Source organism: Canis lupus, chromosome X (genome assembly GCF_048164855.1).
Source record: "Canis lupus baileyi chromosome X, mCanLup2.hap1, whole genome shotgun sequence".
NCBI lineage: Eukaryota > Metazoa > Chordata > Mammalia > Carnivora > Canidae > Canis > Canis lupus.
Window position 1 is genome coordinate 53,124,201 of NC_132876.1, and position 144,179 is coordinate 53,268,379.

At 38.4% G+C, this 144,179-nt stretch overlaps 3 pseudogenes; 2 read left to right on the forward strand and 1 right to left on the reverse strand.

Annotated features, from left to right (window-relative positions):
• Positions 1-13,140: 13,140 nt before the first annotated feature.
• LOC140628475 (uncharacterized) lies at positions 13,141-71,959 on the forward strand (annotated as a pseudogene).
• Positions 71,960-89,607: 17,648 nt separating this feature from the next.
• LOC140627646 (tubulin alpha-1A chain-like) lies at positions 89,608-90,941 on the forward strand (annotated as a pseudogene).
• A 1,824-nt stretch (positions 90,942-92,765) lies between these two features.
• LOC140628978 (U4 spliceosomal RNA) lies at positions 92,766-92,875 on the reverse strand (annotated as a pseudogene).
• Between the last annotated feature and the right edge of the window lie 51,304 nt (positions 92,876-144,179).

A 144,179-nucleotide genomic window follows, 5' to 3' on the forward strand; every position in this document is an offset into this window, starting at 1 on the left:
GGGATTCGATCCTGGGTCTCCAGGATCATGCCCTGGGCCAAAGGCAGGCGCCAAACCGCTGCGCCACACAGGGATCCCTCTAGCTGGTCTTCTGGGGGAGGGGCCTGCTGTGCTGATTTTCAGGTGTTAGCACTTGGGGGAGCTGCTCAGCCCCCTGCCTTGTGCAGGGCTCAGTGGGGGTTGTTTATCCTGTGAGGCCCCAGGAGGAACAACCACAGTGGCGGCAGCCAGCTCTCCAGCCCTAGATTCAGCTCCTGCAGTAACTAAGGAGCTCTCAGCCTGCCGGGGCCTGGATGCTCCGTGGGTGGGGCCGTTGATCTGCTCAGCTCGGGGCAGGAGTGTCCTTGCTTTCCTGTGCCCTCCTGGATTCTGCCTGTCCTGGGGGGAGCACCAGATGGTGGGCTGTGTCCCCCACGCCCTGTGCTCCTGGGCCTGTGCTATTGGATTCGCACTCCCCAGCCGAGTAGCCCCCTCTGCGTGCAGCCTCTCCCGGAGCTGCCTCCATGCAGCTTCTGGGTCCAGCCGGGCGTGCCTGCTGCAGCCATTTAGGGAGCTCGGCCGGGGTGTGGCGCGCTCTCCCCGGGGTACAGGTCCTCTGTTAATGCCCCTGGGAGCCTGAGGTCATCCCTGCCCCTCCTGGGGTCCTGCTGTAACTCCCTGGGAGCGCCTTTCTGCCCGGGAAGATTGGTGAAGCTCCTGCTTCTCCAGGTGGGTCTTTCCTGTCCTGGGGGCATTATGCTACCATTTGTATAGCCTCTTTGAAGAGATATCTATTTTTTTTAATTAAGTTTTTAATTTAATTCCAGTATAGTTAACATACAGGGTTTTCTTAGTTTCAGGTATACAATTTAGTGATTCAACAACTCTATACATTACTCAGGGCTCATTATGATAAATGTACTCTTTAATCCCCATCACCTATTTCACCCATCCTCCACCACCTCCCCTCTGGTAACCATCAGTTTCTTCTCTATAATTAAGAATCTGTTTCCTTCTCTCTCTCTCTCTCTCTCTCTCTCTCTCTCTCTCTGCCTTTGCTAATTTGTTTTGTTTCTTCAATTCCACTTGAGTGAAATCATATGGTATCAGTCTTTCTCTGACTGATTTATTTCACTTAGCATGATAAATCCTAGCTCCATTCATGTTGTTGCAAATGACAAGATTTCATTTCTTTCTATGGTGGAATAATATTCCATTGCATACATACATCATTTCTTCTTTATTCACCTACTGATGGATACTTGGGCTGCTTTTATAATTTGGCTTTTGTAAATAATGCTGCTATAAACACTTTTGTATTAATGTTTATGTATTTTTTTAGTAAATACCCAATTTACAAAAGTACAATTGTTGGATCATAGGGTAGTTCTGGTTTTGTTGTTGGTGGTGTTGTTGTTGTTACTGAAGCACACCAGGCTTTCCTGACTAATTGAAAGGATCAAATAAATTACTGACTTATAGATAGTATTTATTACACTGCACAATGCTCTACAAATTAAAATATGGGGAAGGAATGAAGTGGATTCTATCCTAACTGGGCAACCTGACTTTACTCTGTCTCTTCTCCTGGGTTTCTATACATCAATTGCTAATATTCTTTTAAGAAGATATAAATCTAATCATATTATTATATGTATAATATATTATATATATCCCCCTGTATAAATATTAGGTTAGTTTCTCAAGGAGATATTTGATTCCTCCTTCTGGTTTCATTATTTTGTTGATTTTAGGGGGGGGGGTATCTCTCTATCTCCTGGATCTGAATGCCTGTTTCCCTTCCCAGATTAGGAAAGTTTTCAGCTATGATTTGTTCAAATACATGTTCTGGCCCTCTGGCCCTTTTGGTGCCCTCGGGAACCTGAATTAAATAGGTTTTTCTTCCTCAGGCTGTCGTTTATTTCCCTTAATCTATCTTCATGGTCTTTTAATTGTTTCTCTTTTTTCCTCAGTTTCCCTCTTTGCCATCAACTTGTCTTCTATGTCACTCACTCGTTCTTCCACCTTGCTAACCCTCGTCGTTAGGACTTCTAGTTTGGATTGCATCTCATTCAATTGATTTTTAATTTATGCCTGATTGGATCTAAATTCTGCAGTCATGAAGTCTCTTGAGTCCTTTATGCTTTTTTCTAGAGCCACCAGTAGCTCTATAATAGTGCTTCTGAATTGGCTTTCTGACATTGAATTGTAATCCACTTTTTGTACCTCTGTGGGAGAGAGGACTGTTTCTGATTCTTTCTTTTGAGGTGAGGTTTTCCTTCTAGTCATTTTGCTCAGTGCGGAGCGGCCAAAAACAAGTTGTATTGGGAAAAGGAGAAAAATAGAGGAGAGAATGAAGGAAAGAAAAGAGAAAAAGAAATAAGAAAATGAAGAAGAAAAGAAAAAAGAGAGAAGAGAAAGAAAAAGAAAGAAAGGGAAAAAAGGGTGGGGGAAGCAAACCGAAATAAAAAAGCATGCAAAAAAAAAAAAAAAAGGCAAACAAAACAAACAAACAAACAAAAAAACACGGGGGAGTATCTTCTGTTTCTGTATACTTTAAGTCCCTTGACTTCCCCTGGAACTTGTCCGTCTAGTTGGTCTTTTGGGGGAGGGGCCTGTTATGCTGATGTTCAGGTGTTAGCACTTGGGGGAGCTGCTCTGCCCCCTGCCTGGTGCAGGGCTCAGTGGGGGTTGTTTACCCCGTGAGGGCCCAGGAGGAACAACCACAGTGGCCGCGGCCAGCTCTGGAGCCCTGTAGTCAGCTCCCGCAGTAACTATGGAGCTCTCAGTCTGCAGGGGCCTGGATGCTCTGGGGAGGGGCCGCTGATCTGCTCAGCTTCGGGCAGGAGCATCCTTGTTGTCCTGGGCCCTCCGGACCCCTGCCTGTCTGTGGGGGGAGGTCGGATCCTGGGCTGTTTCTCGGCGCCCAGTGCTCCCGGGCCCGTGCTGTTGGATTCAGGCTCCAGGCCGCGCAGCCGCCTCTCTGCAGAGCCCCGGCCCGAGCCGCTCTAAGCTGCTCCTGGGTCAATGCGTGCACGCTGCAGCCCTTTAGGGAGCTCGGCGCACTCTCCTGGGCACGCAGTTGCTCTGTTAGTGTCCCCGGGAGCCCGAGGGCATCCCCGCCCTCCTGGGGTCCTGCTCCAACTCCCCGCGGGCACCTTTCTGCCCGGGAAGGTGGGTGCAGCTCCTGCTCCTCCGGGACGGGGCTCTCCTGTCCTGGGGGCACTCGCCCTGACCTTAGCCCGGCTCCTCGTGGAGCCCCTCCCCCTTGGATGCCTTTTGTTTCTTTATTTCTTTTTCCCGTCTTCCTACCTTGATAGAAGCGTGAACTCTTCTCACTGTAGCATTCCAACTGTTCTCTCTTTAAATCTCAGGCCGAATTCATAGATTTTCAGGATGATTTGAAGGTTATCTAGGTAATTTGGTGGAGACAGGTGATTTGGGGGACCCTACTCTTCCGCCATCTTGCCCTCCCCCCAGTTGAAAGCTTCTTAGTTTAGATAACTATAATCATGCCAATATATAAACTTGTTGCTTCTTTGTTTCATATATTTCCTTTTAGATATTTTGTAAGTGGTTAATTTAGAAAAATCTCTAATGGTACAAACAGTGTACAATGAAAAGTAAACCTGCCGTCCACCCTGGATTAACCACCTCACAGTCTTCTTAGTTTCCCTCCACAGAGACCACTATAGTTAAGTCTCTCACACTTGCATGTTTGCAAAGACCAATGTTTCTTGAATTTGATGCAAGAAGCCAATGTCATTTGAAGAGTTTTTATAATCATATTATTATGGAAAGACTTTCCAGGAAATAAATCGTATGCTATCCATTTGAAATGGAAACTGAAGTAGATCAAATTAACATCCTAATACCACCTTACCCTTGTATCATAGGACTTTAAATTTTACAAAGCATTTTCATATGCATTGTCTCATTTGACCTTCTTACTGATTCTGTAAAGTTCAGCAGGGCAGATATTTTCCCCTAATTAAGTGATTTCTGAGGTTCAGAGAGGTTGATTTGTCCCATAATCATGTTTCTCACCAGAATAAAAGGATTTCTCAGGGTGTTTTGAATGTATCATAGTTAAAATTGAAATATAGTGAAATATTTATTTTCAATACTTCTCAGGAGCCCTCTTGCCTGACTGCAAAATCCTACTTGGATTATTCACTAGGGTAGGATGTCCAACCTCTTTCACCAGTGAAAACATTCCCTAGGTTTTCACAGGCCCAGCTACTGTGATTAACTAACCAAGCTCAGGTAATGATTACAATAACTTCAGTTAACTAAACTTTTCCAGTTTAACATGGAGCTTCATGCCCAGACAAGTATCAATTTGTTCAACAAATATTTCATCCTGTTCTGTGCCAGTCACTGTTCTAGACACTGGGAAAACAGTGGTACACAAGACAGGCAAGCTCCTTAATCTCATAGAGTTTACATTCCATTGGGGGAAAAGAAACAAAGAAAACAAATGAATATGAATTTTAGATGATGATGAGCACTATAAAGAAAATAAAACAAAAATGATGAGTGATGTGACAGAGAATGACCTGTGCAGGGTGCTCATTACTTTAGATTAGAGATGTCCAGAAGACTCTCAGGAGTTAACCTTTGGAGCTGAGAATTGAATTCTAGTCCTGGAGCTATGCTCTTTGCTAGCTGTGTGAACCTCAGGCAAGTTAGTTAACTTATTTAAGTATCAGTTTATTCCTTTGTAAAAAATGGGTTATATAAAGTAGTATAATAATGGTATCTACCTCATGGTGTTATTTTTTGAGGATTTAAGTGAGGTAACATATGCAGAGAATTAGAAAGTTTAATACTTAAGTGCCCAACAAAGATTAGTGTGTGATTATCCTTGATTTCACTTTGTCCTTGTAAACAACCCTTGTCCTTGTAAATGAATTGGGATGGGGAGTATTATGTTTATTTTTTAGTTAGGGAAATTGATATTTAGATAGGTGAAATGATAATGAAAACTAGATAATGAAACTCAATGAAAACTTGTCCAGATTATCTATTTGCAGTAGAGAGTTCTAGGAATGCTATCTTTGAAATAATTTGATAGGCTGAAGACTGGGGATGTTTGGGGACAGGCAACCATTTTATGCTGTTCACATCAGAATAGGACTTCCTATCTCATTTTCTCACTTCTATAAAGGTACAAAAAAATCATTTTTTTTTATGATAGTCACACACAGAGAGAGAGAGAGAGAGAGAGAGGCAGAGACACAGGCAGAGGGAGAAGCAGGCTCCATGCACCGGGAGCCCGACGTGGGATTTGATCCCGGGTCTCCAGGATCGCACCCTGGGCCAGAGGCAGGTGCCAAACTGCTGCGCCACCCAGGGATCCCCCAAAACAATCATTTTAATGGTCTCCAGGAACAAAGCATTAAAATAGGGGATCAGTGATACTAAATACTATAGGTATAAAGCATCTTCATTAAGTTAATTGAAAGTGTGCTCCATCACTCGCTCCTGAATAATAAGCAATACTCATTAATTAAAATGGATACTCTCCTGTAAAACTCTAATCTATTTTTTTCTTAGCCTAGTACATTTTTAATCTAATAGAGTTAGGAAAAATTAATTTGCATATGCTGAAATCATTACATTTTTATATTCAGCAGCATCTGATATATAGAATCTATAAAATTTGTGTTATTACAAATTGATAGGTTGTGATGGTGCATAATAAAGTTAAACTGATATTCACAGGAATAAACAAAAAAATGAAACTTCTTGGTGAAATAACCTGCTCTAAAGGGGAATGCTGAACATGCTTTCCTATGCCTACCAGAGAGCCAGTCATAACATTACCATTAGGGACCCTAGAATCTGAAATCCCCTGCAGGACATAATGTGGGGTCTACTTTCATCCATATCTTTAGCAAAACGAACAGGAGGAGCCTGGACTCCTTATCTCAAGTAAGGTTAGGGGCCACTGGGCTGATGGTTTTAAATCACACTATACATTGCAAAGATTGTCCCTTTTTGTTGTTCCACTTAATGGCTAACTACAGTGTTATTATGTGCCAGCTTTCATTTGGGGGGGTTTTATATGAATTAACTAATTAAATTTTCATAGCAATCTTACAAGGATAAGTATTATGTATTAGTTTGTTAGGACTGCCATAACAATATCACAGAGTGGATAGCTTAAACAACAGAAATTAATTTTCTCAAAGTTCTAGAGACTAAAGTTCAAGTTCAAGGTATTGGCAGGGTGAGTTTCCTCTGAGGCCTCTCTCCTTGGCTTGCCAAGGACTGCATTTCTACTGCCTGTTCACATGGTCTCTCTGCACATGTGTTAGGACCCCACTCTAATGGCCTCATTTTAACTTAATCATTTCTTTCAAGGTCTTTTTTTCCAAATGAAGTTAGTTACATTCTGAAGTACTGGGTGTTAGAACGTCAATATATGAATATAGGGCAGGGAGTAGGCAATTAAGTTTATAATATACAATTATTATCGTTGCTTTATAAATGAGGAAACAGGTACACCCACTCTGGAAAACAGTGTGGAGGTTCCTCAAGAAGTTAACAATAGAGCTACCCTATGACCCAGCAATTGCATTACTAGGTATTTACCCCAAAGATACAGATGTAGTGAAGCAATGGGACACCTGCACCCCAATGTTCATAGCAGCAATGTCCACAATAGCCAAACTATGGAAAGAGCCATGATGTCTTTTGACAGATGAATGGATAAAGATGTGATATATATATATATATATCACACACACACACAATGGAATATTACTCATCCATCAGTTGGCTGGATGGAACCATGGATAGAACTGGAGGGTATTATGCTGAGTGAAATAAGTCAATCGGAGAAAGACAATTATCATATGGTCTCACTCATATGTGGAATATAAGAAATAGTGAAAGGGACTATATAAAGGAAAGGAGGGAAACTGGGTGGGAAGAATTAGAGAGGGAGACAAACCATGAGAGACTCCTAACTCTGGGAAACAAACAAATGGTTGCAGAAGGGGAGGAGGGTGGAGAGATGGAGTCACTGGGTGGTGGGCACTAAGGAGGGCACACCATGAGATGAGCATTGGGTGTTATACTATATGTTGGCAAATTGGATTTAAATAAGATATTAAAATACATAAATAAATAAATAATGATAAAATAAAAAAAATAAAAATGAAACTGTGGCATTAGGAGATTAGGTATCTGTTCCCAGGCGACACAATAATAAGTGACAGCTGAGAATTGAACCCAAGCAATTTGGCTCCTAAGCAAATAGGCTTTTACTCACTACTGTAGGGTACTTTATGTGCAAGGGTGGGGTTCTCTGCCTCCCCTCCCTGAATACTTCCTAGTAAACTGGTTTCTCTGCGGTTTTTTACTCTGTAGAATGGAGACAAAACTTTAACAATTATTACTGTTTTTATTGTTTTGAATTGGGAAAAAGGGAGGGCAGGATAGTATTTGTTTACCCGAGAGTAGTTTATACTGAGTAAGCATTCCCTGGAAGAGGATATTTTTGAGGGACAGCCCCATCTTTCTTATATCATAATGCCTCTGTGTGGGATGCAACAAATTCTGTGAGAAATAGAACCTGGCAGGGACACCTGGGTGGCTCGTTGGTTGAGCATCTGCCTTTGGCTCAGGTCATGATCCCGGGGTCCTGGAATTGAGTCCCACATCAGGCTCACTGCAGGGAGCCTGCTTCTCCCTCTGCCTATGTTACTGCTTTTTTCTGTGTGTCTCTCATGAAAAAATAAATAAAATCTTTTAAAAAAAAAAGAAATAGAACCAGGGAACCTTGGCTTCTCTCCCAGGTCCCCACCATCAAGTCTCCTAAGACATCTTAGTGGCTGGGTATGTTTCACATTGATCTACCCCCTGTTTTCAGTGAGGGAAAAGAAGGGAAAAGCCTTATCAGAGCAGACCATAAAGATGGCCTGAAATCCTGAAAATTCTGCTCTGGAGATGACATTATGGAGATCTGCCTGACTTAATAGATCATATCCTGCCTTGCTTTCCAGAGTTACTTGAGCTGATTGTTACCAATTTGGTCTGCCTTCATCCTTTTTGAAGAACAGTTTTAAATAGCATCTTGTCTTTTACAAAATGGAAGCAGGAGGTTGAAGAGCAATGTGATGAAATTTCCATTTGCCATAACTCTAAGAAGTCTGCTTTATGCAGGTATTCCAGCATTGATGAGATGATTTTGAGAAATAATTGTCAGTGGCGCTAAGGGACACATACATACTTCCAGGTTTATAGGATAAATCCATGATTATTAAGTGCTTTCAAATCATAAAGTCCTTTTAGATTTCTAAATGTTATATCTGAAAAGATTTTACAATGGCCAATTTCCCAAACATTGACTTTTTGGAAAAAAAAATCAAGAGATTTAGAAATTACAATTAATAAAATCTACCTATTGGTTAGCCATAGAACTGGCTTTTTCTAAGTTATTATCCCTCTGCCACTGGCAAGAAATGGTCTGGCCAATTTATTCTTAAATGTTCAAGCTGAAAGATTAGAGATTACTTAGCCCAGGTCCTTCATAAGCCATGGGAAAACATTTAATAAACTCCAGTAACGTGGAGATGTTTTTTCCTTGTTCTCTGCTGTCTTTCCAAAACCCAGCACCATGTTTGGCCTATCACAGGTATTCAATAAGTAGTTTCAAATGGGGAAATGATTAGAGAGAGACTCCTATAGCTGAAAAAGACCTTTAAAAAGGCCATATAATTAATTTCCCTAAATTTTTAAAAGCCATATAAAATCTTCTATAAAATACACATTTAGGGCAGCCCTGGTGGCCCAGTGATTTAGCGCTGCCTTCGGCCCAGGGTGTGATCCTGGAGACCCGGGATCAAGTCCCACGTCAGGCTCCCTGCATGGAGCCTGCTTCTCCCTCGGCCTGTGTCTCTGCCTCTCTCTTTCTCTCTGTGTCTGTCGTGGGTAAATAAAAATAAAAATATATATACATTTATCCTATTGCAAAAGGCTATTAAAAAAGGAAATTCTATAATCTCTGTAGTAGAGTATTCCAAATGCTGACGACCTTCACTGATCAGAAATCTCCCCGATAGGTTCTCTGTCCCTCATGTGCACTATTCCCAAGTTGATTGTTTCTTTAAAGGCCAATGTTCAGTTGCCCTTCTGTCGTTTTTCTCTAGCTTTACCATTTTGACTTTTTAGTCATCTTCTTGGTTCTCCTTTAGGACCTCTAAACTTTTCTTAGTCTCTCTTAAGTACTAAAATCACTCAATGTACAGACATAAAATATTAAAATGATCACAAAAATGTATATGGGATTTAGACAAAATCTATTTCAAATGCACACAAAAATGATAAGGATAAAGAAAGTCTATTTTCTTTATTATATGGATTTGACAAGAAGGGGAGAGGAAAGGGAAAAGATTTTTTTCTGTTTTCCTTCATTTTCCCATGTGAATTTTTTTCAGTCACCCTTACAGTCTATACCTGACAATTCTCTAGAAAATTGCTATTTCAAATGCATTGTGGTGCCTGTTAGCTCAACTGCAAATGGTCACATTCTCTTTTCTGCAAATTTTCACTTCTCTTTTTTGGGGTACTAGTAGGACTGAAGAAAAATCAAGAAAAGAATTTCTAATTAATGCAGCACTAAAGCTGACCAGAAACATCACAAATCTAACCTATTTATCATAGGTTAGAGAGGGTCTGAGTGGCAGACCCTCAACATTGCTGGCTGCTTTCTTGATTAGCAACTCTAGTTGATTTTTAAAAATATGCTATGGTTTCCCAGAATAGGATTGTAGATTGTGGGTAGGTTGGAGGGAGAGGTTTCATCCCTTGATGATAAACTGTCATAGGGTTTTGTTAATTTATACAGCTTGAATGCTTCAGAAAACTGATTTTTTTTTTATTTAAATTTTGTTAACATATAGTGCAATATTGGTTTCTGGAGTAATATTCAATGATTCATCACTTACATAAAACACCCAATGCTCATCATAAGTGCCCTCCTTAATACCCATCATCCATCTAGCTCATCCCCCACCCTCCTCCCTCCATGAACTCTCAGTTTGTTCTTATTGTTAAGAGTCATTTATGGCTTATTTCTATCTCTCCTTCTTTTTTCTTTCCCCCCTTTCTATCTATATGTTCATCTGTTTTCTTTCTTAAATTCCACATATGAATGAGATCATATGGTATTTGTCTTTCTCTGATTTATTTCACTTAACATAATACTCTCTAGCTCCATCCATGTCATTGTAAATGGCAATATTTCATTCTTTTTGATGGCTGAATAATATTCCATTGTATATAAAAAGTTAAAAATAGAACTACCCTACGATCCAGCAATTGTACCAGTAGTTCTATTTTTAACTCCTTTAATACATTAAGGTATATCAAGTATTCTATCAGTTTCATTTTCTTGTGAAAAAAACCTGTCCTACAGCCTTTAGAGTAGATTATACCAAGACTGCCTGTCACTATCATTCTGAGAATACCCTTTGCCTCTCTTCTAAGTTGGAGTCCATGTGAATTTTATTATCAGACTTCCTCTTCCTTGGTTTACTCCTCCACTTTGGTGGAAGATATGCCCTAGTTATTTTCCAGAAAAGTGTGCATGGGAAAAGGAAATTTAAAAAAATTTTTGAATATAGTTGACAAACAATATTATATTAGTTTCAGGTGTACAACATAGTGATTCAACAAGTTTATATATGATGCCATGCTCACCACAAATGTAACTACCACCTGTCACCATACAAAGCTCTTAAATATCACTGACTATATTCCCTATGTTGTGCCTTTTATTCCTATTACTTATTCATTCCGTGGAAACCTGTACCTCCCACACAAAGGGGATATTTTTTTGAGATTTTTCAAGTTTGAAAATGTATTTTTTATACCTGACACTTGATTAACAGTTTGGTTGAGTATAGCTTTCTAGGTTCAAAATAATTTTCTCTTAGTAATTTGAAGACTTGTCCCATTAGCTTCTAGCTTTCAATATTGCTACTGAGAACTTTTTTTTTTGTCATTCTGAATCTGGTTCATTCTCTTGGAAAGTTTGCAGGATTTTTTCTCTTTGTCCCAGGTATCCTGAAATTTCATAGTGATGTACTTTGTCAGTGGGCCCTTGCAATATGAATATTGATGTTCTTTAGGAGTAGGGACTTTTCTTGAATTATTTCTTTAATATTCTTCACTACGTTTTCTGTTGTTTTTTTTTTTTCCTGAAACTTCTTAATATTCAAATGTTGGAGTTCCTATAATGATCCTCTGATTTCTTACCTTTCTCTCCCTTTCTTATTATTTTGTCTTTTTACTCTGCATTCTGAAAAATTTCCAATGACTGTTTTTAAACCATTCTATCATTTTTAGTGTTTTTATTTCTGCTATATTTTTAAATTTCTGAAATGTCTCCTTATTCCCTGAATGGTGTGTGTGTATGTGTATAAAACTTACTGTTTCATGAAATTTTTTTTATATTATATATTGCACTGTGTAGTTTATTTCTCCACAATTCCTTTTGTTTAATTTTTGTGTACGTGCTTATTTGTTGTTTTGGTCTTTGTCATTCATATTAGAGATTTTCCTCAAGTGTCTGGTCATCCTTGGCTATCTTCATATTGTAGAATGAGAAACTAAAAAAGCCTGCATGTTTTATTGTAGGGTTTTCTGGTTGAGTCATTTCTTTGCAGAATCCCTGATTTCAGAGTTTTTCGGTCTTTTCTATTATATTGGTTAGATTTACCAAGAAAAATAAAACCTTCAGATTTTCTGCCTAGATAATAATGTTTATGAGAGATAAGGAAGGGGAAGAGTACTGGGGATCCCAATATTCAATGAATTCTCCTATTTTCAGCACAGTACCCAATCCTTAATTATGATTGGTGTTCCCTACCCAGAGCCTCTATTTATGCTCTACACACAATAAATTCTCAACCTTCTGTCAAGATATGGGAAGGCTGGTTCTTCAGTACATTGAGAAGAAAAGAACACTTGGTAAATCTGTTTCTTAATGTAAAGTTTGGCAATTGGAATTGAACTGTTTCTCTTCCCCATTTTCAGTTTAGGAATAGGCTTTCTTGGGGTTTCAAAATCAGGTAGTACTTGTTTATAAGCTTTCCAACATACAAAATTTTACTCCTCTGGTACCTTTCATGTTTACTTTTTATTGTAAGTTTATGCCTTTTGAAATATACCTATAATTTTTAGGAGAAATCATAGGCTAATATTTTCCTAATCTGCCATTCTTCATTTGAAATCTACTTGCCATTCTTGTGTTTTTTTGTAAACATCATTGATTTTCCTAAATTCCAAACCCATTTTTCCCTTCTGTAAAAAATTTCTGCAAACCCCAATCTGCTATGGTAATATCTACCATCTTATCTTTATAGAGGCTGTGCATAGTAAGAAAATAACTGAGTAACAAAAGGTGGCCAAATCGTCTCTTTATATAAATAATACTACACAGAATTAAATGTTTTTCATATTGAATTGAGTTTTTCTATCTATATGAAAAAAACAATATAGGTTAGGAGGGGGAAAGCAACAATAAATGCTAAAGTTACTCTAATTGCATACTTCTGAATTAGCTTCTAATTTATTTTTATCTTAAATAATTTTCAAAATGTAACCCACAAACTTTACCTTAATAACTCTCAAGTATCACAAAAGTACTTAGGTACTAAGATGATAGATATCTTTTTTTTTTTTTTTCTTGTGCTTCACTACTTCAGACTATGGAAAGTGTAAATCTGTTAAGAGCCCAATATGTTTTTGCATCTCCTCACTTTTGTCTTCTGTAATTCTATGGGTTTTTTGCTTCTAAAGCTGTGAAACTTTTATTTTCTTATCATACGATGGTCTATTTTATGCCTTCCCCATAAACTCTATTTGCTAGATCTCTAAAGTAGACTATAACACATTAAAATGAGTTCACTATATTATGTGCCACTATATGTTACTATTGTGGACATTAGGTTGATTATTTCAGTAAAAAGTATAATTAGCCACCAAGCTGACCCCATCTTCTTTAGTAAAACCTAAAATTCAAGGTGAAAAAGATGAACTAGTACTGCCACTATTTGTCCAAAATCATTTGAGTTGTCATATATTATGTAGGAGAGAGTCTGGTACTGAGCAAGAGCCCCAGAAATCAACCATATTATGTCCAACATGTCTTACAACCAGCAGGACAAAGCTTTAACCTCAGGTAGAAGTAAACTTTTTTTAAATATTTTATTTATTTATTCTGGAGAGACACAAAGGGAGAGGCAGAGACATAGGCAGAAGGAGAAGCAGGCTCCCTGCCTGATGTGGGACTCCATCCCAGGACCCTGGGATCATGACATAAGCAAAAGCAGACACTCAACCACTGAGCCACCCAGATGCCCCAGAAGTAAACTATTTTTCATGGAATTTCTAAAAAGCATCTATAGTAATAGTGGTCTGTTTTGAAAGAAATCATGAATGCCACGCTAATCTTTGAAGTATATTACTATACTTGTTTTAAAAGAGTTGTTATTTCATAAAAGGCTTGGAGAATTCACAACAATAATATTTCAAACACAGTCCACTGTGCACTTTGCACCCATTGGCTATATTCCATTTATCTATGTGAGAGTGAATAACTGATATGACTGGGTGTTATATTCATGGACCTACAAGGTATTGGTTTCCATAAGTACACTGATATATAGAAAATCTTTCAAAAGTTTAATCATATATCCAATTTTATCCCTACCTCTAGGTAGACAGAGCAAGAGTTGGAAGATGGAGGGTAGTGAGGAGGGTGGAAAGGAGTGCATTTGCTGAACTAATTCAGATTGGATTCTTGACTTGTATTGCTTCTCTTCTTTCAACAGTACCTTCAGGTACTGTTTCAACAGGTTGCCTTCAAAGATTGCAATTTATGGCAATGAGACAGATAGGAATATATCCTACCTATGATACTTTTTAAAAAGTACTTTAAACAAACTGAATATAACACACCACACTGTAACACTTTTCAATAACAAAAATAATGAACTTAGATTTCCAAAGGTTGATGACTGAAAAGTTCTGCAGCAATTGGTCAGTTGGTTTTTCTAAGGTTAATTTTGCTTTAGTCTGATCTTCAGAACCCAAAAGACAAAGACCTCTGGTAACAAGATCCAGATAACATCTGTCATCCTGCTAAATGACTCATTCTAAAAGTTATGGATGTACTTTATCATTGTAGTGTTGTGTCTTGTAGAACTACCTCTGAAAAACAAATGTCTGCATGGCAAAAGCCATTATTTGGGGATAAACTATCTTGTAAAAGATCCATGGTTTAGATCAATGCCAAAACAGGTACACAATCACACCATCATGCTAATCACCGTACTATGCCACAGTGAAAAAAGTGTTCCTCGTAACAGATTCCACATCAAGAAAGGAGATCATTTTACAGAAATTGTTTATAGAAGATACACACAAAAAAAGGAAAGAAGACAGTGCAGAGATACCAAGGCTTAAGAAATGTTTGATTCCCCGGGATTGTGAATAACCAATAGGATATCTTTGGCTAAGTTCTGTTATAACAAAAGTAGGCAGCACCTATCACAGAGCCTGGTAGATACCAATTGCTCAAGAAAGAAATGGAGAATGGTGTGGGGGGTGCTGATGACAATGATGATAATGATATCAGTTTTACATAATCCAACAGAAAGACTTGGACATATTATGATGTAATCAAAAAATTTTTCTACCAATGTATTTTTTAATGCAGAATGCTCTGTTTTGTGTATGAAATACTGAACTTTAAAAATTAAGTTTTGGAAATGTTCTGACCACTGTCTTGACTAAATAGTTAAATGCAAAATGCTATGTAAATCAGGGATGTTTTTGTGTAAATGAAGGGACCTGTAGTTTTGGTCAAAGCAGTTAAAAAGATGGAAGTACTATCTTATTCTATAAATTCTTACTAATATATATGTTTTAGCTTTTTTTAAGTATCTTAAATTGGGATGTATCATATAATGAATGAATACATTTCTCTTTTTTTCCCACTGAGAGAGAGAGGAGAGAAAGTGCTTGCAAATGTTATTTGCAAATAACATTGTGAAGACAAGCTGTTACTCCAAATAGTGAAGTGCTTTTCTCTTCTTATTCTTTGGTTAATTTTAGAGAGAAAAAAATCAGAGCTTCTGTAAGCATCAAAGTTAGAAAAAACTTATTTCTGACTAGCTAGGCAAGGTGAATTGGCTGCCTACAAAAAATCCAAGAGTAGGCCTTCATTGAGAGATAAGTACCCTGATCATTTTGACCTCCAATATAAATACCTGAAGTTGAAGCCAAACCTGTAAGATGGCTTCTTGACTACAGGCTGTAATTCAGAATGATGTTATAAAATTAAAGATCAGAAAAATTGATACTAAATTGTACATAGTATAAATTTCTTTAAAAAGATAAAACTAAAAACAAAATCTTAAAAGCTATAAACAAATTGCCTCCTTATAAGTTTAAGCAAAGCTTTTTTGTAATAAAAAATTTTAACAGAAGATAGGAATGAAGAATGCTAATCTTTTCCCTAAAGCACACGTTTATAGCTTATGCCTTATTGCTTGGACTATATGGCTATGCCATTTTACCACCACCACCTGGTAGCAGCATACCTAAATTGAAAAAATCTGCAAGATTTTTTTTCATTTTAACAATATAAACATTTCCTTGAAGGGCAATACTGCAAAACTGGAAATATAAAGGATGGAAAATATCACATACACTTATTCAGGTACTTAGAGCCTCTTTGTGGGCACTTATTCATCTACCTCCCTGTAGAAATAGGCTATTATGATCTCTTGGTTGCTAATCTGAGCTAATTTGGCCTTGGCACATGTATTGAATCATAATTGGTTTTCTTTCAAGTGCTATACAGATTGCCAAATGTTGGAGATGTGTTTGTGAGTTTGTGCTTATGGCCCATGAATGCTTTGATTAACTTGATAATGAGACAGGTGGAATCTCATTACATGAAAGTTTGTCCTGATGAAAAAAATCTTATACATATGATAACAAGTTTGCGCAAACAGGGCTTGTCCTGGGTTAAATGATGAGATATGTGAAACTTCTCTTCCATTCCTTGCCTTTTTCCCCCTATTTCAGTATCTCAGATCTCCAGCAGCCCTCTCTCTCCAGGGACCTGTTCTGGTTCTCTCCTCCTTGTTCGGAATATAGCTTCTCACCCACACCTCCCCGACAGCCTGCCCAGGGCTTCTCTCACCACATTTTTCTAAACTCTACTATCAAGTTGAAATTGATTTATTTCGTATCTTCTCTCAAGCTCTTCAGGATTTTTAATGCAAGGGTTCCTAACCTTCTTTCCACTGCAATGCATATGTCTAATGATATTCATGTACATGACATGACCCCCATAACGTATCAGGATTTCTGCAATTCTTGGTGCACCATCTGTAATTCTTGCCCACTCAAAAAAGCCTATCCAAGTGCAGAAAAGAAAAAGTGCTGATATTATAGGGCTGTTCTTGAACCTGCTCTGATTTTGTTTTTGAAACAAATCTTTTAAACTTTAGAACTTTTTAATCCACCATATTACTTATATCTCACAATTGGCTGTGACATATCAATACATTAAGATATTTGAATAAACTATTCTGATCATGGTCTAACATAATATATTAACTAGTTTATCTGAGAACCAAGCATTTTTTTAAATTTATTTTTATTGGTGTTCAATTTACTAACATACAGAATAACCCCCAGTGCCCATCACCCATTCACTCCCACCCCCCGCCCTCCTCCCCTTCTACCACCCCTAGTTCGTTTCCCAGAGTTAGGAGTCTTTACGTTCTGTCTCCCTTTCTGATATTTCCCACACATTTCTTCTCCCTTCCCTTATATTCCCTTTCACTATTATTTATATTCCCCAAATGAATGAGAACATATAATGTTTGTCCTTCTCCGATTGAGTTACTTCACTCAGCATAATACCCTCCAGTTCCATCCACGTTGAAGCAAATGGTGGGTATTTGTCATTTCTAATAGCTGAGTAATATTCCATTGTATACATAAACCACATCTTCTTTATCCACTCATCTTTTGATGGACACCGAGGCTCCTCCCACAGTTTGGCTATTGTGGACATTGCTGCTATAAACATCGGGGTACAGGTGTCCCGGTGTTTCATTGCATCTGTATCTTTGGGGTAAATCCCCAACAGTGCAATTGCTGGGTCGTAGGGCAGATCTATTTTTAACTCTTTGAGGAACCTCCACACAGTTTTCCAGAGTGGCTGCACCAGTTCACATTCCCACCAACAGTGCAAGAGGGTTCCCTTTTCTCCACATCCTCTCCAACATTTGTGGTTTCCTGCCTTGTTAATTTTCCCCATTCTCACTGGTGTAAGGTGGTATCTCATTGTGGTTTTGATTTGTATTTCCCTGATGGCAAGTGATGCAGAGCATTTTCTCATGTGCTTGTTGACCATGTCTATGTCTTCCTCTGTGAGATTTCTCTTCATGTCTTTTGCCCATTTCATGATTGGGTTGTTTGTTTCTTTGGTGTTGAGTTTAATAAGGAGAACCAAGCATTTGTTTAAAAATGTTGAGCTGGCTTCTCTTTATTCTCCAAAATAACTATGGTAACATGAGAAGGAAGAAAATAATATTTTGATAGGTTATTGGAAAAGATGTCTGGACCTTTTACTAGATTTTAAATAGTATCAGATAGTGGATGAGGAGTTCTCCACATAGAGAAGTACTTAAAGTTGCACAGAGATGCCCAGCCAACTCCCTCTGCTCCAGCCCACCACTGCCAGCTCCAACCACTTTCTGACTGCAACTGTAGGAGAGACTCCAATCCAAAGCCTCCCAGATGAACCTTCCTGTCTTCCTGACCCACAAAAGCAATGGGAGGTGATAACAAGATTGTTGTTTTCAGCTCTACATTTTGGAGTGACTTATTATATAACAATAGTAACTAGAACAGAAAGAGAATTTGATCCCATGCATTTCTTGGCTTTTATCATTTCCTATTTTCTTGGTGCCATTCTGCAGTCATATAAGGGTTTTTGACAAGCAAACAGACAAAAACATTTGAAGACCAAAATTTCAAGGCAAAGCAGATGAGAAAATGTAGTATTCTTAGCTGTATTTTTTTTCTTTAAAAAGAAATCTGTTCTTTCTTAAAAATAATCAATCTGGCCTTTCTTTGGAGCAACACCATTTTTTTAGTGTTTTCCATATCCGTTGCTTCCATACGTGAAACGTGGTAGTAATGAGCCAGATGACAGATTTGGCAGTGAAATTATTTTGGTTACTCAATGATGATAAGTTTGTGGTGATATATAATTACAAAGAATATGCTTATAGACAACTGAAAGGAAGGGAAAGGAAAAGGAGAAAAATCAATTTAGATGTAATAATGGCTTATTCTGCTAATTTACTGACTTAATAGCTACTGTAAATTCTGATACTCATATGCCCCTTACAGAATGATGGACTCAGATATCAAATTGCCCATGCAGGTCATGATCATCCCTCTTTATAGGATACTATGTCACATGCTCTGTATAACCAGAAGAAGGTGAAGGCCTATAGAAACATCTGCAATGAGATTTGTGGATGAAATTGTGGCTTTGCTATAGGTGATGTTGAGAAATTCTTAAAGGAATTCCCATGCAATCTTCTAACTTTAGGAAGAAAAAGTTTATTTCCTTTTCATACTTTAGAAATTAAGATGCAGTTACTTACCCCAACCTTAGCACTCAAAGGAAGTTATTTCACCCATTTGTTTCCAACACAGCAATCTGGTTTTAGCCATTTGACTCTGCATATCTAAATAGTACATGTAAATTTTACTCAATATTTTAATTGTTTTTCCCAACCACTTGTGGAAAAAGAAAAACTTTGGCAGTCTAGAAAATATATTAATTTTCTCTAGGGTCCCAGAACATGGAAATTGTAATTTGCCAAATGGCACCCTTGTGGTCTGTAAGTTGATACAGCTTTTGCAAGTGTCTAACTTTCCCCTGGGGAAGGATGGAAACTTTTGGAGAATTTGGCTCATTAACAATGAAAGATATGTGAAGTTTACTCAATAAATGCAGAGAAGCAAAATTTGGCTCTTTTGGAGGCAGTTTGAGATTTTGTCTCTGATGATGCCTTTTCACAACTCTGATAGACTCTTGAATCTGGGAAGAAAACACCTTGCAAGTGAAAATATGTAGGACAAATATTAATGAATACTAAGTCCTATACCGCATACTGCATGGAAATTTAAAATGCAATGGTTTTAGTTAAAATTTATTTCTTCTGGAAAAGAAGCATTGGTTCCATTCAAAATAGCACATAATGGAAAAATGCCCTGACTTAAAAATTATATATTTAAATGATAAATATACTCATCCACAAACCTTGATGTTGGTGGCCATTTCATTATAATTGTCATTATTTTATTTAGCACAGTTTTAAGAACAATCTGGCTAGAAAACAAAGGCCTTGGCTCAGATAATGTACAGTTACCACAGTGCTAAGCTAGCATGATTTCTTTTCAGCTAATTTTATTTGTTTGGAATATCTTTTGAAACAGAAACTTAACCTTGAATGACAGAAATAGGGGAAAACACTGTGTTTGACCTTCCTACTGCCCTGTCACCTGCCAGAGAGCTCCAGGTAATTGTATTTATTGAAGTGAAATTCACATAACATAAAATTGACCATTTAAAGTATAAAACTAATTTGCATTTAGCACATGAACAATGTATTTAGTTCCAAAACATTTTTATCACTCTAAAAGGAGACTCCATACACATTAAGCAGTAATTTCCCCCATTTCCCCCTACCTGTAGCCCATAGCAACCATGAATCTGCTTTCTGATTCTATGGATTTATCTATTATGGATATTTTATGTAAATGGAGTAATACAACATGTGACCTTTTATGTCTGGCTGCTTTCACTTAACATATTTTCAAAGTTCTTCCATACTATAGCATATACCAGTACTTCATTTGTTTTCATGATTGTATAATATGCCATTGTATGGTATAACTTTATCTACTCATCTGTTAATGGACATTTGGGTTCTTTCAACCTTTTGACAGTTGACAACAGTACTGCTCTGAACACTGATGTACAGATATTTGTTTGAATACCTGTTTTCAGTTCTTTTGGTTATATATCCAGAGTGGAATTGCTAGGTCATATGGTATTTCATGTTTTCACCAACTGCCAAACTGTTTTTCACAGCAGCTGAATCATTTTACATTCCTACCAGCAATATATATGAGTGTTCCAATCTCTCCACATCCTTACCAACACTTTTTGTTTCTTTTATTCTAACCATCCTAGTGACTGTAAGGTGGTATTTCCTTGTGGTTTTGGTTTGCATTTCCCTAATGGCTAACAGTGTTAAGTATGTTATTATTGAGCACTTGCATATTTTCTTTGGAGAAATGTCTTCAAGTCTTTTGTCCATTTTTTAATGAGTTGTCTTTTTATTGTTGAGTTGTAAGAGTTCTTTATATATTCTGGATAATAGATCTTTATCAGATATATAAGCTCCAGGTAATTTTGAAATGTTACTGAACTAGTTATAACATTACGTATTCTCATAGACAATAATAATCCTTGATGGAAATTCCTGGAATGAGATCTAGACCAAAAAGAAGAATGAGATCTAGACCAATGGTTTAGCCTTATATATAGAAAGACCTAGGTAGGAACACCTGGGTGGCTCAACAGTTGAGTGTCTGCCTTTGGCTCAGGCATGATTCCGGAGTTCTGGGATCAAGTCCCATATTGGGCTCCCTGCAAAGAGCCTGTTTCTCCCTCTGCCTATGTTTCTGCCTTCTCTCTGTGTCTCTCATGAATAAATAAAATATTTTTTTAAAAAAAAAGAAAGACCTAAGTGAAAAAAGAAAATGTAGCACTTATATCTCAGAATCTAATAAGTGTCTACAGTGGAAGGCAGATTGAATTTCATATTTGCCATTCCAGTTGAAAAGCAAATATCTAACTTACCTTTTGCCTCGGATACAATGGAATATTCTGGGGGCATGAATTAAATCCCTCTTACTTTATTTATTTATTTATTTATTTAATTTTTATTTATTTATGAGAGTCACACAGAGAGAGAGGAGAGAGAGGCAGAGACACAGGCAGAGGGAGAAGCAGGCTCCATGCACTGGGAGCCTGACGTGGGATCCGATCCCGGGTCTCCAGGATCGCGCCCTGGGCCAAAGGCAGGCGCCAAACCGCTGCGCCACCCAGGGATCCCCCCTCTTACTTTTTTTTTTTTTTTTTAATTTTTATTTATTTATGATAGTCACAGAGAGAGAGAGAGAGAGAAAGAGAGGCAGAGGGAGAAGCAGGCTCCATGCACCGGGAGCCCGACGTGGGATTCGATCCCGGGTCTCCAGGATCGCGCCTTGGGCCCAAGGCAGGCGCCAAACCGCTGCACCACCCAGGGATCCCCCCCTCTTACTTTAGATTAGTGAAGTGTAACAAGCTAGAGGAAAGGCATTTTCTCATTCATTAGAGAAATGGTTGGAGGGACTAGAAACATCTAGCCTGGAGAGCAGAAAACTCAGGGGATATGATAGCTGTCTATGAATATTTTAAGGGCTGTCATATGGAGGAACAATTAGAATTGTGTTATACATTCTCAAAGGGAAAAACCAAGACCAATGGGTAGAAAGCCTTCAGGGAGACAGATTTTCAATTCTATAAAAGGATAAAACATTCTAACAGTCACAGCAACCCAACACTAGAGTGGGCTGCCATAGTGGAAAGTGGGCTTCACATCCCTAGATATAGGAATGGATAGCTCTGGAGTCAGACAGGTTAGAATCCCAGCTCTGAAAAAAAAAAAAAAAAAAAAGAATCCCAGCTCTGTCATACATACTGTGTGACCTGAGCATGACTTAATCTCTCAAGCCCCAATTTTCTCATTCATAAAATGGGGCTAAGTGGCTACTATATAGGAATGCTCTGATGACTAAATGTCAGTCTAGGGCGTGTACTCATTGATCACATAGGTGAAAAATATCAACAGCACTGTTTTCATGGTGTTTTTTTCTCTCTCTTTCCTCTTTCTTTCTTTTCCTCACTCTCCTCCTTCCTCACCCACTTCTTTCTTCCTTTTAGGTGTGCTCATAGTTAAACGTGCTTGTGTTAAATATGTATATAGTATAGCTGTTTTCTGTTATGATAGTTATGAGGTGCTCAAGCTATAGGAACAACTCCTTGTCAGAGATGTTCTCTAAGGAACTCAATATTGGGTAATAACTGGGACTAAATAGCCCCATCTTTACTTTTAACCTAGGTTGCATCAATAAGAGACAAATTTAAAAACCAGAGCATCTTAACTCTTTGTTTGCCTTAGCAAAACAGAAAAAAAAAAAGTGTTCCCTTTTATCCTCCCTTCCCTTTACTTCCTAAACTCTTTGGTCCTATAGTATTAGAAGGGCCCAAGCAAGGTAGGCTTGCATACTGGAATGCTTGAGGGATGGAGCACAGTTGAGGAGACTAGAGAAGTGTGTTGGAAGTAAAATAGGATGACAGAGGCATTCATACATATGGGTGACTAAGTATGGGGTGACAGAACAAAAATAGAGTAAAGAGGTTGCCCTATAGAAGGACAGCCCTGCAAGAGGTAGACTAGAAAGTAGTGTCAGTGCCTAAGCCTGCATGGAGGATGGCCCTATAACATCTATGGGAGCATAAGCAGGATTAGAAGGAATCCACACTGGGAATGGTGACAGCAGCCTAGCATAGAATTCAGAGCCCAAGGGGGAAAAGCATATTTGCTCAGAGTTAGAGGGAGATAGCACCAAAAATGAGTAATCAGTACATGCAGGAGGATTTATCAAATAAATACATTAAGAATAATGGGCATCAGGTTTTTCATTGTCTAAGAAAAGTTAAACTATGAAAAAAGTAAAATCTAGAATGACTCTTGTGGTATTAGATTGGAATTAGAGTTATTAGTATGAATTTTTTTTTAATTTTTATCTATTTATGATAGTCACACACACACAGAGAGAGAGAGTGAGAGAGAGGCAGAGACATAGGCAGAGGGAGAAGCAGGCCCCATGTACTGGGATCCCGACGTGGGATTCGATCCCGGGTCTACAGGATTGCGCCCTGGGCTAAAGGCAGGCGCTAAACCGCTGCGCCACCCAGGGATCTCTATTAGTATGAATTTATTATTAATATGCATAAATACAGGGATCCCTGGGTGGCGCAGCGGTTTGGCGCCTGCCTTTGGCCCAGGGCGCGATCCTGGAGACCCGGGATCGAATCCCACATCGGGCTCCCTGGTGCATGGAGCCTGCTTCTCCCTCTGCCTGTGTCTCTGCCTCTCTCTCTCTCTCTCTATGACTATCGTAAATAAATAAATAAATAAAAATTCAAATTGTTAAAAAATATATGCATAAATACATAAAATTTAATATAGATGTTAATTTGTGCATGTAGGTTTATAGAGTATGCACATACATATGTTTCCTAGTTCTGTTCATAGAGAGGGCCTGGGAACAGTGACACCAAAACAATGGATACATCTACCACTCAGATGTTGTTTTTTCAATACCCTTCTTCACGAAAAGGAATGATGACTCTGGAGAAATGGATAATTTGAGGGCTAGGGAAGGGAAAATACAAAGTGATCATAGAATATATTTATTGTATTAGAAAACAGGGAGGTGCTCAGAGAATGATGAGGTCATGACTAAAGGACACAGGAGCTCGTTTGAACAAGTCTCCCGCTGGCCAAATCTGGGATAATTTAAGCATCAAAATATTAAATTTATAGATGATATTATCCTATATATAGAAAATGCCAATGAACCCACCAAGAAAACCTGCTAGATCTAATAAAAGAATTCAACAATGTTGCAGTGTACAAGACCAACACACCAAAAACTATTGTTTCTCTATACAGTAGCAATAACAATCCAAAAAGGAATTTAAGAAAACAAAGCTGTTTACAATAATATCCAAAAGAATAAACTACTTAGGAATAAATTTAACCAAGGAGAAGCAAGACTTATACACTAAAAATTTTACAACATTGTTGAAAGACATTAAAAAAGAGATAAATAAATGGAAAGACATCTCATGTCCATGAATTGGAAAATGTAATATTGTTAAGATGGTAATACTCCTCAAAGCAAAATATAGATTGATTGTGTACCCTATCAAATTTCAAAAGGTGCTTTTCTTCAGCAGTGGAAAAGTTTATCATAAAATCTATATGTAATTGCAATGGCCCTGAATAGCCAAAAAAAAGTAAAAGGCAAACAAAGCAGGAAGACTGACACATCTCAATTTTAAAATTTACTACAAGCTTACAGAAATCAAACTATGATGGCGCTGGCATTATGATTATAGACTAATAGAAGTGAGAGTCCATACTTCTATGGCCAACTGACTTTCAACAGAAGTACCAAGACTATTCAATGAGGAAAGAATAATCTTTTCAATAACTGATGCTAGGGCAATTAGATATCCGCTTGCAAAAAAAAATGAAGTTGGACCCCTACCTCACATCACATACAAAAATTAACCTAAAATTGATGAACAACTTAAGTAACTAAAACTATAAAACTCTTAGAAGAAAAAATAGGGGCAGATCTTCATGACTTTGTAATTGATAATGGCTTCTTAGATAAAAAACCAAAAGCATGAACAACAGAAAAAACAAACAGATAAATTAGACTTTGTCAAAATTAAAAACATTTTTTCCTCAAAGATCATTATCAAGAAAGTGAAAAGATGACCTATAGAAAGAAGAAAAGTATTTGCAAATCATATATGTGGTAAGGATCTGTTTTCCAGAATATATAAAGAATTCTTACAGAGTTCTATTATAGAATATATAAAGAACTCAACCTTAAAAAGAAAAATAATCCAATAAAAAAAAAAAAACAGGCAAAGGGTTTTAATAGACGTTTCTGTAAAAAAGGTATTCAAATAGTCAACAAGCACATGAAAAGATGTTCAATGTCATTAGTTATTAGGGAGATGCAAATCAAAATCTCAATGAGTTATCAGTTTATACCCACTAAAATGGCTAGAATAAAAATAACAGAAGGTAACTGGTGTTATTGATGAGGATGCAGAGAAATTGGAATCCTCATATGTTACTGGTGGGAATGTAAAATGGCTTAGTTACTATGGAAAACAGTTCAGGACTTTAATCTGGGGATCATAGAAATTTTTTGGAACTAGATAGAGGTGGCAGTTGCACAACATTGTGAATGTACTAAAGGCACTGAATTTTTCACTTTAAAATAGTCAAATTTATGTTATGTGAATTTCACCTCAACAAAAAGTCAATAAACAAATAGTTATTGATAATAATGGATATTATCCATTGAATGACAATGGCAAGTCCTGAACTCATGGTGATATAAATTTATAAAATATATTGAAAGATTGATGAGAAATGTATTTCTACATGGCTTCTTTTTTGATATATTTGTTCGACATGGCTTCTATATGCCTTCTCATAAAACGTTAATATGGTCATTGAAGATGCTTACATTAGTAGAAATTGGGTGATGGATATATGAGATTTGCTGTATGAATTTGTGACATATCTAAAATTATTTTAAAATAAAAAATTGTAAATGTCCTAAAGAAGAAAGATTAAATTTAGAGCATTAATTTAATCAGATTACCAAGGTGAACACCACCAATAATGGAACAAATAGAAATCACATGGCATGTGATAGGATGCAGTGAGAAGAATGCAGTATCACTTCTGTGATATTCCTGCCAAAGGTACATACCTGAACCTAATTAGGATAAAATATCAAATGACTTAAACTGAGGGAGAAACTACAAAATAACTGGTCTGTATTCTTTGAAAATATAAAGGTCAAAAAAGTCAAATTAAAACTAAGGAAATGTCTCAGGCTCAAGGAAGGTAAAGAGTCTGTGGGCGACCACGAACTAGCTGGAGTAACTGAACCAAACCAGGCCCAGACTTGCATCCCTCATTCACTCAAAAGGCTCGGGAGTCTAAAGGGTGAAGACGCTTGAGAAAGGGCTTGATCAGTGGTTCTCAGGGCTCGCTTGTATGTGATCGCCCACATAACACAATAGATACAACTTATTCTGACCTGGTCATAAATGTAAATAAGGGTCTGTCTGTCCTTGCTGGTCTGTTTACCATACCTAATATTCCTTTGAAGTATGCACATCTGGAGCAACAAGCTTATCTATTTACCAAGGTCTTCTGGCACCCGTGAGTCTGTCTTGCATGCTGAGAAAAGGGAACTTTGGAGAGTTTCACAAACCTGCTAAAAATAAACACCTTCTTGGCTTTGTTTTGCTCATGCTATAAAATGTTGTAAACCCTTGAATAAAGCTGGCACTGCTTGGACATCATCCACTGTGTCCCTCCTGTCCCCATATCTTTATTTTTCTTTTATTTTCCTCATCCCCTTATCCTCGGGACCCTGATGGTGTTGCCGCAGCATGCAACAAGAGTCATGACAACTAAATGCACCACCTTATTCTGAATGAGATTCTCTTGCTCTAGAAGACATTATTGGGGCAACTGGCAAAATGAGAATGGTCTCTTAGGATGCAGTGGTAGTAACGAATATCCTCATTTGGGTGGTTGGTTGTTTTGCAGTAGGAGAATATCCTCTTTTGTAGAAAATGTCTACTAAACCGGTATGATAAGATGATGCGACATCAACTTACTCTTACATTGTTCAAGGGAAAAAAAGTTTATTTGTACTATAATTGTTTTGAATAACCTCAAACTATAGAAAAGTTGCAAGGAGCAAGAAATCTTAAGTCAACTTAATAAAGGTGCAGTTCATGAAATTTTATTCTGTACCGTCTAAATTGTAAGAATCAGATTGCAGTGACTATTTTGGCTGTGAGTTGGAAAGACCAGTTCTATCATTTATACTAATGATCTTTCTTTTCTTGGGATGACTCATTACCAAAAGTGTGGGGTGAAGGGAGAAGTCAGGAAAGCATAATGTTACCTAAGGAAGGACCTATGTGGAAGAGGGTGGCACCACCCTCGAACCTTGGCTTTGAAGAGAAAGATGATTAGGAGCTAGTGCTTCCCACAACTGCCCTAATTGCCTTCTCCTCCTACTAGTAGCTACACAATTGCCCCACACTTTGAAGACAGCTCTGTATAACAGCACTTAAATAATGTGTTGACTCAACAGATATCTTGCTATCTTACTGGCAATCCATTCATTTTCAGGGCCTCAAGCCTGTTCAGAGTAGACTAATTCTCTTTTTATTTTTTTTTAAATTTTTTAATTTATTTATGATAGTCACAGAGAGAGAGAGAGAGAGAGAGAGGGAGAGGCAGAGACATAGGCAGAGGTAGAAGCAGGCTCCATGCACCGGGAGCCCGACGTGGGACTTGATCCCGGGTCTCCAGGATCGTGCCCTGGGCCAAAGGCAGGCACCAAACCGCTGCGCCACCCAGGGATCCCTCTTTTTATTTTTTTTTAAAGATTTTATTTATTCATTCATGAGAGAAACACAGAGTGAGAGAGAGATAGAGAGAGAAAAAAAAGCAGGCTCCAAGTAGGGAGCCTGATGAGGGACTCGATCCCAGGACTCCAGGATCATGCCCTGGGCGGAAGGCATGCACTAAACCACTGAGCCACCCCCAGGGATCCCTTAATTCTCTTTTTAGATGAGAAAGTAGGAACTGAGTTTTGTAATTACACTGTCAGAATCATATTAGGACTTGGGGTAAGAGCAGAGGAATTTAGCTCTGAAAGGTGAGAGCCTCATTTCTTAGCATAATGACCAGGGAGCATAAAACAGTCCAGGAACCACAAAATAAAAGTAATGTGTATCGTGTGCAGTTAAGCATTACCTAAATATTATAAACTGCTAGCAACAGCATCCACCCAGCCACACATGGTCAGATAATTCCCTTTCCCTTTTATATTACAGTATGACAAAACTACTTTCAGAGAGAAATTGGGGCTTCTTCAGGGCACTTGTGAAGTTATTACAAGCTTAGCTCCAGCCACATGGGCTGCATCTATAAACACCGACTTTTTAAAATAATACTACATTTAAAACTCCCTGCTTCTCTACTTGACAATCCATGAACTCAATGGTAATATACATTGGTTCCAGTTCTCATCCTTTTTTGGACCGTTATTTCTCATACTATATTAAGAGATTTGGAAAGAGGTATCCTCTGTAGAGAGAGAATACCCCACCTACTAAAATTTTTCCGTTAAGATGTTGGTCAAGAGTTAGTAAGTTAGGGAAAGAGTAACACACAGATTGTTTCTATGTAAGTGGCTCTTTAAGCTTGGATAATTACACCACCCTAGCACACTCACTCTCATTTAAGCTACTCAAATAACTATGACTTGGTCCTTAAAGCACCACCCTTGCAGTACATTAAAGCATTTGCATTACCTGTTTAACAGAATGTTCTGCATCTTAACAACTAGATCATTGCAAATCATTGATCGTTTTTAAAAAAGAAAGAAAAGAAAAATGAAATCAATAAAAACAATATGATATCATTGGTCCAGACAACCAGAAATCAGGTTTATGTGAATACGGACAAGTTTCATATTTCCAGATGAGGCCTTTGCCCTAGAACAGGGGTCAGAAAACTGCAGTCCTTAGGCCAAAGCCTGCCTGCTGCTTGTTTTTGTGTTTTATACTGTTTTGGAACACTGCTACATCCATTCTTTTTCTTACTGTTTAGAACTGCTTTTGCACTATAATCCCAGAGCTAATTAGTTGCTCACATGGGCTGTCTGGGCTTCAAAGACTAAAATATTTACCATCTGGCCTTTTGCAGAAAAAAAATGTTGTGACTCCTGTCCCAGAAGCCTCTGGCATATAGTATAGCTCCTCTAATGCCATTCTGGGTCTCTGGCTCCCTGCCTAGCCTAGAGATGTCAGTCACATCCTCCTTGCTTACATAATTTCTTTAGGGAATCTGACCTGACCACTGGCTTAAAGGGATAGCTCACATGGCTCTTCTGATCACAGCTAATAGGGCCTGAGGTGGAAATCTGGCCCACCTGCCAATGAAGACTGGCAAGAGAAACTGTTTTACCCGGCATCTGTGAAGTTGAAGCCAGAATTACTACTATGGCAAAACAAATTCAAGCTTATGTGATGAGGGAAGAGGAGCTGTAAAGTTTGCAGTGAAGCTTGTACAGAAAGAAAATTGGGGGTAGACAATGCAACACATATGAGAGATCTTAAGATCACAATGAGATGTAGAAAGTATCTACCTCAACACTTTGTAATACTCACATAGCTAGTACTCTGGCTGTATTTCCTGTCACTCGGGGCCTGCAAGATTCCCTTTATTCCTTAACCTAAATCCTTTTTGCCTAACTTGGATTGAGTGGATTTATGTTTTTTATAAATAATTAACCCTAGACAAAAAATAGAGGGAGGTATTTTTTACAGGTAGGTATAATATTTATTGGGTGGCTATTATCTTCCAAATACTGATCTAGATGCTCAAAATACCTCTGAAAAAGAAAGAAAGAAAGAAAGAAAGAAAGAAAGAAAGAAAGAAAGAAAGAAAGAAAGAAAGAAAGAAAGAAAGAAAGAAAGAACCCCTGTCCTCATAGTTCCTATTTTAGTGGCATATGTATTTGGCTAAATCATCTTGCCTTTCTTATCATTTCAATTTGGAAAAAGGAGATAAAATAGTACTTATCTCACTCAGGTTGTCAAACAACAAAACTAAAGCAATTTAGTAATAAGTTTGGTATCCTTTATTCAAGAGAAAATTTCCATGGATTTGGGGGTACAGTGTGTCACAAGCAGTGAAGCATCCTTCCAAAGGGATTTTGGGCAAGAGTAATTTCTATAGAACTTTAGAAGAGGTATCTGAGGAATGAGAAATGATTGGCTAGAAGGTCCTATTTTCTAGGGTAAGCTAGCTTAAGTCGAGCTGGGGATTGTTATTGGTGTTAAGTTTCCTTGACAATGAGGAGCTTCCTGTAAGTGCAGGCTTACTTGGGTTTAGATTTGTGACATGGGTCAGGCTACTAGGGTGGCTACAATATTGTGGGACCTAATATACAAATGAACATTATCAGGATTCATGTGATGATTAAATGGGATATGTCCATGTGTATCTGAAGCACATTAGAGTCCCTGGCACTGAATATATATGTACTAAATGGTGGTGGTGGTTGAAAAGAGAAGCTAAAAAGAAAGGTCAGAAGGTTTGTAAAGGAGGGCAAATATAGACAGATATTGGTGCAAGGACTGCAGTATCACAGAATCCTTTGTATCTTTGTCTTTTACAACTCAGAGTAACTGTTATTCACCACTATTAGTTTTCCAGCAATCATCTGCCTTCCTATCCTTGTGACTTATTTATAAAGGTTTTGTTTTTTCTTACCCTCCCCAACAGAAAGTCAGGGGAGAATAAGGAGTTAGGTTCAATAGCCTTATTCAGTTATTCTCTATTACCTTATGTAGTTGTTGAGTTACAGGCCTTGAATACTCCCTGATGTTTTCTGCTTGCCCAGCAGAAGAAGCCTTATTATAGAAAAGAGATGTGGTATATGTACACAATGGAATATTACTCAGCAATTAGAAACAACAAATACTCGCCATTTGCTTTGATGTGGATGGAACTGGAGGGTATTATGCTGAGTGAAATAAGTCAATCGGAAAAGGACAAACAGTATATGGTCTCATTCATTTGGGGAATATAAAAAATAGTGAAAGGGAATAAAGGGTAAAGGAGAGAAAATGAGTACTACCTGAGGGTAGGGCGCAATTAGCAGATTTCTGGGCTGCCCTGCACCCAGATCCATTGAATCAGATTGTCTGTTTCTGGGGACTAGGAATTTACAATTACAGGAAGCTTCCCTGGTAATTGTTAAACTAGCTAAGCCTGAGAATCACTGGCCGTAAATGCCACTATCAAAGATTGGTTTGGGGCTTTGGTCCTTTTTAAAATGTAAATATTTTTAGAAAAGAATACATAAATATGTGAATGTAATGAGCATGAGTTGATTTGTAACCAGCTCTCCAACATCACAATTCATAGAAAGCATGACTAGAATTGGGGACAGAATGAAGAATCAGGAAGGCATTGGCTCCTGGTAGAGTTATTGCAAGGGGAAGCAGGGGAAGAGGGTATTACTTAACAATCTTCCTACTAGTCCGTTCTGCCTCCAAGTAGTAGACAAGCCTTATGTAGAAGCGCTTATATATGCAGTCATTACATCAGTATTTGCACTTGAGTCTGTGTCATAACTATCTGACCAGCAGACCTGCTACTGAGGATGATTATGATTTTTGCTGCGTGTGTGTGTGTGTGTGTGTGTGTGTGTGTGTGAAAGAGGGCCTTTCTAGGTAGAGCTAGCCAACCTTGCTTTTGGTTATATGAGTGGACAGGGGGTATATGAACCTTTATTTTCTCCTTTATAGGCTTTTCTCAGGAGATGGGAACATAGATATACCATGCACAACTCAAAGTTGTTCCTTCCCTAGACTAAATGGTGATCATTACTGAAAAATCCCAGGCTCTATTTATTTTCCCTGCCTTTCCTCTGGCTGAATGAAAAAAAATCATTAGGTTTGTGGGAAGCAAGCTTCCTTTCTTGTTAAATGCTATAAAGCCAAGCCTTGTGGGAAGCTCTGGCTGATTATCAGGATTTTCAAATTGACTCTTCTACTGTGGAGAAGAAACTTAATTCTGTATCTAATTTTAATCTGCATCGCATGGTCAGGTGTATTGAGCTAAAGCATTTGTTAACATTTAAAGAGGAGGAGCTGGTTATATTGATCCTTCCTGTGTAAATTGGCCAAGATGATCAATTTTGCATTATAAATTTTGATGTTTAAATGCATTACCTTAATACCATTTAAGCACAGTTAATTGTCAACCCCATTAACTCATAGTGTATGGTCTAAATTTGGTTTTCAACATTTCCAGAATGGTATAATGAGGAGGGAAGTTTAGCAGTTTGCATGCAGAGTAGATCTGCTGTTCTCTTATAGGCTATTTTGTGTGTGTGTGTGTGCGTGTGTGTGTGTGTTTTAAGATTTATTTATTCATTCATTCATTCAGAGAGAGCGAAGAGAGAGGCAGACACAGGCGGAGGGAGAAGCAGGCTCCATGCAGGAAGCCCGATGCGGGACTCGATCCCAGGTCCCCAGGATCACACCCCAGGCTGCAGGCGGCGCTAAACCGCTGCGCCACCCGGGCTGCCCTATTTTTTGTGTGTGTTATTGAAATAGGCAATCATGGGGGTTTTCGCATAGTCATAAATTGTGTTGTCAAGAATCTACTTTTCCAGAATACCTGGGTGGCTCAGTGGTTGAGCATCTGCCTTTGGCTCAGGTCATGAACCCCGGGATCCTGGAATCGAGTCCCACATAGGGCTCCCTGTGGCGAGCCTGCTTTTCCTCTGCCTATATCTCTGCCTCTCTCTCCACATCTATCATGAATAAATAAATAAAATGTTTTTTTAAAAAAAGAAGAATCTACTCTTCCTTATCCTGCAATTATGAGAAAATGAGATTTGTATTAAATTAGCATTCAGGAAGTTAGTATACAGAGAAGGATTGATAGTGGCATCTGTTGTTATACACCAACAGGAGATAAACACAAAGGTAAAATGTTGTCAGTGTGAAACAACTATCATGCAGAGGCTAAGGGCCCAATGATTTCCAAAACCCAGAAGATGGTTCGTAAGCACAGAGCTACTTTGATCTGCTGAAAACAAAATTATCAGCAAATAATCCCCTTCCAAAGGGCATTCTCTGTCATTTGCCCATATAATAAATTCCCTCTATAAAAAAAAAAAAGAATATGATGAAATGCTATGTCAGTTAGGATTAGGTACAGCTCTGAGTGACAGAAAAACAAAACAAAACAAATTAACATTGGCTTAAACACACAAGACTCAATCCTCTCGCATGAGAAATCTGGAGGTTGACAATCCAGGGTAGGTTGGCAGTTCCATTAAATTACCAAGGATGTAGGCTTCTTCTAGTTTTTAGCTACATAATCCCTAGGGTAAGTCTCTCATGCTTATGACCCAAGATAACTGCTTAAGCTCTGGCTATTGTGTCACCTTTCCAGGCAGTAGGAAGGAGAATGAGAGCAAAGTATAGTGTATCATTTTCTTTTAAGGGTACTTTACATAAGTCAAACATCAAACTTTCACTTACATGCTCATGATTATAACTTAGCCATGTGACCATGCGAAGACACAAGAGAAGTTGGAAAATATAGTATCAAGCATGTGTTCTGCTTAAACTTAAAATTTTCTTACAAATGGAGAGAATAGATATTGGTCAACTAGCCATCTCTGTCCCAAGTACTGTGTATGTTGGAAGTGGGGAGAAAAGAACTGAGTCAAACAAATTAAATTTTTTCCCTGCCATCATGTATCAACCATTCTCAATTTCTCCTTATCACAACCCATCTAAAAAGTTTCTGGCAACCTAGACAAAATGGAAAAACATCCAGAAAGATCCAAGAGAAGGGGAAAGGGCATACACAACATCAATGTTTCTCTCCCAAATGGTTTCAAAGCATTTATTTTTTACTTGTTCATTTTATATGGTACAACTCTGTCTCATTTTTACTCTAGTAAGCTAAAAATATAATTTTTGCAATGCACTTGCAACTCTAATACACCAGTTGAATCATTGATGTTTTTAAATGAAGATAATTTTTCCACAATTGTGGATACTCCAGAAAGTACTTACCTACATATATCTATCATACTGATTTATACCTATCATACCTACCATTCCAGATGTTCTGGTGGTCCATGAGAAGTTTTGTGGAAACCTGAAGCTTCAAGGTGTCCCTAAACCAGGTGCCCAGGGTCCAAGACCCAGTTCTTGTGAGGCCATGGTGGGAGAGGTTGTCACTAGGTTTCCCTGGGATTGAACATAGTATTTTTCTTAGGAATTTTTATTAGGAACTGAGAATTCTCATTTGTTCAGGGAAGTTTGTTGGACACATCTTCAGGAATGAAAAATTTGCTAATAAAGATGATTTTAAACCTATGGATTAGCCATATTTAATGATTTATCCCAGACAGGCTTCACACAACTCTCTATTATATGCTTCTTAACTGTCTCTTTGCCCATTTATGTATGCTGAGGGAATGCAAATTTAAGTTTAACAGGAGCCTAGGAAAGTATAATTGAGAAAGTAACTTTCCCCAAAATAATATACAAGGTAAAATAGAAATGAGTTAAAAATTATCAGTGTCACATTCGTTGATGTGGATAATCAAGATATGACTGGACAGTAAAGCCTCATTATTTTGGGCCCCAGTAATCCAGAATTTGTGATTCAATTTCTGAGTTCCTGTTCAAATTACAATTGCACTATCTCTGAATGAATGGTTAGGTAAGCAAAGTAATGGTGCAAACAAGATTGCAAAAAGGCATGTTTAACCTAGGAGAGATCAATCTCTTTTTAAGGGCTTTGACACATTAATTATTTGCATGCAAATGAGTATTGCTCCTTATAAATAAATCATATCTAGTCATTAAACTCTTAGAACTTCATTTGGAAGCATTTGGTTGCTAGTTAGTTACTATGTATTATTGGAAATAATATAACTACACCTACTTTTTAAAAATATAAAACTGAGGCCCTTAGCAAATTGAGATTAACTTTCCTCTTATTTGGCCTGTATCATTGAGCTTTCCCTATACACATGGAGATATATTTAGCTATCCACAGGCTGAAACTAGCCCATTTATGGATTAGTGACTGTTTCTGCAAATGGGCCAACTAGTCTTGCCCACATGCCAAAAAAATTCAGATAACTTAAAATTCAGATAACTTAAAACTACCTAAAATATTTATAAGCTCTGAACCAGCTCAGTAAAGATACTGGTCAGATATTCAGACTTTGATTCTAATCCAATCTCAAGTCACAGCCAAAGATCTTAAATTATTGGGATGTCAATTACTATATTTTTGTTTTGTGGATCTGATCAGCCCAGTCACAAATTACAGTAATCAGATGTATTTAAAACAAATAAAAACAAAATATCTTTTTCAGTACATTTAATATTAATGACTTTCAGTAAAATAGATCAAATAGTCCAGCTAGTTGCTTTATCATTAAAGTCCCAGTACTTAATTCCTTGGCTTAGCAAATAGGCTCACTAGAGAAGCAGTATTTCATTTTAGTTAAGAGTACAAAACAACATAGTTCAAACTCCAGTTTGTCCACTTTTACCTTAAGCATTCTATAAGTCAGTCTCCTCACTTGTGAAATGAGGAATATATTCCCTACCTCAAAGAGTAAGGGCTTAGTTCAGTGCCTGGAAAATAGCATTCTAGTACTATTGGTGATAAGGTTTGCTGAATTTATGTAACAAGGTAACAGAACTTTAAAGGGGACAGAAAGTCCTATTGGTTGTTAGTTGCAACAAGCTTAGCCAGAAGGTTCCTGTCATTGGTCTTGAGCCAAGACAAGTGATTGTCTTGTGTACACAGTGATTAAACCTCAGTTAACCTTTTAATGCATAGACACTACTTGAAAACCCATTATGGACTAGATGTGAGTGTAACTGAAACGCTTACTGTGGGATCAACAGTACCTTCCAAATTGGGATGTCTGGGTGACTCAGTGGTTGGGCGTCTGCCTTTGGCTCAAGGCGTGGTCCTGGGATCCAAGATTGAGTCCCGCATCGGGCTCCCTGCATGGAGCCTGCTTCTCCCTCTGCTTGTCTCTCTGCCTCTCTCTGTGTGTCTCTTGTGGATAAATAAATAAAATCTTTAAAAAAAAATAGTACCTTCCAAATTAAGCATATGTAAAGTCTTGTCTTCTGGTTAGTGAGTGTGACCACTATCCAAATTGCCTACCATCTAGACTCCCCACATGGCATGACATATTATATACATGTAAGGAATTCCCAGACTCCCAGCACTTTAATGATTTTGAAGACATACTCATAGACTACAATTGTGCAACAGAAAAGTTACATGTAGCATCAGCTGAATAGAACAAAATGGCAAAATGAGTGAAAGTCTACCTAGAGTTAGTCAGCAAATCATATTCTTCATAGTCTCTTATTAAATGTCAAGCGTTTCAAAAATGAGTGTTTATTCCTCCTCAGCATTTTAATCCAAGAACAATGTATAAATTATTTACCAATCTCTATCCCTTCAGAAGTAATTATTATTATATTACCTAACAGGCCAGACACAGGTGCATATGAAAAATTAAAAGAATAGTATTAAATGAAAAAAAAAGAATAAGTCCTCAGATTCCAGCCATACAAATTAAGAAGTAGAATTTGTCAGACAAAGAGTGGAAGTGGGAGCTTCACTAACTGGTGTGTATATATATAAGTATTTAGACATGTCACAAGTAATTTAATGAATATAATAAGGTATTGATAGTTGGGCATAATTTAATTTTTTAAAAAGTGATCCTTCTAATTATGTGACTTCCATACACTTACATTCTTTTAATGTTTTCTTGAGTGGCAGCTAAAGGGGCAAGGTTACACAGAAGAAACAGGGTACTGCACATAACTCTAGGCATATTCAAGGGTAGGTAACTAGCCATCAACATTCCCTATCTTGTATGTTGCAACTGGGAAAAGAAAGGTGGTTAACCACTGGCTCAAAGTGCAGTCTAGGGCATCTGCTTCCACCAAGCTTTGTCTTGGTAAGGGTGCTGATTTCCTTGTGTTTTTCTCACCTTCCCTCCCATTGCCACCCCCAACTTTCTCAGGTTCAGATACCTGACATCCGGAAAAGTCCTTAAGGTTTGTTTATTAACAATCAGAGCATTAAAAATACCATCCTTTTTTTATGCTTCTTCCCTGTGTAGAGCCATATGTTTTGGGGATCCTCATGGACACACAATAAGATATGTAGACAAATTCATATTTACCCAACTTGTATCATGTTGAGCTAACGAAAGTTTTGGACAAAAATATTATGAAAGTTTATCTTAAGTATATGGTGAAACCCACGCACAGATATCTACAATGACATTGCTTCTTATCCTTCAAAGTCATATTATCACTGTGGAATAATGGGAATTCTACGTTATAAGAGACTAAGTTTCTCTATTTATAAGATGGGCTAGATAATATGACCTCCTTTTTATTGATGGATTCTGAGAGCTATTAAATTGTGCTTTTTAAAAGGAGTTAAATAAATGCTGAGCTGTATTATAAACAAATTTCACTTAAAAATGAATAATGAAATCTGTGCTTCATTTATCATTTCTGGCAATGCAAATATATCAGAGGAAGCCAGGCGTTTTTTTCAGCTTTTACAGCAAATTTGCAATTCAAAAATCATTCTTTGGGTTCTTTTTGCCTCCTGCTCAATCTATCATTAACTGTTGAGATTGATGCCTGATTGTTGGTTTGGTGTCTGTTGGGAACTAATGGTAAATAAAAGTGTACACTGATGAAACAGTATGGACATAAGGTTGAGAAAAGAGGTTAGAGTGGAAGAGGTAGAAGAATGTATGCTGTGAGTTCAGTCTGGAAATGCATTGGTAGGCCTACTGTGGGAACTTCTAAATAAACTCCAATTTAATATTTGTTCCTTCTCTCACTTTTCAGAATATACACTTTAAACTTCCATCTGTATATGCCTGTCTAAGGCTCTGGTACTCATGAACTAATCACAGAATTACCTTTCTGATTTTCCCATTGGGTAGAACATCTAATCAAAAGGGATGCTGTATCCCTCATTCTTGAATGTTATGGCTGGATGATTGCATAGCAGGATAAAAAAGCACTCTTAAATGAAGGAATAGATGAGCATCTCAAATTTCTTTTCACGTTTTTATCCACGCATTTTGGGTTGGATCTGCCTAAATGTTACTCCCACATCATAAAAAACATATATTCAATATTAGTGTGTAAAATAATATTTATAAAATATTAATAATTTGTGAGGAATGGGGAATGGGGTATAATAAACTTGTGTTCCTACTACCCACTCAATTTAAAATATAAATATTAACATCAACCTCAGCCTCCTGAATGCCCTTCTAATCCTATCTCCTTTATCCCCCTCTGAGGTACATAATCACTACCCTAAGTCATATTTTTATCAATACTTTGCATTTTTCATAATTTTACATATATTTATATTTCCACATAATACATTGTTTACTTTTGTGTAATTTTGAACTTAATTTTTAAATTGATTTTATTCTTTTTAATTCCAATGAAGTTAGCATACAGTGTTATATTAGTTTCAGAATATAGTGATTCAACAATTCCGTACAATACCCAGTGCTCATCACATGTGCATTCCTTACCATCTATTACATCTTTAACCTATCACCTCACCCACCTCCCCATCAGTTTGTTCTCTTTAGTATGAGTCTGTTGCTTGGTTTGCCCCCCCCTCCTTTTTTTCTCCCTTTGCTCATTTGTTTGTTTCTAAAATTCCACATATTACTGAAATAATATGGTATTTGTCTTTTTCTGGCTTATTTCTCTTACCATTATATTCTCTGGATACATCCATGTTGTGGAAAATGGTAAGATTTCATTCTTATTTATGGCTGAATGATATTCCAGTGTGTGTGTGTGTGTGTGTGTGTGTGTGTGTGTTTGTGTGTGTGTGTATAAAATGCTGCTATAAATATAGGTCTGCATGTATCCCTTTGAATTTTTGTATTTTTTTTGGGTAAATATCAAGTAGTGTGATTACTGGATCATGGGGTAGTCTATCTTTCACTGAAGAACATCCATATTGTTTTCTGGAGTGGCTGCACCAGTTTACATTCCTACCAAAGTGCTGAAGTTTCCTTTTTCTCCACATCCTCACCAACACTTCTTTCTTGTGTTTTTTTTATTTTGTCATTCCAAAAAGGTGTGAAGTGATATTTCATTGTAGGTTTGATTTGCATTTCCTTGATGATGAGTGATGAATATCTTTTCATGTGTCTGTTAGCCATCTGGATGTCTTCTTTGGAGAAAAGTCCGTTCATGTCTTCTGCCCATTTTTAAATTGGGTTATTTGTTTTTGGGGGATTGAGTTGTATGAATTCTTTATATATTTTGGATACTAACCTATTATTATATATGTCATTTGCAAATATCTTCCTCCATTCAATAGGTTGCCTTTTAGTTTTATTGATCATTTCCTTCACGGTGTAGTTCTTAATTTGATCTCCTCCCAATAGTTTATTTTTGCTTTTGTTTCCCTTGCCTTGGGAGACACATCTAGACAAATGTCAGTATGGCTAGTGTCAGAGACATTACTGCCTGTACTTTCTTATAAGATTTTGTGGCTTTCAGGTCTCACATTTAGATCCTTAATACATTCTGAGGTTATTATCCTATATGGTGTGAGAAAGTGGTCCATTTTCATTTTTTGCATGTAGCTGATGAGTTTTTCCAATACCATCTGTTGAAGAGACTTGCTTTATCCCATTGGATATTCCTTCCTGCTTTGTTTAGATTAATTGATCATATAGTTGTGAGTTTACTTCTGGGTTTTCTATTCTGTTACATTGACTGATATGTCTATTTTTGTGCCAGTGCCATAGTGTTTTGATCACCACAGCTTAACATTAAAATGTAAAGTCTGTAATTGTGATGCCTACAGCTTTCTTTTTCTTTTTCAAAATTGCTTTGGCTATTTGAGATCTTTGTGGTTCCATATAAATTTTAGGATTTTTCTAGCTCTATGAAAAATACTGTTGGTATTTTGACAGGGATTGCATAAATATGTATATTGCTTTGTATAATATAGATATTTTAACAATATTTGTTCTTCTAATCCATGAGCATGGACTGTCTTTCCATTTCTTTGTGTTATCTTTCATTTCTTTCCTCGGTGTTTTATACTTTTCAGAGTACAGATCTTTCACTTCCTTGCTTAGGTTTATTCACAGGTATCTCACTGGTTTTAGTGCAATTTTAAATGGGATTGACTTTAATTTCTCTTTCTGCTATTTCTTCATTGGTTTATAAAAATGCAATTAATTTCTGTACATTGATTTTATATTCTGGGGTTTTACTGAATTTAAGAATCAATTTCTTGAATTAGTTTATTTTTTACTTTGTTTCCCTTGCCTTGGGAGACATATCTAGACAAATGTTACTATGGCCAATGTCTTGATGCAATCTTTTGGGTTTTCTATATAGAGTAACACATCATCTGCAAATAGAGAAAGTTTGACTTCTTCCTTGCTGAATTGGAGCCTATTATTTATTTTTGTTGCCTGATTGCTGTGGCTAGAACTTCCAGTACTATGTTAAATAACAGTGGTGAGAGTAGACATCCCTATCTTACTCTAGACCATAGAGAAAAAGTTTCCAGTTTTTCCCCATTAAGGATAATATTAGCTGTGGGTTTTTAATATATGGCCTTTATTATTTTGAGGTCCGTTTTCCCTCAACATACTATGCTGAGGATTTTTATCATGAATGGATACTGTACTTTGTCAAATGCTTTTTCTGCATCTACTGAAATTATATGGTTCTTGTCCTTTTTTTTTATTAATGTAGTGTATCATGTTCATTGATTTCTGAATATTGATCCACACTTGCAACCCAGGAATAACTCCCAGTTGATCATGGTGAATGATTCTTTTAATGTATTGTTGAATTCAGTTTGCTAGTATTTTATTGAGAATTTTTGCATCTGTATTCATCAGGGATATTGGCCAGTAGTTCTTCTTTAGTGATGTCTTTATCCGGTTTTGGTATCAGAGTAATGCTGGCCTCATAGAATGAATTTGGAAGTTTTCCTTCTTTTTTAGTTTTTGGAATAGTTTAAGAATAAGTACTAACTCATCTTTCAATGTTTAGCAGAATTCACTTGTGAAGCCATCTGGTCCTGGACTTTTGTTTGTTGGGGTTTTTAAATTACTTGCTGGTAATTGGTCTATTCATATTTTCTATTTGTTCCTGTTTCACTTTTGGTAGGTTATGTTTCTAGGAAATTACCCATTTCTTCTAGCTTGTCTAATTTGTTGGCATATATTTTTTCATAATATTTTCTTATAATTGTTTGTATCTCTGTGATATTGGTAGTTATTTCTCCTCTTTCATTTGTGATTTTGAGTTATTTTTCCAGTTTTTTAATTTATTTTTTTATTATTTTTTGTTGTGAGTCTGGCTAGAGGTTTAACAATTTTGTTGATCTTTTCAAAGAACTAGCTTATGGTTTCATTGATCTGTTCAGGGTGTTTTATTTTGTTGTTTTTTAGTTTCTGTATCATTAATTTATGCTCTAATCATTATTATTTCCTTCCATCTGCTGTTTTTGGTTTTGTTTGTTATTTTTTCTAGCTCCTTTAGGTGTAAGGTTAGGTTGTGTATTTGAGATTTTTTTTCTTGTTTCTTGAGGTAGGCCTGTATTGCTGTAACCTTCCCTCTTAGAATAATTTTTTCTGCATCTCAAATGATTTGGACCATTGTGTTTTCACTTTTGTTTGTAAATTTTCATTTCTTCTTTGATTTCTTGGTTGATCTGTTCATTGTTTAGTAGGATGTTATTTTACCTCTGTGTATTTCTTTCCAAATTTTTTTCTTGAGTTGATTTCTAATTTCATACCTGTGATCAGAAATGATGCAGAGTATGACTTCAATCTTTTTGAATTTGGGACTTGTTTTGTGAGCTAATACGTGACCTATTCTGGAGACTGTTCTATGCATACTTAAAAAGAATATGTATTCTGCTATTGTAGGTAGGATGGAATGTTCTGAATATATCTCTTAAATACATCTATTCCAGTGTGTCATTCAAAGCCATTGTTTCCTTGTGGACTTTTTGTTTAGGTCATCTGTCCATTGATGTAACTGGGATGTTGATGTCCCCTGCTATTACTGTATTATTATCAATTAATTCTTTTATGTTGTTATTTACTGTCTTATGTTATTTGTCTTATGTTGGATGCATAAATATTTATAATTGTTATACCCTTCTTGTTGGATTTTCTCCTTTATTATTATATAGCATCCTTCTTTGCCTCTTTTTACAAACTTTGTTTTAAAGTCAATTTTGTTCTATATAAGTACTGCTACTCCTGCTTTCTTTTGACATTCTTTTGATGAGGGAGCAGAAGGCTAGCTGAAGACAAAGCATAAGCTGACATCCTGCAACACCCCCCTTTCCTGGATGGGATATGTGTGACATTCTTCCAGGAAACTCTCAACTGCCTTAATGTTAATGCATTGCTAGAAGGAAAAACAACCTTAACTTGACAATGTCAAGGCCTCCAGTATCTTGTAGGTCCTCTTTAGCATATGAAAGTTCTTTTTTTTTCTTTAATTTTTATTTATTTATGATAGTCACAGAGAGAGAGAGAGAGGCGCAGAGACAGGCAGAGGGAGAAGCAGGATCCATGCAGGGAACCCGATGTGGGATTCGATCCCGGGTCTCCAGGATCGCGCCCTGGGCCAAAGGCAGGCGCCAAACCGCTGCGCCACCCAGGGATCCCGAAAGTTCTTTTGAAAATCTCCTTTTTTCTTACCTTTCCAACTCCCAACACCCCTCACAACCATGGTGCAGCAGCTCTTTCTGCCTGTCCTGTCCCCATGCTTAAATAAAACCACATTTTTGCACCAAAAATGTCTCAAAAATTCTTTCTTAGTCATTGGCTCTCAACCTCACCCCCACTAAACCAAACTACATTCCAAAACTACGTAACATTTGCATGATAAATGTTCCTCTATTCCCTTGCTTCCAATCTGTAGGTGCTTTTAGGTCTGAAATGAGTCTCTTGTAAGCAGTGTATAGATGAATCTTGTTTTTTTAAATATTTTATTTAAATTCAATTTGCCAACATATAGTATAATACCCTGTGCTCATCTCATCAAGTGCCCTCCTTAATGCCTGTGAGTCTTGTGAGGTTTTTCTTTTTAAGATTTTATTTATTTTTAGAGAGAGAGCATTAGTGGCAGGATGGGTGGAGGGAGAGGGAGAGGGAGAGAAAGAATCCTGAGCAGACTCAGTGTTGAGCCCCACATGAAATTCGATCTCACGACCCTGAGATCATGACCTGAGCCAAAATCAAGAGTCAAATGTTTAACTGATTGAGCCACCCAGGCACCCTAAGATGGGTCTTGATTTATTATTCACTGTGTTACTCTGTGTCTTTTGAATGGAATATTTAATCCTTTTACATTCAAAGTAATTATTGATAGACATATATTTATTGCCATTCTGCTACTTGATTTGTAGTTGTTTTTGTAGTTTTTCTCTGATCCTTTCTTGTTCTCTTTCATGGTTTGCTATTTTTTTTTAGTGATATACTTGGATTCTTTTCTCTTTATTCTTTGCATATCTATTACTGGTTCTTGATTTGTGGTCACCATTAAATTCGTACGTAACATCTTCTGCCAATAGCAGTCTATATTAAGTTGATGGTCACATTCAAACCCATTCTTTATTCCTTTTCCCAACCCCCACACACATTTTAGGTGTATGTTGTCATATTTTACATCCTTTTATTTTGTGAATCCAACTGACATTTTACATAAATACTTACTGTACTGCTTTTGTGTTTCCTTCCTTTCATACTTTTAATGGTCTTTCCTTTCCACTCAAATAGTCCCTTTAATATACATTGTAGGGCTGGATTGGTGGCCATGAACTTCTTTAGTTTTTGTTTGTCTGAGAATCTCCTTATCCCACCTTATATTCTGAATGACAGCCTGCTGAATAGAATATTATTGGCTGTATAATTTTCCTTTTCAGCAATTTGAATAATCATGCCACTTCTTTATTTCCTTTTCACTTTTCTGATAAAAACTTCACAGATAGCTTTATGGGCTTTCTCTTGTATGCAATTGTCTTCTCGTGCTGGTTTTTATTTTTCTTTTCTTTCTTTCTTTTATTTTTTTAAAATAATTTTTGCCATTTTGATTTGTGTGTCTTAGTGTGGACTTCCATTGGTTGATTTTGTGGTTTTGTTGGAGGATCTCTGTGCCTTCTGGATTTAGATATCTGTTTCTTCAAATTATAGAAGTATTCAGCTATTATTTCTTCAAATAAATGTTCAGCCCCCTTTTCTCTCTCTTCTCCTTCTAGGATCCCAATAATGGGAGTGTTATTATAATTGATGTAGTCAATGAGTACCCTAAGTCTATTCTCTTTTGCATAACTCATTTTTTCTGCTATTTGTTTAACGTGATTATTTCCCAGTACAATGTCTTCCTAATCACTTTTCTTTTTGTAAAGCCTTTAGTATATATATTTTTAATTTTTTGGATTGAAGTTCAATTTGCCAACATTTACCATAACACCCAGACTCATCACACCAAGTGCTCCCTCAGTGCCCATCACCCAGTCACCCAAACCCCCACTCACCACCGTTTCCCCATCCCTTCTTCATTTCCCAAGTTAGAAGTCCCTCATGTTTTGTCACCCTCACTGATATTTTCACTCATTTTCTCTCCTTTCCCTTAATTCCCTTTCACTAATTTTTATATTCCCCAAATGAATGAGACCATATACTGTTTGTCCTTTTCCGATTGACTTATTTCACTCAGCATAATACCATCCAGTACCATCCATGTCGAAGCAAATGGGGGGAATTTGTTGTTTCTAATGGCTGGGTAATATTCCATTGTATACATAGACCACATCTTCTTTATCCATTCATCTTTCGATGGACACTGAGGCTCCTTCCACAGTTTGGCTATTGTGGACATTGCTGCTATAAACATTGGGGTGCAGTGACTCAGCATTTCACTGCATTTATATATTTGACGTAAATCCCCAGCAATGCAATTGCTGGGTCATAGGGCAGTTCTATTTTTAACTCTTGGAGGAACCTCCACACAGTTTTCAAGAGTGGCTGCAACAGTTCACATTCCCACCAACAGTGCAACAGAGTTCCCCTTTCTCCACATCCTTTCCAACATTTGTTGTTTCCCATCTTATTAATTTTCAACATTTTCACTGGTGTGAGGTGGTATCTCACTGTGGTTGTGATTTGTATTTCCCTGATGGCAAGTGATGCGGAGCATTTTCTCATGTGCTTCTTGGCCATGTCTATGCCTTCCTCTGTGAGATTTTTGTTCATGTCTTTTGCCCATTTCATGATTGGATTGTTTGTTTCTTTGGTGTTGAGTTTCATAAGTTCTTTATAGATCTTGGATACAAGGACGTTATCTGATATGTCATTTGCAAATATCTTATCCCATTCTGTAGGTTGTCTCTTAATTTTGTTGAATGTTTCTTTTGCCGTGTAAAACCGTCTTATCTTGATGAATTTCCAATAATTAATTTTTGCTTTTGTTTCTCTTATCTTCATGGATGAATTTTGCAAGAAGTTGCTGTGGCTAAGTTCAAAAATAGTGTTGCCTGTTCTCCTCTAGGATTTTCATGGATTCTTGTCTCACATTTAGATCTTTCATTCATTTTTAGTTTATCTTTCTCTAAGGTGTAAGAGAATGGTCCAGTTTCTTACTTCTGAGCATGGCTATCCAATTTTCCCAGCACCATTTATTGAAGAGAATGTCTTTTTTCCAGTGGAGAGTCTTTCCTGCTCTGTCAAATGTTGGTAGACCATAAAGTTGAGGGTCCATTTCTGGATTCTCTATTCTGTTCCATTGATCTATGTGTCTGTTTTTGTGCCTGTACCACACTGTCTTGAAGACCACAGCTTTGAAGTACAACCTGAAATCTGGCATTGTGATGCCCCCAGCTATGGTTTTCTTTTACAATATTCCCCCGGCTATTCGGGGTCTTTTCGGATTCCACACAAAACTTAAGATGATTTGTTCCAACTCTCTGTAGAAAGTCCATGGTATTTTGATAGGGATTGCATTAAATGTGTAAATTGCCCTGGGTAACATTAACATTTTCACAATATTGATTCTTCCAGTCCATGAACATGGAATATTTTTACATTTCTTTGTGTCTTCCTCAATTTCTTTCAGAAGTATTCTCTAGTTATTAGGGTATAGATCCTTTACCTCTTTGGTTAGGTTTATTCCTACGTATCTTATGCTTTTGGGTACAATTATAAATGGGATTGACTCCTTAATTTCTCTTTCTTCAGTCTCCTTGTTAGTGTATAGAAATGCCACTGGTTTCTGGGCATTGATTTTGTATCCTGTCACATTGCCGAACTGCTGTATGAGTTCTAACAATCTTCAGGGGGAGTCTTTTGGGTTTTCTATGTACAGTATTATGTCATCTGCAAAGAGGGAGAGTTTGATGAGTTTGACTTCTTCTTTCCCAATTTATTTTTTTTTTGTAGATTTAAATTATTTATTCATGAGAGACACAGAGAGAGAGGGAGAGACACAGGCAGAGGGAGAAGCAGGCTCCATGCAGGGAGCCTGATGTGGGACTCAATCCAGGGTCTCCAGGATCACACCCTGGGCTGAGGGAGGTGCTAAACCGCTGAAGGACACGGGCTGCCCATTCTTTGCCAATTAGAATGCCTTTTATTTCTTTTTGTTGCCTGATTGCTAGGCTAGGACTTCAACTATGTTGAATAGCAGTGGTGAGAGTGGACATCCCTGTCTTGTTCCTGATCTTAGGGGAAAGGCTCCCAGTGTTTCCCCACTGAGAATGATATTTGCTGTGGGCTTTTCATAGATGCCTTTTAAGATGCTGAGGAATGCTCTGTCTATCCCTACACTCTGAAGAGTTTTGATCTGGAATGGATGCTGTATTTTGTCAAATGCTTTCTCTGCATCTGTTGAGAGGATCATGTGGTTCTTGTTTTTTCACTTGCTGATATGATCAATCACATTGATTGCTTTAGGAGTCTTGAACCAGCCTTGTATCCAGGGATAAATCCAACTTGGTCATGGTGAACAATCTTAATGTATTGCTGAAGCCTATTGGCTCGTATCTTGTTGAGAATTTTTGCATCCGTGTTTATCAGGGATATTGGTCTATAATTCTCCTTTTTGGTGGGGTCTTTGTCTGGTTTTGGAATTAAGGTGATGCTGGCCTCATAGAATGAGTTTGGAAGTATTCCACCTCTTTCTAGGATTCTGAACAGCTCTTGTAGAATAGGTATGGTTTCTTTTTTAAACGTTTGATAGAATTCCCCTGGGAAGCCATCTGGCACTGGACTTTTGTGTCTTGGGAGGTTTTTGATGACTGCTTCAATTTCTTCCCTGGTTATCGACCTCTTCAGGCTTTCTATTTGTTCCTGATCCATTTTTGGTAGTTTGCGGTTTCCCAGAAATGTGTCCATTTCTTCTATATTGCCTAATTTATTGGCGTATAGCTGCTCATAATAAGTTTTTAAAATCGTTTGTATTTCCTTCGTACTGGTGGTGATCTCTCCTTTCTCATTCATGATTTTATTAATTTGTGTCTTTCTCTCTTCTTTTTAATAAGGCTGGCTAATGGTTTTTCTATCTTATTAATTCTTTCAAAGAACCAACTCCAGGTTTTGTTGATCTGTTCCACAGTTCTTCTGGTCTCTATTTCATTAAGTTCTGCTCAAATCTTTATTAATTCTCTTCTGCTGGATGAAGGTTCCATTTGCTGTTCCTTTTCCAGTTCTTTTAGGTGCAAGGTTAGCTTTTGTATTTCAGTTCTTTCCAGTTTTTGGATGGATGCTTCTATTGCCATGTATTTCCCCCTCAGGACTGCTTTTGCTCCATCCCAAAGATTCTGAATGGTTGTATATTCATTCTCATTAGTTTCCATGAATCTTTTTAATTCTTCTCTAGTTTCCTGTTTGACCCTTTCATCTTTTAGCGGGATGGTCTTTAACCTCCACGTGTTTGAAATCCTTCCAAACTTCTTGCAATTTAGTTCTAGTTTCAAAGCATTATGGTCTGAAAATATGCAGGGTACGATCCCAATCGTTTGGTATCAGTTAAGACCTGATTTGTGACCCAGTATGTGGTCTATTCTGGAGAAAGTTCCATGTGCACTTGAAAAGAATGTGTATTCACTTGCATTTGGATGTAAAGATCTGTAAATATCTGTGAAATCCATCTGGTCCAGTGTATCATTTAACGCTCTTGTTTCTTTGGAGATGTTGTGCTTAGAAGATATATTGATTGTAGAAATCGCTGTGTTCAAGTCTCCAATTATAAGTGTATTATTATCTAAGTATGTCTTAACAACTTTGATTATGAATTGACTGATAAACTTGGCAGCTCCCACATTTGGTGCATAAATATTGATGAATGTTAGGTCCTCTTGTTGGATAGACCCTTTAAGTATGATATAGTGTCCCTCTTCATCTCTTGCTACAGACTTTGGGATAAACTTGAGTTTATATGATATAAAGATAGCTACCCCTGCTTTCTTTTGAGGACCATTTGAATGGTAAATGGTTCTCCAACCTTTTATTTTCAGGCTGGAGGTGTCCTTATGTCTAAAATGAGTCTCTTGTAGACAGCAAATAGATGGGTCTTGCCTTTTTATCCAGTCTGAAACCCTGCACCTTGTGATGGGATCATTAAGCCCATTCACGTTCAGAGTTACTATTGAAAGATATGAATTTAGTGTCATCATGATACCTATTCAGTTCCTGTTTCTGTGGATTGTTTCCTTGGACTTCCTCCCCCTTAATATTTCTTACAGAGCTGGTTTGGTGGTCACATATTCTTTCAGTTTCTTTCCTGGTCATTAATTCATTCCTCTGCTTCTTTTAGCCTCCTATTTATCCCATCAGTGTATTCTTAATTTCATTTATTGTGTTCTTCATCTGTGATTAGTTCTTCTTTATGTCTGGGTTAAGGGTCTCACTACTGTCCTACACTTTACTCAATTCCATTGAGTATCTTTATGATGAGTATTTTAAATTCTCTTTCAGGCATGTTACTTATATCTGTTTTGCTTAGGTATCTTGTTGCGGTTTTGGTCTGTTCCTTTATTTTTGACATACTCTTGTGTCTCCTCAATTACCTACATCTCTATGTCTATTTCTATGTTAGGAAAGTCAGCTATGTCTTTTGCCCCTGAAAGTAATGGGTAGGATGTGCACTTTCTTTTTTAAATATTAATTTATTTTTTATTGGTGTTCAATTTGCCAACATACAGAATAACACCCAGTGCTCATCCCATCATGTGCCCTCCTCAGTGTCCGTCACCCATTCACCCCCCCACACCCCTGCCCTCCTCCCCTTCCACCATCCCTAGATCGTTTCCCAGATTTTGGAGTCTTTATGTTCTGTCTCCCTTTCTGATATTTCCTACCCATTTCTTCTCCCTTCCCTTCTATTCCCTTTCACTATCATTTATATTCCCCAAATGAATGAAAACATATAATGATTGTCCTTCTCCGATTGTCTTATTTCACTCAGCATAATACACTCCAGTTCCATCCATGATGAAGCAAATGGAGTGTATTTGTCATTTCTAATGGCTGAGCAATATTCCATTGTATATATAAACCACATCTTCTTTATCCATTGATCTTTCGATGGACATCGAGGCTCCTTCCATAGATTGGCTATTGTGGACATTGCTGCTAGAAACATTGGGGTGCAGGTGTCCCGCCGTTTCATTGCATCTGTATCTTTGGGGTAAATCCCAAACAGTGCAATTGCTGGGTCGTAGAGCAGGTCTATTTTTAACTCTTTGAGGAACCTCCACACAGTTTTCCAGAGTGGCTGCACCAGTTCACATTCCCACCAACAGTGCAAGAGGGTTCCCTTTTCTCCACATCCTCTCCAACATTTGTGGTTTCCTGCCTTGTTAATTTTCTCCATTCTCACTGGTGTGAGGTGGTATCTCATTGTGGTTTTGATTTGTATTTTCCTGATGGCAAGTGATACAGAGCATTTTCTCATGTGCTTGTTGGCCATGTCTATGTCTTCCTCTGTGAGATTTCTGTTCATGTCTTTTGCCCATTTTATGATTGGATTGTTTGTTTCTTTGGTGTTGAGTTTACTAAGTTCTTTATAGATCTTGGAAACTAGCCCTTTATCTGATACGTCATTTGCAAATATCTTCTCCCATTCTGTAGGTTGTCTTGAGTTATGTTAACTGTATCCTTTGCTGTGCAAAAGCTTCTTATCTTGATGAAGTCCCAATAGTTCATTTTTGCTTTTGTTTCTTTTGCCTTCGTGGATGAATCTTGCAAGAAGCTACTGTGGCCAAGTTCAAAAAGGGTGTTGCCTGTGTTCTCCTCTAGGATTTTGATGGAATCTAGTCTCACATTTAGATCTTTCATCCATTTTGAGTTTATCTTTGTGTATCGTGCAAGGGAGTGGTCTAGTTTCATACTTCTGCATGTGGATGTCCAATTTTCTCAGCACCATTCATTGAAGCGACTATCTTTTTCCACTGGATAGTCTTTCCTCCTTTATCGAATATTAGTTGACCATACAGTTGAGGGTCCACTTCTGGATTCTCTATTCTGTTCCATTGATCTATGTGTCTGTTTTTGTGCCAGTACCACACTGTATTGATGACCACAGCTTTGTAGTACGACCTGAAATCTGGCATTGTGATGCCCCCAGCTATGCTTTTCCTTTTTAAAATTACCCTGATGATTCGGGGTCTTTTCTGATTCAACACACATCTTAATAATTTGTTCTAACTCTCTGAAGAAAGTCCATGGTATTTTGATAGGGATTGCATTAAACGTGTAAATTGCCCTGGGAAACATTGACATCTTCACAATATTAATTCTGCCAATCCATGAGCATGGAATATTTTTCCATCTCTTTGTGTCTTCCTCAATTTCTTCCAGAAGTGTTCTATAGATTTTAGGATATAGATCCTTTACCTCTTTGGTTAGGTTTATTCCTAGGTATCTTATGCTTTTGGGTGCAATTGTAAATGGAATTGACTCCCTAATGTCTCTTTCCTCAGTCTCATTGTTAGTGTATAGAAATGCCACTCACTTCTGGGCATTGATTTTGTATCCAGCCACACTGCGCAATTGCTGTATGAGTTCTAGCAATCTTTGGGTGGAGGCTTTTGGGTTTTCTCTATACAGTATCATGTAGTCTGTGAAGAGGGAGAGTTTGACTTCTTCTTGGCCAATTTGAATGCCTTTAATGTCTTTTTGTTGTCTGATTGCTGAGGCTAGAACTTCAACTACTATGTTGAATAGCAGTGGGGAGAGTGGACATCCCTGTCTTGTTCCTGATCTTAGGGGAAAGGCTCCCAGTGCTTCCCCATTGAGAATCATATTTGCTGTGGGCTTCTCGTAGATGGCTTTTAAGATATTGAGGAATGTTCCCTCTATCCCTACACTCTGAAGAGTTTTGATCAGGAATGGATGCTGTATTTTGTCAAATGCTTTCTCTGCATCTAATGAGAGGATCATATGGTTCTTGGTTTTTCTCTTGCTGATATGATGAATCACAATGATTGTTTTACGAGTGTTGAACCAGCCTTGTGTCCCAGGAATAAATCCTACTTGGTCATGGTGAATAATTTTCTTAATGTACTGTTGGATCCTATTGGCTAGTATCTTGTTGATAATTTTTGCATACGTGTTCATCATGGATATTGGTCTGCAATTCTCCTTTTTGGTGGAGTCTTTGTCTGGTTTTGGAATTAAGGTGATGCTGGCCTCATAGAACGAATTTGGAAGTACTCCATCTCTTTCTATCTTTCCAAATATCTTTAGTAGAATAGATATGGTTTCTTCTTTAAACGTTTGATAGAATTCCCCTGGGAAGCCGTCTGGCCCTGGACTTTTGTGTCTTGGGAGGTTTTTGATGACTGCTTCAATTTCCTCCCTGGTTATTGGCCTGTTCAGGTTTTCTATTTCTTCCTGTTCATGTTTTGGTAGCTTGCGGTTTCCCAGAAATCCATCCATTTCTTCTAGATTGCCTAATTTATTGGTGTACAGCTGTTCATAATATGTTTTTAAAATCGTTTGTATTTCCTTGGTGTTGGTAGTGATCTCTCCTTTCTCATTCATCATTTTATTAGTTTGAGTTTTCTCTCTCTTCTTTTTAATAAGGCTGGCTAATGGTTTATCTATCTTATTAATTCTTTCAAGGAACGAACTCCTGGTTTTGTTGATCTGTTCCACAGTTCTTCTGGTCTCGATTTCGTTGAGTTCTGCTAGAATCTTTATTAACTCTCTTCTTCTGCTGGGTGTAGGATCTATTTGTTGTTTTTTCTGTAGCTCCTTTAGGTGTAAGGTTAGCTTTTGTATTTGAGTTCTTTCCAGTTTTTGAATGGACTCTTCTATTGCAATGTATTTCCCCCGCAGGCCTGCTTTTGCTGCATCCCAAAGATTTTGAATGATTGTGGTTTCTTTCTCGTTAGTTTCCATGAAACTTTTTAATTCTTTCTTAATTTCCTGGTTGACTCTTTCATCTTTTAGCAGGATTGTCCTTAACCTCCATGTGTTTGAAGTCCTTCCAAACTTCTTATTGTGATTTAGTTCTATTTTCAAGGCATTATGGTCTGAGAATATGCAGGGGATGATCCCAATCTTTTGGTTTCGGTTCAGACCCGATTTGTGACCCAGTATGTGGTCTATTCTGGAGAAAGTTCCATATTCACTTGAGAAGAATGTGTATTCAGTTGAGTTTGGATGTAAAGTTCTGTACATATCTGTGAAATCCATCTGGTCCAGTGTATCATTTAAAGGTCTCGGTTCTTTGGAGATGTTGTGCTTAGAAGACCTATTGAGTATAGGGATCCCTGGGTGGCGCAGTGTTTTGGCACCTGCCTTTGGCCCAGGGCTCGATCCTGGAGACCTGGGATCAAATCCCACGTCGGGCTCCCGGTGCATGGAGCCTGCTTCTCCCTCTGCCTGTGTCTCTGCCTCTCTCTCTCTCTCTCTCTCCCTTGTGACTATCATAAATAAATAAAAATAAAAAAAAAGAAGACCTATCGAGCATAGAATGAGCTAGTTTCAAGTCACCAATTATAAGTGTATTATTATCTTAGTATTTCTTCACTTTGGTTATTAATTGATTGATATATTTGTCAGATCCCACATTCGGGGCATATATATTGAGGATTGTTAAGTCCTCTTGTTGGATAGATCCTTTAAGTATGATATAGTGTCCCTCTTCATCTCTCACTACAGTCTTCGGGGTAAATTTTAGTTTATCTGATATAAGGATGGCTACCCCTGCTTTCTTTTGAGGACCATTTGAATGGTAAATGGTTCTCCAACCTTTTATTTTCAGGCTGTAGGTGTCCTTCTGTCTCAAATGAGTCTCTTGTAGACAGCAAATAGATGGGTCCTGCTTTTTTATCCAGTCTGAAACCCTGTGCCTTTTGATGGGGTTATTCACAGTTACTATTGAAAGATATGAGTTTAGTGTCATCATGATATCTATTCAGTCCTTGTTTTTTGTGGATTGTTCCACTGGACTTCTTCTTCAAGGGGAATTTTGAGAGTCCCCCTTAAAATTTCTTGCAGAGCTGGTTTGGAGGTCACATATTCTTTCAGTTCCTGCCTGTCTTGGAAGCTCTTTATCTCTCCTTCCATTTTGAATGAGAGCCTTGCTGGATAAAGTCTTCTTGGTGTCATGTTTTTTTCATTTAGGACCCTGAATATATGCTGCCAGCCCTTTCTGGCCTGCCAGGTCTCTGTGGAGAGGTCTGCTGTTACCCTAATACTCCTCCCCATAAAAGTCAGGGATTTCTTGTCTCTTGCTGCTTTAAGGATCTTCTCTTTATCTTTGGAATTTGCAAGCTTCACTATTAAATGTCGAGGTGTTGAACGATTTTTATTGATTTTAGGGGGGGCTCTCTCTATCTCCTGGTTCTGAATGCTTGTTCTCCTTCCCAGATTAGGAAAGTTTTCAGCTATGATTTGTTCAAATACATATTCTAGACCTCTGTCCCTTTTGGTGCCCTCGGGAACCCCAATTAAACGTAGGTTTTTCTTCCTCAGTCTGTCGTTTATTTCCCTTAATCTATCCTCATGGTCTTTTAATTGTTTGTCTCTTTTTTCCTCAGTTTCTCTGTTTGCCATCAACTTGTCTTCTCTGCCACTCACTCGTTCTTCCACCTCGTTAACCCTCATCGTTAGGACTTCTAGTTTGGATTGCATCTCATTCATTTGATTTTTAATTTCTGCCTGATTAGATCTAAATTCTGCCATCATGAAGTCTCTTGAGTCCTTTATGCTTTTTTCTAGAGCCACCAGTAGCTTTATAATATTGCTTCTGAATTGGCTTTCTGACATTGAATTGTAATTCAGCTTTTGTAACTGTGGGAGAGCGGACTGTTTCTGATTCTTTCTTTTGAGGTGAGGTTTTCCTTCTAGTCATTTTGCTCAGTGCAGCATGGCCAAAAACAAGTTGTATTGGGAAAAGGAGAAAAAGAGAGGAGAGAAAGAAGGAAAGAAAAGAGAAAAAGAAAAAAGAAAAAAGGAAGAAAATAAGGGGAAAAAAGAGAAGAGAAAGAGAAAGAAAGCGAAAGAAAGGAAAAAAGGGTGGGGGAAGCAAATAGAAATCAAAAAGAAAAAAAAAAACACGGGGGAATATCTTCTGATTCTGTATACCTTAAGTCCCTTGACTTCTCCTGGACCTTGTCTGTCTAGCTGGTCTTTTGGGGAGAGGCCTGTTGTGCTGATTTTCAGGTGTTAGCACTTCGGGGAGCTGCTCTGCCCCTGCCTGGTGCAGGGCTCAGTGGGGGTTGTTTACCCCGTGAGGCCCCAGGAGGAACAACCCCAGTGGCAGCGGCCAGCCCTGGAGCCCTGGATTCAGCTCCCGCAGTAACTACAGAGCTCTCGGTCTTCAGGGGCCTGGATGCTCCGGGGCGGGGCCGCTGCTCTGCTCAGCTCAGGGCAGGAGCGTCCTTGTTGTCCTGGGCCCCCCTGGCCTCTGCCTGTCCCGGGGGGAGGTCGGATCCTGGGCTGTGTCCCCGGCGCCCTGAGCTCTCGGGCCTGCGCTGTTGGATTCGCGCTCCCTGCCAGGCCGGGAGCCCCCTCTCCGTAGAGTTGCCCCTGAGCCCCTCCGAGCTGCTCCTGGGGCCGCGCAGCCCCCTCCGCGCGGAACCTTTGCCTGAGCTCCTCTGAGCTGCTCCCGGGTCCAGCCACGTGCGCTGCAGCCCTTTAGGGAGCTCGGCACACTCTCCCTGGGCGCAGTTGCTCTGTTACTGTCCCAGGGAGCCTGAGGGCATCCCCGCCCTCCTGGGTCCTGCTCTAACTCCCTGCGAGCCCCTTTCCGCCCGGGAAGGTTGGTGCAGCTCCTGCTTCTCCTGGACGGGGCTTTCCTGTCCTGGGGGCACTCGCCCCGGCCTCAGCCCGGCTCCTCGCGGGGCCCCTCCCCCTTGGATGCCTTTTGTTTCTTTATTTCTTTTTCCCCCGTCTTCCTACCTTGATAGAAGCGCGAACTCTTCTCACTGTAGCATTCCAGTTGTTCTCTCTTTAAATCTCAGGTTGAATTCGTAGATTTTCAGGATGATTTGAAGGTTCTCTAGGTAATTTGGTGGGGACAGGGGGTTTGGGGACCCTACTCCTCCGCCATCTTGCCCCTCCTCTGGATGTTCACTTTTAATTACGTGGTGCTAGTCTTCCTCCACAGGGAATGTGTAGCTGCCCTAGAGACTAGGGCCAGCCAGGGCACTCTAGAAAGTGCTCACAGGTGGGGGGGTACAGTGCCACAAGCTGTGGGCACCTTTACTCCTTCACCAGGGACGCAGAGCTGCTGTGTAGATTAGGTGGCCAGGGCTGCTCCACACAGACGGCATGAGCTAGGGGTACCATTTTTAGAAAGTCTGTGCATCCTCCAAAGGAGATCAGAAGATTCAGTTTCGGCAGTTTGTATGGATCTTTTAGGAAAGAGAATCCAAAGGGCAGGGAATGAGGCAGGTCTGGCTGGGGTTTAGGGGGTGCCTTGTAAGCAAGTTAGGTAGTAAGTACAGTGCTCTACTGGTTCCTACAGGTGGCTGTGTGTTTATAATAAGAAGTGGGGTAGAGAAATTATGCTGGCAGCTCCTTTGTTCCTGGAGAAGTCCCTCAGTGAACTCTGAGCTTAGTAACTAATGCTCCCTTTCATAGGCCCCGTGTGCTTTTCATACTGATGCTTCCAAGCTGTATCTCTGCAGGCTGTTAGCTGTGCTGTCTTTTTAAGGACAGGGGCTAAGGCTCCTATTGCTCACCCAACCCCTTAGAGCTAAGTCAGCTGATTTTTAAAGGTCTAGGATTTAAGCCCCACTGGTTGTAAGCACACAAAAAAAATCAGCTCCTCCTATTTTCAAAGTCAAATACTATATGGATTTCTCTTCCCTTTGTAGGCTTCCCAGTGTGCTAGTCGATTTTGCACCCATCTCTGCACCTGTGGCTTCCTCCCTCTGGTGATCAGATCTATGAGGTTTCTTTGGCTAGCCTTTGGGTCCTTTTCTGGTTTGTTTGTTCTGGTGCAGTGTTACCTAGTTTTATCTGTAGGAAAAGGTGAGTTTAGAGTCCTATTCCACCATCGTCCCCAGAAGCTCCTTTGAGCTTAATTAAAAAAAAAAATATATATATATATATATTAATATATATATATATATATATATATATATATATATATATATATATATATATATATTGCTGCTTGCTTCATCCATGCAGTATTCTGAAAATTATTTGTGTGGTTATTTGAAGCTATGCTTCACTAATTTTCAGATATATGGCACAACTTGGTGATTTATTTTACTGTTGATGGGCCTTTGGTTTGTTCCAGTTTGGGGCTATTGGGGACAACAGTACTCTCAACATTATTGTTCATGTCTCTAGCTTTTACTGACCTCATTAAAATGTTGTTTCTGTTTGTCTTATTAATTCATAGGATACATACAAATATGTTTGTGTGTGTGTATGTAATCTAGATACTAATCCTCTGTTCCTCATATGTTTTGCAAATATCTTCTCCCAGATTATAGTTTGTTATTTTACTTTCTTTAGGAGAACTTTTGATAAATAGAAGTCCTTACTTGGTTTTAATAGAGTTGAATTTCAGCAATCTCTTTCTCTATGGTTTGTGCTTTCCATATCTTCTTTAAGAATTCCTTTTCTACACTAGAAGAATAAAAATATTTTCCTGTAAGTGTCTTTGAAAATAGTGGGGGATTTTAAACCTTTACATTTAAGTCTTTAGTCTTCCTGAAAAGGATTTTGTGAATACAGTATAAAAAATGAGTCTATTTTTGTTATCTAGTGCTATGTAGCAAGCCACCCCAAAACTTAATGAAATAGAACAATTTGATATTATCTTTCATGGCTCTGGGGAATTAACAGATTCATCTTGGATATTCTCTCTTGAGATCCCTCATATAGTTTCTGTCAGATATCAGTTGAGTCTGGAGTCAACTAAAGTCTTCCTCACTCACATATCTGATGCCTGGGCTGATCTCACATCCTTTCTCCACAGGACTTCTTCAGGTGGTTGGCTTGAGCTTCTTCACAGAATAACAATCTCAGGGTAATTAAACTTCTTACATGTTGACTAGCTTTCCCCAGGTCAAGTGTTTCAAGAGACAGGAAGTGGATACTGATGAAGTTTTGGAATTATAGGTGAGGTCCGGAGCCAACGACCAAGAAAGAATTCTTGAGACGTCTTTGGTGCAAAATGGTGGTTTTAGTAAAGCCTAGGGACAGGACACATGGGCAGGAAGAGTGATGGCTGATTATATACCTGGGAGTTGAGAGGGGTTTGAGGATAGCATACTCTCTAAGGAAGTTAGAAAGGTTTCCAAGGGATCCCTGGGTGGTGCAGCGGTTTGGCGCCTGCCTTTGGCCCAGGGCGCGATCCTGGAGACCCGGGATCGAATCCCACATCGGGCTCCCGGTGCATGGAGCCTGCTTCTCCCTCTGCCTGTGTCTCTGTGCCTCTCTCTCTATCTGTGACTATCATAAATTAAAAAAAAAAAAAAAATTAAAAAAAAAATAAAAAAGAAAGGTTTCCAAGACCTTAAGGGGGCTAGCTATTGTTGGGAAAATGTCACTTATTATTGTCTAATAAAACCTGAGTCATGAGACCCTTCAGATGTATATCGGTGGGCTATGTGCTTGGAGGATGATAGTCAACATGTATCTTGGGGATTTAGAGATAAAGGAAATTTCTAAAGGAATTTTTATATGTTAAAGTAGACTTACAGGATCCTGGGGGTTGGGTTAAGATTGCCTTTTGCCCTTAGCAAAGTATGAACATCGAGGCAGTTGAGTCTGTAGAGGAATGTCACTCTCCCTGTTTCAAGGACTTGTCAATGTGCTTTGTCCTCAGCTAGTCCTCTGTTCCTCCATCAGAAACTGCCAGTTTTTAAAGCCCAGGAACTGACACATATTTTTTTGCTTTGGCATATTCTATTGTCTAGGAAAAGTAACATAGTCTACTCAATTTCAATGGAAGGAGAAATAGATGCCATCTCTCCATGATGGGAGTTCCAAAGGATTTAAGACCATTTTTAATTGACCATAGGATCCAAATGTATTTGTTTCCAGTAATCAATTCATCCACTAAAACTTGCTTGAGGTAACTACCAACAAAAGATCATTTTAAAGTTAATTTTCAGGGCAGATATTTATTCCACCATCCAGCACCATGTTTTGAGATAGGCAATTTTCATTAAGAATCCCTTAGTATGTGATGAGTCCTTTATTTCCAGTCTGCCTTTGTACTAGGGAGATAGCTTTTTGCAATCTTAGTTTTATATAAGAATAAGAGTATTATTGTAGATATTCCATCTGGTCAGCCCTGATCTTTATCTCTGGTCCCTCACACCCATAAGGTCATAAAAAAACAAAAGCTCAAGTTCAATCTTTTATTAACGCACTCCAGGCAAAAGTGAGCTTACTTCTCTGAGTTCCTGTTTTTGTTTTTTACTTCCTCTGCATATTCCTTACTTTCTCAACAACTCACTTATGCATTAAATACACACACACACACACACACACACAGCATTGTTGAGCAAAATCAGAAATTAATTAATGTTAGTGTTACAGAAATGAAAAGGGTAAAAAAAAAAAAAAAAAAAAAAAAAAAAAAGAAATGAAAAGGGTAGAGGAAATGAGAGAATAACTTGAAACTCTGCTCCAGGAGTGTGGAATTCAGTGGCAGCTGTCATTGCTTCTTTAATTGCTGCAATATGCCAATTTGTTTTGTTTTGTGTTTGCATTGTTATTGTTAGAGAAAGTGAAATTTCTACAGCTCACTCCAGGAGGACAAGAGATAGAACACATTCACCCCACCTACATAGATAGTGAACCATAAGTGGATCACTACTATCTTGTTGAATGTACAAATAGTATTCTCCCAACAATGTAATACTTTAAGTGAGTAGCATTTCTTAAGTTGTATTTGTTTTCCAATCATCATTACCAGGTACATAAGGAGATTTGAACCTTGAGAAAGATGTGGAGATTTGAACCTTGAGAAAGAGATTAATAGATGAGAATTTATGGCAATTTGAAATGGTGGTGAGTAAGGGACAAGAAGGGCTTGGTAGAGGGCCATGGAATCAGGCTCACAAAATCCCCCAAAATGTGCAAATTAAAGGAAACCAGAGATAAACCAGACCATCCTGTCCTAGGTTTCAGGGATGGGGTCTTGTTATAACAGCTACTTGTGACCAATAAAGAATTACTGGGCCCTAAAAAGGAAGTAAGTTATTGAGCTTGTTTTCACTAGTCCTTATTCAATGGTGATATCAATATATATGCTGAAAAGATTTAGGTTCCCTGGTTGGCTTTCAATAAAAGACCAACCCTACAAGCCCCCAGTGGCAACACTGCCAGGAGCCCTCTCACTCCTGAGAGCTTTCTCTGTATCCTCATGTAATAAACTTCTACCACTTTATTCACTCTCCTTTGTCTGCAAGATTCATTCTTCAACTCTGTGAGACAAGAAACTAGCTCTCCCACTTCAGGTGGTGTTTTGTATTATATTTTGTTGTTGTTGTTTTTCTGTTTTACTTTGGAACATTTTCATGTGTCCTAATTAAAAAAAAACAACATTAAATTGTATTCTTCAAAGACAGTTTTGTTAGCAAGTAACTCTGGGCCTTCTCACCTGCCTGAATCTAGGATAAGACAATATAGTATAGCATTTGCTATGATCTGAATGTTTGTGTCCCTCAAAATTCATAACCCCCCAAGTTGGTGATATAAAAAGTAGAGCCTTTAGAAGTGATTAATGCCATTATAACAGAGGGCCCAGAGAACTCCTTTTCCCCTTTCACCATGTGAAGGCACAATGAGAAGGCACAATCTATTAGTCAGAAAGCAGGCCTTCACTAGGAACTAAACCTGCCAGTGCCTTGATCTTGTACTTCCCAGCTTTTAGATCTATGAGAAAAAATTTCTGATGTTTATAAACTACTCAGTCTCTGATGTTTAGTTATAGAAGGCCAAGCCAACTAAGGAACAAGCTTTCTGATTTTATTTTCCAGCTCTGCCATTTCCTAGATAGATAATTTTTGCCAAGTCACTTAATCCTTCAACCATAGCTACCTTATTGGTAAATGTAGATAAATGAATGTTAAATGAGATAACATATCTTAAGTATAAGTTTAGCCTTGACACTTATTTGCCTAACATTTAAGCACATAAATCTTTGTTGTAGGTATTGCTCCTATAATAAGTATTAATATGAAACGAGCCCCACTACTAAATCAGAGACATTTGTTATATGTACTACTTTATGGTTAGAAGGAAGAAAATCAGTAGCTGTTGTGTATGAAGATGACTATTTGATCTAAGTTGGTTTAAAACCATTGTACCAAAATAGCTATGGCAAATTTCCTATATCTCTCAATAAGGATCCTAATAAGTCTTCATCTCACAAAAGGAAATAGTCTATCTCTTATGAATAATGTTTGTGAACAGGAAAACTTTCAATTAAACTGGCCTTTCTCCCAACCATTACTGTATTTCAGCTAAGATTGAAAAACAATGTCCATCACATCAGGGCAAGGCAATAGGAAATAAGGAGAGTCTAATATGTTTAAGATTGTTTGCTTTATTTTTTACATGATTAAGAAAGTGTTGACTAGGCTGGCATTCTTCAATATGTAGTTGCACTTAACTATTTTATTCATTGTTAATGATCACCAATGGCCTCTATAATTTAGATGCAATGGTTAAGCAATCACCTTGCATTTGAACTGGAAAAAGAGAAGAAAGTCATTTAATTGTCAGTAATTTTCCTCATTATACAAAAGCCCTTCCTTACTACTGGGAAACATAATAATAATGGATAGGTAAAACTGATTTTTCTCATTCATTTTCAGCACCCTAACTCATTTTACTTCTTAAAACCCAAACTACAAATCTCAAATGGCCTTATATAGCATATAAGCCATAGGACTAAACAGATTATATTTTCAATATTTTTTAAAGAACAAATAAAAGTGACCTTGGTAAGATTGAGGCTAAGGGAGCTCTTTCACTTTCTCCTATTCCATTTTATCTTTGTGATAATGTGGTCAACCAGAGCAACACAAATCTGTGCAACAATTTAGTCCTCTTCCTTTTGCCTTCCTCTCCCTTTCCAGACTTGTACATTCACCCTCATACATGATCTCCTTACAGGATTCTTGGAAGTGACTTGTAATGATAGATCAGGGTGAGTAATCTTGTCTTTCTGGATGAAATGGAAAGAAAACCAGATGATATGCATTAGTCTTGTTCTGTGGTTTGACTCCCAGCTGTTCCTAAGCAGTTCACAGGGGACTAACGTGCGTTTGATTAGAGAAATCTGGGGTATCAAGAAGGTCACACAATTTCTGGCAATTTCCTTGTGAACTAAACCCAAGTACTTTATTCATGATTGTATCTATTCAAATTGTGGAGAGACAAAGTGAAAGAAAACATAGTCTTAAGAGCTATTTGAAAAACAAATTCTTGGGCTTTGCTCCCAGCCTTATGTCAGCTACCTCTATAGACTGGTTACATGTCTCAGAGGGTATTCCAAGGGTTAATTAGCTTCTTTAAATGTCAAAATGTGCTAAGTAAACATATTACAGATTGAATTCACCAGGGGAAAAAAGAGACATAATTTGGGGTGGGGGAGTGAAAACAATTATAATAGATTATTAAATGTTTTTCATTCTTACTTTGGGACAATAAAAAGAACATATCCTTGAGGAGTATATTTCCTTATATACACTGAAAGAGGGGGAAAAGAAGGTTAAAAAATCATAAGAAGCTAATAGAATACTGTGATCCATAACCAATGAATGACTAGAGGTCAAGGGTGAACCATATAATAATGTAGAGCAAGGCTCATTGGCTAGAAAAAAAGAAAGTTAATCTTTCAAGGAAGGAAATAGGACACCGATCTTAGAAGGCAGAGAGCACTGTGATACAGAAAGCAAGAGACAGGACTGAGTAATGAGATAGACTTGTCCCAGAGGAAATAAGTCAGGAGGAAGTAGAGGTGGGTAGTATTAATGTTGCAGGTAGATAGACACTAAAATACGAAGCCAAGATTGCTGACCCATACATAGGAGCAGAGACATGATATAGTCAAAACTTCAATGACTGAAAATGGGATAGAAAATTTATAGCTGTAAGATAATAAGCTAGTCATGAAGTGCTGTTGATCAGGTTGAAAAAAGTAAAATGTTGAGGAGGTAGATGGCAGGACAACATAATGTCCAAATGCAGTTTCAGTCAAGTATTAGAATATGAAAGAAGAGACAAATGGAGCCATAACAGAAAGCAAGAGGTACTCAAAATTAAATAATACTGGGGGTAAAGGGCAAGACATTTCAGGAAGAAATTTGTAGTATTATAAGAGTGAGTGTGGTTCTTAAACATGCATGCTATCTAGGATTTCAATTAAAAGAGTTAAGAAGCAAGAATAGAAGTATTCATATATATGGTTGTTTCATTGAACCCAATAACTCTTTTCCATAATTACCTTAGATGTCTAGTTTTCATTTGCTCCTGCAGAATGAATGTGTGTACTCCTACTCAGATCACTCTGCTATCATATTAGCCTTTCCTTCAAGAAAATAATAATAGTTTGTATTCCCAATTAAGAGTTTTGAATGTCATCATTCCCCATTATTTCCTTTCAAGGCAGAAATTCCATCCAGCAAGTTTGCTAGTATTGTCACTAGTCCAGACTTTTGGGAAACACACTTTATTGCTATCAATCACTTAAGGTTTAAATTTTTTTACTGGAATGTTATTTTTTGTAAACTCTTTAAAAAAGAGTATTTATTTGAGGGAGTGCATAAGAGAGAACATGAGTGGGGGTGGGAAGGGCAAAAAGAGAAGGAGATAATGACCTGTGTCAAAGGCAGATGCTTAACCAACTGAGCAACCCAGGTGCCTATTTTTACTGGAATTTTAAAATTAAAGTCATGCTATGAGCTTTTCTTTGCTTATCTTTATTTAACATAAACTTGTGCCCTAAATGCTTACAGAGCATTTCTTGAAACCCAGATTACAAAATTTTTAGTGATTTGCCTAGTCACCTCTTCTGAATTGGCTACATAAAAGCCAAAAACCTTACATAATAAAGTTCTCTTCTAAGTGTCAAAATTCCTGAGAGAACAATAATTTGTAGTATCCAGACTGAGATTTCACGTGCAAGATCACTAAGTATCCTACATGGATTTTGAACACAGGCTGTTACTGCTTCATGGCTGCATTTCCAGTTCAGCCTCACTTACTTAATCCTCTGCCTGCCATGCTTTATGTCACCCAAGCTAACTGATCCACAAAAGATGGAGGGGCCTTGATTTGGAATAAAGTTGCCACTTTAAGGGTTATTTAAGGGTTTAATCCTAAATAAAGTCAGTAGCACTAGCCACCCACAAGCTACCCCGACCGGTCACTCAAGACTGGTCCATCTACTTATTGCAACAACTTGCTTGATATGTTTTTTTATTATTATTATTCACAATAATTTCTTCAACATAAAAGTTACTAAGCATTCATTGCAGAAAAAAAACCCAGAAAATCACAAAAAGAAAAATGAAGACAAAGGCCTTAAATGGACATTTATTCAAAGGAGATATACAAATGGCCAATAAGTATATGACCAAATGCTCAAACTCATTGATCAGGGAGATGAAAATCAAAACTATAATGAACGGAGAGAATATGGTGGCAGAGTAGGAGGATCCTAGGCTCATTTCATCCCATGAACACAACTAGATGACTATCATATTATTCTAAATACCCCAGAAATCAACCTGAAGACTAAAAGAAAAAAAAAAAAAACTCTGCAACTAAAGGAAGAGAAGCCATATCAAAGAAGATAGGAAGTGTTAGCACTAGGGGAGAACTAGATTGTAGGTGCTATGAAGGGGAGGGAGCCATTGGTACAGAGAAAAGGGAAGGGGGAGAACACATAGAGGAATGCAAAATGAGAACATTTACACAAAGCCATTGGCTGAGAAAGGAGGGGGGCTGATTTTCATGAGTTCTTGCAACCAGCAGGGATTATATATTGGAGCTTTAAGGGTCAGCATGTTTGTCTGTGATAGAACCCTGAGAGCACCTCCCTACTACTGGAGAGAAAGCAGGCAAACAATCTAGGGGCAAAGGGAATGGAAATAGTGATCTGAAGAATGCTTGGGACACACAGAAGGGGAGATTTTCATTCTTCTTGGAGCACATCCCTGAGAGGCAGAATTAAAAAGACATTTCTCTAAGGACAAAGTTGCTGGCTGATACCAGTTAACTCCCCCATGCCTCAACATAAAACAAAGAGCCACCTGCAGGAAACAATGTAGTACCAGCACTGACTGCCTAACCTGCTTACACCAAGTCCCACAACTCTGCACTCTGGTGGGACTGTACTTCTCAGTCAAGGTTGCCTCAGTTCCAGTGTGGTAGACAGCTTCCCCAGAAGACCAGCAGAAACCTCTGCCCACAAACATGTTTTCTAGCCAGAGAATTCTTCAGGGCTTCAGTTCTAGTGGAAGTAGTACCATGTCTCATTTAACAAGCAGACTAGAGTACCCCTAGTTAAAACTTACCATATTCTTGTCCAGGACCAAACACTGTCCACTGTAGGCAAGAAGAATCTCTGCAGAGGACTGACCTGAAGGAAAGAGCAGCCAAAATACAACAGCAGAGCACACAGACCACATACCAGAGATACTCCCTGAAGTGTCAGGTCCTGGACACAATATGATCTCTTCTTCATAAAGCCATTACTCTCAGGAGCAGGAAACATAATGGGCTTTTCTAACACAGAGAAGAAGGCAGATACTTAGACAAAATACCAAGATGAGGGAATTCATCCCAAATGAAACAACAAGATAAGATCATGAACAGAGATCTATGTGAAACAAATATAAGTAACATGGCTGATAAAGAATTAAAACAATAATAATAAGATAGTAGCTGGGCTTGAGGAAAAATGGAAGACTTCAGGGAGACCCTTACCAGACAGGTTAAAGAGTTAAAAACATCAGTCATTAATGAAAAATGCAATAACTGAGATTGGAAATGGGCTTTATGCAATGAACACAAGGATGGAAGAAGCAGAGAAATGAATAAGTTATACAGGAGACAAATAATGGAATATAATGCAGCTAAACAAAAGAGAGAAAGAAGAATTATGCAACACAAGAATAGACTTAGGGAACTCAGTGACTCTATGAAATGTAATAACATTCATATTATAGGGATCCTAGAAGGATAGACAGAAAAGACAAATATCAATGATATCAGGAGGATGTTCTTTGAAAAAGTTAATAAGGGGCACCTGAGTGGCTCAGTCAATTAAGCATCTGCCATCAGCTCTTGTCCTGATTTCAGGATCCTGGGATTGAGCTCCTCATTGGGCTCCCTGCTCAGTGGGGAGTTTGCTTCTCCCTTTCCCTCTGCCCCTTCCTCTGTTCATGCTGTCTTTCTCTCACTCAAATAAATAAATAATATCTTTTTAAAAAGTTAATAAAATTGATAACCTCTAGCCAGACCTATTCCAAAAAAAAGAGAGAAAGAACCCAAATAAATAAAATCACAAATGAAGGAGGAGAAAACACCACAGAAATACAAAGAAGTGTATGAGAATATTATGAAAAAGTATATGCCAACAAACTGGACAACCTAGGAGAAATGGATAACTTCCTAGAAACATATAAACTACCAAAACTAAAAAAAGGAAGGTATAGAGAACTTGAATAGACCATTCACTTACAAAGAAATTGAATCAGTAGTCAAAAAAATCCCAATAAACAAAAGCCCAGGGCAAATGGCTTCACAGGCAAATTCCACCAAACATTTAAAGAAGAGTTAGTACCTATTCTTCTCAAACTATTTCAAATAATAGAAATGGAAGGAAAACTTCTAAACTCATTATGTGAGACCAGAATTACCCTAATACCAAAACCAGATAAAGACTACACTAAAAAAAGAAAACTACAGACCAATATCCCTGATTAACACAGATGCAAAAATTCTCAATAAAATACTAGCAAATCAAATTCAACAGTACATAAAAGAATCATTCACCACAATCAAGTGGGATTTATTCCTGGACTACAAGGGTGGTTCAATGTTCACAAGTCAATCGACATGATATATTACATTAATAAAAGAATAAGAACCATATAATCCTTTCAACAGATACAGAAAAACATTTGACAAAGTACAACATCCATTCATGATAAAAAAAAAAAAAACCCTCAACAAAGTAGGTGTAGAGGGAACATACCTCAACATAATAAAGGGCTTATAGGAAAAACCCAGAGTAAATATCATCCTCCATGGGGCAAAAACAGAGATTTTCCTCTATGGTCAGGAACAAGTCAGGGATGTCCACTCTCACCACTGTTATGTAATGTAGTAATGGAAGTCCTCACCACAGCAATCAGACAGCACAAAGAAATAAAATGCATCTAGTTTGGCAAGAAAGAAGTAAAACTTTCACTATTTGCAGAGGACATGACACTGTATACAGAAAATCCAAAAGACTCAACCAAGAAACTGCTAGAACTGATACACAATTTCAGTAAAATTCCAGGAGACAAAATCAACACGGAAATCTGTTGCATTTCTATACACCTATAATGAAGCAGCAGAAAGAAATCAAGGTATCGATTACATTTACAATGGCACCCAAAACAATACGGTGCCCAGGAATAAACCTAACCAAAGAGGTAAAAGACCTAAACTCTGTAAACTATAAAACACTGAAGAAAGAAATTCAAGATGGCACATAGAAATGTAAAGATATTCCATGCTCATGGATTGGAAGAGCAAATATTTTTAAAATGTTTATACTACCCAAAGCAATCTACCCATTTTATGCAATCCCTATCAAATACCACCAACATTTTCCACAGAGCTAGAACAAGCAATCCTAAAATTGGTGTAGAACTACAAAAGACGGTCCAAGTCCCTGCTCTGCTGTGGTCCAAGTCCCTGCTCTGCTGTGCCGGGTACACTTGGACCCAAGCTGGAGCTTGTAAATAAACCCTCGTGTGTTTGCATTGGTGTCAGCTCCTTGGTGGTTTCTCGGATTCGTGATCTTGGGCACAACATTTGGGGGCTCGTCCGGGATCCGAGAGACCCCCAGGACCCTATCCGGAGGGTTTCACACATGGTTAAGGCCGTGATCTTCAGGGACAAACCCGATGGCCACCCTGACCAGGTGCCCAACATCCTGGCCTGGCAGGACATGACCGAAAATTCCCCTCCTTGGCTAAAACCCTTTTTACCCCCCAAAGTGCACAACTCGGCTGAAGGTAAGGAGAGACTCCGGGTCCACCGCCAGACTCTAATGGCAGGTCTCAAGCCGACCAATCTGGCCAAGGTCTATGATGTGAGACAGGGTAAGGATGAGAGTCCAGCAGCCTTCTTAGAGTCATAGAGGCTTTTAGGCAGTACACCCCTATGAACCCAGAAGCCCCGGAAACAAAGGCTGCAATTATCATGGCTTTTGTTAACCAGGCCGCTCCAGACATTAAAAAGAAATTGCAAAGAGTAGAGAGACTGGGAGAGAAGAGCTTGCAGGACTTAGTGATAGTGGCAGAACAAGTCTATAATAATAGAGAAAGTCCGGAAGAACAACAAACCAAACTAAGTGACTGGCAGACCTGAAACCTGGCCAAGATCCTGCTGGCCACAACCTGGGATGACCCACAGGAAAGACGGAGGCACCTCAAGAAGCTGGCTTCAGGGACAGGTAAGGAGGATGGCCCTGGTCCCCATCGGGAGCGCCCTAAGCTGAACAAAAACCAATGTGCTTATTGCAAAGAAGAGGGCCACTGGGTAAAAAGCTGCCCTAACAAAAGATCTAAGGCCCCTGCCAAGATCTTGAAAATGGAGGACCTGGCCGATTAGGCGATTAGGGGAGTCGGGGTTCGGCACCCCTCCCAGAGCCCAGGGTAACTCTTAAAGTGGAGGGGCAACCTGTTGAATTCCTAGTGGACACTGGGGCACAACATTCAGTTTTATGACAACCCCAAGGGAAATTGGCAAACAAAACTTCATGGGTGCAAGAGGCCATGGGCACCAAACAATACTCATGGACTACCCGAAGAACTGTGGATTTCGGCAGGGGCTGGGTATCCCACTCCTTCATGGTCATCCCTGAGTGTCCCTACCCGTTGTTAGGTCGGGATTTGCTCACCAAGATGGGGGCACAAATTTGCTTCCACCCCGAAGGGGCAAAAGTCCTAAACAAGAAGGGGCACCCGATTCAGGTGCTTGTCCTGAGTTTAGAAGACGAATATCATCTCCACCAAATGCCCTCAGCCCCAATGACTGACATTGACTGTTGGCTGCGGGAATTTTCCCAAGCGTGGGCAGAAACTGGGGGAATCGGGCTGGCCCAGCATCGACCAGCCATATACATAGAACTGAAGCCGGGGACAGACCCTGTCAGGGTCCGCCAATACCCCATGCCTCTAGTAGCACGAAAGGGATCACACCCCACATACGGCGACTACTGGACTCGGGCATATTAAGGCCCTGCCAATCGGCCTGGAACACTCCCTTGCTGCTGGTTCAGAAACCGCACTCTACGATTACAGGCCAGTCCAGGACTTGAGGGAAGTCAACCGGTGAGTAGAGGATATGCACCCTACGGTCCCAAACCCATACACCCTCCTCGCCACCCTGCCTCCAGACAAAACTTGGTATACAGTGTTAGATTTAAAAGATGCCTTTTTCAGCCTGCCTTTAGCACCCAGGAGCCAAGACCTCTTCGCCTTTGAATGGACGGACCCTGAGAAAGGCATCAATGGCCAGCTCACCTGGACTCGACTACCACAAGGATTCAAAAATTCATCGACCATCTTCGAAGAGGCCTTACACGAAGACTTGGGTGAGTTCCGTTCCGAGCACCCTCATTTGACTTTATTACAATATGTAGATGATATCCTGTTGGTGGCAGAGGACCAGGACACGTGCCTGCAAGGCACCAGGGACTTGCTCCAGACCATAGCAGCCCTAGGATACCGGGCCTCAGCTAAAAGAGCCCAGATCTGCAGAGCAGAGGTGAGCTACCCTGGGTACAAATTAAAGGATGGACAAAGATGGTTGACAGATGCACGGAAGGAAACTGTCTTAAGAATCCCACAGCCGCAAACTGTCCACCAGGTACGTGAATTCCTGGGGTCAGCAGGGTTCTGTCGCTTATGGATTCCGGGTTTTGCTGAGATGGCCAGACCCCTCTATGAGGCCACCAGGCACCAGCAAAAGTTTGAATGGACAGAGGCCATGAACAGAGCCTTTAATGACCTTAAATGAGCCTTTACTGTCTGCCCCGGCTCTTGGGTTGCCCGATCTAGCCAAGCCCTTCTACCTGTATGTGGACGAGAAAGACGGGGTGGCAAAAGGGGTCCTTGTCCAGTACTTAGGTCCCTGGAAGAGACCCATAGCCTATCTCCCCAAAAAGCTGGACACGGTGGCTGCTGGATGGCCCCCATGCTTAAAAATTATTGCTGTGGTGGCCACTATGGTCAAGGATGCAGACAAACTGGCCATGGGGCAAGAACTGCACGTTACCACCCCACATGCTATTGAAGAGGTACTCAAATAGCCCCGAGACCGCTGGATCAGCAATGCCCGTCTGACCCATTATCAGAGCCTACTGCTGAACCCTACCAGAATTTTATTTAAGCCACCAACAACCCTGAATCTGGCAATGCTACTCCCTAACCCAGACTGGGACCCCCCCCTCTGCATGACTGTCAAGAAATTTTGGCACAGGTGCACGGAATCAGAGCTGATCTCCAGGACCAGCCACTGCCGAATGCGGACATCACCTGGTACACCGACGGCAGCAGTTTTGTCCGAAAAGGAGTCAGATGCGGGGGGCGGGGGGGGGGGCAGCCGTAACCACGGAGACGGCAGCCGTCTGGGCGGGGCCACTGGCAGCCCAAACATCTGCTCAGGGCAGAACTGACCACACTGGCCAAGGAGCTGACCATGGGGGAAGGTAAACGCATAAACATCTACGCCGACAGCAGGTCTGCCCTCGCCACCGCTCACATCCACGGAGCCCTTTACAGGGAGGGAGGGAGGGCTCCTGACAGCAGAGGGAAGGACTGTTCAAAACCAAACGGAGATTCTTGAACTCCTGAGGGCCCTCTGGCTGCCCAAGGCCCTGGCCGTCATCCACTGTCCGGGGCACCAAAAGGCAGACACACCAGTAGCGGGGGAAACCGGCGAGCCGATTTAAAAGCAAAGGAGGCGGCCCTTTTGGCGACCCAGGTCTTAGCAACCACGCTACCCGATCCGGGGGCACCGACCCTGCCGGACACCCCCAACTATACTGATGCTGATTTACACTGTATCAAATGCTTGCCTGTGACCCAGCGCTTGCGTGGCTGGTGGAGGGCCACAGACTCCAGCATCATCCTGATAGAGGAACTGGGACAGCGAGGCCTATCCCAAATGCATCGGAGTCCTCACATGGGGACAAGGAAGATGGAAGACCTCATACGACATGCAAAGATCACTATTAAAGACTCTCGAGCAAAGATCGAGCAGATTGTGGCAAGCTGCCACGCATGCCAGTTAACTAATGCCACCGCCCATGGATCTAACCCGGGCACCCGCTTCGGGGGGACCACCCAGGAGCCTACTGGGAAGTGGACTTCACTGAGGTAAAACCTGGAAAATACGGATACAGGTATTTACTAGTATTTGTAGATACTTTTTCAGGATGGACAGAGGCATTTCCCACCAAACATGAAACGGCACAGACCGTGACCAAGAAACTGCTGGAAGACATCTTACCGAGGTATGGTTTTCCTGTTAAAATTGGGTCAGACAAAGGCCCAGGATCCGTCTCTAAGGTAACATAGGGAGTGGCACTAGTACTTGGGGCAGATTGGAAATTACATTGTGCATATAGGCCCCAGAGCTCAGGACAGGTAGAGAGGATGAACAGAACATTAAAGGAGACCTTAACTAAATTAACCCTGGAGACTGCCGGGAATGGGTGACTCCTCCCCTTCGCCCTATATAGGGTGAGGAACTCCCCATATAAGATGGGATCATGTTCGGTCTTCCTCCACCTATTACCCCAATTTAAAACCTGAGGTGCTTGCTGAATTTGATGATCACCAACTTCTTTTCTCCCTCCAAATGTTACAACGAACCCATGAGCAGGTGTGGCCTAAGCTGAGGGCTCTCTATGAGACTGGGCCACCCCCAGAACCCCATCGACATGGGCCCGGTGACTGGGTGTACGTGTGGAGATACCAACACCGGACACTTCAACCTCGCTGGAAGGGACCTTACATCGTGATCCTGACCACTCCCATCGCTCTCAAGGTCGACAGGATTACTCCCTGGGTCCACTACACCCAAGTCCAGCCCGCTGACCCACTCGCCGTTCTCAAGGACTTTGTTCCAGAATGGAAAAGCCAACCAAAGACAATCCCCTAAAGCTAAGACTGCGCAGTTTTCACTTATTTCCCACCTCCAAGACTCCCTAGTCTGAGGTTGTCTTTCAAAATAGAAGGAGATTAGAATTAGTCTTCTTACAGCAAAGGATGAGGGGGAAGGGTTATGTGCTGCCTTAAACGTAGGATGTTGCTTCTTCGCTGGAATGTAAATGGGAGCGAGAATAGCAACAAGGTTGGTTAGAATCCTGGTTTAATCATTCCCCCTGGCTCACTCTGAGAGCAGCCTGGACCCATGATTGGGTTCTTCCTTAGGTTCCTCTGAGAGGGGGAAATGTGGAGGCCGAGAAAATTAAGGCCATTCCACTTTAAGTTCAGCGTTAGCACAAGTACAGCCATCCCAGGCCCCTGTGAATAAGAGCTGAACTTTACCTTCAGTTAAAGGAAGAAAACAGCTTACAGCTTAATGTCCTAGAAAGCCCCATTTAGAATAAAAACAGAGCCCAAGCCAGTGGCAGGAAGCCCCTATTAGAATAAGAACAAAGCTCAATGCCCTTGAAGGCCCCATATCAAAATGTAAACAGAACTTGAGGAATTGCTCCACACCTTCTGGAGGTCCCCTAGACCAGCCTACAAAAAACTAAGCTGAAACCCACCTCGGGGTCCAAGTCCCTGCTCTGCTGTGCCGGGTACACTTGGACCCAAGCTGGAGCTTGTAAATAAACCCTCGTGTGTTTGCAAAAAAAAAAAAAAAAAAAAAAAAAAAAAGAACTACAAAAGACCCCAAATAACCAAAGCCATCTTGAAAAAGAAAAGTAGAACTGGAGGCATCACAATTTCCGACTTCAAGTTATACTACAATCTGTAGTGATCAAAACAGTACGGGGGCACCTGAGTGGCTTAGCAGTGGAGTGTCTGCCTTTGGCTCATGGCATGATTCCTGGGTCCTGGGATCAAGTCCTACAATAGGCTCCCCACGGGGAGCCTGCTTCTCCCTCTGCCTGTGTCCCTGTCTCTCTCTGTGTGTCTCTCATGAATAAATAAACAGTATGATACTGATACAAAAACAGACACATAGATCAAAATAACAGAATAGAAAGATAGGAAATAAACCCAGAATTATATGGTCAACTAATCTTGACAAAGAAGGAAAGAATATCCAACAGGAAAAAGACAATCTCTTCAACAAATGTTGTTTGGAATACCGGAGAACAACATACAAAAGTATGAAAGCTAGACAATTTTCTTACACCATACACAAAACTAAGTTCAAAATTCAATAAAAAACTAAATGTGAGACCTGAAACCATAATGATCCTAGAGGAGAACACAGACAGTAATTTCACTGATATCAGCTGTAGCAACTTCTTTCTAGATATGTCTCCAGAGGCAAGGGAAACAAAAGCAAAAATATATTATTATGACTTCATCAAAATAAAAAGCTTCCACACAATGAAGGAAATGATCAATAAAACTAAAAGGCAACCTATGCAATGAGAGAAGATATTTGCAAATGACATATTTGGTAAAGGGTTAGTATCTAAAACATAGAAAGAACTTGTAAAACTCAAAACCCCAAAAACAAAGAATTCAATTAAAAATGGTAAGATGTGAATAGACATTTTTTTCTATACAATTCATACAGATGGTCATAGACACATGAAAAGATGCTAAACATCACTGATCATCAGGGCATACAAATCGAAACTACAGTGAGATACCACTTCACATGAGTCAGATGGCTAAAATTAACAACACAAGAAACAACAGGTGTTGTTGAGGATGTGAAGGAAGGAGAACCCTCTTACACTGTTGGTGGGAATGCAAACTGGTGCAGCCACTGTGGAAAACAGTACGGAGATTCCTTGAAGAGTTAAAAATAGTTCTACTCTATGATCCTGTTATTGTACTATTAGATATTTACCCAAAAAATACAAAACACTAATTTGAAGGAATACATGCACCTCGATGTTTATAGCTGCATTATCAATAATAGCTAAATTATGGAAAGAGTCCAAATGTCCATTGACTGATGGATGGATAAAGAAGTGGTATATATGTATGTATGTATGTATGTGTATATATATATATATATATATATATATACACACATACACACACAACAGAATATTACTCAGCCATAAAAATGAATGACATCTTGCCATTTGAAATGACGTGGGTAGAGCTGGAGATTTTGATGCTAAGTGAAAAAAGTCAGTCAGAGAAAGAAAAAGACCATAAAATGTCACTCATGTGGAATTTAAGAACAATACAAATGATCATAGAAGAAAAAGGAGAGAGGCAAACCAAGAAACAGACTCTTAATTATAGAGAACTGATGGTTACCAGACGGTAGGTGGCTGGATGGATTAAATAGGTAATAGGGATTAAGGAGGGTAGTTGTTGCGATGAGCATCTGGTGTTGTATGTAAGTATTGAATCACTAAATTGTACACTTGAAACTAATATTATGCTGTATGTTAATAACTGAAATTTAAATAAGAACTTAAAACATTGTATGAGATATCATGTCATACTCATTAGGAGAGCCACTATAAAAAAAACCAGGATATAATATTTATTGGTGAGCATATGGAAAAATTGGAACCTTTATGCACTGTTGTTGAGGCTGTAAAATGGTGTAGTGTTATATGAAGTTTATTCAAAAAATTAAAAATTAGATTACCATATGATCCTACAATATCATTTCTTGGTATATATCCAAGAGGAATTGAAAGCAAGTTCTTTTTTTTTTTTTTATGATAGGCACACAGTGAGAGAGAGAGAGGCAGAGACACAGGCAGACGGAGAAGCAGGCTCCATGCACCGGGAGCCTGACGTGGGATTCGATCCCGGATCTCCAGGATCACGCCCTGGGCCAAAGGCAGGCGCTAAACCGCTGTGCCACCCAGGGATCCCTGAAAGCAAGTTCTCAAGGAGATATTTGCATACTCATGTTCATTGCAGCATTATTCACAAGAGGCTGAAGCAACAGAATGTTCTTCAGTGTGTGAATGAATAAAGAAAATGTGGCATATACATACAATAGAATATTATTCAGCTTTAATAGTGATATGGATGCAACATGGATGAAATTTAAGGATGTGATACTAAATGAAATTACCCAGTAACAAAAACACAATACTGTATGAGTTCAGGTATATAAAATAACTAAAGTAGTCAAACTCACAGAAAAAGAAAATAAAATGGTGGCCACCAAAGACTGGGTGGAGGGGGAAATGTGGTATTGTTCCATGGGTATAGAGGTTTAGTTTTGCAAGATGAAAAAGTTCTATAGACCTATTGCACAACAATGGGAATATAGTAGACACTACTGAACTGTACACTTAAAAATGAGTACAATGGTGAATTTTACATTTTTTTTAAGATTTTATTTATTTCTTTTGAGAGAGAGAGAGGGAGGGAGAGAATGGGAGCAGGGGGAGGGGCAGAGTCAGAGAGAGAGAGAGAATTTCAAGAAGACTCCATGCTGAGCATGGAGCCCAACACAGGGATTGACCTCATGATACTGAGACCATGACCTGTGCTGAAATCAAGAGTCAGATGCTCAACTGACTGAGCCACCCAGGCACCCCAATTTTATGTGGGTTTTTTTTAACCACAATTATTTTTTTAAAGCAGCAGCAATAGCTTGAAAAACACTTGTGTGTTGTTATTTATGGATTTGATGAGCCTAGAACATTACCATATTATAAAAAGATTTGATCTAATCTACCGGAGGATATAAGAATGCATCTCAGCAGATGGTTAACCAGCCATCAGAGAGCTAACCAATCACCAGTCAATCCAGCATCCAATCTCATAGACATGTATGAGCCATAGCAAAGATCAACTGAACTTGATCCAGATCTTCAGAACCACCCAGATGAAAACAGCTCAAATTGTTGACCTCCATATTTTTTAGCTAAATAAATGGTTATTATTTGGTAGAAAAAAAAAACAGAAAATATCCTTCCATTTAGAGGGATATAGTCATGAATCTATGTAAGTTGTGTGTATGTGTAACTATTATTTGTTATGCAAATAGTAGTATTCAATCATGTGTTTGCAATCTTTATTTCTTTAATTTCAATGCCTTGCTGTGGGGCATTTAGGTACGTGTGTGTGTGTGTATAAATTGAGGAATTTTATTTGTACATATGTATTACATCCCTAGAAAAAGAATGCCAGGATTATCCCTCCTGCATGTTTTCCTCTTGCTTCTTCATAATCCATGATGCCAGCAGAAGTTGTCAGTACAACGAAACCAAACTGGTCAGATGGGAATAGGTTGTTCTACCATTTGTCTTATTGGAGTTCAATTTGACAACATATAGCATAACACCCAGTGCTCATCCAATCAAGCGCCCCCCTTTCAGTGCCTGTCACCCAGTCAACCCCACCCGCTGCCCACTTCCCTTTCCACCACCCCTCGTTCATTTCCCAGAGTAAGGAGTCTCTCATGTTCTGTCTCCCTTTCCGAATTTCCCACTCATTTTTTCTCCTTTCCCCTTTATTCCCTTTCACTATTTTTTATATTCCCGAAATGAATGAGACCATATAATGTTTGTCCTTCTCCAATTGACTTATGTCACTCAGCATAATACCATCCAGTTCCATCCACGTCGAAGCAAATGGGGGGTATCTGTCGTTTCTAATGGCTGAGGAATATTCCATTGTATACATAGACCACATCTTCTTTATCCACTCATCTTTCGATGGACACCGAGGCTCCTCCCACAGTTTGGCTATTGTGGACATTGCGGTTATAAACATCACGGTGCCGGTGTCCCGGCGTTTCACTGCATTTGTATCTTTGGGGTAAATCCCCAGCAGTGCAACTGCTGGGTCGTAGGGCAGATCTATTTTTAACCCTTTGAAGAACCTCCACACAGTTTTCCAGAGTGGCTGCACCATTTCCCACTCCCACCAACAGTGCAAGAGGGCTCCCCTTTCTCCACATCCTCTCCAACATTTGTGGTTTCCTGCTTTCTTAATTTTCCCCATTCTCACTGGTGTGAGATGGTATCTCATTGTGGTTTTGATTTGTATTTCCCCAATGGCAAGTGATACAGAGCATTTGTTCATGTGCTTGTTGGCCATGTCTATGTCTTCCTCTGTGAGATTTCTGTTCATGTCTTTTGCTCATTTCAGGATTGGATTGTTTGTTTCTTTGCTGTTGAGTTTCATAAGTTCTTTATAGATCTTGGATACTAGCCCTTTATCTGATATGTCATTTGCAAATATCTTCTCCCAACCTGTAGGTTGTCTTTTAGTTTTGTTGACTGTTTCTTTGTGCAAAAGCTTCTTATCTTGATGAAGTCCCAATAGTTCATTTTTGCTTTTGTTTCTCTTGCCTTCATGGATGTATCTTGCAAGAAGTTACTGTGGCCAAGTTCAAAAAGGGTGTTGCCTGTGTTCTTCTCTAGGATTTTGATGGAATCTTGTCTCACATTAAGATCTTTCAACCATTTTGAGTTTATCTTTGTGTATGGTGCAAGAGAGTGGTCCAGTTTCATTCTTCTGCATGTGGATGTCCAATTTTACCAGCACCATTTATTGAAGAGACTGTCTTTTTTCGAGTGGATAGTCTTTCCTCTCTTGTTGAATATTAGTTGACCATAAAGTTGAGGGCCCACTTCTGGATTCTCTATTCTGTTCCATTGATCTATGTGTCTCTTTTTGTGCCAGTACCACACTGTCTTGATGACCACAATTTGTAGGACAACCTAAAATCTGCCATTGTGATGCCCCCAGCTATGGTTTTCTTTTTTAAAATCCCCCTGGCTATTCGGGATCTTTTCTGATTCCACAAAAACCTTAAGGAGATTTGCTCCAACTCTCTGAAGAAAGTCCATGGTATTTTTACAGGGATTGCATTAATTGTGTAAATTGCCCTAGGTAGCATTGACATTTTCATAGTATTCATTCTTCCAATCCATGAGCATGGAATATTTTTCCATCCCTTTATGTCCTGCTCAATTTCTTTCAGAAGTGTTCTCTAGTTTTTAGGGTATAGATCCTTTACCTCTTTGGTTAGGTTTATTCCTAGATACCTTATGCTTTTGGGTGCAATTGTAAATGGGATTGACTCCTTATTTTCTCTTTCTTCAGTCTCCTTGTTAGTGTATAGAAATGCCACTGACTTCTGGGCATTGATTTTGTATTCTGCCACACTGCTAAATTGCTGTATGAGTTCTAGGAATCTTGGCGTGGAGTCTTTGGAGTTTTCTACATACAGTATTATGTCATCTGCAAAGAGGGAGACTTTGACTTCTTCTTTGCCAATTTGAATGCCTTTTATTTCTATTTGTTGCCTGACTGCTGACGCTGGGACTTCTAGTAATATGTTGAATAGCCGTGGTGAGAGTGGACATCCCTGTCTTGTTCCTGATCTTAGGGGAAAGGCTCCCAGTGCTTCCCCATTGAGAATGATATTTGCTGTGGGCTTTTCGTAGATGCCTTTTAAGATGCTGAGGAATGTTCCCTCTGCCCCTACACTCTGAAGAGTTTTGATCAGGAATGGATGCTGTATTTTGTCAAATGCTTCCTCTGCATATTGAGAGGATGCTATGGTTCTTGTTTTTTCCCTTGTTGACATGATGAATCACATTGATTGTTTTACGGGTGTTGAACCAGCCTTGTGTCCCGGGGATAAATCCTACTTGGTCATGGTGAATACGCTTCTGAATGTATTGTTGGATCCTTTTGACTAGTATGTTGTTGAGAATTTTGCATCCATGTTCATCAGGGATATTGGTCTATAATTCTCCTTTTTGGTGGGGTCTTTGTCTGGTTTTGGAATTAAGGTGATGCTGGCCTCATAGAAAGAGTTTGGAAGTATTCCATCTCTTTGTATCTTTCCGAACAGCTTTAGTAGAATAGGTATGGTTTCTTCTTTAAACGTTTGATAGAATTCCCCTGGGAAGCCATCTGGCCCAGGACTTTTGTGTCTTGGGAGGTTTTTGATGACTGCTTCAATTTCCTCCCTGGTTATTGGCCTGTTCAGGTTTTCTATTTCTTCCTGTTACAATTTTGGTAGTTTGTGGTTTTCCAGAAATGTGTCCTTTTTTTCTAGATTGCCTAATTAATTGGCATATAGCTGCTCATAATATGTTTTTAAAATCATTCGTATTTCCTTGGTGTTGGTGGTGATCTCTCCTTTCTCATTCATGATTTTATTCATTTGAGTCTTTTCTCTCTTTTTAATAAGGCTGGCTAATGGTTTATCTATCTTATTCATTCTTTCAAAGAACCAACTCCTGGTTTTGTTAATCTGTTCCACAGTTCCTCTGGTCTCTATTTCATTGAGTTCTGCTCGAATCTTTATTAACTCTCTTCTTCTGCTGGGTGTAGGATCTATTTGCTGTTGTTTCTCCAGCTCCTTTGGGTGCAAGGTTTGCTTTTGTATTTGAGTTCTTTCCAGTTTTTGGATGGATGCTTGTATTGCGATGTATTTCCCCCTCAGGATTGCTTTTGCTCCATCCCAAAGATTTTGAATGGTTGTATCTTCTTTCTCATTATTTTCCATGAATCTTTTTAATTCTTCCCTAATTTCCTGGTTGACCCTTTCATGTTTTAGCAGGATGGTCCTTAACCTCCACGTGCTTGAAATCCTTCCAAACTTGTTGTGATTTAGTTCTAATTTCAAAGCATTATGGTCTGAAAATATGCAGGGGACGATCCCAATGTTTTGGTATCGGTTCAGACCTGATTTGTGACCCAGTATGTGGTCTATTCTGGAGAAAGTTCCATGTGCACTTGAGAAGAATATGTATTCAGTTGAGTTTGGATGTAAAGGTCTATAGATATCTGTGAAATCCATCTGGTCCAGTGTATCATTTAAAGCTCTTGTTTCTTTGGAGATGTTGTGCTTAGAAGATCTGTCGATTGTAGAAAGTGCTACATTCAAGTCACCAAGTATAAGTGTATTATTATCTAAGTATGTCTTAACTTTGGTTATTAATTGATATACGTGGCAGCTCCCACATTCGGGGCATAAATATTGATGATTGTTAGGTCTTCCTGTTGGATAGATCCTTTAAGTATGATATAGTGTCCCTCTTCATCTCTTGCTACAGTCTTTGAGATAAACTTTAGTTTATCTGATATAATGATGGATACCCCTGCTTTCTTTTGGGGACCATTGGAATGGTTAATGGTTCTCCAACCTTTCATTATCAGGTGGTAGGTGTCCTTAGGTCTAAAATGAGTCTCTTGTAGACAGCAAATAGATAGGTCTTGCTTTTTTATCCAGTCTGAAACCCTGCACCTTTTGATGGGGCCATTAATCCCATTCATGTTCAGAGTTACTGTTGAAAGATATGAATTTAGTGTCATCATGATACCTATTCAGTCCCTGTTTTTGTGGATTGTTTCCTTGGATTTCCTCTATTACAGAATCCCCCCTTAGTATTTCTTGCAGAGCTGGCTTCGTGGTCACATATTCTTTCAGTTTCTGCCTATCTTGGAAGCTCTTTATCTCTCCTTCTATTCTGAATGAGAGCCTTGCTGGACAAAGTATTCTTAGCTGCAGGTTCTTCTTATTTAGGACCCTGAATATATCCTGCCATCCCTTTCTGGTCTGCCAGGTCTCTGTGGAGAGGTCTGCTGTTAATCTAATATTTCTCCCTATAAATGTTAGATATTTCTTGACTCTTGCTGCTTTAAGGATCTTCTCTTTATCTTTGGAATTTGCAAGTTTCACTATTAAATGTTGAGGTTTGAGCGGTTTTTATTGATTTTAAGGGGGTGGGGGTGGAATCTCTCTATCTCCTGGATCTGAATGCCTGTTTCCCTCCCCAAATTAGGGAAGTTCTCAGGTATCATTCGTTCAAATACAGTTTCTGGACCTCTGTCCCTTTCGGCGCCCTCAGGAACCCAATTAAACGTAGATTTTTCCTTCTGAGACTTTCTTTTTTTTCCCTGAACCTATACTCATGATCTTTTAATTGTTTTTCTCTTTTTCCTCAGTTTACCTCCTTGCCATGAACTTTTCTTCTATGTCATTCACTGTTCTTCTACCTTGTTAACCCTCGTCATTAGGACCTCTAGTTTGGATTGCATCTCATTTAATAGATGTTTAATTTAGGCCTGATTAGATCTAAATTCTGAAGTCACAAAGTTTCTTGAATCCTTTTTGCTTTTTTCTAGAGCTACCAGTAGCTTTATAATAGTGCCTCTGAATTGGCTTTCTGACATTGAATTGTAATCCAAATTTTGTAACTCTGTGGAAGAGAGGACTGTTTTTGATTCTTTCTTTTGAGGTGAGGTTTTCCTTCTAGTCATTTTGCTCAGTGCAGAGTGGCCAAAAACAAGTTGTACTGGGAAAAGGAGAAAAGAGACAAGAGAAAAAAGAAAAGAAAAGTGGAAGAAAAAAAAGAAAAGAAAAAAAAGGGTGGGGGAAGCCAAGGAAACAAAAAACAAGTGGGAGTATTGTCTGATTCTATATACTGTAAATCCCTCCTCTTCCCCTTGAACTTTCCAGTGCTGCTTGGTCAATAACTTGCTTTTCCCCAGTCCTTCTAGCTGGTCTTCTGGGAGAGGGACCTGCTGTGCTGATTCTCAGGTGTGAGCACCTGATCTGCACAGCTCGCCCCCACCCCCACCCCTTTGGCTGCAGGAGCATCCTTTCTGTGTTGGGCCCTCCCGGCCCCTGCCTGTTCCGGAAGGAGCACTGGATCCTGGGCTGTGTCCCCAGGCACCCTGGGCTCCAGGGCCTGTGCTGCTGGAGTCCCACTGCTGGGGCCACGCAGCTCCCTCCCGGACCCGCCCCGAGCAGCTCCTGGTCCCAACCGGGCACCCACTGCAGCCATTTAGGGAGCTCAGCTGTGGGGTATGGCTTGCTTTCCCCCCGGGGTGCAGGTCCTCTGTTATTGCCCCTGGGAGCCTGAGAGCATCCCCGCCCCTCCTGGGATCCTGCTCCAACTCCCTGTGAGAGCCTTTCCATCGGGGAAGATTGGTGTAGCTCCTGCTTCTCCTGGACGGGGCTTTCCGGTCTGGGGGCACTCACCGTGGCCTTAGCCCGGCTCCTCGTGGGGCCCCTCCCCCTTGGATGCTTTTTATTGCTTTATTTTTTTTTCGTCTTCCTACCTTGATAGAAGCGTGAACTCTTCTGAGTGTAGCATTCCAGCTGTTCTCTCTTTAAATCTCAGGCCGAATTCGTAGGTTTTTCAGGATGATTTGAAATTTATCTAGGTAAGTTGGTGGGGACAGGTGACTTGGGGATCCTACTCTTCTGCCATCTTGCCGCCTCCCTCTCTACCATTTTTCTTGATCTTTGAGTTGTGCATCAAATCTGGGCTCCTTATTCCACACTTGTGTAATTTGCCTGTGAGGTTCACAACAGTTTTCCAAGATCTGTGATAATGATTTCAAATTCACCAATGTAACCATGCTTCATCATCACGGTTAGAAACTAGATGATGACTTTGGAGCAAAGCCTCATAAGAATCTGGCATTTGCCTCTCTTTCAGCATTGTTAGTGCTCTTGAGAGCATCTGCCAGGACTTTCATGTACACCATTGTGGCACCACAGAAAGATGGCAGAAAAGCTAGTTTTCATTATCATAATATTGAAAATAGCACTGAAATGAGCGCTTGGTGGATGTGTTTTGTGTACAACCATGATTATTTTCTTAGGCTAAATTCTTAGACATTGGATATATGGATGAAAGTTATGTAGGTTACTCAGATGTACTAAAAGCATTAACTAAATCCTTTTTTAAAATATAAGAAGTGGATTTTCTTTTCACATTTGGTCACTTTAAAAAAAATCTAGATTTTTTAACTGTAAAAATCATTTGATTAACTACTGTGGATGAGAAGACCAGTAAAGAAATCTATAGGCAATGATAATGGATATTAGTGGGTAAATTCTTATTACAGATGAGAGACACATAAATGCAACCCAAATAGACAAAAACTTATTGCTATTATTTTGATGTCTGCCTAGTCTATACAATGAAGAAGATTTTTTAGTGCCTGTAGTGAAATGCAGCACACATTTGCATGAGAAACCAAGCATTAAAATGCAGCATAGTTTACAAAAGAATAAAAATGTATCTGTTTTTAATCATCCACTTATTATAATTTATATTCTACTTAATTAAAAATAAGTCTGATGAGTTCTGGTGTTGGAAGAGTGGATTGTATCAACTAAATCTCCCATAGATAACAATTATAGACTCTGCCAAAAATATAAAAACAACTGCTATTTGAAGGAACTGGAGAGAAAACAAAATCTATAAAAATCATAGAGTTCTTTTACCTTTGAAAGGAAATCATACTGCTTGAGGGACACCTTCATAAATCACTTCCCTTAAGACCAATCCATAGCCAGAGCATCATTAGGATAAAAAGGAGCTTATAAGGAGATTTGCAAGCTCCCCCCATCTATGGCTCCCCTCTTTCCAGGATTTTCTGCTTCAAATTAAATTACTATAACACCCACAAAATCCACCCTCTAATGCAAAAGACAACAATGTTTTTGTACAAATGGCCAGATAGTAAATATGTAAGGCTTTGTAGGCCATATACAATCTCTGATGCATATTCTTCTTTGTTTTCCTTTTTGTTTTTGTTTTTTTAACAAACTTTTATAAATATGAAAACCATTTTTATTTCCCATTCTTAGCTTGAGGGCCCTTAAAAAAGACCAGATTCAGATGAAGAACAAGAGTTTGCCTATGTTTGATCTAACACTTCAAGCACATAAGACTGTATCATATAACACACATGTATTTGGATTCCCAGAAGAAGAAAGGAGAAAAAATGAAGCAAAAAACACTTGAAGATATAAGCCTGAAGATTTTCCAAATTTGGTGAAAATCATAAATGTACATTGATCTAAGAAGCTCACTGACCCTAAGAAGTATAAATACACTAAACAAAAACTGAGGCACCTCATAATCAAATTTCCCAAAACAAAGATATGTACAACATCTTGAAAATAACCTTTTATATAATATTAACTCTAAGTGAACTGAAATGTTAAGGATGCATATCATAATCCATACAGCAAACACTAAAAACTAATATAAAAGGCAAAGTTAAAAAGCCATAAGAGAAATTTAAATGGAAAACTTAAAAAAAAATTACCTGATAATGGATACCCAGGACTCCAAGATAGCTTAATCCATATAATTGAAGGAGAAGAACTGCAAAGCTGGTTATTGATGTAGGATTTCACCCCTAAAGTCATTACTGGAGTGTTTCAAAGAGATTACTACAAGTATTACAACAAGTATGCCATTGTAAAGAAAGGGGGATCACTGGGTTTTCTACGGTATTAGCAGTTTATGTGCTTTTCAACTGCTGTCATTGTTACGAGGAACTCAAACATGAGCTGCTACACAAGTACCACTGAAGAGGGCCCAGTGTGGAAACACATTCTGGATTCCTGACCATGACCTTTGCCTGACACCCTTGAATCCTTTCATATCCTAATTGAGAACTACATTCAATAAAAGATTATTGGCACTTGAATAAAAATAATTAATTAACCTAAGAGAAGATAAGAAAGGAGGAACAGAACAACGAAAATCAAATGAGGCCAATAGAAAAAAATTGAAAAACAAAATAATAGATTTAAACCCATACATATCAATAAATTATTTTACATGTAAGTAGACTAATCTCTCCAACTAAAAGACAAAGATTTACAAACTGCTGCCTTCATTGTATGCTACAATAGGCATTGTGTCTCAATATAATGACACAGGTTGAAAATAAGGGTACAAAAAGTTATATAGTACAAAAATAAGTGTAAGAAGGTTTGTGTGTCTATGAAATTGTAAGACTAAAGAGACTTCAAGACAAGGGTTATTACCTGAGATAAATAGGGAAATTTCAGACTATTTTTATAGGTTAATACAGGAAGAAAACATGACAATCAAATCTGTAGCTAATAATATTGCTCTATTGGAACCTGACAAAACTAGATTTTAGGTAAAGGAAGATGGAGGAGTAAAAGAATCCTGAGTTCACCTAGTCCCATGGACATACCAAGATAACAACCATATCAGTGCCACCAACTCTGAAAATGACCTGAGGACTGGCAGAACAGACTTTCCACAGTTAATTGTAGAGAGGAGGCCACATTAAAAAGTGTAGGTGGGACAGAGATGGGATCAGGAACCAAACTCCCAGTGAGACTAACCACAAAGGAACATTACAAGCACAGAGAAACAAGAGGATCAGACCACATACCATGAACCCAAATTATGGAGGACTTGCACTAGGAGAAAGAGCCCATACATATAGAGCTGAAGGGTAATAGGAAACTGAGTTCCTACTCTTAAAGAGCCAGCATAACAAATAACCCAGTGGTGGCACAGCATAGAAGTAGCAGTTTTTAAAGAGCCTGGGGTATACATGAAGCAGATTTATTTATTAATCTTAGAATATGTGTTGGAGGAACAGGGATATTTAGGAGATTTCTCCAAAAACAAAAGAGCTAATGGATGCCATTTCTCCCCACCCACAGCCTAATTAGCAGGACACTTGCAAAAACCATTGCAAATGCTTTCTGCCTATCTTTTTGGGACCACACAGACTACCCACACCTTTTTCTGTAGATCTATCCTATCCAACCCATTTCACTCTGCAGGCTTCCCTCCAAAGTGGCTCCTGACTCTACACATCCTGCAAGAAGCCTTGGCAGGAATTGACACCACTCCAAAGTGAATCCTACCCTGGGTAAAGGGGAAGATAACCATACATAATAGTGCACCCAAAGTCCCAGAAGCCAAACCTTATGCCTAGTAGCACAGAGAGAGCCCCTACCAATCACTGCAACTGCAGCCCTGGCAGAGGAACTAGGGGCAGGCACCTGGTCTGACTGCCAGTGTCATGCACCAATGAAATCCTCTCAGGGACAAAACAGGGAGAGTACCCTGCAGGTCTGTGGGACTACATCCCTGACATATGGGCTGAGGACAGGCATCTGGTCTGACCACTGACACTGGCCAAATATAAGCCCATGGCAACCCCAAACTGCTCCCTTAACAGCACAGGGAACAAAGCCTGCACAATATACTGACAGCAGGTGAAGTGGGCTATTTATTGCAGGCAACTGGACTGAAGGCAAACATGACTGAGCTATAATAGTAGGGTTGCACAAAACCCACATAGGAGATCTCTGGTTCTAGTAAACAGGAGATATTGTGTTACACAGCACCACAACTCCTCTTCTTCTAAGACCACTACTTTCAAGATAAAAAAACATAGCTGACTTTCCTAATACATAGAAACAGAGACAAAATGAGAAGACAAAGGAGTATGTCCCAAATGAAACAACAGGACAAAACCACAGCAAAATAATCAAATAAAACAGAGATAAGCAATATGCCTGATAAAGAATTCAAAGTAATGATCATACAGATACTGGATTTGAGAAAAGAGTCGAGGATCTCAGTGAATCCTTCAACAAAGAGATTAAAATATAAAAAAGAACCACAGATGAAAAGCCCAATAACTGAAATTTAAAAATATACTAGAAATATACTAAACAGATTAGAGTAGGCAAAATAGATTAGCAACCTAAAAGACAGGGTAATGGAAAGCATACAAGCTGAAAAGATAAAGAAAGAAGAAAAAACGAAAGAAAGAAAAGGAAAGAAAGAAAAAAAGAAAGAAAGAAAGAAAGAAGAGAAAGAAAGAAAGAAAGAAAGAAAGAAAGAAAGAAAGAAAGAAAGAAAGGTTACGAGGACTCAGCAACATCATCGAGTATAATAATATTCACATTATAAGGATCCAAGAAGGAAGAACAAGAGAAAGGGAGGAAAATTTATTTGAAGAAATAATAACTGAAAACTTCCCTAATCTAAGGAAAGAGACAGACATCAGATCCAGAAAACAGAGAAAGCCCCCAGCAAAATTAATCCAAGGAGGTTCGTACCAAGACACATAATACTTAAAATGGCAAAAAATAATGATAAGAGAGAATTTTAAAAGTAATAAGAGAAAAGAAAGTAGATACATAAAGAGAAACCCCATAAAGCTATCAACTGATTTATCAGCAGAAACTTTGCAGGCCAGAAGGGACCATCATGATATATTCATAGTGCTGAACAGAAAAAATCTGCAACCAAAAATACTGTATCCAGCAAGGCTACCATTCAGAAAAAAAGACGGATAAAGAGTTTCCCAAACAAATGTTAGAGGAAGTCATTACCACCAAACCAGCCTTACAAGGGACATTAAAGGGAATTCTTTGAGTGGAAAGAAAAGGCAAAAACCAGGAATAAAAAAAAAAATTATGAAAGGTAAAATATCACAAGTAAATGTAAGCATATAATAAAAGTAATAGATCAATCACTTATAAAAACAGTATGGAAGTTAAAGCACAAAAGCAATAAAATCAAGTATATCTGTAAAATCAATCAAAGCATTCATAAAATAAAAAAAAGCATTCATAAAATAAAGGGATATAATGTATGGCAGCATATATATAAAATATGGGGTGTAAAATTTAATGGTTTTAGAATGGGTTCAAACTTAAGGGACATTCAATTTAATATAACTGCTATATGCATAGGACGTTATGTACGAACCTCATTTTAATCAAAAATCAAAAATCTATAATAGATACAAAAAATTAACAGAACTAAATACAAGCATAACAGGAGAGAAAGCCACCAAACCACAAGGGAAGATGGCAAGAAAAGAAAGGAAAAGAGAAGGACTACAAAAGAAACCATAAAACAAGTAACAAAATAACTATGAGTGCATACCTATCAACAATGACTTTAAATGTAGACACACTAAAGGCAACAATCAAAAGACATAGGGTTAGTGAATCAATAAAAAAGAAGAACCATCTACATGTTGCCTCTAAGAGACTCACTTCAGAACTAAAGACACATGCATATTCAAAGTGGGGGATGGGAAAACATTTACTATACAAATGGAAATTTAAAAAAAAGCTGGGATAGCAATATTTATATCAGATAAAATAGACTCTAAAACAGACTATAACCCAGATGTCTAATTACATATGAATGGATAAAGAAGATGTACTATCTATGCACACACACACACACACACACACACATCATGGAATATTACTCAGCCTTCAAAAAGGATAAAATCTTACCATTTGCAATGATGTGGATGGAACTGGAGGGCATTATGTGAAGCAAAATAAGTCAATCAGAGGAAGACAATTATCACATGGTTTCACTCATATGTGGAATTTAAGAAACAAAACAGAGAATCAGAAGGGAAGAGAGGGGAAGATAAAATAAGATGAAATCAGAGAGGGAGACAAACCATAAGAGACTCTTAACTATTGGAAACAAACAGAGAGTCGCTGGAGAGAAGGTGGGTCAGGGGATGGGATAACTCAGTAACAGGCATTAAGGAGGTCAGTGATGTAATGAGAACTTGGTATTATATGCAATTGATAACTGAAATCTACATCTGAAACTAATGATGTACTATATGTTAATTAATTGGATTTAAATAAAATACGATTGAAAAATAAAATAGACCATAACAAGAGACAAAGAAGGCCTCTACATAATAATAAATGGAACAGTCCATTAAGAGGATATAATAATTGCAGATATTTATACACCTGTATTAGGCGGGGTCCTAAATATATAAAATAACTATTAACAGAAAAAAAGAAATTTATAGTAATACAAGAATAGTAGGAGACTTTCACACCCCCTTACACCAATGGATAGATCTTCCAGACAGAAAATCAATCAACAAGGTAACTTCACCTCTGAATGACACATTAGACCATATGGATTTAACAGAAATATTCAGGACATTACACCCCAAAACAAGGGAATACATATTCTTTTCAAGTGGACATGGAATATTCTCCAGAATAGGTCACATTAGATCACAAAACAAGTCTCAATGAATAAAAATATTGAAATCATATCATGTGTCTTTTCTGGTCACAAGACTATGAAACAAAATCAATCACAAGAAAATATCTGGAAAGAAAACAGGTACACAGAAGTTAAATAACATGATACTAAACAATCAATAGGTCAATGAAGAAATCCAAGAAAAAATTTAAAAATACATGTAAACAAATGAAAATGAAAACACAACAGTCCAAAATCTTGGGATGCAGCTAAAGCTGTTTTAAGAGGGAAAACGGGTAGCAATACAGGCCTACCTCAAAAAGCAAGAAAAATCACAAATAACAATCAAAACTTACACCTAAAGGAGCAAGAAAAAGAACAATAAACAAAGCCCCAAACCAGTAGGATAAAGGAAATAATAAAGAATAGAGCAGAAATAAATGAGAGATTAAAAAGCCTCAATAGAATAGATCAATGAAACCAGGAACTCATTCTTTGAAAAGATAAAAAAAAATTGATAAAACTTTAGCCAAATTCATCAAGAAAAAAATAAAAGATGATTTAAAATCAGAAATGAAAAAAAAATTAAATAAATAAATAAATAAATAAATAAATAAAATCAGAAATGATGGAGAAAACTGACACCACAGAAATACAAAGGATTAAAGGAGAATATTCTAAAAAATTATATGCAAACCAATGGGGCAATCTAGAAGAAATGGACAGATTCCTAGAAACACCTTCCAAAACTGAATCAAGAACCAATAGAAAATTGAAACAGACCAATTACTAGCAAAGAAATTATATCAGTGATCAAAAATCTCCCAGTAAACAAAAGTCCAGGAAAGAAATTATGTCAGTGACCAAAAATCTCCCAATAAACAAAAGTCCAGGATCAGATGACTTCAGAAGTGAATTCTACCAAACATTTAAAGAATTTATATTTATTCTTCTCAAACTATTCCAAAAAATAGAAGGAAAACTTCCAAATTCAATCTATGAAATCAACATTACCCTAATATTAAAATTATATGAAAAAACCTCAAAAAACCCTACCAGTTGACATCTCTGATGAACATAGATGCAAAAATCCTCAACAAAATATTAACTAACAAATAAAGATTTGGTCTCTTACATTGACCACCCAAGAGTCATGCTTATAAAAAGCAACAACCTCTCCTCTTCCTCCCCATCATCTACTCAGCAGCTGCAAAGCAGCAACTGAATGCATCTCCATTCATGTTGGATAGGCTGGTGTCCAGATTGGCAATGCCTTCTGGAAGGTCTGTTGCCTGGAACATGGCATCCAGCCCAATGGCCATATGTCAAGTGACAAGACCATTGGGGGAGGAGATGACTTTTTTAACAACTTCTTCAGTGAGACAAGTGCTGGCAAGCATGTGCCCAAGGCAGATTTTGTAGACCTGGAACACACAGTCATTGATGACGTTCACACTAGCACCTGCCTCTAGGTTTTCCACCCTGAGCACCTCATCACAGGCAAGGAAGATGCTGCCAATAATTATGCCCGATGGCACTAACTACACTATTGGCAAGGAGATCATTGACCTTGTCTTAGACCAAATTCAGTAACTGTACAACTAGTGCACAAGTCTTCAGGGCTTCTTGATTTTCCACAGCTTTAGAGGGGGAGCTGCCTCTGGGTTCACTTCCCTGCTGATGGAACATCTCCCTGTCAATTATAGCAAGAAGTCCAAGCTGGAATTCTCCATTTACCCAGCCTCTCAGGTTTCCACAACTGTAGTTAAGCCCTACAACTCCATCCTCACTACTCACACCATCCTGTAGCACTCTGATTGTGCCTTCATGGTAGAAAACATAGCTATTTTTGACATCTGTCATAGTAACTTTGATATTGAATGCCTAACCTACATGAACCTGAATAGACTGAAAGGTCAAATTGTATCTTCTATCACTGCTTCCCTCAGATTTGATGGAGCTCTGAATGTTGATCTGACAGAATTCCAGACCAACCTGGTACCCTACCCCACAATCACTTCCCTCTGGCCACAAAAGCCTGTCATCTCTGTTGAGAAAGCCTACATGAACAGCTTTCTGTAGCAAAGATCACCAAGGCATGCTTTGAGTCAACAAACCAGAGGGTAAAATGTGATCCTCACCATGATAAATGCATGGCTTGCTGCCTGTTGTACCATGATGATGTGGTTCCCAAAGATGTCAATGCTGTCATTGCTATGATCAAGAACAAGGGTACCATTCAGTTTGTGGACTGGTGCCCCACTGACTTAAAGGTTGACATTAATTACCAGCCTCCCATGGTGGTAGAGACTTGGCCAAAGTACAGTGAGCTGTGTGCATGCTGAGCAATACCACAGCCATTGCTGAGGCCTGGGCTCACCTGGATCACAAGTTTGACCTGGTGTATACCAAGTGTGCCTTTGGTCACTGGTATGTGGGTGAAAGCATGGAGAAAGAAGAGTTTTCTGAGGCCTGTGAGGGCATGGCTATCCTTGACAAGGATTATGAGGAGGTTGGTGTGGATTCTGTTGAAGGAGAGGGTGAAGAAGGAAAGGAATACTAAAGTTAAAAATGTCACAAAGGTGCTGCCTTTATAGGGAAGCTTATTCTATTTTGAACACTGAAAAGCTGTTCTCTGATCAGTTAATTTGTATGTAGCAGTGTACACTTTCATACAATTATTGACCTATGCTTTAAAACATAATGCTTTGTTACAGACCCAAGCTGTCCATTTCTCTGGTGGGTTTGAATAAAGTATTCTCTGTCTTAATATATATACACGTATTAGCAAATCAAGTCCAACAATACATTTTAAAAAAATCATTCACCATGATCAAGTGGGATGTATTCCTGGGATACCAGTGTGGTTCAATATTCACAAATCAATGTGATGCATCATACTAAACAGAAAAAGAATGAAAATCACACAATCATCTAAATAGAAGCAGAGAAAGTATTTGACAAAGTACAACATCTATTGATGATAAAAGCCCTCAAAAAATTAGGTTAAGAGAGAACATAATTCAACATAATAAAGGCCATATGTGAAAAATCCACAATGAACATCATTCTCAATGGTGAAAGAGATTTAGAGATTTTCCTCTGAGATCAGGAGTAAGACAAAGATACCAACTCTTACCATTTTTATTTAAAACAGTACTGGAATTCCTAGACACAGCAGTCAGACAAGAAAAAGAAATAAAAGGCATATACATTGGTAAGGAAAAGTGAAAATTTCACTATTAGCATATGACATTATACTATATATAGAATACCCTAGGACTCCACAAAAAAACTACCAGAACTGATAAATGAACTGAGCAAAGTCACAAAATACAAAATTAATATATAGAAATCTGTTGCATTTCTATACACTAATAATAAAATACCAGAAAGAGAAATTGAGACAACAGTTCCATTGACAACTGCACCAAAAAGAACAAAAATATCTAGAAATAAACTTAACCAAGTTAAGTACTCTGAAAACTATAACACATTGATGAACGAAATTGAAGATGACACATACAAATGGAAAGATATTCCATGCTTGTGGATTGGAAGAACCAATATTATTAAAATATCCATGCTGCCAAAACAATCAACATATTAAAGCAATGTTATCAAAATACGAAAAACATTTTTCACAGAACTAGAAAAAAAAATCCTAAAATTTGTACAAAACCACAAAAGACCCCAAATAGCCAAAGCAATCTTGAAAAAGAACAAAGCTGGAGGTATCACAATCTCAGATTTCAAGATATACTACAAAGCTGTAGTAATCAAAATAGTGTAGTACTGGCACAAAAATAGACACATATATCAATGAAACAGATTACAGAGCCCAGAAATAAGTCCATGATTATATGACCAATTAATCTATAACAGAGGCAAGAGTATATAATGGAGAAAATACAGTCTCTTCAACAGATGGTGCTGGAAACCAGGCAGCTACATGCAAAAGAATGAAACTGTACCACTTTCTTGCATCATACACAAAAATAAATCAAAATAGATTAAAGACTTGTGAGACATGAAATTGTAAAAATCCTAGATGAAAACTTAGGTAGTAATTTCTTTGAAATTATCCATAGCAATATTTTTCTGGATATGTTTCCTGAAGCAAGGGAAACAAAAGCAAAATGCAATTACTGAAATTACACCAAAGCAAAAAGCTTTTTTGTACATTGAAGGAATCTATCAACAACAACAAAAAGGCAATCTACTGAATGGGAGCAGATATTTACAAATGTTAAATTCAATACAGGGTTGATAACCAAAATTTATAAAGAACTTATACAACTCAAAAACCAAACAATCCAATTAAAAAACGGGCAGAGTCCTTGAATAGACATTTTTTTCCAAATAATATTTGCAGATGGCCAAAAGACGCACAAAAGCATGTTCAATATTACTAATCATCAGGGAAATGTTTTAAATTACCCATAATCACACCTTGGATAAACCTCATTGGCTATGATACTGCCACTGCACAAAGCTCATCAGGGAAATATAAATTAAAACCACAATGAGATGTCACTTCACACTTGTCAGAATGGCTAGAAATAACAAAAAGACAAGAAATAAGTGTTAGTGATGATGTGGAGAAAAGGAGTCATATTGCACTGTTCATGGAAATGCAAATTGGTGTAGTCACTGTGGAAAACAGTATGAAGATTTTTTAAAAGCTTAAAAATAGAATTATCATATGATCCAGTAATTTCACTACTGGGTATTTACCCAAAGGGAAAAAAACAGCTAATTTGAAAAGATATATGCACTCTTATGTTTGTCGCAGCATCATTTACAATAGTCAAGATAAGGAAGCAGCCCAAGTGTCCATCTATAGATGAATGGATAAAGAAGAAGTGATATAGGTTAAGTATGTGATAGGGATTAAGGAATGCATTCGTGATGAGCACCAAGTGTTTTATGGAAGTGTTGAATTTCTATATCATACACCTGAAACTAATATTACAATGTATGTGAACTAACTGGAATTTGAATAAAATTTTTTTAAAGAGTGGTATGTATATGCAATGGAATATTAGCCATAAAAAAGAATGAGATCTTGCCATTTACAATAACATGGATTGGTCTAGAGGGTAAGTGAAATAGTCAGGGAAAGAAATACCATATGATTTCAAACATATGTGGAATTAAAAAAATAAAACAAATGAACAAAGAAAAAAAGAGAAAAATAAACTCTTAAATACAGAGAACACACTGGTGTTTGCCAGAGTGGTGGGGGTTTGAAATAAAGGGGATCAAGAGTACATTTATGTTAATGAGCACTGTGTTAAGTATGGAATTTTGGATTATTACATTTTATACCTGAAACTTATAAACACTGCATGTAAATTATATTTCAATTGAAAAATTATTTACAACCCTAAAGAGAGAAATAGACAAATTCACAATCATATTTGAAGATTTTAATAACTCCTCTTAGTAACTGGTAGAAACACTAGAGAAAAAAAATCTTGAGGCTGTGGAAGGTTTCAACTTCATCAACCAATTCAATTTAACTGATATTTTTAGAACACACATTTTCATATGTACATAGAATATGTTCACCAAGACAGAGTATGTACTGGATCATAAAATAAGTTTAAAAATTTCAAAAATCTAAACCTTATGTAATATATTTTAATCATAAGGGGATTAAATTAGAAATCAATAGCAATAAGATACATAAGAAAAAATGCCCAAATATTTGGAAATTTAAAGACATGTTTGAGTCTAGGGCATTTACTTATTTTTTCAAAAAAGAAATAATAAGAAAAACTAGAAAATATTTCAAAGTGGGTTACAATGAAAACACAACATATAAATATTTATGGGATGAAGCTAAAGCAGTACCTAAAAGAAGCTTTATAGTTTTAAAGATTTATATTATTAGAAAGGAAGAGGAATTTAAAGTCAATAATTAATCTTAAGAAGCTAGAAAAAGGACTAAATTAATCCAAAATGAATGGAAGAAAGAAAATAATAAGACTAAGAGAGAAATTAGTAAATTAGAAAATAAATAATTTGAGTCCAAATATATAAAAGATTAATACAATTGATAAAGCCCAATTAAAACTGCTCAACATAAAAAAAAAACAAAATATCAATATCAAGAATATAAGAGGGGATATTGCTCAGATCCCACTGACATTAAAAGGATAATAAAGACATATTATTAACAACTTCGATGCACTAGGTAAGTTTGTTGAAGAACACAACTTGATAAAACTGATTTAAGAAAAATAGACAATCTCAACAGACGTAATGCCCCAGTGGGCATTAGAGGAAAACATTTTTAGGCAGCTATATTAATCCCTGCTGCCTATAGCAATGGATAAAGCTAGGGGAAACAATAGAATTTTTAGAAAGCTTGGGAAGAAAGAGAAGTGAGATGATTTGGGGAAAAGGGGAATTTGAAAAGCTCTGACAGATTCTTGGGAATCTGGAAAGACCTGCACATGCCAAGGGCTATGCATAGGTTTACAAAAGATCTGAGAAAGCTCTCAGTTTCTTACCTCTGGCTCACTTTCAGGCTCTTCACAAACAGGAAGTAAAGGATAAGGCAGAGTTACAAATCACCTAGCTGAGTACTGAGGGCATATCCTAACACACACACACATACACACACACAATGCCCATTTGCAAAGACTAGAGGATTTTTTTTATTTCTAGGTTTTAAAGAAATCTCCATATAATCACTGGCTGACCACTAAGCTGAAGGAATAGTCTTTAGTGGCCATATATAACAAAGAACACCTAGTTTACAAAATTAGTTTAAAAATGCCTCAAACAACTTTAATTACAACAAGTAGTAACAACAATCCCTGGGGAGGGAGGAATTTAATTTCCACAGTTATCACATTATAATTTTCAAAATATCCAGTTTTCAACAACAGCAAAAAATTATGAGACATGCAGAGAAACAAGAAAGTATAGCCATCACATAGGGAAAAAAAAGCAATTAATAGAAACTGTCCTTGAGGAATCCTAGATGTTATACTTACTAGACAAGGTAAGGTGTTATACTTACTAAACATACTTTAACTACTTAAAGTATGTTTATACAGCTAAAGGAAACCATGTACAAAAATCTAAATGAAATCTTGAGAACAACATCCAATGTAATAGAGAATATCAGTCAAGAGATAGAAATTATAAAGGTAAACAAATAGAAATTTTGGAGTGAAAAAGCACAATAACTAAAATGAAAAATTCACTAGAGGTACTCACTAGCAGATGTGACATGACACATGAAATTGATTGAGATCAACCAGTCTGAGGAACCAAAAGAAAAAACATGAAGTAAAATGAAATGAAAAGAGCCTAAGAGACCTGTAGAACAACCCCAAGCATACCAAGGTATGACCATATGCATATGGGAGGCCCAGAAGTAGAGAAAGAAAAGGGAAGAAAGAATATTTGAAGATACAAAGCTGAAACTCAAATTTGATGAAAAACATTAACCCATACTTATGAAAATATCAATGAACTCCAAGTAGGATAAACTCAAAGATATCCACAGTACATTATAATGCAACTGTCAAAAACCAAAGCCTAAGAGAATTTTGAAAGCAGCAAGAGAAAACTTATCTTGTACAAGGTTTCCTGACTAAGATTAATAGCTGAATTCTCATCAGAAACTATGGAAGCTGGAAACAGTGGGATAACATATTAAAGGGCTCAAAGAAAAGTTGACAATGAAGCATTCTAAAAATAAAACAAAAACAAACAAACAAAAAACACCCTTCAATTTATTGCTAGTGAACATGCCCTCAAAGAAATGCTAATAAAAGTTCTCCAGTCTAAAGTAAAAGGACACTAGGGAGAACTCAAATTCATGGGAAGAAATAAAGAATGTGGTAAAGGTAAATACATAGGTTAATGTAAAAGTCAGTATTGATGGTGTTTTTTAATTTTTTATTCCTTTTTTTTCTTCTTTCTTTCACTTAATAGACAATTATGTAAAACAGTAGTTGTAAATCTATATGATGGGCACAGAAAGTAAACAGATGTTCTTTGTTACAATAGCAGCCTTAAAGGGGAGAACACAGCTGCATGGGAGGGAAGTTTTTCATACTACTGAAATTAAGTTTTGTTTTGTTTTGTTTTTTGTTTTTTGTTTTTTGTTTTTTTGTTTTTTTGTTTTTTTTGTTTTGGAACAAGAGGCCCATGTGATTTTCCTAGAGATCACCTAGTCTCTTATTGGATATACTGGTTCCACATGCACCCAGCCTCCATTGATAGACCACAACGAGTGAGGATGTTGTCCAGAGCTGGAGAGGCTTTGTCTGAAGAGTCTGCTCCCAACCTGGCCACCTTTGTGGGGACCGGGGTGGGTTGGTTGATTTGGTTTGGGGATGCTTCCCAGGGCCTGAGGGGACTAACCCATGAAAAACTACAGGGTTCATTTTCTGATAAGGTGGGGAAGGACAGGAGGTGCCAAACTCAGGAATACACTGCTAGGGGAAGAGGTAATGGTGAGTCAGAGATGTCAGGGCCCCGCGGGGAGGGGAGTGGCCATTATAAAGGGAATTAAAAAGCCTTGCTTAATCTAGTGCTGTTTCTTAAACAAACAATTAGCTAACAGTTAACCCATGTACACAGTTTAAAACTTGAAAGTTGCCAAAAGATACAGATGATAGATAGATAGATGATAGATAGATGATGATGATAGATAGATAGATAGATAACAGATAATTTTGCCATATATATATAGGTAATACTTATATATATATATATATTTATATATGTACTACTATATATACTTATATATATAGGTAATACTTATGTGGGCATGTTCAACCAGGTCTCCACTAGGTTTACTAAGGGTTCATGTTGTCGTGGAAGTACTACTGTTTGCTGGATGGTTTCTTTTAAGGTAGAAATATCAGTCAGAATATCTCTTCTTCAGAAACTGCTAAGAATTCATTTCAGAAGTGTCTCACAGTGTGAAATTCTGCTCAAGGGACATGGGAGAAGTTTTGGTTGGTACATTTGCTTTCTTGTCTCTAATTTATACAGAGTTGGATGATTTGTGTGATAAAACATGAGATTTGCTCAGCAGGTAACATCACTTTGCTTTTTCCAGGAGGATCTTCCTTATATAACCTTAAAGTGGTAAATGTGTATTTTGTCAATGTTTTTTATAAAATATTTTAAATGTCTTTTTAATAAAGGGGATCCCCAAAGAGTCAAGTATTCTCAAACACCCTTTTCATAAATTGTGTTTACCAATATCTCTTTAAATGAAAGTTCTTATTTGAATTTGAGAAATCTCAATAAGTAGACATCATTCATAAAAAATTTACTGAGCACCAACTATATGCAGGGACTGAGGTGGGAAGAAGACCTGCCATTCCTGCCCTTAAAAGGCTGACACTTTAGTAGTAATATTTTATTTAGTAGTAATATTTTATCCCTATGTATTAGGTGGGAACATATGATGTTGGCATTTTTGTAGGTCAAAAATAGTAGACTATTGGCAATTTCATATTGATCAATTTAATGTGATCTATAGTGTTCAGTCCAATTCAGTTTAGAAGAAAAGAGAGATCCCTTCCAGATGGGGTTGTAAGTGGGTGGGAAGGAGGAGAGAAGAGGGAAATGACAGACTTTTTAGGATTCATTTTTTTGTTCCCTTTTTGGTCAACATGAATATTCATTGCCTGACAATCTAGATTAGATGGATACTTCATTTGTGCTTTGAGTGAGAAAAATGCAAAAATAAGAGGGATAACATATAAAGAGGACTTTGTTGTGGAGCCACTCAAGGTCTGGGTCTGTGAATAAGGTACTGTGTGATACTGAAATATTTCTAGTTGGAGCACTTACTACCTGGGGTGGTGTGTGGAGTGTACTGAATCTGAAAACTGGAGGATCCTTGTCTGGGGGAATGCACAAAGCCTTTGGCATTATTTTTTAAAGTATTCTTGTGTTTGAATGAGGATATTACATGCATTTTTCAGAGACCAGGTGATGTGGAAAGAGAATCTACAATGTTCAGCAGATTCTCCTAGGTTCTGTAACTCAAAATAGTTTAGGTAGTGTAAAGATGTTAACACAGACTTTGGACATGAATAAGTATACTTATGAGGGAAATTGTGATTAGTGCCATGATGCCCAAAGGTGGAAAGAGGTCACTTTCATTGGCAGGATCAGTGAATGGTTTGGGAAGAAAGTTTAGCATCCAAGTTTAGGAGATTTTTCTGCAATGGATTTGATGAGAAGTAATCAAGTCTAGAGCCATAGAAGTAACAGGGGAGATGGAAAAATAGGTGTAATGCAAAAGTTGCAGAGGTAGAATTGGTAAGATTTGACAATTGATTAATTAAGGGGCCAAAAGAGATAAAGGATTTGAAGATGATGGTAAACTTTTAAGTCTGTATGAATAAGAGGATCAATTTTTCACTTAAAAAATCTTGAAGTGTCAGGCAGCCCTGGTGGCCCAGTGGTTTAGCGCTGCCTTCAGCCTGGGGTGTGATCCTGGCGACCCAGGATCGAGTCCCACATCAGGCTCCCTACATGGAGCCTGCTTCTCCCTCTGCTTGTGTCTCTGCCTCTCTCTCTCTCTCTGTCATGAATAAATAAATAAATTCTGTAAAAAAAATCTTGAAGTGTCAAGCATTTCTTTCCAAAAACCATGCCTCTGTTTTCTTCTTAAGAAAAAAAAAAAACTGGATTGGCACTTTAGCTTTTTAATTCTTTATAATGGAAAATTTCAAAAGTAGAGATAATACTAATAATACTCTTGTACCCATCACCCAACCTCAATTTTTACTACCAAATGCCTGGTTTCTGGTTCAATAACAACCTAGCCTTAAATTAAATTCTCCAAAAATCCTATCTTCCATGGATAGGATTTCTACCACGATTCCCCTAAAAATATATATAAAATAATTTATGTCTACATGCATTTGTATATCCATACAGAGAAAGAATTCATAGCTTCTGTTAGATTCTATGACATGACTCCATCCCATGCATCCACTTCCACCCCTTACCTCAAAGGGAGCCTTACTCCTATACAAAGAATTCATTTAAGACATGATCTCTGGAAGGTTGTATATAAGTTAAGCATTAATTTTGTTGAGTTATTCTGATTTTTTAAGACTAGAGTATCATACACCTGAAACTATTATAACACTGAATGTTACCTAACTGCAATTAAAATAAAAACTTAAAAGGGTCTTCTAGGTGGCTCAGGCAGCTAAACCTCTGACTTGATTTATGAGTCCCACATCATGAGATGAGCACTCAGGCTCCACGCTCAGTGCAGAGCCTGCTTGATTTTCTCTTTCTCTAGCTCTGCCCTTCCCTGTGCTCGTATGCTCTCCAAACAAACAAGTGAACAAATAAATGAAATATTTAGGAAAAAAATTAAATATAAATAAATAAAAACTAAAAAATCCTGAGTATTAAAAAGTTAGGACATAAAATAAGTACATTTTTATTTGAGGCTAGGAAGGTCTATAACATGGAATTATGCCCACAAAGAATATATCTACATGGGCCTACTGCAAGCACTGTCTATGGAACTACCTACAAGCATTGGTTGCTTAGCTATGTATTAAAGTTAAAGGAAGTTTAGGAAGGAAGCTTAACAAGGATATGCATATTGATATGTACAGAGTCTTCATTTATTCATTTAGCAAGTACTTGTAGACTATCTATTAAGTACCAGATGCTATTCTAGGTCCCAGAGATACAAAAACAGTCTCTACTTTTGTGAAACTTTCATTCTAGTTGGGAACCCAGATGTCACAGAAATTATCATAAAAGTAAGCATATATCAATAAAATGTGGTAATTGCTAAAAACATTATACATAGATTCTTCCTTCTGAGGCTATCATTTATTTCCCTTATCCTTTCCTTAATGTCTCTTAATTGTTTTTCTCTTTTTTCCTCAGCTTCCTTACCATCAAATTGTCTTCTATGTTGCTCACTTTCTCTTCCACCTCATTGACCCTCATTGTTAGGACATCCAGTTTGGATTGCATCTCATTTAATTGATTTTTTATTTTGGCCTGATTAAATTTAAATTCTGCTGTCATGAAATCTCTAGAGTCCTTTATGCTTTTTTTCTGAGCCAACAGTAGCTTTATAATTGTGCTTCTGAATTGGCTTTCTGACATCAAATTGCAATCCAAATTCTGTAACTCTGTGGCAGAGAGTACTGTTTCTGATTCTTTCTTTTGTAGTGAGTTCTTCCTTCTAATCATTTTGCTCAGTGCAGAGTGGCTGTATGAGTGGGCTGCATCAAGAATATCAACCACGACCTAAGTAAATTTCACCCTAGATGATTCTGATGAGGTCAGAGACCAGAAAATGAAAACAAAGATCAGAACAAAGTAAAACAAAAGGACCACTAAAGTCAAAAACAAATTTTAAAACAAAGTAGTAAAAAATAAAAGGTGAAGAATCCCAAAAAAGGAGGAAAAAAAAAAGTAAAGAGGAATAAATAAAAAGATAAAAAGAGAAGAAAAAAGGGGGGAACTGGGAGATGGTGGTGGTGAAGAAGTTGCAGTGGAGGGAGAATGTAGTCTGCTTGAGGTGTCCTAGAGGGTGATCCTCTTGGTTCTGAGTGTAGTAAGTTCTGTATGTTAGAAGATGTGCAGTCCCAAATTTATATAAACCATCACTACTGGTAGAAAGCCCCAATATTGACCACCAAAACATAAATGAGATAAAAGAGGGGGACAGAACGGGAATGAAGAGAGAATATAATCTCACAGAATGAACCAGCATGGTATTCCACTTGGTTCTGGGTGCATGCTCATCATGTTTTAAAAGGTTTTAACTTCCACCATTGTAGAACAAAATGAGGCAGAGAAAACAAAGAACACAAAATACAAAAACATATCTAGTATATCTTCCAAAATTAAACTGAGTATGGTGAAGAGCATCTAGAATTGGAAAATATATCTAAGACCTGTAATTGTAGAAATATGAAAGTCAAAAAGGAAGAAGCTTAAAAATGAAGAGGTGGTAAAATATTGTAGTTTAGGTGGGAAAAGAGAAAAAATACTGGAAATTTTTAGTCCGATATAAAAACGATTTGTACTAGAAAAAGAGGGGGAAAGGAGGGGTACCCTCTAGTTCTATATACTATAAATCCCTTGACTTCTCCTGGAGCTTTCCAGCACTGCTTGCTCAAGAACTTGCTCTTCCCCTGTTCTTCCTTTTTTTTTTTTTTTTTTAAGATTTTATTTATTTATTCATGAGAGACACAGAGAGAGAAATAGAGGCAGAGATACAGGCAGAGGGAGAAGCAGGCTCCATGCAGGGAGCCCAACGTGGGACTTGATCCCAGGTCTCCAGGATCACACCCTGGTCTGAAGGCAGCGCCAAAACACTGAGCCACCAGGGCTGCCCTTCCCCTATTCTTCCAGCTAGTCTTCTGGGGAAGGGATCTACTCTGCTGATTCTCAGGTGTGTGTACCTGGGCCCCTGCCTGGTGCTGGGCTCAGTTGGAGCTGTTTATCCTGTGAGGTTTTGTTCCATGGCATCCCGGCCTCTCCCAGGCACAAGGTGAAACAAGGAGGAAAAACAACAATGGCAGCAGCCAGATCTCCAGCTCTGGAGTCAGCTCCCCAATAGTAACTAATGCAGTCTCCCAGTCTGCGTTGGCCTAGATGCTCCAGGGGCCTGCGCGGGTGCACTGATCTGCACAGCTTGGGGCTGTCCAGTGGCAGGAGAGTCCTTGCTATCCTGTGCCCTCCCCTCTTCCGCCTGTCCTGAGGGTGGGGGGAGTGCAGGATCGTGGGCTTTGTCCACTTGGTGCCCTGGGATCCGGGGCTTGTGCTGCTGGAATCGTGCTTCCAGTGGGCATGGCTCCTGAAGGCAGCAGGGCACAGACACCTCTGTCTGGAGCCAGTCCAGTTTGTGGTGCACTTTCCCTCAGGTGCACTTCCTGTGTTAGTGACTTCTGGAAACTGGAAGCTTCACTGCCCCTCCTTTGATTCTGCCTGATTCCCCTGCTGAGCGCTTCTCTTCCCTCCTTCCTGTGTTGCCTTAGGATTCATTCCCCAAAAGAAGGAATTTATAGTCAATATAAATTCCATATATTCCTTATAGCAATAGAAGAAATCAAAATATTTAGGAGTGCCTAGGTGGGCCAATCAGTTGTGCATCTGACTTTTGATTTTGGACAGGTAATTATCTCAGGGTCATGAGATCAAGCACTACATTGGGCTTCACACTAGGCATGGAGTCTGCTTGGGATTCTCTCTCTCTCCCCTCACCCTTTGCCCCTCCCTCCACTTAAAAATCAAAATAGTTACTTCAACTACAGAGGCACTAAGTAGCATCAAGAACAATACCTTTCTCTGGAGTCTATTTATCTATCTTGATTCCATTGTATTTTTCTTCTCCTTTCTTGGCCAAATTCCTCAAAAGAGTGGTTTAGTTGAGATTCATTGTCTCCATTTGCCTTTTTTTCAGTAACTTCTCAAACCAGTGCATTCTGGTTTTCTTTCCAACCCCTAGAATCACCCACCTACCCACCTAACTATGAAAACTTCCTTGAAGATATTCTTAGCATAGTAGCTACTAGCCTGCATGTGATAAAATCCAAGTTCTCTTTTTAGTCTTGTTCTATCTTGTTTGACATACCATCAGCATTTGATATTTTATCTTCCTCCACGTTTTCTCTTCTGTTGGTTTCTGCTACACTGCCCTATTTATTTTTAAACTTTTTAATGAAGTATAGTTGACACACCATGTTACATTAGTTTTAAGTGTACAACATAGAGACTCCACAAGTCTGTACATTAGTCTATGCTCACCAGAATTGTAGCTCTCATTTTGTCATCATACAATGCTACTACAATACCATTGACTATATTCCCTATTCCATATCTTTTATTCCTGTGACTTATTTATTCCATAACTGAAATCTTTTATCTCTCACTTCTCTTCATCCATTTTACTCATCACTCCACCCCATTCTCTTCTGGCAACCATCAGTTTGTTCTCTGCATTTATGGATCTGTTTCTGCTTTTTTGGTTTGCTTATTCATTTTTTATTCCACATGTAAGTGAAATCATATGTTATTTGTCTTTCCCAGTCTGACTTATTTCGCATAATATAATACCCTCTCCCTCCATACATGTTGTCGCAAGTAGCATCATCTCATTCTTTCTTATGGCTGAGTAATATTTTATTGCATGTATGTATGTCTGTGTGTGTATGTCTGTGTGTGTATGCCACATTTTCTTTAACCATTCATCTATCAATGAACATTTTGGCTGTTTCCATATCTTATTGTGTTTCTACTTATCTGTCTACTTCTTTTCAGATGTTTTACAATCCTCTCTTTCTCTGTCCAATCATTAGGTTTTCCTAAATATCTATCTTCTAGGTTTTATGCTTTTTTATTCTGTGTGCTCCTCATGGTCTAGGTCATATATTCACATGTCCTCACAAATTTAGCTTCATGCCTGATCTTTCTTTTAAGCTTCGTTTCAGTTTTATATATCTACTTGGCATCTCCACTTGGACATCTTAAAGATAGCTTAAACCCTAAGCTCTAATATTGAAATCATCTTCCTCCCCAAACCAGCTACTTATCTTTTATTTCCTATCCTAATAAATGACACCACCACTGTCCCCCCCAGGTAAGTTATGCAAACCAGAAATAAGGTGCCATCCTTGACTCTTTTCTCTGTTTTCCCATATCTAAGTTGAATATATTCTACCTTTCAACTCTGCCCAGTCTGTTCTATCTCCATACCACTACCTTAGTTCAGTCCACCACCAAATGTAGCCTGCCTACTACAACAACAGCCCTTTAACTCTTTTCCCCTCACCCCTCCTTGCCCTTTTCCAATTAGTTCTGGCACATTCCAAAGTGGTCTTTTCCAAGTGCAAGTAACCTTGTTACTTCTCTATTTACATCTAATACATGGCTTCCTGTTACCATATGATAAAGTCAAAGTTTTTAGAATGCATTACACGGTTCCCATTATCTATGCTTTTCTTTTTTATTTTGTTTCTTCTTTCTTTCCCTATCCAGTCCTATCTGTTACTACACTTCCCTTTATGTTTTATATTCCAACTATGCTTAGGTATTTTTCAAAATTGTAAGGAATAATCTCCTACCCTACCCCATCTCTTTTCCTCCTAGCTTTCATGATTCATCTAAGCTGCTATTTCCTCAAACTATGAAGTCTTCTTTCCCTTGCATAACACTTATTAAACTTTCATGTAATCATGTGCTTGTTCCACTAAACTATAACCTCTGTGAGGGTAGAAAACTTGTATGTCTCATTCACCACTTTATCACTAGTACCTAGCACAAATGCTCAACAAACATTTGGTGAATGGTTGATTGAGTAAAGGAGTTATGAAAAGGAGGTAAGAGAAAAGTGCTTCATATTCTTTTTTTTTTTTTAAGTAGGCTCCACACTATATGGGGCTTGAACTCATGACCCTAAGACCAAGACCTGAGCTGAGATCAAGAGCCAGACACTTAACTGACTGAGCCACCCAGGCACCCCAGTACTAATATTTTCTTTATCTTTAAAGAGTGATTAATAGTTAATGAGAAATGCCAAGAGTTACTCAAATACCTCATGGTCATTTCTAGAGGAAATTGTTCTAATACTTGGAAAACCATAAACCTGAAAGGATATGTCTACTTTGGATTGGAGATACAAAATAATTGTGATAATCAATCATGTAGACTACCTAAGGACATTTGAAAATGTTATGACCACAAGGCAGACTGACTCTTTTCAAATCAAGGGCAGTAGAGCAAAAGTACAGGCAGTAGAAATAGATCACGAGTGGGGAATTGAGGGCACTGGTGAGTGCCTCTGTAACAGGGTAAGGACACATGCTATAGTGGCGGCAGAGAAATCAATGATGACTTAATAATCATCAAAAACAAGAATTGTAGATGCTAATGTCATTGGAGTGGAAACTGTAAGCCACTAGCATCTAAAGGGATGCTGATTTTTTAAGCTACTGATACACCTCTGCAATTAAAAAAATGTTTCATGAAAAGGAAATAGTAGGAGACTTTTTGTAGCTAGAAGTATGCTTAGGGCATTCTTAGTTACATTCTCCATATACAAATAGAGTAACCATTTCTTCTAAGTCAAGAAAGGGAGGGATATGGGTAAGCCTTCCTTGATTGCCTATTCTCTTTTATCCATTGAGATAGCATGGATATGCTAGCTATCAGCTACTCTCTTTTCTTCCTAGATCTGTCTGTAGCTAATACAGGCTTTTCAAAGATAAATCACCCAGTGCCTTTCCCTAGATACAGTGATTCCTTACCTGCTGCTTACTTTCTAAACTCCAAATGGAGAAGAAAACAGAAAAAAAAACCCTCTCAGGTTGCAAAATAGATGCTGAAAATGGTAAGAATATGGAAGAGAAATCAAACTTGGCATCTACATGTTTCTGACTGAGCAACATACTTTCCCTTTATCTGAAGATATTTGATTTTGGAGCAACAAAGTTCTAGAGAATTCAAAACAGCATATTGAGCATGTGTAATGCCATATTATATTCTGTACCTCTACAAAGACATGCTGAGCTGCTTTACTTTGAATGTTCACGTATGGTTATTTGTGTGGTTATTTGAATGTATGATTCAAAAGGAAGAGGAAAAAGAAACAGAAGGGAAAAGACCTTGAGGTGATATTAAGCACCATGAAGCAAAATTGATCTCTATCTCCCATGTTCCTTCCAGGAAGCTAGAATGCTCAACAACATTGCCCAAAGCAGAAGCCAAATCACCTACACTTAACATTTGGGCTCATCAGCTGCAAAAAATCTTTCCAGAAGTTTCATAAAACCAAGAAAATGAATTCAAATAATAATAAAAACCATTGTAGTCCTGGAAATTGCAACAGCAGCCATTTGAGATTCTACTTTTAGATCAAGTTCAGGAAAAAAAGATTGTCTTATTTGTCAATACTGTATTATGTTACTATCCTTAATTATTAAATATATTAATGACATATCTGCCTACTTTTAGAATTATAATCAATATTTACCCTTAAAACAGCCATTTGTAAATAGTAAGTGTCATCAAGAATGAGAAAATGTGGTGTTCATTTCCTACACATTCAGATTCCCCACAGCCATGAGCTAGTGTTCTGAGAAAATATATGTATATTGTTTTGTTTCACCATGATGTCATCTTAAAACAGCACTTAAAACCCTACAGTATGGGTGATTATAACTATTTTTATATCCTGGATTTTAATTTCTCTCTCTGTACCTTTTTTGCTTTCTCAGTCTTCTCAGGATATCTTCTTATCAATATAACTGTGGGTGTATGTGTGTGTGTCTGTCTTTTTCTTCCTTTCTTTTCTTTCTCTCCCTTATAGCTCTCTATTTCTTATTATGAAGCTTTTCCTTAGAGTATGTTTCTATTTATTCAAGTCTTTCATTGGCTCTATTAGTCCCTTGTCTATTAGCCTCAATGCATTTAACTTTTTTCTGCCTTTTTCCTTGGTGAATTTCTATTTACCTTTCATGGGCTAAAGGATAACTGACCTTCTCTGTAAATCTTTCCATGACACTTCATCACTACTCCTTCCCAATCCCCTATTTCCTTTACTTTCCTCTCTTATACCCCTTTCACATAGGGAGTGTAATATGCAATGAGAAAGGACAGTATGATTGACTAGATCTGCTCTCAGAGCCAGTCACACATAATATCTAATGTAATTGAAGAATACTGGAAGGAAACCCTGATATAAGTGATCTATACTCCACTAATTCAATACTCATAATTTTACTATTGGAGCCCAAGCCAATTGCTACTAAAAGGGCAAGGAAGGTGTGCTTCTCTCTGTTGATAGTCTTGAATGATGGTTCTAAACCAATGACCCAGGTGATGGCATAATAGATTCTCAGGCAATTTGTTCAGTAAAGGCATATGACTTTCTCTAAGTACACACATCTCCAGCTCCTTCTTTAACTTTCTGAAGAACCTCCAAACTATTTTCCAGAATGGCGGCATCAGTTTGCATTCCCACTAAGAGTGCAAGATAGTTCCCTTTTATCCACATCCTCAGCAACACCTGTTGTTTCTTGCGTTTTTTATTTTAGCCATTCTAATAAATGTTAGGTGATATCTCATTGTAGTTTTGTATTTCCCTGATGATTAGTGATGTTGAGCATCTTTTCATGTGTCTGTTGGACATCTGTATGTCTTCTTTTGAAACTATTCATGTCTTCTGCCCATTTCTTAACTGGATTTTTTCAGTTTTGAGGTGTTGAGTTGAATAAACTCTTCATATATTTTTGGATACTAACCCTTTATCAGATATGTCATTTGCAAATACCTTCTCACTTTCATTAAGTGGCCTTTTAGTTTTGTTGATTCTTTCCTTCATTGTGCAGGAGCTTTTTATTTTGATGAAGTCCCAATAGGTTTTTTTTTTTCTTTGTTTCCCTTACCTCAGGAGATACCTAGAAAGAAGTTGCTATGGTGAATGTCAAAGAGGTTACTGCCTGTGGTCTCTTTTAGGATTTTAATGGTTTCCTTCCTCTCATTTAGGTCTTTCATCAATTTGAATTTATTTTTGTGTATGGTGTAAAAAAAGTGGTCCAGTGTCATTCTTTTGCATATTGCTGCCCAATTTTCCCATCACTGTTCAAGAGACTGTCATTTTCCCATTGAATAGTCTTTCCTGTTTTGATGAAGATTAATTGACCAGAGTTGTGGGATTATTTCTGGATTTTCTATTCAGTTTCATTGATCTATGTGTATCTTTGTGGAGTACCATATTGTTTGGTCACTACAGCTTTGTAGTATATCTTGAAATCTGAGATTGTGATACCTCCAGCTTTGTTCTTTTTCAAGATTGCTTAGGCTATTCAGGGTCTTTTGTGGTTCCATACAAATTTTAGGATGTTTTGTTCTACTTCTGTGAAAAATGCGGGTGGTATTTTGATAAGGATTGGACTACATGTGTAGATTGCTTTGAGCAGTACAGATATTTTAACAATATTTGTTGTTCCAATCCATGAGTGTAGAATGTTTTTCCATATCTTAGGTTACCTTCCATTTCTTCATCAGTGTTCTACAGTTTTCAGACTATAGGTCTTTCACCTATTTGGTTAGGTTTATTCATAGGTATCTTATTGTTTTTGGATGCCATTGCAAGTGGGATTGATTCCTTGATTTCTCTTTATGATGCTTCATTATTGATGTATAGAAATGCAACATATTTCTGTATGTTGACTTTGTATCTTGGGACTTTACTGTATTTGTGTATCAGTTCTAGCAATTGTATGGTACAATCTTTTGGGTTTCTATATAGAGTATCATGTCATCTACAAATAGAGAAAGTTTGACTCCTTCCCTGTTAATTTTGGATGCATTTATTTCTTTTTATTGTCTAATATCTGTGGCTAGGACTTCCAGTAATATGTTAAATAACAGTGGTGAGAGTGGACATTCCGGTCTTATTCCTGACCATGGAGGAAAACTTTTATCCCCACTGAGGATGATGTTAGCTGTGGGTTTTCCAAACACGACCTTTATTATGTTGAGGTATATATTCCCTCCAAACATACTTTGTTGAGGGTTTTATCATGAAAGAATGCTATACTTTGTCCAAAGTTTTTCTAAATCTCTTGAACGGATCACATGGTTTTTATCCTTTCATTTTTTTCTTGAAGTTCAATTTGCCAACATATAGCATAACACCCAGTGCTCATCCCGCCAAGTGCCCCCTCAATGCCCATCACCCAGTCACCCCAACTCCCCACCCACTTCCCCTTCCAATACCCCTTGTTCATTTCCCAGAGTTAGGTGTCTCTCATATTTTGTCACCCTCACTAATATTTTCACTCATTATCTTTTCTTTCCTTTTATTTCCTTTCACTAATTTTTATATTCCCCAAATGAATGAGACCATATAATGTTTGTCCTTTTCCGATTGACTTATTTCACTCAGCACAATACCCTCCAGGTCCCTCCACATCAAAGCAAATAGTGGGTACTTGTCCTTTCTAACGGCTGAAAAATATTCCATTGTATACATATACCACATCTTCTTTATCCATTCATCTTTCAATGGACACTGAGGCTCCTTCCACAGTTTGGCTATGGTGGACATTGCTGCTAGAAACATCGGGGTGCAGGTGTTCCAGCATTTCACTGCATCTGTGTCTTTGGGATAAATCTCTAACAGTGCAATTGCTGGGTCGTAGGGCAGATCTATTTTCAACTCTTTAAGGAACCTCCACACAATTTTCCAGAGTGGCTGCACCAGTTCACATTCCCACTAACAGTATAAGAGGGTTCCCCTTTCTCCACATCCTCTCCAACATTTGTTGTTTCCTGTCTTGTTAATTTTCACCAATTTCACTGGTGTGAGGTGGTATCTCATTGTGGTTTTGATTTGTATTTCCCTGATGGCCAGTGGTGTGGAACATTTTCTCATGTGCTTCTTGGCCATGTCTAAGTCTTCCTCTGTGAGATTTCTATTCATGTCTTTTGCCCATTTCATGATTGGATCGTTTGATTCTTTGCTGTTGAGTTTCATAAGTTCTTTTTTTTCTTTTCCTTTTCTTTTTTTTTTTTTTTTTGCTTTTCTTGATCATTTTATTTTTTTAATAATAAATTTATTATTGGTGTTCAATTTGCCAACATACAGAATAACACCCAGTGCTCATCCCGTCAAGTGCCCCCCTCAGTGCCCATCACCCAGTCACCCCCACCCCCCACCCTCCTCCCCTTCTACCACCCGTAGTTCGTTTCCCAGAGTTAGGAGTCTCTCATGTTCTGTCTCCCTTTCTGATATTTGCTACCCATTTCTTCTCCCTTCCCTTCTATTCCCTTTCACTATTATTTATATTCTCCAAATGAATGAGAACATATAATGTTTGTCCTTCTCCTATTGACTTATTTCACTCAGCATAATACCCTCCAATTCCATCCACGTTGAAGCAAATGGTGAGTATTTGTCATTTCTAATAGCTGAGTAATATTCCATTGTATACATAAACCACATCTTCTTTATCCATTGATCTTTCGATGGATACCGAGGCTCCTTCCACAGTTTGTCTATGGTGGACATTGCTGCTATAAACATCAGGGTGCAGGTGTCCCGGCGTTTCATTGCATCTGTATCTTTGGGGTAAATCTCCAGCAGTGCAATTGCTGGGTCGTAGGGCAGGTCTATTTTTAACTCTTTGAAGAACCTCCACACAGTTTTCCAGAGTGACTGCACCAGTTCACATTCCCACCAACAGTGTAAGAGGGTTCCCTTTTCTCCGCATCCTCTCCAACATTTGTAGTTTCCTGTCTTGTTAATTTTCCCCATTCTCACTGGTGTGAGGTGGTATCTCATTGTGGTTTTGATTTGTATTTCCTTGATGGCAAGTGATGCAGAGCATTTTCTCATGTGCGTGTTGGCCATGTCTATGTCTTCCTCTGTGAGATTTCTGTTCATGTCTTTTGCCCATTTCATGATTGCATTGTTTGTTTCTTTGGTGTTGAGTTGAATAAGTTCTTTATAGATCTTGGAAACTAGCCCTTTATCTGATATGTCATTTGCAAATATCTTCTCCCATTCTGTAGGTTGTCTTTGAGTTTTGTAGACTGTTTCTTTTGCTGTGCAGAAGCTTCTTATCTTGATGAAGTCCCAATAATTCATGTTTGCTTTTGTTTCCCTTGCCTTCATGGATGTATCTTCCAAGAAGTTGCTGTGGCCAAGTTCAAAAAGGATGTTGCCTGTGTTCCCCTCTAGGATTTTGATGGAATCTTGTCTCACATTTAGATCTTTTGTCCATTTTGAGTTTATCTTTATGGATGGTGTAAGAGAATGGTCTTGTTTCATTCTTCTGCATGGGGGTGTCCAATATTCCCAGCACCATTGATTGAAGAGACTGTCTTTTTTCAAGTGGACAGTCTTTCCTGCTTTGTCAAATATTAGTTGACCATAGAGTTGAGGGTCCACTTCTGGATTCTCTATTCTGTTCCATTGATCTATGTGTCTGTTTCTGTGCCAGTACCACACTGTCTTGATGACCACAGCTTTGTAGTACAACATGAAATCTGGCATTGTGAAGTCCCCAGCTATGGTTTTCTTTTTTAATATTCCCCTGGCTATTTGAGGTCTTTTCTGATTCCACAGAAATCTTAAGGTGATTTCTTCCAACTCTCTGAAGAAAGTCCATGGTATTTTGATAGGGATTGTATTAATTGTGTGAACATTGGGTAACATTGAGATTTTCACAATATTAATTCTGCCAATCCATGAGCATGGAATATTTTTCCATCTCTTTGTGTCTTCCTCATTTTCTTTCAGAAGTGTTGTGTAGTTTTTAGGTATAGATCCTTTACCTCTTTGGATAGGTTTATTCCTAGGTATCTTATGCTTTTAGGTGCAATTGTAAATGGAACGGACTCCTTAATTTCTCTTTCTTCAGTCTCATTGTTAGTGTATAGAAATGCCACTGACATTTGGGCGTTGATTTTGTATCCTGCCACACTGCCAAATTGCTGGATGAGTTCTAGCAATCTTGGGGTTGAGTCTTTTGGGTTTTCTTTTTTTTAATTTTTTCTTTTTTAATTTATTTATGATAGTCACGCAGAGAGAGAGAGAGAGAGGAAGAGACACAGGCAGAGGGAGAAGCAGGCTCCAAGCATCAGGAGCCTGACATGGGACTCGATCCCAGGTCCCCAGGTCCGCACCCTGGGCCAAAGGCAGTCGCCAAACTGCTGCACCCCACAGGGATCCCCCTTTTGGGTTTTCTATGCACAGTATCATGTCATCTGTGAAGAGGGAGAGTTTGACATCTTTGCCCATTTGAATGCCTTTTATTTCTTTTTGTTGCCTGATGGCTGAAGCTAGGACTTCTAGTACTCTGTTGAAGAGAGTGGTGAGAGTGGACATCCCTGTCTTGTTCCTGCTCTTAGGGGAAGGGCTCCCAGCGTTTCCCCATTTAGAATGATATTTGCTGTGGGCTTTTCATAGATGGCTTTTAAGATGCTGAGGAATGTTCCCTCTATCTCTACATTCTCAAGAGTTTTGGTCAGGAATGGATGCTGTCCTTTGTCAAATGCTTTCTCTGCATCTATGGAGAGTATCATGTGGTTCTTGTATTTTCTCTTGTTGATATGATCTGTCACGTTGATTGTTTTACAAGTGTTGGACCAGCCTTGCATCCCGGGGATAAATCTCACTTGGTCATGGTGAATACTCTTCTTAGTATACTATTGGATCCTATTGGCTAGTATTTTGTTGAGGATTTTTGCATCCATGTTCATCAGGGATATTGGTCTATAATTCTCCTTCTTGGTGGGGTCTTTGGTTTTGGAATTAAGGTGATGCTGGCCTCATAGAACGAGTTTGGAAGTATTCCATCTCTTTCTATCTTCCCGAACAGCTTTAGTAGAAAAAGTATGGTTTCTTCTTTAAACCTTTGATAGAATTCCCCTGGGAAGCCAACAGGCCCTGGTCTTTTGTGTCTTGGGAGCTTTTTGATGACTGCTTCAATTTCCTCCCTGGTTATTGGCCTGGTCAGGTTTTCTATTTCTTCCATCTCCAGTTTTAGTATTTTGTGGTTTTCCAGAAATGTGTCCATTTCTTCTAGATTGCTTAATTTATTGGTGTATCGCTGCCATAATAAGTTTTTAAGACTGTATTTCCTTGGTGTTGGTGGTGATCTCTCCTTTCTCATTCATGATTTTATTCATTTGAGTCTTTTCTCTCTTTTTAAAAGTTTGGCTAATGGTTTATCTATCTTATTCATTCTTTCCAAGAAGCAACTCCTGGTTTTGTTAGTCTGTTCCACATTCTGGTCTCCATTTCATTGAGTTCTGCTTGAATCTTTATTAACTCTCTTTTTCTGCTGGGTGTAGGATCTATTTGCTGTTTGTTCTCCAGCTCCTGTAGGTGCAAGATTAGCTTTTGTCTTTGAGTTCTTTCCAGTTTTTGGATGGATGCTTCTATTGTCATGTATTTCCCTCTCAGGACTGCTTTTGCTGTATCCCAAAGATTTTGAACAGTTGTATCTTCATTCTCATTAGTTTCCCTGAATCTTTTTAATTCTTCCCTAATTTCCTAGTTGACCCTTTCGTCTTTTACCAGGATGGTCCTTAACCTCCACATGTTTGAAATCCTTCCAAACTTCTTCTTGTGATTTAGTTCTAATTTCAAAGTATTATGGTCTGAAAATATGCGGCAGACGATCCCATTCTTTGGGTATCGGTTAAGATCTGATTTGTGACCCAGTATGTGGTCTATTTTGGAGAAAGTTCCATGTGCAATGGAGAAGAATGTGTATTCATTTGCGTTTGGATGTAAAGTTCTGTAAATATCTGTGAAATCCATCTGGTCCAGTGTATCATATGAAGCTCTTGTTTCTTTGGAGATTTTAGGCTTAGAATATCTGTCAATTTTAGAAAGCGCTACATTCAAGTCACCAAGTATATGTGCATTATTATCTAAGTATGTCTTTTTTTTGGGGGGGGGGTATTTGTTTTTCTTTTTTTTTAAATTTCATTTTATTGGAGTTCAATTTGCCAACATATAGCATAACACCCAGTGCTCATCCTGTCAAGTGCCCCCCTCAGTGCCCATCACCCAGTCACCCCCACCCCCCACCAACCTCCCTTTCCCCACCCCTTTTTTGTCTCCCAGAGTTAGGAGTATCTCATGTTCTGTCTCCCTCTCTGTTATTTCTCACTCATTTTCTCTCCTTTCCCCTTTATTCCCTTTCACTATGTTTTATATTCCCCAAATTAATGAGACCATATAATGTTTGTCCTTCTCCAATTGACTTATTTCACTCAGCATAATACCCTCCAGGTATTAATTGATTGATATACTTGGCAGCTCCTGCATTCGGGGCATTAATATTCATGATTGTTAGGTCCTATTGTTGGATCTATCCTTGAAGTATGATATACTGTCCCTCTTCATCTCTTACTACACTTTTTGGGATAAACTTTAATTTATCTGATATAAGGATGGCTACCCCTGCTTTCTTTTGAGGACCATTGGAATGGTTAATGGTTCTCCAACCTTTTATTTTCAGGGTGTAGGTGTCCTCATGTCTAAAATGAGTCTCTTATAGACAGCAAATAGATGGGTATTGCTTTTTTATCCAGTCTGAAAACCTTCACCTTTTAATGGGATCATTAAGCCCATTCCCGTTCAGAGTTACTATTGAAAGATATGAATTAGTGTCATCATGATACCTATTCAGTCCTTGTTTTTGTGGATTTTTTCCTTGGACTTCCTCTTTCTTTTACAGAATCCCCCTTGATATTTCTTGCAGAGCTAGTTTGGAGGTCACATAATCTTTCAGTTTCTGCCTATCTTGGAAGCTCTTTATCTCTCCTATTCTGAATGAGAGTCTTGCTGGACACAGTATTCTTGGCTGCAGGTTCTTCTCATTTAGGACCCTGAAAATATATCCTGCCACCCCTTTCTGGCCTGCCAGGTCTCTGTGGAGAGGTCTGCTGTTATCCTAATGCTTCTTCCCATAAAAGTTAGGGATTTCTTGTCTCTTGCTGTTTTAAGCAACTTCTCTTTATCTTTGGAATTTGCAAGTTTCACTATTAAATGTCGAGATGTTGAGCGGTTTTTATTGATTTTAGGGGGGAATCTCTCTATCTCCTCGATCTTAATGCCTGTTTCCCTTCCCAAGTTAGGGATGTTCTCAGCTATGATTTGTTCAAATGCATATTCTGGACCTCTGTCCCTTTCGGCGCCCTTGGAAACCCCAATTAAACGTAGATTTTTCCTTCTGAGGCTGTCATTTATTTCCCTTAACCTGTCATCAGGATCTTTTAATTGTTTTTCTCTTTTTTCCTCAGTTTCCTCCCTTGCTGTCAACTTGTCTTCTATGTCACTCACTCGTTCTACCTCGTTAACCCTCGTCATTAGGACCTCTAGTTTGGATTGCATCTCATTTAATTGATTTTTAATTTTGGCCTGATTAGATCTAAATTCTGCAGTCATGAAGTCTCTTGAATCCTTTATACTTTTTTTCTTAGTCACCAGTAGCTTTTTAATTGTGCTTCTGAATTGGCTTTCTGATATTGAATTGTAAGCCAAATTTTGTAACTCTGTGGGAGAGAGGACTGTTTCTGATTCTTTCTTTTGAGGTGAGTTTTTCCTTCTAGTCATTTTGCTCAGTGCAGAGGGCCAAAAACAAGTTGTACTGGAAAAAGGAGAAAAAGAAAAAAAAAGAAAAAAAAAGGAGGGGGGGAACAAACAGAAAACAAACAAGGGGGAGTATCCTCTGATTCTATATACTGTAAATCCCTCGACTTCCCCTGGAACTTTCTAGTGCTGCTTGGTCAATAGCTTGCTTTTTCCCTGTCCTTATGGCTGGTCTTCTGGGGGAGGGGCCTAATGTGCTGATTCTCAGGTGTGTGCACCTGGGGGAGCTACCCAGCCCCCTGCCAGGTGCCTGGCTCAGTGGGAGCTGTTTATCCTGTGAGGCCCCTGCTCAGTCCCAGGTACAAGGTGACACCAGGAGAAACAACAACAGTGGCGGGGCCAGCTGTCCAGCCCTGGAGTCAGCTCCCAAAGTAACTACCGCAGCTCCCAGTCCGCAGGGGTCTGGACATTCCGGGGGCAGGGGGCACCAATCTGTACAGCTCGGGCTCCCCGTGGCAGGAGCATCCTCACTGCCCTGTGTTGTCGGGGCCTCTGCATGTCCCTGGGAGAGCGCCATATCTTAGGCTGTGTCCCCCAGCGCTCTGGGCTCCAGGGCCTGGCCACTGGCATTGTGCTTCCAGGGCCCCACAGCCCCATCCTTCACAGAGCCGCTGCCCCAGTGGTGGCCGGAGCTGCTCCCGGGGCTGCGCTGGGCGGGTGCTCCAAGCCTTTAGGGAGCTCAGCCTGCAGAGTTTTGTGCCTCTCCCCTGGGGTGCACTTCCTCTCTTAGTGCCCCTGCGAGCCTGAGGTCATCCCTGCCCCTCCTGGGATCCTGCCTGTGCTCCCTGGGAGCACCTTGAATCCGGGAGGATTAGTAAAGCTCCTGCTTCTCTGAGACTGGGCTTTCCTGTCCTGGGGGTTCTCGCCACAGGGCCTTCACCCGGCTCCTCAGAGGGGCTCCTCCCCCTTGGATGCTTTTTATTTATTTTTATTTATTTATTTATTTATTTATTTATTTATTTATTTATTTATTTATTTTGTCTTCCTACCTTGATAGAAGCACAAACTCTTCTCAATGTAGCATTCCAGCTGTTCTCTCTTTAAATCTCAGACCGAATTAATAGGTTTTCAGGATGATTTGAAAGTTATCTAGGTAAGTAGGTCGGGACAGGTGACTTGGGGACCCTACTTTTCCGCCATCTTCCCCGCCTCCTCTATCCTTTCGTTAATGGGGTGTATCACGTTGATTAATTTGTGAATATTGAACCACGCTTACATCCCAGGAAAAAATCCCACTTAAACATGAATGATTTTTTTGATGTATTGTTGGATTTGGTTTGCTAGTATTTTATTGAGATTTTTAAAAAGATTTTATTTATTCATGAGAGACAGAGAAAGAGAGAGAGAGAGAGAGGTAGAGACACAGGCAGAGCAGAAAGCAGGCTCCATGCAGGGAGCCCGACGTGGGACTTGTTCACAGGTGTCCAGGATCAAGCCCTGGGCTGAGGTGGTGCTAAACCACTGAGCCACCCAGGCTGCCCTTATTGAGAATTTTTACATCCATGTTTTTCATCTCTGATATAGGTCAATAATTCTTTTTAGTGGAGTCTTTATCTGGTTTTTATATCAGAGTAATGCTGGCCATACAATGAGTTTGGAACTTTCCCTTCCTTTTATTTTTTGCAATAGTTTGAGAAAAACAGATATTAACTCTTCCTTAAATGTTGGTAGAGGGTCATCTGGGTGGCTCAGTGGTTGAGTGCCTTTGGCTCACATCATGATCCCGGAGTTCCTGGATGGAGTCCCACATTGGGCTCCCTGACAGGAGCCTGCTTCTCCCTCTGCCTATGTCTCTGCCTCTCTCTGTGTGTGTCTCTCATGAATAAATAAATACATTAAAAAAAAATAAATGTTAGTACAATTTGCCTGTGATGCCATCTGGCCCTGGAATTTGGTTTCTTGAGCTTTTTGATTACTGATTCACATTCTTTCCTGGTTGTCAGTGTGTTCAAGTTTTCTATTTCTTCCTATTTCAGTTTGGTAGTTTATGTTTCCACAAATTTATCCATTTCTTTTAGGTTGTCCAATTTGTTGGCATATAGTTTTTCACAACATTCTAGTATCACTGTTTGTGTTTCTGTGTTGTTGATTGTTATTTCTCCTCTACCAATAGTGACTTTATTTACTTGGTCTTTTTTATTTTTGATAAATCTGGCTTTAGGCTTATCAATTTTAATTTTTTTTGAAAGAACTGCCTCCTGATTCATTGATCTATTTGATTGTGTTTTTAGTTTCTATTATCATTCATTTCTGCTCTAATTTTTATTATTTTCTTTTGTCTACTGCTTTTAGGCTTCATTTGTTGTTCTTTTCTTAGCTCTCGTAGGTGTAAGATCAGTTTGTTTATTCGAGATTTTTCTTGCTTAAGTTAGACCTATATTGTTTCATACTTCCCTCTAAGGACCACTTTTGCTGCACCCTAAAGGTTTTAGATTGTTGCGTTTTCATTTTCATTTGTTTCTCTGTATTTTTAAATTTCCTCTATGATTTCCTGTTGACCCATTCATTGTTTAGTAGCATGTTGTTTAACCTCCATATATTTGTGGTCATTCCAAATTTTTCCTTGACTTCTAATTTCATACTATTGTGTTCAGAAAAGGTCCACAGTATTAGTTCATTCTTTTTGTATTTGTTGAGGCCTGATTTGTGACCTAATATGTGATCTATTCTGGAGAATTTCTCATGTACAGTTGAAAAGAATGTGTATCCTGCTATTTTAGGATAAAATGTGCTGAATATATTTGTTAAGTCCATCTGGTCCAGTGTGTCATTCAAAGCCATTGTTTCCTTGTGTATTTTCTGCTTAGATGGTCTGTCCATTGATGTAAGTAGGGCGTTAATATCCCCTATTATTAATATCATTATTGTGAGTTCCTTTATGTTTATTATTAATTGTTTTATATATTTTTGTTGTCCCATGTTGGGTGCATAATTATTTACAATTGTTAGATCTTCTTGTTGGGTTGTCCCCTTTATTATGATGTGGTACCCTTCTTTATCTCTTGTTACAGTCTTTGGTTTAAAGTCTAGTTTGTCTGATAAAAGTATTGCTACTCTGCTTTTCTTTTAACATCCATTTGCAGGATAAATATTTCGTCATCCCCTCACTTTCAATCTGCAGGTGTCCTTAGGTCTAAAATGAGCCTCTTAAAAGTAGCATATAGATGGGTCTTTTTTTTTTTCCATTCTGACACCCTCCCTATGTCCTTTGGTTGGAGCTTTTAGTCCATTTACATTAAAAATAATTATTGATAGACATGTATTTAGTGCCATTGTATTGCTTGATTTGTCATTGTTTCTGGAGATCTTCTTTGTTCCTTTCTTCTCTTTGTCATTTTTGTTCTTTCCTTTCCATTCAGAGTCTTCTTTATTATTCCTTACAGGGCTGGTTTAGTGCTCATGAACTCCTTTAGTTTTTGTTTGCCTGGGAAGCTATCTCTCCTTCTCTTCTTAATAATAGCCTTGCTGGATAGAATATTCTTGGCTGCAGAGTTTTCCCATTCAATACTTCGAATATACCATGCTACTCCCTTCTATCTTTCCAACTTTCTATTGATAAATCTCCAGGTAGCATTATGGGTTTTCCCTTGTAAGGTAAGGACCTCTTCTTTCTCACTGGTTTTAAGATTTTTTTCTTTATCACTGTATTTTGCAAATTTACTTACAATATGTCTTGGTGTTAGCCTGATTTTGATTTTGATGGTAGTTATCTGTGCCTCCTGGGTTTGGATATCTGTTTCCTTCCCCAGGTGAGGGAAGTTTTCAGCTATTTTTTCCTCAAACAAATTTTCTATCCCCTTTTCTCCCGCTCCTTCTGGCACTCCTATAATATGAATGTTATTATGTTTGATGGAGGCACTGAGTTCCCTAAGGCTGTTCTTATGTTGCATAAGTCTCCTTTTTCTCTTTTGTTCAGCTTCATTATTTTGCCTTCTGCATCACTAATTCATTCTGCTTTTTCCAGTCTTGTGTTCATTGCATGAAGCTAGTTTCCAATCCTGTTTGCTTTATTCTTCATCTCTGATGGATTCTTTTTATCTCTGTTATAATGATCCCACTGATGTCTTCTATTGTTTTCTCAAGGCCAGTGAATATCTTTATTATTGTTGCTTTAAATTCTCCATCAGGCATGTTACTTATATCTGTTTCCCTTAGACCTTTGGCCATAGCCTTATCGTGTTCTTTCATTTAAGATGAATTCCTCTGTCTTGGCATTTTACCTAAGTCTTTGTCTTCTTCTCTGTGCTAGAAAATCCACTTATGTCTCCTGCTTCTGAAAGTAATGGCCTCATGAAGAAAAGGTCTGGTTGAGTCCAGGGCCTGGTGCTTCATGGAATGTCTCTGGTGTGTGCTGTGTGTGCTCTGCTGTGTTTTGGTTGTGCTACCTTCAGGCCAGTGCTCTGCCGAGGCTCTCCTTGCCTGCTGTGTGTAGTGATTGGTACTTAGCCTGAATGTGGCAAGCTTTAACTAGATGTGCTCTGGTCTTCTTGTTAAATGAAACCTGATACTACTTCCAAGAGAACTGAAGCCCTGCAGACCTCTGTGGGAGACACGGTGAGAACTCAGGAGACATGGTGTGTGGGCAGGGGTTTTTCTGCTGGTCTTTTTGAGGAAGGGTCCACCATGCTAGAACTGAGGCAAGCTTGACTGAGAGGGCAGTCCCAACAGAGTGCAGAGGGATGGAGCTTGGTGCAAGCAAATTAGGCAGTCAGTATTGGTGCTGTGCTTATTTTTATAGGTGGCTCTATGGTTATGCTTAGGGGCAGGGAAGGGAAATGGTGCCAGTCAGCTCCCTTGTTCCCTGAGATGCATCCCAGTGAATGCTGCCTCTCAGGGATGTGCTCCAATAAGAGCTAATAATCTTTCCCCTTTTACCTTAGGCATATTCTTCAGGTCCTGTTTCCATGCTTTTTTCCCCGGAATGCTTGCCTGCTTTCTTTCTAGGAGCAAGGTAGAATCTCAGCCAAGCCCACTGACCTTAAAAATTCCAGGCTTTAAGACCCCCTGGTGGCAAGAACTCATGAAATTCAGCCCCTTTCATCTTTCAAACCAATGACTTTGGAGAAATATTCTCTTTGTGCATTACCCTGTATGTTCCTCTCTTCGTGTCTCTCCATCTCTCTTCTTTTTTTTTTTTAATTTTTATTTATTTATGATAGTCACACAGAGAGAGAGAGAGAGAGGCAGAGACATAGACAGAGGGAGAAGCAGGCTCCATGCACTGGGAGCGCGACGTGGGATTTGATCCCGGGTCTCCAGGATCACGCCCTGGGCCAAAGGCAGGCGCTAAACCCCTGCGCCACCCAGGGATCCGTCTCCCTTTTCTATGTCGAGGGCTTCCTCCCTTCTTCAGCACCTGCAATAGGTTTCTCCCCTAAACCATGTCTCCATACTTCCTAACTTCTTCAATGTAGCCTCTTTTACCCCTTTAGTTGTGGAGTTTGTTCTATAAGTCTTCAGGTCGATTTCTGGAGTTATAGGATAATTTGATAGTTATCTAGTTATGTTCATGTGATGAAACAAGCCCAGGGTCCTCCTACTCCACCATCATCTTTCCTCTCCTTAAGAACTAATTCAGGTGTGTTTTGTTTTGTTTGATTTTGTTTTTTATTATTTCCTCCTGGACCTCATTTATAGTATAAATACTTCTAGAAATGCATCACAGTAAGAAAGCAATGCCTTGGTATAAGAAAGTTTACTATAAAGTTCTTATAGGCATGGAAGAAAGCAATAACGTGTTTAGCACACACTGTGTCCTAGGCACTGTGCTTCATACTGTATGATGGTTAGGAGAACCCTTCATTCCCATGGCCTTTTGGGTAATGCTCCCTCAACATTTTGAGTAATATTTTGAATTCTCTTCCAACCCTTACTCACTTTTATCCCATGGATAAGGTTGCCAGATAAATACAGAATGCCCTGTTAAATATGAATTTCATATAAATGATAAATAATGTTGGTAGCACAGGTATGCCCTAAATGCTACATGGGACATAATTATCCTAAATATTATTCATTGTCTATCTGAAATGCAAATTTGCCTGTGTATTCTGTATTTTCATATGCTAAATCTGATCATCATACCCATGGATAAAGGAGTGAATATATGAATAGATCCATTGGTCTATGTTTTGCAATTGGGGAGCATTAAGAGGATATTCAGAGTAAGTTAGTCTGCTCTGAAGACCCAAGTCTCCTTCAAGTGAGCCATCTCAAAGACTAGAGGTGGAGAGAAGAGAACTACTGAAACCATTTGGCTGCATATAAAAGCTACACCCTTGATTTCAGCATTATCAGTAATAAAGCTGATATTTTTTATCTTCATTTACCTTAAGCCTATGTCTTATTTCTCAGGTGGCTTTGAAATCAGATATTAAATATTCCCTCCCTCAACAATCACAATGGTTATCCTACTTACTTTAGTCTTCACAGTACTTCTGTGAAGTTGATGTTTTAATCCCTATTGTACAGTTTTTAAATGATGGGGGATAAAAGTAGGCAATGGAAGGAGCAAAATTCAAACTTCCCAACACATTAGTTGGCCTCAAGCATTTGATTGGGGTATATTTTCATCCTATAAAGTGAAACTGACAGCTGAATCTGAGTTGATTTGTTTATAGTATACTAAGCTTAAATCATGAGAAAAAAACACCTTCAGCAATAATGGTGTCTTTATCCAGTTTGACAAAAGGCAAAGTGTAGTATTGTCCTTTAACTCTCATTGTATGCTTTATGAATGCACAAATAATTTTTTTATAAACAACAAAACCACTAACCAAGATAAAAAACAACATGTCTAAAGGAAAAATTTCCCTCTCCTGAAACATCAATTAGAAACGTTTATTAGTGGTGTTCCATTGACAGTTCACATTTATTTCCAGGAAAAGAGAAAGAATCCTCTTTAGGCTAGAATGCTTTAAAGGCTGCAGGTAGGATGTAGTGCTTCAGAGTAATTGCTAAAGACAAGTGACCTTTGGAATCTAGCATTAGTTAGTTTCAGGAAGAGAAAGAGAACATAGGCAAAAGCCCTGTTCAAACCTCTTTAGATTTATTCAGTGACCCTTTATTTTAAGCCATGAATATATGCTATGCATAAGTATTAGCTTTCTAAATAAGTTAAGGGAAGGTAGAAATGAACAGTCACTCAAAAAATGATTACATGTTGCCTCTTGAATGTAGATCTGAATGAGTCTGTATATCCATGCCTGGATTTCTTTTTCTTTTTTTTTAAATTATTTTAATTTTTTATTTAGATACAATTTAATTATCATACTGTGTATTATTAGCTTCAGAGGTAGAATTTAGTGATTCATCAGTTGCAATTAATGCCCAGTGCTTATTCCATCAAGTGACCTCCTTAATGCCCATCATTCAGTTACACCACCCCCCACCCACATCCTCTCTAGCAACCTTCATTTGTTTCCTATAGTTAAGAATTTCTTAAAAAAAAAAAAAAAAAAGAATTTCTTATGGTTTGTCCCCTTCTCTGTTTTCATCTTATTTTTCCTTCTCTTCACCTGTGTTTATCTGTTTTATTTCTTAATTCTACATACGAGTGAAACCATATATTTGTCTTTCTGACTGACTTATTTCATTTAGCATAATATCATTTAGTTCCATCCACATTGTTGCAAATGGTCAAGAATTCATTCTTTTTGGTGGCTGAATTTTATATATATATCACTTCTTTATTCATTTATCTGTCAATGGACATCTGGGCTCTTTCCATAGTTTGGCTATCGTGGACATTGCTGCTACAAACAGTGGAGTACATGTGTCCCTTTGAATCACAATGTTTGTATCCTTTCAATAAATACCTAGTAGTGCAATTGCTGGGTCATAGGGAGGCTCTCTTTTTAACCTTTTGAGGAGCCTCCATACTGTCTTCGAGAGTGGCTGTCAGTTTGCATTCCCACCAACAGTGTAAGAGGGTACCCTTTTCTCCACATCTTTGTCAAAATCTGTTGTTTCTTGAGGTGTTAATTTTACCCATTCTAACCAGTGTGAGGCAGTATTTATTTCATTGTGGTTTTGATTTGTATTTCCCTGATGATTAGTGATGTTGAGCATTTTTTCATATGTCTGTTGGCCATTTGCATGTCTCTGGAGAAATGTCTGTTTATGTCTTGTGCCCATTTCTTGAGAAATGGATTCTTTTTTTGGGGGGGGGGTGTTGAGTTTGATAAGTGCTTTATAGGTCATGGATACTTGCCCTTTATATGATAAGATATTTGGAAATATCTTCTCCCATTCTGTAGGTTGTCTTTTAGTTTTGTTGACTGTTTCCTTTACTGTGCAAAAGCTTTTTATCTCGATGAAGTCCCAATAGTTCATTTTTGCTATTGTTTCCCTTGCCTTTAAAGATGTGTCTGGCAAGAAGTTGTTATGGCTGAGGTCAAAATGGTTGCTGCCTGTTTTCTCCTTTAGGGTTTTGATGGATTCCTATTCCATATTTAGGTGTTTCATCCTTTTTTATTTTTGTGTATGGTATAAGAAAGTAATCCAATTTCATTATTCTGCATGAGGTTTCCAATTTTTCCAACACAATTTGTTGAAGAGACTCATTTTTTCCAGTAGATATTCTTTCCTGCTTTGTTGAATATTAGTTGACCATAGAGTGGAGGGTCAATTTCTGGGTTCTGTCTTCTGTTCCATTGATATATGTGTCAGTTTTTGTCCCACTACCATACAGTCTTGCTGATTACAGCTTTGTAATACAGCTGCAAGTCCAGAATTGTGATGCCTCCAGCTTTGGTTTTCTTTTTTCAACATTCCTTTGGCTATTTGGGGTCTTTTGTAATTCCATACATATTTTAGGATTGTTTGTTCTAGCTCTGTGAAAAAAGTTGATGGTATTTTGATAGGGATTTCATTGAATGTGTAGATAGCTTTGGGTAGCATGGACCTTTTAACAATATTTGTTCTTCCAATCCTTGAACATGGAATGCTTTTCCATATCTTTGTGTCTTCCTCAATTTCTTTCATAAGTGTTCTATAGTTTTCAGAGTATGTATCCTTTACCTCTTTGGTTCAGTTTATTCCTGGGTATCTTATGGTTTTCAGTGCAACTGTAAATGGGACTGATTGCTTGATTTCTCTTTCTTCTGCCTCATTGTTAGTGTATAGAACTGCAGCTGACTTCTGTGCATTGATTTTGTATCCTGCGACTTTGCCAAATTCCTGTATCAGTTCCAGCAATTTTTGGGTGGGGTCTTTTGGGTTTTATACATAGGGTATCATGTCATCTGTGAAGAGTAAGAGTTTGAATTTTTCTTTGCTGATTTGGATGCCTTTTATTTCTTTTTGTTTGACTGATGAGGCTGGAACTTCCAGTACTATGTTGAAGAACAGTGGTAAAAGTAGACATCCTTGTCATGTTCCTGACCTTAGGAGTAAAGCTCTCAGTTTTTGCCTGTTGAGGATGATATTCACTGTGGGTTTTCAATATATAGATTTTATGATATTGAGGTATATTCCTTCTATTCCTACATGCTGGAGTTTTTATCAAGAAAAGATGACATATTTTGTCAAATGCTTTTTCTGTATCTATTGAGAAGTGTATATGGTTCTTGTCCTTTCTTTTATTAATGTGGTGCATCACATTGATTGATTTGTGAATGTTGAATCACTGTTGCAGCCCAGGAATAAATCCCACTTGGTTGTGGTGAATAATCCCTTTAATGTACTGTTGTTGGGTCCTCTTAGCTAGTATCTTGGTGAGAATATTTGCATTGACCCATTCATTCTTTAGTAGGATGCTCTTTAAGCTCCATGTATTTGGGGTCCTTCCAAATTTTCTCTTTCGACTGAGTTCACATTTTAAAGCCTTTGGTCTGAAAATATGCATGGTATAATCTCAGTCTTTTAGTTACAGTTAAGACCTGATTTGTGACCCAGTATGTGATCTATTCTGGAAAATGTTCCATGTGCAAAGGAGAAAAATGTGTATTCTGTTGTTTTAGGATGAAATGCTCTCAATATATCTGTTAAGTCCATCTGGTCCAGTGTATCATTCAAGGTCTTGTTTCCTTGTTGGTCTTCTGCTTAGATGATCTGTCCTTTGCTATAAGTGGGGTGTTAATGTCTCCTACTGTGATTATATTATTATCAATGTGTTTCATTAATTTTTTTTATTAATTGGTTTATATAATTGCTTGCTTCCAATTTAGGGGCATAAATATTTACAATTGTTAGATTTTCTTGTTGGATAGACACCTTTATTATGATGTAGTGTCTTTCTTCATCTCTTACAGTCTTCGGTTTAAAATTTTGTTTGTCCGCATTATACGGTTTCATTCATATGGGGAATATAAAAAATAGTGAAAGGGATTAAAGGGGAAAGGAGAGAAAATGAGTGGGAAATATCAGAGAGGGGGACAGAACATGAGAGACTCCTAACTCTGGGAAATGAACAAGGGGTAGTAGAAGGAGAGGTGGGTGGGGGGATGGGGTGACTGGGGGACAGGCACTGAGGGGGGGGCACTTGACAGGATGAGCACTGGGTGTTACACTGTATGTTGGCAAATTGAATTCCAATAAAAAATAAATAAATAAATAAATAAATAAATAAGATTAAAAAATTTTGTTTGTCTGATATAAAGATTGTTACTCCAGCTTTCTTTTGATGCCCATTAGCATGATAAATGGTTCTCCACTTCCTTTCTTTCAATCTGGTGATGTCATTGGGTCTAAAATGAATCTCCTGTAGACAGCATATTGGTGAGTCTTTTTTTTTTTAATCCAATCTGATACTCTTTGTCTTTTCACTGGAGCATTTAGTTCATTTAAATTCAGAATAATTATTGAAAGATATGAATTTAGTGCCGTTGTATTACTTGTAAAGTTGCTGTTTCTGTAAATTATCTCTGTTTCTTTCTGGTCTTTGATAATTTGAGGTCCCTCTCTTCATTCAAAGTGTCCCCTTGAATATGTCTTGCAAGGCTGGTTTAGTGTTCATGGATTCCTTTTGTTTATGTTTGTCCTGGAAACTCTTTATCTCTCCTTTTTTTAAAAATAATTTAATTATTCATGAAAGACAAAGAGAAAGAGGCAGAGACATAGGTAGAGAGAGGAGCAGGGTCCATGCAGGGAGCCCAATGTGGGACTTGATCCTGGGACTCCAGGATCATTCCCTGGGCTGAAGGCAGGTGCTCAACAACTGAACCACTCAGGCAACCCTTTATGTCTCTTTCTGTTCTGAATGATAGCCTTGCTGGATAAAGTATTCTTGGCTGCATATTTTTCTCATTTAGCACATTGACTATATCATGCCAGTCCCTTTTGGCCTGCCAGGTCTCTATAGATAGGTCTGCTGCCAGCCTTATGTTTCTGCCCTGGTAAGTTAAGGTCTTCCTGCCCAGAGCTTCTTTCAGGACTTTTTCTCTATTTTTGAAATGTACAAGGTTCACTATTATATGTCAGAGTGCTGACCTGTTTTTATTGATTTTGTGGGGGGTTCTCTGTGCCTCCTGGACTTGAATGCCTGTTTCCTTCTCCAGATTCTAGAAGTTCTCAGCTATAATTTGTTCAAATCAACTTTCTGCCCTTCTCTTTCCTCATCTTCTGGGACCCCTATTATTCGAATATTATTGCAATTTACAGTATAGCTGATATCTCGAAGTCTCCCTCTGTATCCAGTAGTTGCTTTTCTCTTTTTCTCAGCTTCCTTACTTTCCATCATTTTATCTTCTATATCACCAACTCTCTCTTCTTCCTCATTTATTCAGGCAGTTAGAGCCTCCATTTTTTACTGCATCTCAGTAATAACATTTTCTGGTTAGACTTAATTCTTCTAGTTCTACAGTAATGGATTCCTAGTGTCTTCTATGCTTTATTCAAGCTCAGCTAGTATCTTTATAATCATTGTTTTAAATTCTAGTTCCAACATCTTATTTATTTCCATATTGACTAAATCCAGGGCAGAGAGTACTACCTCCTGTTCCTTCCTTTGTAGTGAATTTCTCCTTCTAGTCATTGTGTCCAGAAAAGATAAGAGGAAAGGAAAAAGAAAAAAAAACAACAAAAATAGCAATAGCAACAACAACAACTTCAGGAAGTGCTTCTGGCATATGCTGTGTACAGTCTGCTGTTGTGTTTTGGCTGCTCTTTCCCATTGTTCCTTCCTCTACAGAGTTCCTCCTTGCTTGTTGTGGGGAGTGTTTTGACTTTTAAGTAGATGTGCTTTGATTTGTTTGTGAAGTTAAGCCTGTAAAGGACAAAAGAATAAAAAGAAAAAGAAGAAGAAAAAAGAAAGAGAAAAACAAAGCCTGATCCAAGACAAGAGAAAAGGAAATGGAACAAAGGTGGGTACAAACAGACAAAGAATAAACTATAAACTTGATCTTATTTCTACCAGAAGCTGATGTTTTGGAGCTTTCTTTAATCAATAGACTTGGTAGATGCGGGGGCCTGTATTGGTCTTATGAGGGAGAGGCCTGCTGGGCTGGCTTAGAAGCCAACTTACCCTTGTAAAGATGCTCCCAACCAGGCACAGGGGGTAGAGTGTAGTGTAGGATACTCCAGCCTCCACTGGAGGCGCTATGCTTCTCTCTGTATTCTGACTGTGCTGGTGGGTGGGAGGAGGAAGGAGTGGTAGAGGAGGTAGAATATGGCCTCACTAGCCCTCTCCTCCGTGGGGAGTAGATCTCCCAGTGGATTCTTCAGGAGGCCTCTTAGAAATGCAAATAATCTCCCGTGTCTCCAGCCTTTGTCAGTTCCCTGCCCTAACCTGTCTGTGCCCAGGCTATAAGCATGCGGAGAGACACAGATCTCCTGTATTTTATCCCTGGCTGGTGGCTGGTGTTCAAAATTCCAAGTTTTAAAGGGTCTGGTAAGGTGTGCACCCGCTCCTGTCCTCAGCAGAGAGCTCAGGGTGTACCCAGCTCCATACCGGTCCAAAAAGCCATGACACAGTGCATGTGCAGAGGCTAGAGTTTATTGTAATCCTCATGGGAAAGCTGGAAGCAGGTTATCAGCTATGTGCACTTGACTCAGTCTCCTACCCCCTTCTGTCCCAGAAAAGCAGTCACAGAGGCTTGAATCTATTGTGGCAGACAGCAAAAAGAGGTGGCCAACTTGGTTATCTGCAATCTGCTTCAGTCTCTGCTTTCTGCTCAGTTCAGCCCCAGAAAAGCAGTTGCTCACCACGCATACAGAAGTATAAATCTATAATGGCTTACAATGAAAAGTTAAGAGATTTTCTGCACTCTGCATGCATCTCTGACCTTGCTGTTGAGCTCAGCTCAATGGCTCCTCAGCTGGCCTTTTGTCCTTGGAAAAGCAAAATACGCTCTTCCAAATGTGATTTAGGAAGAGGAGCATTTCTGTCCCTGAGGGACTCAGAGGATCTCCTCACCACAGCTTATCGTGCAGTCCCAACCTGCTGCTCTCTTTCTCACTTTCTCCCTTTTCCTAACTTCAGTTGTGCAAACGGGTACTTTCCCCTTCCCAACCTTGCTACTTTCCCCTCCCCCAGTTCAGGGCTCTGAACTTAACATCCACCGTGTTTTCTTGTTCCAACTGTGCAGATTGTTTCTTTAACCCTCCAATCTTCTTCCTAGTTGTTCAAAATAGTTGAATGTTGATCTACTTCTATTTGAAGGACAAGGCAAGTTCAGGGACCCCTACTACTCTGCAATCTTAACTCCTCCATGCATAGAATTTTTGGTTATTGTTATTTTTGCCTTTTTAAAGATTTTATTTATTTATTCATGAAAGACACAGAGAGAGAGAGAGAGAGAGAGAGAAGCAGAGACATAGATAGAGGGAGAAGCAGGCTTGTGCAGGGAGCCCACTGTGGGACTCAATCCCAAGACCCCAGGATCATGCCCTGAGCTGAAGCCAGACACTAAACTGCTGAGCCACCCAGGCATCCCTCCATGCCTGGATTTTTTAGTGTGAATATGATTGTATGTGTTTTAATGTTTCTATTTATACCTGCTGTGCTTCAAACTGTAGCTTGTAAGTTGTTTCTCTCTCCTCAGGTATTACAGTACAAATAAAACAAAGACAACTCCTCAGCTGGAGTTACTAATACGAGCTAGCTATCTGCATGCTCAGCCCACCCAAGTTATTAAGATAGTCTGGGCCAGGGCAAGAAATATAGAACATTAGAAAATATTAGAACATTTGAATGATACTAATTGGGGGGAGGGGGGATCAAGTTAGTGTTGTTGTCTTAGACACATTATCTCTTGTATTGGGCATGAGCCTTGGACATCTGGTGCTGCTTCCCTTGTCCCATCTTTCAGATTGGACTTCTCGACTATCAACTCCTGCTAAACTAAGTCCAAGGTCATCATGCCTCCCTGTGTAGTTTGCATTGGATTTTCAATTATTGTCTTCAGAAGTAAGTGCTATACCCTCCCCTTCTTTTATTGTTTATTTCTTTATCATCAGATAATTATTCTCCATTTAATCTATATTAAATTATATTCTAGTTATTACCAGATGATCATTTCCTAATATCAGGTCTACTGATGTGCATCACAGAGAGTTTTCACCCTTTCTTCCTCCAATTTTATGCAAGTCTTTAAAGTACATGGGATTTTTGCCTCACTTGTACAAAGCTCACTCATCATACATCTGTTGCTCTAACTATTGTACAAATCCACGTAATAGAAAAAGTCTGACTTACATAGACCTTGACATGGCATTTGCTGCTGTAGTAAGAGGCTTCTTTTGGTCTGCTGTGGTTTTAAGCACAAATGAGAATATCTTCTTGGTTAAGGAAGATTTTTCTCCATTCCTCAAATGTCCTGCTGTGTGTTGCTTCTAACCTTTCCATAGGTTTGGGAAACCCAAGCTATGTTTTTTCTTTACCACTGCATATACATCTTGGGCAAATTGTGAAATATCTTTCTGTACTGCCATCCACCCTCCTTTCTGGACACTAATAGCCAAAAAGATAACTAATGTCTGTTATGTCTCCTAGATCTAGCTACTATACTAAGTTCTTCATGTGCATTATTTCATTTAAGCCTTAGGATGATCCTAAAATGTGGAATTTAAGTTTAGGGGTAGAGACAACCTGTCTGGCTTGTTATCTGTAATATCCCCAGTTCAAGCACACAGCCTAAAATATAGAAGGGCCTCAAATTTGTTGAATGTAAATAAAGTAGGTTTCATTAATAACCTCCTGTTTTACAAATGAAGGAAATGAGCCTCAGGGAAATTGACTAGCCCAATATCATACAACTAGTAAACGGTACACCCAGGACTATGGTAGATCCATCTCACTTAAAAAATTGCATTATTGGAGGGGGCGGGGCAAGATGGCAGAAGAGTAGGGTTCCCAAGTCACCTGTCCCTACGAACTTACCTAGATAACTTTCAAATCATCCTGAAAACTTATTAATTCAGCCTGAGATTTAAGAGAGAACAGCTAGAATGCTACAGTGAGAAGAGATCGTACACCCAGCAGAAGAATAGAATTAATAAAGATTTGAGCAGAACTCAATGAAATAGAGACCAGAAGAACTGTGTGGAACATATCAACAAAACCAGAAGTCAGTTCTTTGAAAGAATTAATAAGATGGATAAACCATTAGCCAGCCTTATTAAAAACAAAAGAAAATAGACTCAAATTAATAAAATCACTAATGAAAAAGTAGAGATCACCAATACAAAGGAAATACAAAAGATTTTAAAAACTTATTATAAACAGTATATGCCAATAAATTAGGCAATCTAGAAGAGGTGGACTCATTTCTGGAAAACCACAAATTACCAAAACTGGAGCAGGAAGAAATAGAAAACCTGAACAGGCTGAAAACCAGGGAGGAAACTGAAGCAGTCGTCTAAAACATCCCAAGACACAAAAGCCCAGGGCCAGATAGCTTCCCAGGGGAATTCTATCAAATGTTTAAAGAAGAAGCCATACCTATTCTACTAAAGCTGTTTGGAAATATAGAAAGGGACAGAATACTTCCAAACTCGTTCTATGAGGCCAGCATCACCATAATTCCAAAACCAGACAAAGACCCCACCAAAAAGGAGAATTATAGACCAATATCCCTGATGAACGCAGATGCAAGCATTCTCAACCAGATAACTAGCCAATACGATCCAACAGTACATTAATAAGATTATTCATAATGACCAAATGGGGTTTGTCCCTGGGATACAAGGCTGGTCCGACACTTGTAAAGCAATCAACGTGATAGATCATCTCAACAAGAGAAAAAACAAGAACCATATGATCCTCTCAATAGATGCAGAGAAAGCATTTCACAAAAGACAGCATCCATTCCTGATCAAAACACTTCAGGTGTAGGGATAGAGGGAACATTCCTCAGCATCTTAAAAGCCATCTATGAAAATCCCACAGCAAATATCATTCTCAATGGGGAAACACTGGGGGCCTTTCCCCTAAGATCTGGAACACGACAGGGATATCCACTCTCACCACTGCTATTCAACATAGTACTAGAAATCTTAGCCTCAGCAATAAAGTAACAAGAAAGAAATAAAAGGCATTCAATGGGTAAAGAAGAAGTCAAACTCTCCCTCTTTGCAGATGACATGATACTGTATGTAGAATACCAAAAGACTCCAGTCCAAGATTGCTAGAACTCATACAGCAATTCGGGAGTGTGGCAGGATACAAAATCAATGCCCAGAAATCAGTGGCATTTCTATACACTAACAATGAGACTGAAGAAAGAGAAATTAAGGAGTCAATCCCATTTACAATTGCATCGAAAAGCATAAGATACCTAGGAATAAACCTAACCCAAGAGGTAAAGGATCTATACCCTAAAAACTACAGAACACTTCTGAAAGAAATTCAGGAAGACACAAAGAGATGGAAAAATCTTCCATGTTCATGGATTGGAAGAATTAATATTGTGAAAATGTCCATGTTACCCAGGGCAATTTACACATTTAATGCAATCCCTATGAAAAAACCATGGACTTTCTTCAGAGAGTTGGAACAAATCATCTTAAGATTTGTATGGAATCATAAAAGACCCCAAATAGCCAGGGAAATATTATAAAAGAAAACCATAGCTGGGGGCATCACAATGCCAGATTTCAGGTTGTACTACAAATTGTAGTCATCAAGACAGTGTGGTACTGGCACAAAAACAGACTCATAGATCAATGGAACAGAATAGAGAATCCAGAAGTGTACCCTCAACTTTATGGTCAACTAATATTTGACAAAGTATGAAAGACTATCCACTGGCAAAAAGAGAGTCTCTTCAATCAGTGGTGCTGGGAAATTTGGACATCCACATGCAGAAGAATGAAACAAGACCATTCTCTTACACCATCCACAAGGATAAACTCAAAATGGATGAAAGATCTAAATGTGAGACAAGAATCCATCAAAATCCTAGGGGAGAACACAGGCAACACCCTTTTTGAACTTGGCCACAGCAACTTCTTGCAAGATACATCCATGAAGGCAAGAGAAACAAAAGCAAAAATGAGTTATTGGGACTTCATCAAGATAAAAAGCTTCTGCACAGCAAAAGAAACAGTCCACAAAACTAAAAGACAACCTATAGAATGGGAGAAGTTATTTGCAAATGACATATCAGATAAAGGGCTAGTATCCAAGATCTATAAAGAACTTATTCAACTCAACACCAAAGAAACAAACAATCCAATCATGAAATGGGCAAAAAACATGAACAGAAATCTCATAGAAGACATAGACATGGCAAACAAGCACATGAGATAATATCCTGCATCACTTGCCATCAGAGAAATACAAATCAAAAGCACAATGGGATTCCACCTCTCACCCATGAGAATGGTGAAAATTAACAAGACAGGAAACCACATATGTTGGAGACGATACGAAGAAAGGGGAGCCCTCTTGCACTGTTGGTGGGAATGTGAACTGGTGCAGCTACTCTGGAAAACTGAGTGGAGGTTCCTCAAAGAGTTAAAAATAGACCTGCCCTACGACCCAGCAATTGCAGTGCTGGGGATTTACCCCAAAGATACAGATGCAGTGAAATGCTGGCACACCTGCACCCCGATGTTAATAGCAGCAATGTGCATAATAGCCAAACTGTGGAAGGAGCCTCAGTCTCCATGGAAAGATGAATGGATAGAGAAGATGTGGTATATGTATACAATGGAATATTACTCAGACATTATAAACGACAAATACCCGCCGTTTGCTTTGAAGTGAATGGTTTTGAAGGGTGTTATGGTGAGTGAAATAAGTCAATCAGAAAAGGACAAACATTATATGGTCTTATTCTTTTGGGGAATTTAAAAATTAGTGAAAGGGAATAAAGGGGAAAGGAGATAAAATGCGTGAAAATATCAGTGAGGTGACAAAGCATGAAAGACATCTAACTCTGGGAAATGAACAAGGGGTAGTGGAAGGGGAAGTTGGTGGAGGGTTGAGGTGACTGAGTGATGGGCACTGAGGGGGACACTTGGGATGAGCACTGGGTGTTATGCTTTATGTTGGCGAATTGAACTCCAATAAAAAAAATTTAAAAAATTTTCATTCTTTGCTACTATGCTATCCTGTGTTTTTTTTTTTTTTTTCAGTAAACTTATTTCCACCCATTAGGTACTCAACAGACCCATGACCTCCAGTAGAAAATCCCTATTAGGCTATCCATGTGAAGCAATGTCCGTGCTCCCTTTATGACATCAGAAGGATCTGCATCATGAAGGCTATTATCCAGGTCAGCTCATTTATGGTAAGAAGCTCTCAGATTAACATTTCTGTTTGAACCTTAGAGTTTCAATCCAGTCAATTAAATAGATAAGTAGGAATGGCAATTCCAGGCAATATGGAAAACCACTAAAGAAGTATTTCTGATCCAGGAGATTTCAAAATAATCTTTTGAATCACAACACATGGGTGTCCTAGTACTTAGGGACATTGTGAGGTATAATAACTTTTTCCATACATTTAGCACATTAGTATAGAAATGTGGTATAGAATGAATCCCTTAGTGGTGTGACTAAGAAGCAATGTGCTGTTGTAAATTATCATGTGTGACAGGACACCATGCAGGGTTCTGTCAGCGGGTGAGGAGGATAATTGTACAAAGCTGGATCAGGCATGGTCCCTACCCTTCATAAGCTTACAATTTATTCAAAGAGTTAAGGCAATTTAAGAGTAAAGTCAATTTTATAACACATGAGCTGTCACAAGGCTGTCTGTGATTAACTTCCAAATGAATAGTTCAGTCAATGAAGGCTGAGCTCAAAGGGTATGAGACTTTAATATGGACTGGAAAGGCTTCATTGCTTACTTAACATCTCAGAAAATTACTCCTTGCCTTCCAGTATTTGGCCCATTATTTTCAAAGCACTTTCCCCTCCAATAGTATCATTTCTGAATGGGCTTCAGAATATCCTTCTATTTAAAATAGCAGTGTGTCTCTGTGACAAAGCAATGAAGTAAACTTTAACTGGTGACTTCCTCTGTCTAAATTCCATTTCTCTATATATTAAAAGGAGAATTAGGGATGCCTGGGTGGCTCAGCGGTTGAGCATCTGCCTTCAGCCCAAGGTGTGATCCTTGAGTCCCGGGATGGAGTCCCACGTCGGGCTCCCCGCATGGAGCCTGCTTCTCTCTCTGCCTGTGTCTCTGCGCCCTCCCCACCTGTCTCTCATGAATAAATAAATAAAATCTTTAAAAAAAAAAAAGGATAATCAAATGCAGCTATTGTCAAATTTGTATATCATTTTCATCTATTACAAATATAGATTGTCGGGCCTGGTTCCAAACACACTGAATCAGAATTCCAGTAATTTGTAAACCTCTGAAAAAAAATAGGTGAAAAATATATATTTGCACTTTGGAATATTTATGGATGAAATGTGCTTAAAAATAATCCAGGGTGTAGTTGGATAAGATATGAATGAAACAAGATTGACTATGGGCATTTAACTGTGGAGGCTTGGTGATGATTATCTGGGAATTCTTTTTGATTTTCTCTCATTGTTTTATGTTTGAATTTTTCATAATGAAAAGTTCAATAAAATTAAAAACAAGAAACTCTATATTTGTCAAAGGTCTCCCAGGTAATTCAGTTGCAGTTGGTTTGAACACTGGTATTTGGGTCTTTAGACAATATTATCTCTTCCAAGTTTTTCAGATAAGACATACTGTTTTTGTACCAGGAAGATGACACCTGCAATAGGACAACTCAGGAAATACTTTCTCAGTTATGGATATATGTTAGTTTTTCTAGGGATATTTCTAAATGTAACCATCAAAGGTGGATACAGACACATACAAAAATATACTGGCTATTATTCTGTATAGAGCTAAGGCCCAGGACAGGAAGTTAAGGGAGGGGGTTGAAAAATAGAAGTCTTTCCAATCAAGGTAACCAGTAAGTTAGCAGCAAGAGGCTCCTTTGGAACAATTATCAACAGCATCATTCAAGTAAAAATGAAGAGTGATGCTGCTAATACCTTGTAGCATCTTTCTAAATGCACCTACATTCTCTATTTGAAGATCATACTTCACTCATGAGCCTACATGAGATGATTAGGGAGAGTCATTTCTAACTTTCTGTTCTAGAATTCATGAGGGTTATGCTGGCATGGCAGGTTTTATCATTCACATTTTACAAATGTGGCTACAGAGGTTCAAAGAAGTTGATTCAAAGTTCCTTTTAAACTGCTTGATTCTTTAGATTAGTTGAATCTACCAGTATTTGCAAAGTTTTAGACACTTCATAGTAAATAAAAATTTTGCTGGAATAGAGGATGTGGAGTTTGAAAAATCAGCATCAGACATTAGATTTCTTTGGTTAATATAAGTAAAACTTCTTTGTCTTGGAATAATCACTGGTAGAATGGTGAGTCTTGGGTAGTATCTCAAGAAGTAAGGGAAATGGTAGCACTGTCCCAAAACTTTGGACAGATCTAGAAGAGACAGATTCATCCAGAAAAGATGTATTTCATAAGATTGGAACATATAAAGGATGTTTAAAGGCTTCTTTTGAAACCTTTGAGAAAAAGTGTTTCCCATTCGAAGAGTTAAGTATGGTCTTGGGTATGGGTTTCCCCTCATGAGGGTTTTAAATGACCACATGGAGGTATTCTTCAACTAATTTCTAGGAATACCATTTTGACAATCACATATTTTACATGTATCAACCTGGAAATTTACCTGTCATCAAAGAATCATTATTGGCCTTTCCTACCCAAAAGACAGCACCATTGTGTTGATGCTGTTGAGAGCAGCAAGTCTGAAGAACTACAGTATCTTAACTATGAATTAACTTTTCCAGTAATTGAGGGCTAAAGATTTTCTGATAGGAAGTACAGTTTACTTTGCAAATACATTAGACTGGGAATGAGGAGACCTGAGTTATTACCTTAATTCAACCTCTATCGGATCTACATTGACAACTGGCCTTCAAATAATTTAAAAAGTTGATCTTTGGGTTAGGCACAACCAAGTTACAAAGAATAGTGATATGCTCAGCCTATCTTAGTTAATGAAAGTTTACTGTATATAAATAAGCCATACAAGCATTCTAAAGAATGATAACATTGTTAATCATACAACAATAAGCTGTCTTTTCACTTGGCTGTGAGGTTAGCTCAGTTATTCTGTCTCTGCTTCTGCTTCTCCCAGTACAAACCAGTGAACTCTTTTTGAGTCTCAATTCAAATGCCTCATGAGTAAGGATCTGGTTAGAGTTCTTATCACTCGGCTTATAAATACTGCCTTTGGGTCCATTGTTGATCCATAGCCCAGTTATCTGTAGCTAAGTAGTATGGTCATGTTGTAACTCATCATCTGATCTCAGCACTACATTTCTGGAAAATCACACATGATTTCAATGCATATTGGGAAAAGAGTAGGCAAAGAATAATAATAACAAGTAGCTACATTACAGACATTTTCCAAATTACTTCTATCAAATGAGATTATTATATACAATAGATGGCTTTAATGTAGAACTTGAATTACATATTGAACAAAAATACCAAGAAAGGCATTCTCCAATAGGCATCTGAACCATGAAGACTACTGGAAAGATGCACAGAGGATTGGTTTAGAGTATCTGAAAAGCACAGCACTTTGGTTTTTTGGTCTTTTTTTTTATATTTTTTATTGGAGTTTGATTTACAAACATACAGCATAACACCCAGTGCTCACCCCTTAAATAGCCCCCAATCAGTGCCCATCACCCAGTCATCCAATCCCCCTGCCCAACTCCGTTTCCAATACCCTTTGTTCGTTTCGCAGAGTTAGGAGTCTCTCATGTTCTGTCACCCTATCTGATATTTCCCACTCATTTTCCCTCCTTTCCCCTATAATCCCTTTCACTATTTTTTATATTCCCCAAATGAATGAGACCATATAATGTTTGTCCTTCTCTAACTGAATTACTTCACTCAGAATAATACCCTTCAGGTCTATCCATATTGAAGCAAACGGTGGCTATTTGTTGTTTCTAATGGCTGAGTAATATTCCATTGTATATATAGACCACATCTTCTGTATCAATTCTTCTTTTGATGACGCCGAGACTCCTTCCACAGTTTGGCTATTATGCACATTTCTGCTGTAAACTTCGGGGTGTAGGTGTCCTGCAGTTTCACTACATCTGTATCTTTGGGGTAAATCCCCAGCAGTGCAATTGCTGGGTCGTAGGGCAGTTCTATTTTTAACTCTTTGAGGAACCTCCACACAGTTTTCCACAGTGACTACACCAGTTCACATTCCCACCAACAATGCAAGAGGGTTCCCCTTTCTCCACAACCTCTCCAACATTTGTTGTCTCATGTCTTGTTAATTTTCACCATTCTCACTGGTGTGAGGTGGTATCTCATTGTGCTTTTGACATATTTCCCTGATAGCAAGTGATATGGAGCATTTTCTCATGTGCTTGTGGGCCATGTCTATGTCATCCTCTGTGAAATTTCTGTTCATGCCTTTTGCCCATTTCATGATCGGATTGTTTGTTTCTTTGCTGTTGAGTTTCATAAGTTCTTTATAGATATTGGATACTAGCCCTTTATCTGATAAGTCATTTGCAAATATCTTCTCTGATTCTGAAGGTTGTCTTTAGGTTTAGTTGACTGATTCTTTTGCTATGCAGAAGCTTTTTATCATGATTAAGTCCCAATAATTCATTCTTGCTTTTGTTTCCCTTACCTTCATAGATGGATGTTGCAAGAAGTTGCCATGGCCAAGTCAAAAAGGGTGTTGCTTGTGTTCTCCTCTAGGATTTTGATGGAATCTTGTCTCACAATTAGATCTTCCATCCATTTTGAGTTTATCTTTCTGTATGGTATAAGAGAATAGTCCAGTTTCATGCTTCCAAATGTGGCAGTCCAATTTTCCCAGCACCATTTACTGAAGAGACTGTCTTTTTTACAGGTGATAGTCTTACCTGCTTTGTCGAATATTAGTTGACCATAGAGGTGAGGGCCCATTTCTGGATTATCTATTCTGTTCCATTTGTCTGTGTGTCTGTTTTTGTGACAGTACCACACTATCTTGATGATCACAGCTTTGCAGTACAACCTGAAATCTGGCATTGTGATGCCCCTGCATCTGGTTTTCTTTTTCACTATTCCCCTGGCTATTCGGGGTCTTTTCTGATTCCACACAAATCTTAAGATGATTTGTTCCAACTCTCTGAAGAAAGTCCATGGTTTTTTGATAGGGATTGCATTAAATGTGTAAATTGCCCTGGGTAGTATTGACATTTTCAAATATTAATTCTTCCAATCCATGAGCATGGAATATTTTTCCATCTCTTTGTGTCTTCCTCAATTTCTTTCAGAAGTGTTCTAAAGTTTTTAGGGTATAGATCCTTTACCTCTTTAGTTAGGTTTATTCCTAGGTATCTTATGCTTTTGGGTGCAATTGGAATTGGGATAGACTCCATGCTTTCTCTTTTTCAGTTTCATTGTCAGGGTATAGAAATGCAACTTATTTTTGGCATTTATTTTGTATACACCCACACTACTGAATTACTGTATGTATGAGTTCCAGCAATCTTGGAGTGGAGTCTTTTGGATGTTCTAGGTACAGTATCGTGTCATCTGCGAAGAGGGAGAGTTAGACTTCTTCTTGGCCAATTTGAATGCCATTTATTTCTTTTTGTTGCCTGATGGCTGAGGCTAGGACTTCTAATACTATGTTGAATAGCAGTGGTGAGAGTGGACATCCCTGTCGTGTTCCTGATCTTAGGGGAAAGGCTCCCAGTGTTTCCCCATTGAGAATGATATTTGCTGTGGGCTTTTCGTAGATGCCTTTTAAGATGCTGAGGAATGTTCCCTCTATCCCTACACTCTGAAGAGTTTTGATCAAGAATGCACACTGTTTTGTCAAATGTTTTCCCTGCATCTATTGAGAGGATCATATAGTTCTTGTTTTTTTCTTTTGTTGATATGATCTATCAGGTTGATTGCTTTACCAGTGTGGAACCAGCCTTGCATACTGGGGATAAATCCCAATTGGTCATGGTGAATAATCTTCTTAATATACTGTTGGATCCTATTGGCTAATATTTTGTTGAGAATTTTTTCAACTGTGTTCATCAGGGATATTGGTCTATAATTCTCCTTTTTGGTGGGGTCTTTGTCTGGTTTTGGAATTAAGGTGATGCTGGCATCATAGAATGAGTTTGGAAGTGTTCTGTCTCTTTCTATCTTTCCGAACAGCTTTAGTAGAATAGGTATTGTTTCTTCTTTAAACGTTTGATAGAATTCCCCTTGGAAGCCATCTGGTCCTGGACTTTTGTGTCTTGGGAGGTTTTGATGACTGTTTCAGTTTCCTCCCTGGTTTTTGGCCTGTTCAGGTTTTCTATTCCTTCCTGTTCCAGTTTTGGTAGTTTGTGGTTTTCCAGAAATGCGTCCATATTTTCTAGATTGCCTAATTTATTGGTGTATAGCTCCTCATAATAAGTTTTTAAAATCGTTTTATTTCCTTGGTATTGGTGGTGATCTCTCCTTTCTCATTCATGATTTTATTAATTTGAGTCTTCTCTCTCTTCTTTTTAATAAGGCTGGCTAATGGTTTATCTATCTTATTCATTCTTTCAAAGAACCAACTCCTGGTTTTGTTAATCTGTTCCACAGTTCTTCTGGTCTCTATTTCATTGAGTTCCGCTTGAATCTTTATTAACTCTCTTCTTCTGCTAGGTGTAGGTTTTATTTGCTGTTCTTTCAGGGAGCCTGCTTCTCCCTCTGCGTATGTCTCTTCCTCTCTCTCTGTCTCTCATGAATAAATAAATAAAATCTTTAAAGAAATCAATTTCCTGGGCCATACCGTAGACCTATAAAACCAAAATTTGGGGGTGAATCTCAGGAAACGGCATGTTTAACAGGCTTTCCAGGTGTTTCTGATGAACTCTAAAGTTTGAGAACTGCTTAGAGATGCTAATTTAGAGAGTGACTTTGAACAAGGCAGATGTCTGTGACAGAGAAGAGAGGAGTGGACATTCCAGGTTGAATGTGGCTATGAGAAAATGTCAAGAAGTGAGAATCAGCCAGTTGAGTGCAAAGAAAAGTAGTAAGTAGATTGACTTTGCTAAGGCACAGGAATCCTGTTGGGAGCAATGAGAAATCACCTTGAGCAGAAGAAGGAAGACGAGAAGGGACAGTATGCCTAAGAGAACAGTCCTGCCAAACTTGAGCTAGATTGAATGGAATGAGTTTTATAATCACAGAGTTATCATATGAGAGTTTTATGGGGCTACAAATTTGGAATTACCTTCTCCCACAAAATTAAGAGATTATTAATTCCACTTATTGGTCACATAGCAATAGATAACCTTACTGAGTTTGTACGATATGCCAGGCATTTCACAAAGTATTTTGAGTGAATCATGTCATTTAATCCTCACAGCATCTTTATGAGATAGATACTATAATCATCCCTATTTTATAGATGAAGAAACTGAAGCACAGAGAGGTAAAGTAACTTGCTTACTGTAACATAGCTGGTAGGTGGCAAGACCAGAATTCTAATCCAAGTCTATGTCTCGAAATTATACCTCTACTTACAGTTCTGGGCCACTCAGATCAATTCTCATTTAGGCCCACTAGTGTTGATAGTTCTCTAATTAAGGGTTCATTATTTCTTTTGGATATGATAATCATGCATAATGGAGGCTTAACCTTTAGGGTCCAAAGACAAATAAAGGCATAATAAGGCTGTACCTAAAAAAGAAAATGAATAAACAAACAAAAAGCAGTATCAGACCTATAAATACAGAGAACAAACTGACGGTTGCCAGAAAGGAAAGTGGAGGGGAATGGGGAAAATGAGTAAAGAGGAGAGAGAGATCCAAGATTCCATTTGTGGAACGAATAAATCGTGGGAATAAAAGATACATCATAAGTAATATAGTCAATGATGTTGTAATAGTAATGTATTGATATATTGGAACAGAGAGTAGCTACAATTGTGGTGAACAGAGCATAATGTATAATCCTGTCAAGTCACAGTGTTCATCTGAAACTACTGTAACATGGTGTGTCAATTATACTCAAATAAATAAAGAAAATCATGTTTGGCTAAGACCTAGAGAAGCACACAATCTCATGCAGTGCTCCTCACATCTTGCTTTGTAGATTGATGATGTTCTATGATGAATTAGTGTAGCTGTTGACAGGAAGCATTTGGGAACATCAAAGCAATTTGACAGAGTACATTTATGTCTGCTATTATTAACAAAATAAATGGAGCTTTTATTTTGCATTCCGTTTTAATTATCTTTTTCTAGTAATTTATTTTCATTATAGTTTATAGAACAAATCAGAACAACAGTGTAGTTCTTCACTCCAGATAGTTTGTGACACATGGGTCTCATGGATATAAGAGAAATATAAACAACTAATACTATGAAGGTATTTTCAAGTTCAGGTGTGGAATGGTGTGCTGACCAGTGAAGCTAATCTGAACCTTTATTTTGACATGGCAACCTCTTCTAAATTACAGAATTATTCCTCTTGAGGATCATTATGGCAGATTACAATATGAAACAATTCCTTTTTTAGTAGGCTTAGTCTTAGAGGTCATTGGGCACCTGAGTGGCTTTGGCTCAGAGGTTGAGCATCTGTCTTTGGCTCAGGTCATGATCTGGGTCCTGGGATCAAGTCCCACATCAGGCTCCCTACAGGGAGCCTGCTTCTCCTTCTGCCTATGTCTTTGCCTTTCTCTCTGTGTTTCTCATGAATAAATAAATAGAATCTTTAAAAAAAAGATTTTTAGAAGTCATGTATTTAATTCTGGACAATTACTGTCAATTTAAACATTCAAGATGAAAGAAGAAAGTGTATAATAATTAAGGAGAAGCATATAGAACCTGAGCAGTAAAGATTCAATAGGATAATAGAATGAGGGAAATAGAAAAGGGATCCTTTGTCACTTTCATTGACACTACTCACAGAGTCAAATGGTAAAGAATCCTGAATGCGTCCAATTTGTACTTTTGCTAAACATGAAATAAGACATAGGGAAAGTGATACAGTAACACTGAATAAGTCTCCTGGCACTGTTTACTCATCCATTTGTTCAACAAATATTTAATGTGTGCCTATTACATACCTGTCACTCTGCTTGGCACTTATGGATACAAAGAACAACCAGATTGGGTCCCTGTCCTCAAGGTCTCTGCTATAGTCTAGTAGGCAGCCATGTAAACAACTATAAATATAATACAATTTGATAAGTAATAATAAAGTAGTGATATTCAAGGGGCTACCTGTTTCAGAATCAGGGTGGGAGAGAAGTATAGTAGTCCCTCCTTATCCACAGGGGATACATTTCAAAACCCACAGTGGATGACTGAAACTATGGATAGACCTAAACCCTATGTACACTATGGTTTTTCCCATATTTACATACCTATGATAGAATTTAATCAATATATTAGGCACATTAGAGATTAACAATAATCAAATAGAACAGTTATAATAATATACTGTAATAAAAATTACATGAATGTAGTCTTTCTCTCACAAAACATCTTATTGTACTATACTCACCTTTCTTCTTGTATTGATGTGAGATGATAAAATGCCTATAAAATGAGAGAAAGTGAGGTGAATTATGTAGGCATTTCAATGTACTGTTAAGCTACTATTGACCTTCTGATGATACAGTATGTCAGAAGGAGGATCATCTGTTTTTAAGCTGTGATTGACCACAGATAACTTAAATCATGGAATGCAAAATCATGGATAAGGAGGGACTACTGTAGTTTGAAATATCATATCAAAATTATATCACCTTATATGTAGCAGAGAAAAAAAGTAAGCATGTTGGTTTCTTATAACAGCAACTAAAGATCAGTAAAAATGTGGCTGCTGGTAGTGATAAGATGATGATTTTTCAGACTAAGTATTGTCTGGACTCTTGGTGTGAATGGGTTGTATCAGCATCTTTGCAATGAGCAGGTGAGAGGAAAAGAACAGCAGGAAGAATGAAAGATGTTTATTTAAAAAGGGGCATAAGTTTAAAAAGTTGAGAAACACTTTTCAATCTAGGTATAAAGACTTATGGGAATTTGTAGGCTAAAATACTACTTGAGGTTGGAGGGAAGAAGATAAGAAACAATGCATTTAGGGTTGCAAACTTTCCATAAGGAGTCCAACTGGAAACAATAAGGAAAGAATGAGGCAAGTAGAGAAAGGACCCTTGATGCCACACTTCTGAAAGCAGAGTTATCCCGT